Source organism: Salvelinus namaycush, chromosome 11 (assembly GCF_016432855.1).
Source record: "Salvelinus namaycush isolate Seneca chromosome 11, SaNama_1.0, whole genome shotgun sequence".
Lineage (NCBI taxonomy): Eukaryota > Metazoa > Chordata > Actinopteri > Salmoniformes > Salmonidae > Salvelinus > Salvelinus namaycush.
Genome location: NC_052317.1, coordinates 33,566,555 through 33,685,972, shown reverse-complemented (window position 1 = coordinate 33,685,972; position 119,418 = coordinate 33,566,555). Strand labels below are relative to the sequence as shown.

The 119,418-nt window shown below is 43.7% G+C and overlaps 8 protein-coding genes across 11 annotated transcripts; 6 read left to right on the top strand and 2 right to left on the bottom strand.

The window, feature by feature from the left end:
- The first annotated feature begins 9,024 nt into the window (after window positions 1-9,024).
- Window positions 9,025-16,081, top strand: LOC120056067 (nicastrin-like). Its single transcript, XM_039004214.1, has 17 exons — window positions 9,025-9,162; window positions 10,394-10,495; window positions 10,620-10,743; window positions 10,904-11,019; window positions 11,122-11,267; window positions 11,439-11,583; window positions 11,677-11,789; window positions 12,043-12,195; window positions 12,336-12,440; window positions 12,560-12,637; window positions 12,768-12,937; window positions 13,526-13,628; window positions 13,745-13,843; window positions 14,482-14,569; window positions 14,737-14,903; window positions 15,020-15,232; window positions 15,461-16,081. Exons 1-17 carry the CDS (start codon window positions 9,108-9,110, stop codon window positions 15,581-15,583), a joined length of 2,100 nt encoding a protein of 699 aa, XP_038860142.1. The 5' UTR covers window positions 9,025-9,107; the 3' UTR covers window positions 15,584-16,081.
- A 5,386-nt stretch (window positions 16,082-21,467) lies between these two features.
- LOC120056065 (vang-like protein 2) lies at window positions 21,468-31,244 on the top strand. Its single transcript, XM_039004213.1, has 8 exons — window positions 21,468-21,865; window positions 25,991-26,384; window positions 26,615-26,738; window positions 26,996-27,603; window positions 27,780-27,913; window positions 28,045-28,180; window positions 28,679-28,925; window positions 29,163-31,244. The coding sequence occupies exons 2-8, from the start codon at window positions 26,314-26,316 to the stop codon at window positions 29,421-29,423; spliced, it is 1,581 nt and encodes a 526-aa protein (XP_038860141.1). The 5' UTR covers window positions 21,468-21,865; window positions 25,991-26,313; the 3' UTR covers window positions 29,424-31,244.
- A 2,008-nt stretch (window positions 31,245-33,252) lies between these two features.
- Window positions 33,253-35,416, top strand: fcer1gl (Fc receptor, IgE, high affinity I, gamma polypeptide like). 3 transcript variants are annotated; one of them, XM_039003516.1, is made up of 5 exons: window positions 33,253-33,408; window positions 33,786-33,880; window positions 34,158-34,217; window positions 34,943-34,963; window positions 35,082-35,416. In XM_039003516.1, the coding sequence occupies exons 1-5, from the start codon at window positions 33,354-33,356 to the stop codon at window positions 35,148-35,150; spliced, it is 300 nt and encodes a 99-aa protein (XP_038859444.1). In that variant the 5' UTR covers window positions 33,253-33,353; the 3' UTR covers window positions 35,151-35,416. The 3 variants fall into 3 exon arrangements, with proteins under 3 accessions (XP_038859444.1, XP_038859443.1, XP_038859442.1); XM_039003515.1 differs by having other exon boundaries at window positions 34,901-34,963; XM_039003514.1 differs by having other exon boundaries at window positions 34,898-34,963.
- Window positions 35,417-48,965: 13,549 nt separating this feature from the next.
- Window positions 48,966-61,172, top strand: LOC120056063 (nectin-4-like). 2 transcript variants are annotated; one of them, XM_039004210.1, is made up of 12 exons: window positions 48,966-49,194; window positions 49,556-49,668; window positions 51,315-51,512; window positions 51,690-51,857; window positions 52,103-52,381; window positions 52,469-52,586; window positions 59,081-59,232; window positions 59,446-59,611; window positions 59,850-59,925; window positions 60,053-60,115; window positions 60,227-60,439; window positions 60,566-61,172. In XM_039004210.1, exons 2-12 carry the CDS (start codon window positions 49,605-49,607, stop codon window positions 60,863-60,865), a joined length of 1,797 nt encoding a protein of 598 aa, XP_038860138.1. In that variant the 5' UTR covers window positions 48,966-49,194; window positions 49,556-49,604; the 3' UTR covers window positions 60,866-61,172. The 2 variants fall into 2 exon arrangements, with proteins under 2 accessions (XP_038860138.1, XP_038860139.1); XM_039004211.1 differs by having other exon boundaries at window positions 48,966-49,668; window positions 51,318-51,512.
- A 52-nt stretch (window positions 61,173-61,224) lies between these two features.
- On the bottom strand, window positions 61,225-64,400 carry LOC120056064 (zinc finger protein 205-like). Its single transcript, XM_039004212.1, has 2 exons — window positions 63,608-64,400; window positions 61,225-62,467 (listed from the first exon to the last, which is right to left on the bottom strand). Exons 1-2 carry the CDS (start codon window positions 63,882-63,884, stop codon window positions 61,548-61,550), a joined length of 1,197 nt encoding a protein of 398 aa, XP_038860140.1. The 5' UTR covers window positions 63,885-64,400; the 3' UTR covers window positions 61,225-61,547.
- A 16,740-nt stretch (window positions 64,401-81,140) lies between these two features.
- Window positions 81,141-83,101, bottom strand: LOC120055626 (zinc finger protein 233-like). The gene is made up of 2 exons (XM_039003513.1): window positions 82,725-83,101; window positions 81,141-82,468 (listed from the first exon to the last, which is right to left on the bottom strand). The coding sequence occupies exons 1-2, from the start codon at window positions 83,005-83,007 to the stop codon at window positions 81,549-81,551; spliced, it is 1,203 nt and encodes a 400-aa protein (XP_038859441.1). The 5' UTR covers window positions 83,008-83,101; the 3' UTR covers window positions 81,141-81,548.
- Window positions 83,102-84,284: 1,183 nt separating this feature from the next.
- On the top strand, window positions 84,285-104,956 carry tep1 (telomerase-associated protein 1). The gene is made up of 54 exons (XM_039003233.1): window positions 84,285-84,431; window positions 84,935-85,111; window positions 85,256-85,405; window positions 85,518-85,682; window positions 86,045-86,182; window positions 86,267-86,338; window positions 87,372-87,493; window positions 87,626-87,783; window positions 87,959-88,068; window positions 88,883-88,961; window positions 89,069-89,261; window positions 89,476-89,707; window positions 90,009-90,161; window positions 90,495-90,616; window positions 90,856-90,921; window positions 91,066-91,212; window positions 91,433-91,724; window positions 91,914-92,035; window positions 92,217-92,330; window positions 92,424-92,541; window positions 92,636-92,824; window positions 92,957-93,141; window positions 93,278-93,419; window positions 93,728-93,907; window positions 94,173-94,265; window positions 94,349-94,481; window positions 96,349-96,508; window positions 96,690-96,826; window positions 96,924-97,012; window positions 97,103-97,217; window positions 97,329-97,373; window positions 97,484-97,685; window positions 97,795-97,915; window positions 98,082-98,206; window positions 98,313-98,412; window positions 98,504-98,656; window positions 98,764-98,976; window positions 99,204-99,260; window positions 99,349-99,478; window positions 99,577-99,807; window positions 99,925-100,082; window positions 101,554-101,661; window positions 101,801-101,905; window positions 102,119-102,248; window positions 102,363-102,448; window positions 102,564-102,699; window positions 102,798-102,928; window positions 103,037-103,158; window positions 103,371-103,502; window positions 103,595-103,694; window positions 103,814-103,928; window positions 104,045-104,127; window positions 104,221-104,325; window positions 104,448-104,956. Exons 1-54 carry the CDS (start codon window positions 84,285-84,287, stop codon window positions 104,565-104,567), a joined length of 7,308 nt encoding a protein of 2,435 aa, XP_038859161.1. The 3' UTR covers window positions 104,568-104,956.
- A 7,514-nt stretch (window positions 104,957-112,470) lies between these two features.
- Window positions 112,471-116,120, top strand: LOC120056054 (zinc finger protein 572-like). The gene is made up of 4 exons (XM_039004200.1): window positions 112,471-113,080; window positions 113,203-113,303; window positions 113,441-113,552; window positions 113,723-116,120. Exons 1-4 carry the CDS (start codon window positions 112,870-112,872, stop codon window positions 114,850-114,852), a joined length of 1,554 nt encoding a protein of 517 aa, XP_038860128.1. The 5' UTR covers window positions 112,471-112,869; the 3' UTR covers window positions 114,853-116,120.
- Window positions 116,121-119,418: the final 3,298 nt, after the last annotated feature.

The following is a 119,418-nucleotide window of genomic DNA, read 5'->3' as shown; positions in this document are numbered from 1 at the left end:
AACCAGGGTCGTCTGGGCCAGTATGGGGACACCAGCAGCAGATGATGCTCCGCCATCCTGGTCCTGTTCAGCACAGTCTGGATCAGGGGGAAGGGGGGGGGGGGTGTGTAAGCTCCTGGCTAATTGTGAGTCAGAGCATCCAAGCCCAGAGTCCCTGGTGGCTCCGACATGGAGTACCACAGGGGGCAGTGTGCATTGTCCAGGGAGGCAAACAGGTCCATCTGCAGTGCACCCTCCCTAACTTGTCCCACAGGATGTAGGCTCCAGTCCCAAGGTGGCTGGCCTTCCCTCGAGAGCATATCCGCTGCCACATTCAGGATGTCAGGTACGTGCGCTGCCCGTAGAGATGCTAGACGTTCCTGAACCCAGAGAAGGAGCTCCCGTGCTATAAGACCGTAGTGCCAGCAGTACAGCGCCGAGCTCTAGTGTATTGATGTGCCTGCCGCTCCAAGGTGGTAGACAACAGCCGCTGGCTGACCTGCCCTTGGTCACACCCCACCAGCCGATCTGGGAGGCGTCTGTGCTGACCAGCTCCCGGCGACACGTCCTCAGCATCTCCACCCCACCTGAGAGAAAGAAGCGACAGCGTCACCTCAAAAATGTCCTAAGGCCCTGTGTGGTCACACGCAGGTGACGGTAGCGCTTCAGGTGCAGCCGGTGGGAGTTGAACCACCGTTGAAGAGGCCAGAGATGGAGCAGGCCTAGGGGAATCAGCAACGAGGCCGCTATCCGCAAGCCCAACAGGTGTTGGCAGGTCGATGCAAGATGAGATTGCCTGAACCCTTCTGATGGGCAGGCGTGCTCTCATGAGGACTGAGTCCAGTTCCATGCCAATGAAGGCAACCCTCTTGTCGTTTACAGTAATGCCCAGCCCGCCGATGTGGGTCAGGAGCATGTCTCTGTCTGAGAGGACCTGGGTCCTGGTTGGGGCACAAATCAGCCAATCGTCCAGGTAATTGAGGATCATCAATCCTTGGGACGTGAGAGGTGCCAGGACAGCATCCATGCACTTTGTGAAAGTGCGGGGTGCCAAGGAGAGCCCGAAGGGAAGAACCATGAATTCGTAAGCCGTCCCTTCGAAAGTGAATCGGAGGTACTGCCAATGAGCTGGGTGAACAGGAACAAGGAAGTACGCATCCCTCAGGTCCAGCGTCACAAACCACTGGTCCCTGGACAAGGCCTGCAACACGCGGCTGGGGACAGCATGTGGAACCTCAGTACCTTCAAGTACCCATTGAGGTTGTGGAGGTCCAGAATCAGTAAAAAAAAACAGTCTCTTTTTGGGACCACAAAATAAGTGAAGTAGTACCCACCTAGCCGTTCTGATACCGTGGTGACACGAAGGCCCTGAAGGACGGGGGCCGGAAGCGGAATTGGTAACCCTTGAGCATTGTGGACAACACCCAGGGGGACTCCACACCCTCCTCCCACTTTGAGACCGGGAGAAGCAGCCGGTGAAGGGTGTGTCAGGGGTCCTGCCGGGTCCCGCCTCTCCTCTGGCGCCCTGAGCGCCTGGGTCTCCCAGGCACGTCACTATAGCGGTGACGGTTGACACCACCACACCTGTCACAAAGGGAAGCCATAAGCTCAGCCATAAGCTCAGTCAAGCCAACAAGGCCACGGAGCAGGGGTCCGACGCCCTGGGAGAGTTTATGTCGTGACCCGCTTGGAGGAATAGGAGCCCGGTGAGGGATAAATTACCCAGTACCTCTGCAAAAAAACGGGGAAGACCTGTGTGGGAAGAACCCAGAAAAACCCTTCCCGCTGTCGTCCCTTAGCACGAGGCAATGGGGCAGGAGAGGGACCCCACCGTCGTTCGGGTGCAGGTGGGTGGCGACGGTCCGTCTGCCTTGGACCGGAGGCCTGAGGAGGCGGCATGAACCGTATCAGGGTCTCCCGGTCCCTACGAACTTCATCGGTCTGCTCTAGAATGTCATCAACCCCTGGGCCAAACGTCAGCCCTGGGGTGAGTGGCAAATGTGCTCTGGAAAGCAGACGGGATTGGGCCAGCCAGAGATGGCGCCGGGAGGTAACCACCTGCACCATGGCCTGTCCGTTGGCATGGGCCACATCCCTCTGGAGCAGGGAAAGCAGGTGAGACACGCCTTCAGTCGTGGGTTCCGCCCTGGCAGAGGCCCAGCTCTCCTGCAAGGCCTCGCGGAACTTAGCAGAGATGGGGACAGATGGAGAGTCATCACTGTCCACCAGTTGATGTCCAGTGCAGTGGCTACCCAAGTGAGTAGGCTCCTCATAGCCTCTCGAGCTGCTGGGGGCTATGAAGCGGCTGCTGATGGCCTGTCAGCCTGGTAGCCCCGTTCACGGTGGTTAACAGTGCCAGAATCGTCCCCCAGGAACAGCCTATCACTGGCCAACAGGGAACAACTGTCGTCGCCATCGAATGCATGCGCCCTCCGTTTAAGGTGGTCCCATCGGTCCGACTCATGCCCCCGTCCAGGACTGGCAGCAGATGGGCTCTGCCTGCGGCCACGCTTCCTAGAAGGGGTACTGGGCCCAGTAGAGTGACTAACAGCTCGCTGCCGCATCACTTCTGAGGTAGGGAGCTCGCCCCCAGCCTGAGCCCGAGCCTGGCAGACCCACTCGCGCATGGCCTCCAATCGCGCCAGATGCAGGCGTTCTGAGAACACCACACAAAACAGGCATCCAGTAGGGCGCTCCACAGTCCTCTCCGCGTGGCTCAAACCCAGGCAGTGCATACACAAGATATGCGGATCCCCAGGGGGAAGCCACCATCACGCCTGTCACAAAGGGAAGCCATAAGCTCAGCCAAGCCAACAAGGCCACGGAGAAGGGGTCCAACGCCCTGGGAGAGCTATGTCGTGACCCACTTGGAGGAATAGGGTCCCGGTGAGGGATAAATTACCCAGTACCTCTGCAAACACAGGGGAAGACCCCTATGGGAAAAACAAGCAGACAAAAAACAGCAACCAGGTAATGGATTTGATTTATTTGTTTTATGCCAACTGCAATATTACTTAGCTGGTTTAATATCCAAGCAGTAAAAACAGCACCATATGGAGTAACTCCGTTAAGGAACTCCAAAGTTAATGTCTCAACTCAGTGGAAAGCCCACCACAATACTTTTACACTCTGCAGGGGAAAGAACAAAAAAGAAACCATGGCCGGTGAGCAGCATGTTAAAGCAATTCACAGACATAGAACAAGCCAGTCGGCAAGTTGTGTAAAGTAAATTACAGTTCGTGGCTGCAAGAGCCACCATACTAATGGATGCACACGGCGTTGTAGTGTAACGCTAACGAAAAACAATTACAACAAACCAGGGGCGGAAGACACAGATCAACAGCGTGCAGCGAGTGGAGCACTCAAGAGGGGCTGGCCATGTGGCCAGCTGCTCTAGGCTGCAAACAGCCAGTGAGTATACTTCCACGCAAGATATTACACTTACCAGTGACTTACCAAGCGAACTTCAGAAAGTTTGTACCTCAAACCATATGAACGTCCGCCAAGAAAATGAAAGAGAACGTGTGTGAGCCAATAGACAATGGCCTGATCAAATCAAATGTATTTATATAGCCCTTCGTACATCAGCTGATATCTCAAAGTGCTGTACAGAAACCCAGCCTAAAATCCCAAACAGCAAGCAATGCAGGTGTAGAAGCACGGTGGCAAGGAAAAACTCCCTAGAAAGGCCAAAACCTAGGAAGAAACCTAGAGAGGAACCAGGCTATGAGGGGTGGCCAGTCCTCTTCTGGCTGTGCCGGGTGGAGATTATAACAGAACATGGCCAAGATGTTCAAATGTTCATAAATGACCAGCATGGTCAAATAATAATAATCACAGTAGTTATCGAGGGTGCAGCAAGTCAGCACCTCAGGAGTAAATGTCAGTTGGCTTTTCATAGCCGATCATTAAGAGTATCTCTACCGCTCCTGCGGTTTCTAGAGAGTTGAAAACAGCAGGTCTGGGACAGGTAGCACGTCCGGTGAACAGGTCAGGGTTCCATAGCCGCAGGCAGAACAGTTGAAACTGGAGCAGCAGCATGGCCAGGTGGACTGATCGGACAGCTCAGAGCTTCTGCTCTTGTCCGTAAAAACAAATGGTTTGGTGGAAGAGGCAGGGCAGGCCAGGAACAAGGAAGGAGGATGTGGTCAAGCAAGGCATCCCCGGAGTCTAAATGCACTAAGGTTTTATCAGAACAGGCATAGATTAGTTACTCTATTTTCCTTTCCCGACATGAGTTTATTGTGTTTAAAACCAACTTTATTAAAATGACAGCTAACAGCTGTGCGGGGGGAGGGGGGGAGCTAAGGAATGCATCCACATATATACACACACTTTTATATACACACACATTTTTTGTACTTTTGTATTTTGTTAAAAAAAAATATTATGCTTATGAAAAATAAATATAGTGAAACATAACAGCATTGTATTCGTGCTAGTAATCGTTCAATCGAGTAGGCTACAGATGGTTTTTGTTTGAAAACACCGCTCTAGCTCTGAAGGTCGATATCAGCTGATGCGGTGGATTGAGAAGCAGCCCATCCCAAAAAACACATCTCTACCTTAATTAAACAGACAGATTTTGATGGGATTGTTTTATGTTAGAATGAAGGAATAAGGCAAAATGAAGTGTGGTATATGGCCAATATACCACAGCTAAGGGCTGTTCTTATGCGCAACGCCGAGTGCCTGGACACAGTCCTTAGCCATGGTATATTGGACATATCACAAACCCCCGAGGCGCCTTATCGCTATTATAACCTGGTTACCAACGTAATTAGAGCAGTACATTTTTTTTGTCATACCCGTCTGTCAGCCAGTCAGCATTCAGGGCTCGAACCACACAGTTTATAATTCCTATTAACCCATGATTTTTTATGGTAAAATCATGGGCACGTTAGTCGTAATACGAAAGCAACAGTCTACAGACGAAAGTCGAGGGAGCTGCATCTGCGACAGCTGAAAGTCAGACACTGAATTTCAGAAAGAAAACGGCATGTAGAAATATGTTTGACCATTTATTAAGCAATGAATAATGGAAGTCGACAGGGCTCTGCTCCCTCAACTCACTTCCCAAGCAAAGGTAAAAATAAAATGGAATACAGGCACTGAGCGCAATCCCCTCACAGGAACACAGAACCTAAACACGTGGAGGCTGGTGCAAATGTATTAAAAATAAACAGAAATTACATTTACATAAGTATTCAGACCCTTTACTCAGTACTTTGTTGAAGCACCTTTGGCAGCGATTACGGCCTCAAGTCTTCTTGGGTAGGAAGCTACAAGCTTGGCACACCTGTATTTGGAGATACTCCCATTCTTCTCTGCAGATCCTCTCAAGCTCTGTCAGGTTGGATGGGGAACTTTGCTTCACAGCCATTTTCAGGTCTCTCCAGGGATGTTTGATCGTGTTCAAGTCCGGGCCACTCAAGGACATTCAGAAACTTGCCCTGAAGCCACTCCTGCATGGTCTTGGCTGTGTGCTTAGGGTCATTGTCTTGTTGGATGGTAAACCTTCGCCCCAGTCTGAGATCCTGAGTGTTCTAGAGCAGGTTTTCATCAAGGATCTCTCGTTACTTTGTGCTGTTCAATTTTCCCTCGATCCTGACTAGTCTCCCAGTGCCTGTAAACTAGTAAAAAAATTACAAATAGTTTATACAAAACGTATTGCAATTGGTGGTCATACCCCAAATGCAACCATTTAAAGCCTTGATAGTTGCATCCTTCCTCAGGGAACGGTCGATAGTTGACAACATGGTGGCAGGTATTTTGATTGATCTGCTGCTCTAGAGTTCCAGCAGACTCACCTGGGAAAAGAGAGATGAACACATTAGTTTTTTATAAAAGTCTAGGAGACTTTTAGTGGGGGAGAGCACATGAGTTTGAGTGAGTACAGTAAATCCAATCCAACCAGTGGCCCTGGATAATATGCTATATGTCATCACACAGACAGACAGCCATAGTGAAGGAGGTTTACATAGTGCATAAAGGATATTACCACCAGCAGAGGTTACATGTCTGTGCTCTGGAGAGATCGCAGGTAGTTGGTCTGAAGGCTCTGGAGTTCCTTGGAATATTATGTCTATAGAGCGATAGATAGAGGTACTGAATGCTATTGAAAGAGAGATCAAAGAGATTCTTCAAAGTAGCCACCGTTTTCCTTGATGACAGCTTTGCACACTCTTGGCATTCTCTCAACCAGCTTCATGAGGTAGTCACCTGGAATGCATTTCAATTAACAGGTGTGCCTTGTTAAAAGTACATTTGTACTTGTATCTGATTTTTTTCTGATAAAATAATGTATATGTTGAAAGATAATGATAAAATAATTCCACTCTGAATCCTTATAACTATGAAATTGATTATAATCATAAAATTATAATCTGATGATGTGTGTAGTTTTAGTCAGAATTAGGTTAAACAATGTATCTGTATAGTGGAATAACACAGACTGTCTGAGCAAGGCGTAGTTTAGGATTTGAACTTGGATGTGGGTGCCTAGGAAAATACCGAAGAACAATTAAAACTGTGTTTGGACCGGCCTGTTTAGGCCTCTAAGGAACTTATGAGAGCATAGGGAGTACTTCTCAAGGTTTCTCTAATCTCGGGGGAATGGAACTGCCGGCTGTCACGCCCTGACCGTAGAGAACCGTTTTATTTCTCTATTTAGTTAGGTCAGGGTGTGATGTGGGGTGGGCATTCTATGTTTTGTATTTCTTTGTTTTTGTCCGAGTGTGGTCTCCAATCAGAGGCAGCTGTCTATCGTTGTCTCTGATTGGGAATCATACTTAGGTAGCCTTTTTTCCCACCTATGTTGTGGGATCTTGTTCTTGTATTGTTGCTGTTGAGCCCTACAAGGCTGTATGTTTCGTTGGTTTGCTCTTTCTTGTTTTTTCTGGTTATTCATTAAAGAATATGATTAACCTACGCTGCATCTTGGTCCACTTCTTCAGACGAGCGTTACACCGGCTTGGTAGTGATGAACAGTGGATACAACTCACCTACTGTTCGTGTGTATGTATGTGCGTAGGATATCTACTGTTTGTGTGTAAGTATGTGCGCAGCTATAAAATGGATGTCTTTGTATAATGGACTTTAGAACGTTCTCTTAATAAACTGTACTAGCCTTTTGCATTAGCTGAATCTTTGACTAATTATTATTAAACCCATGGTCTTACAAACCCAGTGGATTGGTCAAAGCTATTGATTGATTGATAGTTATTATCATTGGGATTGAAAATTCTCGTGACACTTTCCTTAATGCGTTTGAGCCAATCGGTTGTTATGTGACAAAGTGGGGGTGGTATACAGAAGATGGACTTATTTGGTAAAAGACCAAGTCCATATTATGGCAAGAACAGCTCAAATAAGCAAAGAGAAACGACAGTCCATCAATGCTTTAAGGCATGAAGGTCGGTCAGTCAGGGCGGCAGGTACAGTAGCCTGGTTAGAGCGTTGGGCCAATAACCAAAAGGTTGCTAGATCAAATCCCCGAGCTGACAAGGTAAAAATCTGTCGTTCTGCCCCTGAACGAGGCAGTTAACCCACTGTTCCTAGGCTATCATTGTAAATAAGAATTTGTTCTTAACTGACTTGCCTAGAAAAACAAAAGAAAAAAATCTTGAAAATGTCAAGAACTTTGAAAGTTTCTTCAAGTGCAGTCGCAAAAACCATCAAGCGCTTTGATGAAACTGGCTCTCATAAGGACCACCACAGGTAAGGAAGACCCAGAGTTCCCTATGCTGCAGAGGTAAAGTTTATTAGAGTTATCAGCCTCAGAAATTGCAGCCCAAATACATGCTTCAGAGTTCAAGTAACATACACATCTCAACATCAACTGTTCAGAGGAGACTGCATGAATCAGGCCTTCATGGTTGAATTGCTGCAAAGAAACCACTACTAAAGTACACCGACAAGAAGCAGAGACTTGCTTGGTCCAAGAAACACGAGCAATGGACATTAGACCGGTGGAAATCTGTTCTTTGGTCTGATGAGTTCATATTTGAGATTTTTGGTTCCAACCGCCTTGTCTTTGTGAGATGTAGAGAAGGTAAATGGATGATCTCCGCATGTGTGGTGAAGCATGGAGGTGTGATGGTGCTATGCTGGTGACACTGTCTGTGATTTATTTAGAATTCAAGGCACACTTAACCAGCAAATCAAATCAAAGTTTATTTGTCACGTGCACCGAATACAACCGGTGTAGACCTTACAGTGAAATGCTTACTTCAAATGCTTGTCATCAAGGCAAAGGGTGGCTACTTTGAAGAATGTCAAATATAAAATATATTTTGATGTGTTTTAACACTTTTTTGGTTACTACATGATTCCATGTGTTATTTAATAATTTTGATGTCTTCACTATTATTCTACAATGTAGAAAATAGTAAAAATAAAGAAAAACCCTTGAATGAGTAGGTGTTCTAAAACTTTTGACCGGTAGTGTATATATATTTTTTAAACAATATTTTTTTCCACAAAAGTAGTGCACTGGGCCAATATCGCCTTATGAAGCATGGGCAAAAACTCTACTTCCCCAGCTATGCCTGTCTGGCTCCTGGCCTATTTAGAGTGTGTATATGCTGTTTAATATGACATGTAGCCTATTTGAAATGATGAGCTCTTCTTACATTCACCTTTTCATGTTTATTAAAATAATTTTCATTCAAATCATATAAAGTTAAATAAAGGCAACACATTTTTTATATGGTTTTGTTTCAATACTTCAAAACCAAATGGTAGGTCCAGGTAGTCACAAAAATAGATTGGTGTTGGTTAAATTGTGATTTTAATGAATGGAGCTTATTTGGAGTGGCAGTTTTTATCCCTGTTAGGCAGAGAGGTTTTTAGCTGGAGTGGTTGGATAGAACCTGAAGTGTTCTGCTCCATTAGCGGTTCAACTCCGCCACATACTTTGACTGGGTGGGATTTCTATAGGTTTGAAGACTCAATCGCGCTGCCCATGCTGTCAATGACGCTATTATGGCTATAAAGATGAGTCCTCTATCTATCTCTATGTTCTGTTTTCACTGCCATTTTGATGAGGTTTTGCAATATCGGAACCTAGAACAAGTTTTACAGCAACGCTTCCTGTGTTTTTAACTGTTCTTTATGAAACCAGGAAGATGGTTTTGGAATCATCGAAATGGGTTATGTTCATAGTTTGTTGGCTTTTCAAAAGTAAGAATACCTTTCGTTTGTAACGTTAATACTAGCTACTTGCTTTCACTTACCTATATCTTATTACCGTTTTAGTTTGGCTCAGTAAACTACAGCTAACTAATAGCCCAATTATTTAGCCAACGACGTTGCTGACAGTGAGGTCCTATGGATTATAATGCTTTATAATTTTACACTAGACAACCCGAATTATGTAGCAAGTTATTTGAAATCCCGTATGTGATGCACTTAGCTAGATAGATAGCCATGTTAACCAGCTGGCTAGCTAGAAAACTTGTGAAAGTAATACTGTTGCTGCTAGGCACCACAACTTGAGTCAGCCACAGCGTGACCACTCGTGAGCTCAAGGCAAGCAGTGGGTGGGCGGCTGTACAGGCATTATATACAAAACAAAAATAAATTCAACATGCAATCATTTCAACGATTTTACTGAGTTACAGTTCATATATGGAAATCAGTCAATTGAAATAAAATAATTTGGCACTAATCTATGAATTTCACATGACTGGGCAAGGGACAAGCATAGGTTTTCCCCACAAAAGGGTTTTATTACATACAGAAATACTCCTCAGTTTCATCAGCTGTCCGGGTGACTGGTCTCAGACGATCCCGCAGGTGAAGAAGCTGGATGTGGAAATCCTGGGCTGGCGTGGTTATACGTGGTCTGCGATTGTGAGGCCAATTGGACATACTGCCAAATTCTCTAAAATTACATTGGAGGCCGCATATGGTCGAGAAATGAACATTAAATTCTCTGGCAACAGCTCTGGGGGACATTCCTGCAGTCAGCATTCCAATTGCATGGTCCCTCAAAACTTGAGACTTCTGTGGCGTTGTGTGACAAAACTGCACATTTTAGGGTGGCATTTTATTGTCCCCAGCACAAGGTACACCTGTGTAATGATAATTATGTTTAATCAGCTTTTTGATATGCCACACCTGTCAGGTGGATGGATTATCTTGGCAAAGGAGAAATGCTCATTAACAGGAATGTAAGCAAATTTGTTGACATTCTATTTATATCTACTACTGTACAAAATTAATATATTATTTTGTGCTTATTGGCATTTACTGCATTATTTGATAGGAACTATGAACATAAGCATTTTGCTGCACCAACCATAACACCTGCTAAACTGTGTACCGACCAATACAATTTGATGTCTTGGGAATACATCATTACAGAAACTGGTCACTTCAATTCAATTGTTTCTCTTCTTTTGTCTTTCAGATGTGAGTTGTAACTCTGTTGCGCAGAAGATTTATGTTGAACTGAATAACACTGTACCATGCGTCCGACTGCTCAATGCTACACATCAGATTGGCTGCCAGTGTGAGTGACATGACACACACACACTCTGCTTGGTACAATACTGTGCTCTGTATCCTTGCTATATTTATGTAATGCTGGATATTTGCATACTAAGACAAGCATTTTTTTCTATCCTGTGTCTCAGCCTCGATATCAGGTGATACAGGGGTGATCCATGTCTTGGAGTCTGAGGCAGATCTGGAATGGCCTTTGAGCAAAGGACCCAATCCTCCTTATATGGTCTTGTTGGAGTCATCCCTCTTCACCAAGTAGGTTACACACACAGCCAAAAACAGTCAACTCCATCTCCATTGACCTCCAGAACAAAGTTGGAACACACTCACTGTGACTTGTTCAGCACAGCCACACAATGATATGATCTATATCCTAGTAGCCCCCTCATACTCAAACATTGTCATCATTTTACAGGTCCATCATGATGAAGATGAAGAATGCCTCCAGCAGGGTGGCAGGGGTTGTGGTGGTCCCAAAAACTAGCCTACCAGAGTTCTCGCCACATACAACATGTCCCAATGAGAACACAGGTAGGAGGATCAGGCGTTAGGACGCCAGTCTGTCAAAATGACCAAATGATCTTTGCTAACCAGCATGCTTTTTGAATGTCATTTGTTTACTTTTATCCTCAGGTGTTTACACGGAAACCTATGATCATAATTTAGCGCACTGTAACACGACTGTATGGAATCCTCGGGGGAACGGTCTATCCTATGAGGAATTTGACTTCCCTGTCTTCTCCCTGAAAGAAGACAATGAAACAGAGATCATCAAACAGGTGAGGAGTCACTTCAAGCAGTCACAACCCAGTCTGGTAAAATCATGTCACTTAATGACCATGAAATGTCTTTATCCAAAAAACAGAGGAGATGTCTTATTCTACAGTATTTCTGTGTATTAAAACAATGTGCTCCTCATTCTGATAAATGTATCCACTCTCTACCTGCAGTGCTACTTTGATCATAATCGTGTGGTGAACGGCAGTGGCCTGCAGTATCCTCTGTGTGCCATGCAACTCTTCTCTCATATGTATGCTGTCACTGACACTGCAACCTGCATGAGACGCAGCAGCATCGACTTCAGCAGCTTCCCAGGTATACAAAGATGCATTATTGTATATGCGTGAGTAGTCAATACACACACTGTCATGTATGTCTTACAGACATCTCTCTTGCTCTCTCTCACAGTGAAGGTGTGTGAACCTCTTGGTGGTTATAATGTGTTGGCTTTCATCCGACCTTATAACAGCACCGCCTTTGGTCACAAGGAGAACGAGAGTGTTGTTATAGCAGCAGCCAGGGTGGGTGATGCATTGAGGCCTTGCCTCCCACTGACACATCTTGTCACATGTTCACAGATGTCTAAGCCTTTTGGAATCTACAAAATAGTATATACAATATGAGCCACATTCCAGTGTGTGTTATACACATCCTGAAAAGTACTTTGGTATTTGCTCTGTACCATTTCCTTCTATACAATCCTTACATGGTTTTTCCTTGTTTGGCGTTTATGGAAAATTGACTGGACACTGGATTCTTTCTCCATTTTTGTAGCTGGACAGCAGGGCATTTTTCTTGGAGGATTCTGCAGGAGCGGAGGGGAGTGTCTCAGGGTTTGTCACTCTGCTGGCTGCTGCCCAGGCACTACGTGAAGCCACTCAGGAAGCCCCTCCCACACGGAATATCCTCTTTGCCTTCTTCAACGGGGTGAGTTCCTTCGGTCTCCCTTAGCAAGTCAATCTGTGGTATGTCAATTATGGAGTCCCATGTGGTCACTTTATCATATAGCAGTAGTGTTCAGTGTTGTACTGTAAGAGGATGTTTTATAGCTTATTCCTCTCTTTCAGGAAGTATTTGACTACATTGGCAGCTCTCGAATGGTTTATGACATGAAGAATAACAAGTTTGTGATAGACCTGGACAATGTTCACTCAATACTGGAGATTGGACAGGTTAAGACATGTATATATTCTCATTGAATACTCAAGTACACAACAGGCATCAATGTGTAAAATACATGGATATACAATCAACCAACAAATAACAATGAATCTGTTATGTCATTTGTTAGGTAGCAGTGCGCAGTGGCACCAACCTATTTCTTCACTCAGACCCTGTGTCCAGGAGGAACAACACCGTCCATGACGAGGTAAGGGGGAGTGAAATGCTTCTATTTGTGGCGCGCTTACCTGGTCCATCCTCATCCACCCCTTTTTCTATATTCTCTTCATTATGCTCTCTCTCAACCCACTTTTCCCAACCGCTTACCTCTGTTTCAGGTTACGAATCTTGTAAAAAACTTACAGTCCTCCACGGCTGGTCTCAACTTCTCATTTGTTGAGACAGGTTTTTCTCAGCCACTCCCGCCCTCCTCCTTTCAGCGTTTCCTCCGAGCTCGGGCAATTCCAGGGATTGTTCTTGCAGACCATCAAACAGCTTTCAACAATAGGTGAGTGTTTGACTATGGTCTGTCGTTGCTGATCATTTTTATTACTGCAATCTTTATCTTGCCTGATATGGATTTCTTTATTAGTGTAGTGTTTTACCCAGTTTTTTAAAAGTTTTTATTTCACCTTCATTTAACCAGGTAGGACAGTTGAGAACAAGTTCTCATTTAAAACTGCGACCTGGCCAAAATAAAGCAAAGCAGTGCGACACAAACAACAACACAGAGTTACACATGGAATAAACAAACGTACAGTCAATAACACAATAGAGAATAAAAGTCTATATACAGTGTATGCAAATGGTGTAAGGAGTTAAGGCAATAAATAGGCCATAGTGGTGAAGTAATTACAATTTAGCAATTAACACTGGAGTGACAGATGTGCAGATGATGATGTGCAAGTAGAAATACTGGTGTGTAAATAAAAACAATATGGGGATGAGGTAGGTAGATTGGATGGGCTAATTACAGATGGGTTGTGTACAGCTGCAGCGATCGGTTAGCTGCTCAGATAGCTGATGTTTAAAGTTAGTGAGGGAGATATAAGTCTCCAACTTCAGCGATTTTTGCAATTCGTTTACCCATGCGCAGGTACTATGAGAGTTTTTATGACAACGCTGCCCACCTGAACCTGACTTATCCATCTAACTTGAGTCCAGAGGAACAGCTAGAGTTTGTGACTGATACTGCAAAGGTATTGTTACCATAGTAAACCCACTGATGGATTGATTTGTAATAGTCACAGTTTCCATTCCATTGTCTGTTAGAATAATATCTCTCTCTCTTCCCTCCCTCACTGTACTCTTTCAGTCTCTTACCGAGGTGGCTACTGCAGTTGCCCGCGCTCTCTTCAAGCAGGCTGGGGGAAACAACTCCCAAGTCAACAACATCAATGCAGACCCCAAAACAGTAAGACTCGATGATTGATGAGGTGTTGTACAAGTCAAACTGATCAGTCATGGCCTCCCGAGTGGTGCAGTGGTCTAAGGCAGTGCTAGCTGTGCCACTAGAGATTCTGGGTTCGAGTCCAGGCTCTGTCGCAGACGGCCGCGACCGGGAGACCCATGCGGCGGCGCACAGTTAGTCCAGCGTCATCCGGGTTAGGGGAGGGTTTGGCCGGCAGGGATGTCCTTGTCCCATCGCGCACTAGCGACTCCTGTGGCGGACCAGGTGCACGGTGTTTCGGCTGACACATTGGTGCGACTGGCTTCTGGGTTAAGTGGGTATTGTGTCAAGAAGCAGTGCGGCTTGGTTGGGTTGTGTTTCAGAGGGTGCACGGCTCTCGACCTTTGCCTCTCCCGAGTCCGTACGGGAGTTGCAACGATGAGACAAGACTGTAACTACCAATTGGATACCATAAAATTATATTGGGGAGAAAAAGGGCAAAAAAAATGTTTTTTAACTGATCAGTCATACTGTCTGTTATTTTCCATGACACTGTCAATATCTGTTAACATATATCATTCTCAACATCTACAATCTTTTAAAATGCACTTTTTTTGGACATTGAGCAGAATTGTTTGACCAACACTGCATCTCTCTCTCAGGTGACCCAGATGCTGTATGGGTTTCTGGTTAGATCCAACAACAGCTGGTTTCAGGCAGTGATGGCCCCAGAACTGAAGGACGTTCTCCGTGAGTTTTAGTCTGATACTTTTTCACAAGGACACCCTTTGACACCATAGAGGTATTCTGCTACTACTGACATTGTAAAACCCATGCAGATATGGACTAGTCACAGACACTCACGTCCATAAAGAAGGTACTTGGGTCTTCATTGCGTTGTGTTTTATGTCTCTCAGAGCCCAACCCACCCTGGTACTACGTTGGTGTTGCCAAGTTGTCCCATCAGGCTAACGCACTGACCTATCTGGTCCAATATCTCCTGGCCAATTTAACGGGAACAGCCACCAACCTCACCCAGAGCCAGTGCAAGAAGCCAGATGAGCTGCCGAATGAGAGCACATATGTAAATGTGCCTCTGGATCTGTCTGTGCTGATGGATAGATGTTTAAAAATTTAAAATGTGTTTCTTTGTATTGCTGGAACCACACCGCACTCTGAATCGCTCATTCTCTCCCTCAGATGTACTCTTATTTCTGGGTTCAGGGCGTGGTCCCACCCAACAGCACCCAGAGGGAGTCTTTCTGCATACGCACAGCAGTACGCCTGGCCAAGGCAGTGTCCCCCGCCTTCGTGCTGGGGGATTACGTTTCCAAAGAATATTCCACATGGACAGAATCGCAGTGGAAGTTCATCAAAGCTCGAATTTTCCTAGTAGCCAGCCGGGACCTGGAGGTAAAACTGCACACAATTTTCCCACCGTGATCCATCTGTTTATTTAATTACAGTTTTGTATACGTTCATGTAGTTCTGTTTGAATCTAGTAAGCCTGTGTAAGTGGTAAAATATTATTTTTATTGTATATTTTTTTTACACATTTGACTATCCATTGTCTGATAAAGATGATGGTAGAAGAGAATCACATTATTTACCTTTTTTCTTTTCTCTTAATTTCTCTCATAGATGCTGACCTTAGGTGTGGGAGTGGCTGTGTTGTTCACATCGCTACTGGTGACATACTTTGTCAGTACCAAGGCAGATGTCCTCTTCAGCGTCGTCAGGGAACCCAACAACGCCGCATACTAACCTGTGACCAGTGACCACTACTCTCACAACCAAACAGGACAGACAGATGTTTTTTTGTTTTTTTTACACACGATAGGTACGCCAGACAAGTAGACAGACAGGTTAGGGTGACCAACAGACAGGTTAGGCAGAACTGGTTGTTTTAACTCATGTACAATAGCTTTCCTGTCATTTCTCAGGAGAATGAAACCTTATGTCGGGCAAATGGACTTTGGATGTGTGATCAGCTGAATGACCACTACTATGCTTAAACATTCGGATATCGAAATAGTATTTTTTTTATTTGGGTTGCAGTCTTTAAAAATCAACTTTATTTTAAATCTAGACATAAATTGCAGGATTTAATAACATCATGCCCACATGTTTTTAATCATGTATTGATGGAATTGTTAATTGACCTGGGGTTTTTTTTGTATGTGAAGGTGATCTCTGATTTTGACCAACTGGGGAATAAATGTTATTGCCTTGATAACTAAATAAACATGGCCTTTTTTCCTATCTAGTGTTGCTTCTCTACTATTTCCCGGCATTGTTTTGGTACAGGACATGGTCTAGGACAGAAGGTACTGCAGTAGGCAATTACATAGAGTGCATTCAGAAACTATTCACACCCCTTTTTCCACATTTTGTTACAGCCTGAATTTAAAATTGATTAAATAGAGATTTTTTTTGTCACTGGCCTACACACAATACTCTTCATTCAAAGACCCAATCATGGACACTCTTACTGACAGTTGTGGCTGCTTCGCGTAACGTATTGTTGTCTCTACCTTCTTACCCTTTGTGCTGTTGTCTGTGCCCAATAATGTTTGTACCATGTTTTGTGTTGCTACCATGCTATGTTGTTGTCTTGGGTCTTTCTTCATGTAGTATTGTGGTGTCTCTCTTGTTGTGATGTGTGTTTTGTCCTATATTTTTATTTTTAATCCCAGCCCTCGTCCCCGCAGGATGCCTTTTGGTAGGCTGTCATTGTAAATAAGAATTTGTTCTTAACTGACTTGTCTAGTTAAATAAAGGTACATTTAAAATAAATACCCCATAATGTCAAAGTGGAATTGTTTATTGAAATTTGTACTAATTAAAAATGAAAATCTGAAATGTCTTGAGTTAATTAGTATTCAACCCATTTGTTAAGGCAAACCTAAATAAGGTCAGGTAATGTGCTTAACAAGTCACATAAATTGCATGGACTACCTAATCTCTGTACCCCACACACAATTATCTGTATGGTCACTCAGTTGAGCAGTGAATTTCAAATACAGATTCAACCACAAAGCCCAGGGAGGTTTTCCAATGCCTCGCAAAGGGCACCTATTGGTAAATGTGTAAGAAAAGAAGAAGAAAAGAACAGGCATTGACTATCCCTCTGAGCATGGTGAGGTAAGGGAGAGAATAGCTCGTTAATGGGGTGTGTGGGGTCCTTGATGAGGCCAACGGGGACTTTAAAACAGTTAAGAGTTTAATGGCTGTGATAGGAGAAAACTGAGGATGGATCAACAACATTGTAGTTACTCCACAATGCTAATCTAATTGGGAATGAAAAGAAGGAAGCCTGTACAGAATAAAAATATTCCAAAATATGCATCCAGTTTGCAACAATTCATTTTTTGTCCTGAAAGCAAAGTGTTTGGGGCAAATCCAATAAAACACAGAGTACCACTCTTCATATTTTCAGCATAGTGGTGGCTGCATCATGTTATACGTATGCTTGTAATCGTTAAGGACTGGGGAGTTTTTTAGGATAAAAAAGAAACAGAATGGAACTAAGCACAGACAAAATCCTAGAGGAAACCCTGGTTCAGTTTGCTTTCCACCAGACACTGGGAGATAAATTCACCTTCCAGCAGGACAATAACCTAAAACACAAGGCCAAATCTACACTGGTGTTGCTTACCAAGACATTGAATGTTCCTGAGTGGCCGAGTTACAGTTTTGACTTAAATCTACTTGAAATTCTATAGCAATACCTGAAAATGGTTGTCTAGTAATGATCAACAACCAATTTGACAGAGCTTGAAGAATTTTGAAAAGAATAATGGGCAAATGTTGCATAATCCAGGTGTGGAAAGCTCTTAGAGAGTTACCTAGAAAGCCTCACAGCTGTAATCGCTTCCAAAGGTAATTCTAACATGTATTGACCCAGGGGGTTGAATACTTATCTAATCAAGGTATATTAGTTTTTTTTACAAATGTTCAAATTTTCCCTCCACTTTGACATTACAGAGTATTCGGTGTTGGTCGTTGACAAAAAAATTACAATTACATCCATTTAATCTCATTTTGTAACACAGCAAAATGTGGAAAAAGTCAAAGGGTGTGAATATCTGAAGGCTCTGTATCTTTGATATTGGAGTTTTAGTCAGTGTTGCCAACTAATTTTCAGGGTAAGTTGCTAGAGGCAGGTTGATTTGTTGCTAAAAGTTGCTAAATGACATTGTGATGTCATTGCGTGATAACGTAAAACTGCGTCATTACGTAGAATACACAAAAACGTTACTCAAATTGACTGGCCATCTCAGCGAAAAATATGATTTTACATTTCTTCAGGTACAGACTCCCACTCTTTTTTGTACTTCTGGCTGTACAATTTTGATTGAGACATGTTGATTGATGTTGTAAGTTCTGTTCAAGATCAAACATTCGTGACCAACTATATTCATTGGGTTTGTCTCGTCGAACCCGTACTACTGCTGCTGCAGTCAGCCAACTATAATTTGCAATTTGCTGAAATTGCTGCTGGCCTGCTGCCTGTGCACGAGCTGAGCGCCTGCTGGTGACGTCACTCACAATGCACTTTTGCAGGCAGGTGTGTTGTGACTGAGTGTGTTTTATTATTATTATTATTTTTTTTTAAATTCACCTTTATTTAACCAGGTAGGCTAGTTGAGAACAAGTTCTCATTTGCAACTGCGACCTGGCCTAGATAAAGCATAGCAATTCGACACATACAACAACACAGAGTTACACATGGAATAAACAAAACATACAGTCAATAATACAGTAGAGAAAAAGAAAACAAAAAGTCTATATACAGTGAGTGCAAATGAGGTAAGATAAGGGAGTTAAGGCAATAAATAGGCCATGGTGGCGAAGTAATTACAATATAGCAATTAAACACTGGAATGGTAGATGTGCAGAAGATGAATGTGCAAGTAGAGATACTGGGGTGCAAAGGAGCAAGATAAATACATAAATACAGTATGGGGATGAGGTAGATAGATGGGCTGTTTACAGATGGGCTATGTACAGGTGCAGTGATCTGTGAGCTGCTCTGACAGCTGGTGCTTAAAGCTAGTCAGGGAGATATGAGTCTCCAGCTTCAGTGATTTTTGCAGTTCGTTCCAGTCATTGGCAGCAGAGAACTGGAAGGAAAGGTGACCAAAGGAGGAATTGGCTTTGGGGGTGACCAGTGAGATATACCTGCTGGAGCACGTGCTATGAGTGGGTGCTGCTACTGTGACCAGTGAGCTGAGATAAAGCGGGGCTTTACCTAGCAGAGACTTGTAGATAACCTGTAGCCAGTGGGTGTGGCGACGAGTATGAAGCGAGGGCCAACCAACGAGAGCGTACAGGTCGCAGTGGTGGGTAGTATATGGGGCTTTGGTGACAAAACGGATGGCACTGTGATAGACTGCATCCAATTTGTTGAGTAGACTGTTGGAGGATATTTTATAGATGACATCGCCGAAGTTGAGGATCGGTAGGATGGTCCGTTTTATGAGGGTATGTTAGGCAGCATGAGTGAAGGATGCTTTGTTGCGATATGGGAAGCCGATTCTAGATTTAATTTTGGATTGGAGATGCTTAGTGTGAGTCTGGAAGGAGAGTTTACAGTCTAACCAGACACCTAGGTATTTGTGGTTGTCCACGTATTCTAAGTCAGAGCCGTCCAGAGTAGTGATGCTGGACGAGCGGGCAGGTGCAGGCAGTGATCGATTGAATAGCATGCATTTAGTTTTACTTGCGTTTAAGAGCAGTTGGAGGCCACGGAAGGAGAGTCGTTTGGCATTGAAGCTCGTCTGGAGGTTAGTTAACACAGTGTCCAAAGAGGGGCCAGAAGTATACAGAATGGTGTCGTCTGCGTAGAGGTGGATCAGGGAATCACCAGAAGCAAGAGCGACATCATTGATGTATACAGAGAAGAGAGTCGGCCCGAGAATTGAACCCTGGGGCACCCCCATAGAGACTGCCAGAGATCCGGACAACAGGCCCTCCAATTTGACACACTGAACTCTATCAGAGAAGTAGTTGGTAAACCAGGCGAGGCAATCATTTGAGAAACCAAGGCTGTTGAGTCTGCCAATAAGAATGTGGTGATTGACAGAGTCGAAAGCCTTGGCCAGGTCGATGAATATAGCTGCACAGTAATGTCTCTTATCGATGGCGGTTATGATATTGTTTAGGACCTTGAGCGTGGCTAAGGTGCACCCATGACCAGCTCTGAAACCAGATTGCAAAGCGGAGAAGGTACTGTGGGATTCGAAATGGTCAGTAATCTCTTTGTTAACTTGGCTTTAGAAGACCTTAGACAGACAAGGTAGGATAGATATAGGTCTGTAGCAGTTTGGGTCTAGGGTGTTACCCCCTTTGAAGAGGGGGATGACCGTGGCAGCTTTCCAATCTTTGGGAATCTCAGACGATACGAAAGAGAGGTTGAACAGGCTAGTAATAGGGGTTGCAACAATTTCGGCAGATAATTTTAGAAAGAGAGGGTCCAGATTATCTAGCCCGGCTGATTTGTAGGGGTTCAGATTTTGCAGCTCGTTCAGAACATCAGCTATCTGGATTTGTGTGAAGGAGAAATGGTGGGGGCTTGGGCGGGCCAGCCGTAGAGAAATGCTTATTGAAATTCTCAATTATAGTGGATTTATCGGTGGTAACAGTGTTTCCTAGCCTCGGAGCAGTGGGCAGTTGGGAGGAGGTGCTCTTATTCTCCATGGACTTTACAGTGTCCCAGAACTTTTTTGAGTTTGTACTACAGGATGCAAATTTCTGTTTGAAAAAGCTAGCCTTAGCTTCCCTAACTGCCTGGGTATATTTGTTCCTAACTTCCATGAAAAGTTGCATATCACAGGGGCTATTCGATGCTAATGCAGAACGCCACAGGATGTTTTTGTGCTGGTCAAGGGCAGACAGGTCCGGAGTGAACCAAGGACTATATCTATTCCTGGTTCTACATTTTTTGAATGGAGCATGCTTGTTTAAGATGGTAAGGAAGGCCCTTTTAAAGAACAACCAGGCATCCTTTACTGACGGGATGAGGTCAATGTCATTCCAGGATACCCCGGCCAGGTCGATTAGAAAGGCCTGCTCGCAGAAGTGTTTTAGGGAGCGTTTGACAGTGATGAGGGGTGGTCATTTGATCGCAGACCCATTACGGATGCAGGCAATGAGGCAGTGATCGCTGAGATCTTGATTGAAAACAGCAGAGGTGTATTTGGAGGGCGAGTTAGTTTGGATGATATCTATGAGGGTGCCCGTGTTTACGGATTTGGGGTTGTACCTGGTAGGTTCATTGATAAATTGATAATTTGTGTGACAGAGAGAATCGTTTTTGTGTCATTTAGAGGGAAAATGCGTCCATTTTAGCATTTGAGTCACTTTTCAAAAGTTGCTAAAAGTTCCAAATACATTTTTTAAAGTAGCTAAATTTGTTGCTAGGTGCTGTTAAAAAAAAGTTGCCAGGGTAGTCTGAAAAGTTGCAAAATCTAGCAACAAAATTGCTAAATTGGCATCACTGGTTTTAGTACTAGTTCTAAGTAGGATGTTACATGGGGGGTCTGAAGTTGGCTACGTCATCAGCCTTGAGGTTCCACAAAAAGAAAGGAGTGGAGGAGGGGCAATGAATCGGGGGTGGGCCGCAGGGTGCTACTGTTGAGGGGGGAATGAGGAACGTGAGAAAATACCCGAATGAATATTTTCAGACATCTAAGGAGTTTTTCAGTGTGGATAGGCATAGAGAACAATGTTTGGACATCATTGACCATTGAAGTACAGGGGAAGGCAAAATAAATAGGCGCTAGAGTCTCATGTTTCCGAAACAATAAGTCTGTTATCGCTCGAGACCGCAGTTGCAGGGAAGTTTAGAGAGGACCCCTGATCGGGCCTATTGTTATTTTCACCCTGGACACGTATCTACGGTATCTAACCAGATATCGGACGGTTCGTAGGGCTGAGTCCCCAACCATTTGGGAGGAAGTAGCCTACCCTCATCGCGACGGCATGGAAACTAGACTCGGAGAGGATACATGGGTTCCAGCTTCGTGAGAATTTTCGCCGAAGGTTGGTGTTTATTTTTCAATGTGCATGATCCATTCATCCAGGGTGAAAAGATTTGCCGACTGGAAATGTCAGTCTCGCCCCATTGTTTGCCCTCATACAATTGGCATTTATAACTTGTTTTTCGTAGTTGAATCTTCGATTAACATATTTTGTTTGCTAGTTTATTGCTCATGTAGTAACAGGTTATTGTTTCATTCAGTCCTTTGTGGTTGTGATGTTTAATTATTAATAGACCTTCATGTCGGTCCCTGTTCCAAACATGCTGAGCACGAAATGGGGCTGATGCATGCCACTATGTTACGAATATAACTTGCTACAGTGTATCTGATTCAGCTGGTGGTTAAAGTACATGTTTGTAACGTTGTTACAACATTGTAGCAAGGATTGTCCCCATTGTAACAAGATTGTAACATTGTAAAAAGGACTGTAGCTATGCATGTAATAAATGTATCCTACAGTCTAGAGATTAAAGTGAAACAGTATGTATGTAGACTACTGCAGCAGCTCAAATGCTGGTGGTTGTTTTACATTCCGATCAAAGTAAACTACAAAAACTGGGCAGCAAGTAGCCTAGTGGTTAAGAGCGTTGTACCGGTTACCGAAAGGTCGCTGGTTCGAATCCCCGAACCCACTAGGTGAAAAATAATCTATATGTGTCCTTAAGTAAAGCACTTAACCCTATTTGCTCCTGTAAGTCAGAGCTTCTGCTAAATTACTAAAATGAACACAATTACAATGTTTTCAGTTATGTTAAAGTTATGTTAGGTTAAAGTTAACTGTTGTGTTACTCATAATGAAATCAAAATGGTCTTGTAAATTTATCAGAAGCTAATGAAAGTACAACAAATAACCAATTTTGCTACTGCAATCATCCAAAATATATAAACAAAATAACAGCTGGCTACAATATTATTATTTTGTTAATTTTATGTCTACCTTTATCATGTAGTAATTGGCCACTAGCTTTTGCTTGGGCTACTGTAGAGTTCCCAATGCCCAGGCTATTGTCCCAGCTGCCGTGGCTCTCAAAATAAACAGGCCACCAAGTGGGACGGCAGGGTAGCCTAGAGTGTTTAACTAGTAACCGAAAGTTTCCAAGTTCAAATCCCCGAGCTGACAAGGTATACATCTGTTGCAGTTAACCCACTGTTCCTAGGCTGTTGTTGAAAATAAGAATTTGTTCTTTACTGACTTGCCTAGTTAAATAAAGGTACAATAAAAATAAATAGGCCTATAGATGAGGCATGATCTCAAGTCTATGGTGACAGAGGCAAGACTTGGTACAGTGGTAACCTCTAACCCATGCATGGGCTTGAATATGGCTTATGGGCACAGTTTGTGTTTGGTAAATTGTCTTGCCCCTCTTGTATCAATTGTAACAAGACTGCCCTGTCCAGTCCATAATCTATTGATTTGGCCACACCCTATCTTCCACATTGTATTCTACACACACCAGCTCAACTTCATATCACATGGGCAGATTGGGCACAAAGGTTGAGAGTGCACAGTTGTCTGTTTTCCAGTGGGTTTTCTGGTGTTTTTGCAGCTAGCAGTAGGTGGGTGGGGTTTGAAATGGTGTGTGTGTGTCTCTCTCATACACTCTCTCTATACCACAGGTGCTGGGCTTTGTACATTTATTTTCACAGTTGCCATTTTTCCCTTAATATTACTCTGACTTGAAGTAACATACCGCTTTGACACTATGATCATTACTCTGACATGAAGTAACATACCGCTTTGACACTGTGATAATTGTTTCTGTTTGGACTTTGCCACTCCCTCAAGCAGTTGGTGAAAGTTTGGATTTGATTGAATAAAACTGGTTTTGAAGGGTCTCTCTGTGTGGGCATGTAGTTAGGGGTATTTCCCCTCCCCTGCTTATATTCACCAAGCACCATTAAAAGATGAAGCTTTGTGAGAAAGGAAGGAGATGGTGGTGTCATTTGTCAGGCATGTGTGCTGTTATGGTAGTCTAGGTAATGGTGTAGAGTCATGTGAAGAGAGAGATGTACTCAGAGAAGGCAAGGCATCTGTGATACTCACTATGAGGCAACGAGACGTGCATAATAGTTTATACACTGTCAGGAAAGCCCTGCCGTTGGCTTGTCTGACTGGATCATTATCTTTTTAAAATAAAGGTTAAATAAAAAAATAATCTTTTAAGAGACTAAGGTTCAATCGGACTACCTATTAAAATAAATAAATAGGGGCCTCCCGAGTGGTGCAGCTGTCTAAGGCACTGCATCGCAGTTCTTGAGGCATCACTACAGACCCGGGTTAGATCCCGGGCTGTGTCACAACCGGCCTTGACCGGGAGTCCGATAGGGTGTCGCACAATTGGCCCAGCATCGTCCGGGTTAGGGGAGGGTTTGTCTGGGGGGGCTTTACTTGGCTCATCGCGCTCTAGCGACTCCTTGTGGCGGGCCGGGCGCCTGCGTGCAGCTGGCTTCCAGGTTTAGTGGGTGGGTGTTAAGACCACGGTTTGGCGAGTCATGTTTCAGAGGTCACATGACTCGACCTTCGCCTCTCCCGAGCCCCTTGGAGAGTTGCAGCGTTGAGACAAGATTGTAATTGAAATTGGGAGGAAAATAATACTTTTTTTTTTGTATGTGTATATATCTATAATATATATATATATGACTACAGGGCCAGATTAGGCTGCTAAAAGTGAATTGGGTTGATTTGGTACTGGGCTTGCTTGTGCATGGATTTTCTACAAGCACAGGCAGCCTTCTATGTTACATTTTGAATATTGTTGTAATTCTAGACATTCAGTTATGCCATTATTTAAATATTCCACATGTTATGTTAATAAGGCGCTAACATGGCTGCCACAGAATGTTGGAGTGTCATGTTAATGCATCATAATGCAGAAACCTCAATGGCCCAACTCTCTAATTACATGGCTCTGGTTAGCCTTTATGACATGATGATGTGGTTGAGTGAGGTTGGCGTTAGTCAAGTGAGGAGTCACCACCACCCGCACAGTTAAATAACTGGGTCACAAGACACACAGGGTTGAATAGGTAAAGGAAACTCTATCTAGGCCTATACATCTCTCCAGCAGACCACACCTTGATGTGTTCATCATATCCCCAGTGTCAAGCAGACAGCCTGGTCTGTCCTTGGGGGATCAAGTCCAGATCATGGGAATACTAACACCAAGCTGGGATGAGCATGTCTTCTCCCTGCTTTTCACTATGTAGCGTAGCCTACCTTGTCTCGAATTTCAGGAGTATGCCTATACATTAAGCATACATTTTTCCCCACATCCTTTACACAGCACCTCCACAGAGACTGATTAATAGATCATATGTTTTTAGTGGTGTGTACAAAGACTGAGTTTATTAGCATAAACAGTGGGGCACTCTACTAAGACGAAGCTTATGTCAACTTGTGCAAGCAGACACACACGTACTTTTACATTTTTTATGGAAGGAGGGAACTTGAGAATAGAATGGTATTTTGGTGGAGTTGTTTAATTTAATGCCTTGCAAGGCTATGACTGACTATCGCCCCACATGTGACAAATCCAGCTCTCCAATTAACATGGTTAGCCCATACAATTAACATAGTGCCCATATCAATTAAGCATGTGACAAGACAGTCACACAAACACTTGTATTTATGGGGCATTTTCCTCATGGTACGAGAGGGTGGTGTAAGGTCAGGTTCCCGTGGCAACTGTCAACCTCAAATCCCCTCCAGCTGAACACCCTCTTTCATCACCATGGCAGCGGAGAGGCGCTGTTACCCAGGGGACCAAGGGAGACCAAGAGGGAATGTGAGATGGGGAAAGAGGGAGAGGTCAAATAAGTTTGTAAAAACACAGTAATCCAATGTGGCTGCCATTGTATCGGATCTGTAGGCTTTCCAGGACCTTATCTCACTGCAGTCTTATGGCCTGTAGAACTACGCTCACGTGAGGACCAACCTTCCCTGAGATCTGAAAGCTTATCTTTACACCTAGAGCTAACATATTTTAGCTCAATTGGCTAACGTCGTCTTGAGTTGCGCATACAGTCAGGGTCAAATACCAAGAAACAGGTTGGTTTTAAACACCACAGTTTAGGGATAGGAGTTTGTTTTTGTCACTAATTCTACCCCTTCTCTCCTCTATTTCAGGACCTGTCCACTTCAACACCTGCCTCCTATACTCCCAACCATCATATCTTCTCACCCCCCCTGTCTAGTCTAGCTTTTCTTTTCCTTCCCTCCTTTCTCTAGTCCATCGTTTCCCTTATTCCCTCTATCTGGTGGGCTCTTCTACCTCTCCCTATCCTCCGGCCTCCAAAATAGATTCCTTCAGGAGTAAGGTTGACCTGCTGAAGCTGCCTCTGGCCCTGTCCACCAAGTCCATCTCTGAGCGCAAGAGCCAGCTGGGCGGAGCCAGGGAACAAGCCACGGGGGGAGGAGGGGCCCGCAAACCCTGCCCACCGACCCGCGACATGGACAACGAGTCACAGTACTCGGGCTACTCCTACAAGTCGTCCCACTCCCGCAGCTCCCGCAAGCACAGGTACCAGAAGTGTGGTCACAAATGCCCCAAAAACACACAAGCGTGCATGCACACTGTAAACACTGAGATCAAAGGCATGTGTGTAATACACATCGATCCATTAGTCAATGGGCACATTGATGAGCAACCACACGCACGGATCACACATGTACCCCCAGGCTTCGGTCACACAATGACATGGGCTTAACACGCTGACTTAACTGTGTGGTTGTCCTGTTTCTGTGCTCCAGGGATCGGAGGGACAGGCATCGCTCCAAGAGCAGAGACGGCAGCAGCCGTGGAGACAAGTCTGTGACCGTCCATGCCCCTGGGGAGCCACTGCTAGACGCAGAATCAACCCGCGGAGATGACCGGGTCAGAATCACAACCTCCTCTCCAACCCCTCTACATCTCAAAATCTTTATCTCATAATAGGGCCAGAGGTTTTCCTGACCATGTGACCTAACCAGGAAAAACTCAGATCAGGTTATGTGGTTAGAAAAACCTCAGGGCCTCAGTCATCTTCCATACCCATCCAAATCTCAACACCTCTATCCTCTCATATCTCTTTAAAGCCCCCTCCCAAACTCTCCTCTGTTTACACTATCTCATGTCTCTGTTCCTCTCTGTAGGATGACAACTGGGGTGAGACCACCACTGTGGTCACAGGCACATCAGAACACAGCGTTTCCAACGAGGACCTGACGCGCGTCTCCAAGGAGCTGGAGGAATCGTCTCCTCTGGAATGCAAGCGCTTCCTGGGGCCTGTGCTGGGCGGCTGCCTGGGCCTGTTCGCCCTGTTCACCCCCCTGGCCTTCCTGGTCCTCCCCCAGCTGCTGTGGCGTGAGGCCCTGGAGCCCTGCGGCACGCCCTGCGAGGGTCTATACGTCTCTCTGGCCTTCAAGCTCCTGGTGCTCCTCATCTCCTCCTGGGCTCTGTTCCTGCGCCCGCCGCGTGCCACCCTGCCCCGCTTCTTCGTCTTCCGCTGCCTGTTCATGGTGCTGGTGTTCCTGTTCGTGGCATCCTACTGGCTGTTCTATGGCGTGCGTGTGCTGGAGCCCCGGGAAAGGGACTATAGAGGCATCGTGGAGTATGCGGCGTCGCTGGTGGACGCGCTGCTCTTTATCCAGTACCTGGCCCTGGTGCTACTGGAGGTCAGACACCTGCAGCCTGCCTTCTGCCTCAAGGTGGTGCGCACGACAGATGGGGCTAGCCGCTTCTACAACGTGGGACACCTCAGGTCAGTGTGTCATAGGATGAGGATGATCATTACTAACACAATGATAAAGATTATGATGACGATGGATCTCACGATGATGATGGTCCATCCTGTCATGTTTTTACACAGGGCAAGTATGTACATTATAGCTGTTTCTGTATGCTCAATGTGATGCTGATGGTGTCTGTGTGTTCCAGTGTCCAGAGGGCAGCAGTGTGGGTGCTGGATCAGTACTACAGGGACTTCCCTGTCTACAACCCTGCACTGCTCAACCTGCCCAAGTCTATCCTCTCCAAGAAGATGTCTGGATTCAAAGTCTACTCTCTGGATGGTAAATAGCATTGTAGACTACTTACTTTCTCTACCTCATCCCTCTATCCATCCATTCATACACCAACTAACCAACCCCTACCTCACTCCATTCATCCATCCACTGATTGATGTATATGTCTTGATCCACAGAGAACAGCACCAATAACACCAACAGTCAGTCCCGGGCCATGATTGCTGCTGCAGCCCGCAGGAGAGACAACTCTCACAGTGAGTATTACTACGAGGAGGCCGAGCTGGACCGCAGGTGCCGCAAGCGGAAGGCCAGGTAAGACGGACAACATCCTGTTTCCTATACATTTCTATAATATACTTTTAAGTGATTACAGAGGGACAAACCCTGTTAATGTCCCTGTTCTGTTTGTGTTTAGTGAATTTTGTTATGTACGTTGCTAGAGAATGACCAGTCCCTTTCATAGTGTATTTCAGCCACAGTACTGATGACAATATCCATTAAGCTCTCCTGTATCATGATTGTAAAAAATTTCAAAGAATAATCAAATATTTAACCTTTATTTAACTAGGCAAGTCCGTTAAGAACAAATTATTATTTACAATGATGGCCTAACCCGGCCAAACTCGGATGAAACTGGGCCAATTGTGCGCCGCTGTATGTGACTCCCAATCACGTGCAAATGTGATGCAGCCTGGATTCGAACCAGGGACTGCAGTGACAGCCCTTGCACTGAGATAAAGTGCCTTAGACCGCTGCGCCACTCGGGAGCATGATGATGGTGATCATAATGATGATTGTTGTGTTGTCCAGGCTGGTAGTGGCAGTGGAAGAGGCCTTCACCCACATCAAGCGTCTCCAGGATGATGACCCCGCAGCATCGTCTCCCAAACACCCCCGTGAGGTGATGGACCCCCGGGAGGCGGCTCAGGCCATCTTCGCCCCCATGGCCCGGGCCATGCAGAAGTACCTGAGGACCACGCGCCAGCAGCCCTACCACAGCATGGAGAGCATCCTCACACACCTGCAGTTCTGTATCACTCACAACATGACCCCCAAGGTGAGAAACAACGTATCATGTTCACTTGTCTATAATGTATAACCCGCAAAGAGAAGGGATACATTGTGTCACTTCCTGGGTATAATGTTACAACAGCTTTTGGGATAAATAGCATGCATTTGATCAGATCTACAATTCAAACAGTCACTTGTGCTTAACTACTCATCTACTCTGTACCCATTCACAGGTCTTCCTCACTAAGGTTGATTTTGAAAGGCTGTATTTTTGTCTTTTCAGGCTTTCCTGGAGCGTTACCTCAGCCCGGGCCCTACCTTGCAGTACCAGCGTGAGAACGGCAGGGGGCGCCATTGGACTCTAGTGAGTGAGGAGCCGGTGACCTCTGCCCTGCGTCAGGGTCTGGTCTTCTCCCTGCGCCGCCTTGACTTCTCCCTGGTCGTCACGGTGCAGCCCCTCCCCTTCCTGCGTATTGGTGAGGAGTTTATCGACCCCAAGAGCCACAAGTTTGTGATGAGGCTACAGTCGGAGACCTCTGTGTAGAGTGGGTCAGTGGAGGCCCCTCATCCTACTGGGATACGCAGGGTGCTAGATCATGTAATCTCCTATTGAACCATTGTCATGGATGTTAACAGATTGTGATGAAGCTACAATCTTCCATAGAAAGAAGATGGATGCCTTGACCATGACTTCATGATACACTGTAAAATTCCCTTGTTTTTCCAAAGGGAGCATTGGCCTACATTTATTCTGATGAATAACAGCATTTTTTGCTACTTTGACTGCAACCACTGGAATACATCGCTGTGTAGTAGACTCATCACATAAAGATCACTATCTGACTGCTAGAGGGTCATGGCTAGAATGGATCCAGCTTTTGTCAAATTAACATCAAAAGTTGCATTTTAACTAACCCTTTTCTTAACCTAATTATCTTAACCTGGTACGTTAATTCTCCTAACCTGCTACGAAAGTCAACCTAACGTTAATTTGACAAAAGCTGGATCCCTTCTAGCCATGACCCCGTTAGAGGTGTTGTGTCATGTCTTATGAAAGGACCAATCAGAGTACAACTCTCAAAGGTGGCATTCAGCCTGACGGTTAAAAGCGTTGGGCCAGTAACCAAAAGGTTGCTGGTTCGAATCCCGAGTCGACCAGCTGGGAAATCTGCCAGTGTGCCCTTGAGCAAAGCACTTTACCATAACTGCTCCTGTAAGTCACTCTAGATAAGAGTGTCTGCTAAATGACTAAAATGTAAGTCAGCTGACTGCAAAGTTGGTATACTGCTTCTACTCATTGCCAGTGTGTTGTGCTTGAAGTGATGATTAGGCCTGTTTTATATAGGGTGTGACTTTTTTATTACTGAATGTATACGTATTGAATTAAGGTTTTTCTTGTTGCCTGTAGGCCAACTGTCTCCATCTGTTTGGGAAGGAACTACATTCCTGAGCTTGTTGTACCTGAAACTGTATGTTGTAAGGAGTCATATATTCCGTGTATATGTGGCTCTCATTTAATTTTACGCTTGCCTTTTTACACACGTTATCATGATTTTGGTAACATTGAATGAGGAAGTCTGAGAATACATCCCTGCCTTGGGACAGCTTTCTCAGACAGACTGTCCTGAATAACCTGTAGTTCAATGAAGCTTTTTTGAATGGACTCCTCTTGTCTTTACCCTGTGTCCACTGTCCTCCATCCATCTCCCTCTGACCAGGAACATGTGATTGTATCCTCACTGCAAGTCCTCTGCAGTTGTAGCAAATCACCAGATTGTGCCACATATTAAAACAAGCACAGTATGATTGCTGCATCCAACAGCCTTACCCATGTGTGATCTACGAAACGCTGTCCGGTCATCTCTGGCAAAGAACCACTTCTCTGATCACTAAACTTCTCGGTTCTAACCAAGACATACTGTAACTGGCAGCCTGGTGTTGAGACTTGAACTGCTCCAAACTGTTGTCTACCTTCTTTTGGACAACTGAGCCACTATGACTGCCAGTCATTTTAATTCAAGCAGAAATGCCCTTCATTTCTGTGAGAACAACCAATGAAGCAAAGTTCAGAACTAGTTGACATAACTGATGAGAACATCTGGATGACAGAATGCAAATGATTGTTCCAGTTTTTTATGGATTCTAGAATTTAGGGTTTAGGTACATTTTATATGATGAGCTTGTTTGTTTCTTTTTTTTAAGATGCCTAAGTTATAATGCAATTCAATAAAAATGAAACATTTACTTTTGGAAAAGAGGACAGCTTGTACACGTGTACATTTGACTTGTATTTTTTATTTTATTAATAATAGTAGCTTGTATAGTGTGCTAGATGTTTTTGACATTATTAAACCATTTTCCTGTGCACCTGTTCTCTCTCACTCCTTTTTCTCACACACACCGAGTTGTGATTGTGTGAAGCACTGTCTGTCATTTTCCTAGCCTCATATTACCAGACTGACTACCGCTGAAATCTGTGTAGTGAAACAGAACGTAATCTTGGGAGAGTTCCAGATGGTTGTAAGAGGTTATCATTATCCTGCCCTGTTAGCAAAAAGAGTATGGTAAGCCTACTGATTAGAAGATGATTAAAGACTTAATGGAATATGTGAGATTTTTAAACAAGAAGCAATCTACAGTATATCTAATCCCTGATCTCAGAGCTCCTTCATAATTCAGAGAAGGATAAAAATAATTCAGGTTGAGTTTAAACTTCCCTTTCTTACCTAAAACTTTTTTCCCCCTGATCAGTTCCATTGTCTTTTTTTGTGTGCATAGTACCCCATTATTCAATATAATATAGCTTTTAAGCCTTGTTCATATTGGCAGTTTGAAGTGACTCATCCTATTTTTTGGCATATCTGATTCGAATTTGTTCTTTTTCCTGCGGTCTGAACAGTCAAAAAGCACATGGAATAGGAAATTTCAAGACACAAATCTGATACAGTTTCAACAGTTCTGCCTGCGGCTATGGTACCTTGACCTGTTCACCGGATGTGCTACGTTGTCCCGGACCTGCTGTTTTCAACTCTCTCTACCGCACCTGCTGTCTTGAACTCTGAATGCTCGGCTATGAAAAGCCAACTGACATTTACTCCTGAGGTGCTGACCAACCACTGTAATTATTATTATTTGACCCTGCTGGTCATCTATGAACATTTGAACATCTTGGCCATGTACTGTTATAATCTCCATCCGGCACAGCCAGAAGAGGACTGGCCACCCCTCAGAGCCTGGTTCCTCTATAGGTTTCTTCCTAGGTTCCTGCCTTTCTAGGGAGTTTTTCCTAGCCACCATGCTTCTACATCTGCATTGCTTGCTGTTTGGGGTTTTAGGCTGGGTTTCTGTATAGCACTTTGTGACCGGCTGAGGGCTTTATAAATAAATTTGATTGATACCTGGCCATGCGACTTGTGTCTGAATGGTCAAATCTGATTTATTTGCCCTCAAGTGATTTTTAGAATGTTATTTGGCATATCTTGTTGCTTGCTAGCTACTTTGTTGACAAGAACATGTGGTAGGTAACTAGATAATTGTTTACAAAGTAGTGAATGTGCTAGAAAGCAAAAAAGCTACCTAGCTAGTTGACTGCTGTGGCTAGGCAAACTCATTTAGAAAGTTGGATCTTATCCTTTGAGGCTTTAAAAGGGTTCTTACACTATGATTTTGAACATTCAAATCAACTGGGAAATGTCCATGGCAGCCATTGTTGTCACCTCAGCTTGCTACAGAACTTCTGTGTGATAGGAAGCAGGAGCACCACCGCCAATCAGCCTACACCACTGTGCACACGCCTGTCATTACTATGACAAATAGCGTAGCCATGTCAGCTAATGACTGCTGTCTGAACATGCACAAATCCGATTTGGTTACTTGTAACTTGCTGTTTGGACAGTCAATATTCCGAAACGAATTTGAAAAACAAAACTGATTTGAGCATTAAGGCCTGAAGTGTGAACAATGCTTTAGTGACAACATGCAACAACATGTCAACACCCTGAAAAGTAACTTCTTATTTAGCCATGTGTATGTATATCATACTAAGTTGAAGTTTACGTTTCTGACCACCATATTATTTAATATTTACATCACATGTTTAAAAAAAGTTAATCACACTAACAAGTAGCCTTACACAGTATCCATACTTTTGAATTACAATATGGCACATAATGAGGTATCCAGGTACAGTGTAATAATGTATGCATCATAAATGTGTACATGTTTGTGTTTCCATCTTCTCTTCTCACTGAAGTTGACAAGTACTGTATATCTGTGGGTGGGAAGGGGACAAGCATGTGGTTTTGTCATATTAAAACGGACACCAGTATGAGCCCATAACTTCCTGCTAGAGCTCTCTGCACTTTCTGTTCAGAGGTGTCAGAAACCCACAGACAGCCATTGAAATAACACCAAGTACTCCAACTCTCCATCTACTCTCTTTAACCGTTTCTTTCATTTTGTGCCTGCTACGAAGATGTTTCGGGGATCTCTGATCTTGGTCGCTCTACTCTTGAACTTCAGCCTTGCAGGTGAGAATCCTGTTTCATTTTACATTATGATGTTCAGCACTTTTTTAATTCCATCATGGACAGGGATATTTATACTATATATATACATACATATACACACACACATAGAGGGACATGTATACTCAGTGTACTGTGATAATTACTCCTGATCCTCAACTTAATGGCCTAGTAATACAGCACTCTATGCAATAGATGATTTATCTTTATATTTAACTACAATGTTCTTAACACTAATGTGTATTACATGTATAATTCATTATTTGCAGTATTACAACATGAACAGATACAAATAGTAGGCTTGTGGTTGATACATTTTTTTTTACATGATGGAATAGTGATGATGATGATGATGCAATGTGATCCCATAATGTGTGCAGAGGCTCAAGTGCCAAACGGGAAACTGTGTTATATCCTGGATGGGATTCTCGTGATCTACGGCGTCATTCTCACCATCTTGTACTGCAGACTGAGGGTAAGGAATTATAAACGCTCTATAACACATTATAAATCATCCCACCATCCACAAAACATATGATACATCAGGGTATGCAGTGCACACATATCTCCATGACCATATTAACAATATTCATACTGTAAAATGCTATTTATGTTTCAATAATAATAGCACATTCAAAACATCAATAAGAATATAAATGCCTCACCAATTGAAGACCAGCTCCCACATAAATAGAATATGTTTCACATTCACACAGCTGTTTAATTAAAACGATATTTATCATGTTCCTCAGATGCATTCCATCTACATAAACAATGGCGGATCTCCACAGGGCACTGGCGGGTATCCACAGGTACAATAAAAATGTGTGTGCGTATGTAAAACGGAGAGAAAGAAAGAGCGAGAGAGAAAGTGCATGTGTATTGGGCATGTATAATTTACACAATACTCTCAATAACCAATATTCAACTCCAGCTTTCTTTACAAACCAAAAAATATATGTATACATCTGAATGTTGATCAAATTCAGCTGGCGAAATGTTTCATCCTGGTTGTTCAACAAACTAACTATGTAAGAGGAATATGTCAAGTCATATGCCGTCTTACCATGTCACCTCGAAGTCCACAGTTCTGCTTTTCGTCCCCCTCCTTCAGCAATTGTGATACTTTCCTGTTAACAAGAACTGACCACCAACCCTGCCACTTATAAACACAGTTTCCATTACAGTCAGACTAAAATGCAACACTATATCCTGTTACACAGAAATACCCCGGTAGAAAGATTACGTAGAAAGAAAATCAAATTACAGTGGAAGCTAAGAGTAGTGAAAGCTTTAAACGGTCGCATCATCACCCTCTGTGTCTAGTCTTCTACACCAATTCCTGTCTTTGCCGATAAAAATAAGTAGAGAAGGAGAACACGAGAAAGACGGAAGGAGAAATGAGGAATGATGTTCTTCTGTTAAATGTTTTTCTGATAAAATAAATTGTGTGTGTGTGTGTGTGTGCGCGCATGTGCATGTGTGCCTTCAGCAGATAACAACGCAGATAACAGCTCTCGTAATTTCCATTTTACAGAAAGGAGAGGGACTTTACGCAGTAAGATCATTTTTCTTATTCTTATTATGACTTACAGTATATCATAAATGACAAAGAATATTGCAGTTTTAAGGATTTCAAGTTGTTTTCAAGTCCCTCATTGTTCTTCCTCTCACAGGGTTTGACCCATAAAGGTCAGGACACCTATGAGACCATCAAGTTGCAGAAGAAAGCGATGCTGGTGTGATAGAGGAAAAAGACAGTAGTGTGAGTGGTGGTAAACAACAAACCACAACCCCATCTTACATGGCATTTAAATGAGTTTAGATCTATATGACTGCTTGCTTTCCTTTCCTTAGGTTAGGTTGGCCCAGTAGTGTTGGTGGCTGTTGACTGGGGGCCTGAGATGGGCAGTGTTTAAGATGCATTTTGGTTATTCTGTAAAGCAGCCCTTTCACTTTCTATAATTGACTATCAATTAACTTGTAATTTAAAGATTAAATGATTCAGAAACTACCTTAAATCAGGGTCCGTTTTCTTTTTTGATTACAGCTTCATTGACATGAATGTATTCTGTCCATGTTTAAACTGATATTACAAAACCATATGAGTGTTACTACTATGTTACAGTGTTACTACTACATACTACTGTGTCACAGTGGGAAGAACCCAACAAAGGCTCAACAACTGACTGCACAGAGTCCGACTGGCTGACCGACTGACTGACCGACTGCATGTGAGATTATTTTATCTGTCAAAGCCAGGTATCCTTGCTTGAGATCAAGAAAGACCACTAGATGGCATTCACAGATCCAAAGTTCCAAATGATTGGTGCCTTTACATTGAGACTTACCCCCACACCAGTGAGCTGTCAGTGTTTTATGTTAAAGGAGAATTTCACCCTGAGGGCTTGTTTTCATCATGTTCGAGGCATTTCTAAGACAGTGAGATGTGTTTCACACATAATTACCCAGGAGGAAGGCAGGTCTGGGCTTTGCGTCCTGAATGATACACCCTATGACTGCTTCCGGGGTATTGATGGGGGCATTTCGCAAAGGCTTTATATTATACTGATCACACTATTTGTTTTTGTGCATGTAGATATGGTTGTTCTTGTTTGATAGAGCCATTGGACGTCTTTCAGCAATGTTCCTATCTACACCAAAGAATGGAGCCGGAGGAAATGGCTGCCGTTTTATGGACTCCTAACCAATTGTGCTATAGTGTGTGTTTTTTTGCGTTATTTGAAATGTATTTTGTACATAATGTTTCAGCCACTGTCTCTTATGACCAAAAATAGCTTCTGGATATCAGGACAGCGATTACTCACCTCGTACTGGACAAAGATTTTTTTCTTTAACGAGTCGGACGTGAAGGATTTACTTCAGACACCCGACAGGGCCCAAATCCCCGTCATTCGCTTGAGAAAGAGACAAGGGGTAAGGGTGCCTTATAAGGATCCGACGGCGAGTGGGTAATCTGCCATCAGTCCTATTAGCCAACGTACAATCATTGGATAACAAAATAAACGAGCTACGATCATGAATATTCTACCAACGGGACATTAAAAACTGTAATATCTTATGTTTCACCAAGTCGTGGCTGAACGAAGACACGGATAACATACAGTTGGTGGGGTTTATGCTGCATTTGCAAGATAGAACAGCTGGCTCCGGTAAGACAATGGGGGCGGTCTGTGTCTATTAGTAAGTAACAGCTGGTGCACGAAATCTAATATTAAGGAAGTCTTGAGGTTTTGCTCGCTTGAGGTAGAGTATTTCATGATAAGCCGTAGACCACACTATTTACCAAGAGAGTTTTAAACTATATTTTTCGCAGCTGTCTACTTACCACCACAAACCTATGCTGGCACTAAGACCGCACTCAATGAACTGTATAAGGCCATAAGCAAACAGAAAAACGCTCATCCAGAGGCGGTGCTCCTTGTGGCCGGGGACTTTAACGCAGGGAAACTTAAATCTGTTTTACCTGATTTCTATCAGCACGTTAAATGTGCAACCAGAGGGAAAAAAACTCTAGATCACCTTTACTCCACACACAGAGACGAGTATAAAGCTCTCCCACGCCCTCCATTTGGCTAATCTGACCATAATTCTATCCTCATGATTCCCGCTTACAAGCAAAAACTAAAGCAGGAAGCACCAGTGACTCGGTCAATAAAGAAGTGGTCAGATGACGCAGATGCTAAGCTACAGGACTGTTTTGCTAGCATAGACAGGAATATGTTCCGGGATTCTTCCGATGGCATTGAGGAGTACACCATATCAGTCACTGGCTTCATCAATAAGTGCATCGATGACGTCATCCCCACAGTGACCGTACGTACATACCCCAACCAAAAGCCATGGATTACAGGAAACATCCGCACTGAGCTAAAAGGTAGAGCTGCCGCTTTCAAGGAGAGGGACTCTAACCCAGACGCTTATAAGAAATCCCGCTTTGTCCTCTGACGAACCATCAAATAGGCAAAGCGTCAATACAGGACTATAATTGAATCGTACTACACCAGGTCTGATGCTCATCGGATGTGGCAGGGCTTGAAAACTATTACAGACTACAAAGGGAAGCACAGCCGTGAGCTGCTCAGTGACACAAGCCTACCAGACAAGCTAAAATACTTCTACGCTCGCTTCGAGGGAAGCAACACTGAAGCATGCATGAGATCATCAGCTGTTCCGGATGACTGTGTGATCACGCTCTGTGTAGCCGATGTGAGTAGGACCTTTAAACAGGTCAACATTCACAAGGCTGCAGGGCCAGACGGATTACCAGGACGTGTACTCCGAGCATGCGCTGACCAACTGGCAAGTGTCGTCACTGACATTTTCAACCTCTCCCTGACTGAGTCTGTAATACCAACATGTTTCAAGCAGACCACCATAGTCCCTGTGCTCAAGAACACTACAGTAACCTGCCTAAATGACTACGACCTGTAGCACTCACGTCTGTAGCCATGAAGTGCTTTGAAAGGCTTGTCATGGCTCACATCAACACCATTATCCCAGAAACCCTAGACCCACTCCAATTTGCATACCACCCCAACAGATCCACAGATGATTCAATTTCTATTGCACTCCACACTACCCTTTCCCACCTGGACAAAATGAACACCTACGTGAAAATGCTATTCATTGACTACAGCTCAGCGTTCAACACCATAGTGCCCTCAAAGCTCATCACTAAGCTAAGGACCCTGGGACTAAACACCTCACTCTGCAACTGGATCCTGGACTTCCTGACGGGCCGACCCCAGGTGGTAAGGGTAGGCAACAACACATCTGCCACGCTGATCCTCAACACGGGGGGCCCCTCAGGGGTGCGTGCTCAGTCCCTTTCTGTACTCCCTGTTTACCCATGACTGCATGGCCAGTTATGACTCCAACACAATCGTTAAGTTTGCCTATGACACAACAGTGGTATGCCTGATCACTGACAACGATCAGAGCCTTTAGGGAGGAGGTCAGAGACCTGGCCGTGTGGTGCCAGGATAACAACCTCTTCCTCAACGTGATCAAGACAAAGGAGATGATTGTGGACTACAGGAAAAGAAGGACGAGCAGGCCCCTATTCTCATCGATGGAGCTGTAGTGGAGCAGGTTGAGAGCTACAAGTTCCTTGGTGTCCACATCACCAACAAACTATCATGGTCCAAACACACCAAGACAGTCGTGAAGAGGGCACGACAAAGCCTATTCCCCCTCAAGAAACTGAAAAGATTTGGCATGGGTCCTCAGATCCTCAAAACGTTCTACAGCGGCACCATCGAGAGCATCCTGACGGGTTGCATCACTGCCTGGTATGGCAACTGCTCGGCCTCTGACCGCAAGCCACTACAGAGGGTAGTGTGTACGGCCCAGTACATCACTGGGGCCAAGCTTCCTGCCATCCAGGACCTCTATACCAGGCGATGTCAGAGGAAGGCCCTAAAAATTGTCAAACACTCCAGCCACCCTAGTCATAGACTGTTCTCTCTGCTACAGCACGGAAAGGCTTCTTAACAGATTCTACCCCCAAGCCATAAGACTCCTGAACAGCTACTCAAATGGCTACCCTGACTATTCGCATTGCCCCCCCCCCCCCCCCCCATTACGCTGCTGCTACTCTCTCTTTTTTATATCTGCATAATTACTTTAACTCTAACTACATGTACATATTACCTCAATTGCCTCAACTAACCTGTGCACCCGCACATTGACTCTGTACCGGTACCACCTGTATATAGCCTTGCTACTGTTATTTTACTGCTGCTCTTTAATTATTTGTTATTTTAATTTCATTTTTGACTTATCTATTTTTTTTGTTTTGTTTAAAAAAAAAAAAAAATGAATATTTAAAACAGACAATATACTTGCAGTGAAGCCACTCAACAACTACATCACATTTGTCATCTAACAGCCTCCCATCCAGAGCGACACACAGAAGCAACCATGGTCAACGCCCTGCTCAAGGGCACGTCGACAGATCTCCCACCAGGCCTCCAAGATCCTCCCCACAGTACCCCAAGAGCTGCCCCTCAACCATCCAAGATCCCCCCCCCCCCCCTTGCAGTAATTGACTGACCCGGATCAGATCTCTCTCCAGATCTCCCAACAGTACTATTTCTAGGGTCAATTTTAGATCAATGTCATTTTCAGCCATTCCTGAACGTGAGACCAAAAACAGGCTACCTGAAGGCAATTCCAAAATAAATGGTCTATTTAAAAAAATATATATATTTAATGTTTAAAACATACAATATACTTAAAGTGAAGCCGCTCAACAACTACATCACATTAGTCATCTAACAGACTCCCATCCAGAGCGACACACAGAAGCAACCAGGGTCAATGCCCTGCTCAAGGGCACATCTACAGATCTTCCACAAGGTCAAAAAACAGGGACCCGAACCAGCAATCCATCAGCCACTGGCCAAAGCTCCCAACTGCCAGCCCTCCAAGATCCCCCCCCCCCCACAGTTCCCCAAGAGCTGCCCCTCAACCATCCGAGACACCCCCCACAGCCCCCCCGAGAAAAATAAATAAATAATAATCATTTTAAAAGATAATTCCATTACCCACCCCCAAGACCCCCCCCATTTACCAACAACCAACAAAATGAACAAAAGAGAAAAAAGAGAGACAAAGGAAAACAAAAAACAACAATGCAAAAAAAACAAAAAAACATCAAGGACAACAAAAATCCTAACAGCAAGGCCAACTGAATATGTTTGAGTGCATGTATGGCACTATTTACCTGTGTGTGTGTCCGTCTATATGCACATGTGTGCATTTGAATGAGAGTGTTGTGTATATGCATGTGTCAAACACCTGCACGGCATCAGCCTCAGGCAAACCGGCATTAGCTGGCAAACACTGCCCCTCAGTGTCATTCAAACATACTTTTTGTTATGGTTTATTTTGACTTTATTTTATTATACTTTTATCTTTGACCATCATTCTATCCCCCACCCAACAACTCCACTCCCACTTGTCTCCAATTCCACATCCCACCCCTTAGCTTCCCTCAGCCCCTCCCACCTATCTCTGCTGACCACCCTCTTTGGATTTCTACGCACCATGCTGTGATGTTTAACATACCATTGCAATCTATCTAATCGAATAGAATCCACAGATTGTGAGTTGAAGATAAATACTTTTACTAAGAGTATTAGCTTCACTGTCAGCCCATTTCATAGGTAAACTGCAGAGTAATTAAAAGTTTTAAAGATACAATACGTAATATTGTACACTTATCAAAATGAGGTTTTAGTCCAGAAAAGTTATATAGATCTTCAATGAGACATTGCAGGGATCTAGCTTGCGAACTTAATATAAAACTTGAGTCATTGGCATACATGGACACCTTCGTTTTTAAGCCTTGGATTTCTAATAATTTAATGTTATTTGATCTGATTTTAATAGCTAGCATTTCGATGGCCATAATGAATAGATATGGTGACAGCGGACACCCTTGTTTAAGTCCTCTTCACAATTCAAAACTATCTGAGAAATAGCTGCTATTTACTATTTTACACCTGTGGTTGCTTTACATTGCTTTTACCCATTTTATAAGAGAATCACCGAAATTGTAAAACTCCAGGCATTTATAAATAAAATCCAGTTTTTATCAAAGGCCTTTTCAAATTCCGCTATAAATACCAGGCCTGGCTTCTTAGATGTTTCATTATGTTCTATTATTTCTAGTAGTTGTCGTATATTATCTCCAATGTATCGTCCATGTAAAAGACCTGTCTGATCAGGATGAACAATATTTTTATTTTTATTCAAACTGAATTGTTGATTAAGGGCTTGTATAAGCATTTCACTGTAAGGTCTACCTGTTGTATTCGGCGCATGAGACAAATAAAATTTGATTTGATTCATTGCTAAATGTACAAGCAGATACATTTTCTCCAGTTTCTGGAAGACTACAATTTGTGTTGGGCAGTGCTTCGTGCTCTGGCAACCGTCCCTCCCCCAAGGCAGACTTTTTTGAAAAGGAGGCAGACACTCCTTTTCAAACACAATCCTTTGGGCAAAACTGAAAGAACTGACCAGGCGCAATGGTTTCAAGTGATTCCTCTCATCAACATGAATTCAACAAAAAAAATGATGTTCTATTAGCTATATGGTGACATTCAACCATATATGTTTCCACTGGAATATAGCGAAGAGGATTCGAAACAAAGAGTTGGATTTAGCTAACTAATGACGTTAGAAGCGGCAAGTAGCCTAGAGGTTAGAGCGTTGGGCCAGTAACCGGAAGGTTGCTAGATCGAATCCCTGAGCTGATAAGGTAAAAATATGTCGTTCTGAACAAGGCAGTTAATCCACTGTTCCTAGGCTGTCATTATAAATAAAAATGTGTTCTTAACTGACTTGCCTAGTTAAATAAAGGTAATAAAAATTAAAAAAAAGCTCAGCTACAGCTGATGCCAGCACCAAGAAGGCAGATGCCAAATATGGTGCCTAGTCTCTGAAGGATCAGACTGTTTTTTTTTCAATTTTCGCCTAAAATGACATCTAACTGAAATCTAACTGCCTGTAGCTCAGGCATTGAATCAAGGATATTCATATTCTTGATACCATTTGAAAGGAAACACTTTGAAGTTTGTGGAAATGTGAAATGAATGTGGGAGAATATAACACATTAGATCTGGTAAAAGAAAATACAAAGAAAAAAAGAAAAACATTTATAATTTTTTTTGTACCATCATCTTTGAAATGCAAGAGAAAGGCCATAATGCATTATTCTAGCCCAGGCGCAATTTAGATTTTGGCCACTAGATGGCAGCAGTGTATGTGCAAAGTTTTAAACTGATCCAATGAACCATTGCATTTCTGTTCAAAATGTTGTATCAAGACTGCCCAAATGTGCCTAATTGGTTTATTAATAACTTTTCAAGTTCATAACTGCACTCTCCTCAAATAATAGCATCACTGTAATAGCTACTGTAAATTTGACAGTGCAGTTAGATTAACAAGAATTTAAGCTTTCTGCCCATATCAGATATGTCTGTGTCCTGGGAAATTTTCTTGTTACTTACAACCTCGTGCTAATCGCATTAGCGTACGTTAGCTCAACCGTCCCATGGGGGACCCACCAATCCTGAAGAAGTTCTAACTAAGTAAATTATATTTCCTGCAAGCCACCTAGCTAGCTAACTTTAGTTTATCTACTGAAACCCATATTGTGTATTGCTGGCTAACATACCATTTTGTAACAGTGGGGGGAAATCTAATAATTTTTCTGTAATATCTAGCTAACTATCTAGGTAGCTAAGTTAGCTAAACAACTACCGGTAGTCATATCTATACCTAAAAATATAAGAGGTTTTACAATTGGAGATCTTTTGTATCTCGATTGTAAAACCTCTTCTCTTTTTAGTTGTAGATATGGCTACTAAACAGCAAGCTACAACATTACAACCAGCCAACTAAAGCTAGGTTTACCAGCAAACGTTAGCACATGACTAGAGTTTGCTAGCTAGTTAGCCTGGCGCCTGCTAACTTGTTATGCATTACAGAATACTACCTCACAGAATGGAAGCAGCAGCCAACGGAAACATCTTCCTGATGGTCGGCAAACAAGGGCGACCTACTTTGCCAACACCACGACGAGCTGGTGCAACTAGGAATGGCTATGGATGAGGTCCTCTGCGTTCTTCTACATCTAGACGTCACCCACAACGAGCGGAGGATCTTCTACAATGAGTCGACCCAGCGAGCCAGCGCCCCAGTCCATTCAGCAGTCTGCCCAGGTCAGCGATGCCCTTTTGTCTCTTCAAACAAATATGATGGGACTCCATCCAAATGCCGTGGCTTCCTCCTCCAGTGCTCCCTCTATTTTTCTCATCAAACAGGAGCCCCCACCACCGAGATGTCCAAAGTTGTCACGGTTATTTCCCTGCTAACCGGGCGGGCGTTGGGGTGCGTGGGCTACGGCTGCCTGGGAGTGAGGAGAGGAGGAGCTGGGTTCCGATTGAAGGTTTATGGCTCTGTTCAGAGGAGTCCTCGATCAAGCACCGGAGGGCAGAGAGGGGTGTGAGCGCCTACTCCAACAGTGGACCAGACCGCTGCGGAGTACGCCCTCACCTTCCGTACAGTGGCAGCATTCAGTGGATGGTATGAGCCGGTGCTCCGCACCTTATTCAGAAGAGAATTGCGCAAGGGGGTCCAGATGAAATTGTCATGCCAAGACGACACTCTCTCATTGGACACATTCATCGCGATGGCCACCCGTCTGGATAACCTCCTTCGGGAGCGTCGGCACTCCCATCGCCTCTCTCCCTCCTTCGTTGACTGATCTGAGTCCGAGTCTGAACCCATGGACGTAGGGGCCGAAGGCCTCCCCGCAGCTGAGCATTGGAGCTGACAATCTGTCCCTATTGTGGTCAAGCAAGGCACCAGCTTCAACGGTTTCCGCTACGTCTCAACCCGGGAGCCACTAGAGCAGAGGGATGGCCCTGTGATCATCCATCTCCAGGGGTAGGTGTGAGTATTACATCATCATCCTTCTCCACCATACCCTTTTTTAGTACCGATTTCACTACCTGGCTGTCCCTCGTGTTGTTTCTACAGTTCTAGTGGACTGCGGTGCCGCAGGGAATTTTATTGACCAGGTCCTTCCCTCCTCCCTGAACATAACATCATACCCACTCTCTTCTCCGTTTCCGGTTCAAGAGCTGGATAACCGACCACTGGGATCTGGGACAATCACACACATCACAGCACCACTCACCATCACTGTGGGACCTCTGCACCAAGAAAACCTTCCCTCCTCATCATCCAGGCACCTGTACACAAAGTCATCCTCGGCCTCGTGTGGCTCCAAAGCCACAACCCCACCATCTCCTGGTCGAGGATGGAGACCACGGCCTGGACACCTGGATGTCAGAAGAACTGCTTTCCCTTACCCTGTGGTTCCACGTCGGTTGAGAGTCCTGTGGTTGCCCTCCAGGCTGACATCCTGGAGGTTTACCAGGTTCTCTGGGAGGTTTTCTCCAAGACCCTCGCCACCTGTCTCCCTCTTCATTGCCCCTGGGACTGTGACATCGACCTGCTAACAGACTCTGCGACTCCGCATCTACACACTGTCGGTGTAGATGAAGGAGGGGGGTCTTCGTCCATGTATTGACTACAGAGGTCTCAATGCCATCACCACCAAGTACCGCTACCCCCTCTCGTTGATGCCGGCCACCATTGAACAGCTTCGCAGGGCCCGTTTTTTTACCAAGCTGGACCTGCGTAGTGCCTACAATTTCATCTGCATCCGAGAGGGGGATGAATGGAAGACGGCCTTCAGCACAATGTCTGGGCACTACGAATACTTGGTGATGCATTATCGATTAGCCAATGCTCTGTCAGTGTTCCAGGCATTACTGAACGAGGTGTTTCGGGACATGCTTGGGCATCAGGTGGTCGTGTAAATCAACGACATCCTGATCCTACTTGGCCACCTTGGAGGAGCACATTGCCCACGTCGGGGGAGTCCTGGCACGCCTCCTGGAGAACCATCTGTATGTCAAAGCGGAGAAGGGCCAGTTCCATCAGGCCGCCGTCTCCTTGGGATATCGGATCAGCCCACAGGGAGTGGTTATGGAGGAGAGGAAGATAAATATAGTCAGGTTATGGCCAACCACCATAAAGGGACTACAACGTTTTTGGTGGTTTGCCAATTTCTACCGCCGCTTCATTAGGAACTTCAGCTTCATCGCCTCTCCTCTCACCTCTCTCCTCAAAGGTGGTCCCCGTAGGTTGGTGTGGAATCCTGCGGCCGATGAGGCCTTCTGCCTACTGCTGTAACACCCAGATCCTACGCTGCCCTTCGTGGTGGAGGTGGATGCCTAAGAAGTGGGTGTGGGGGCCGTCCTGTCACAACGTCAAGGTAATCCACAAGAATTGTATCCATGTGCATACTCTAAAAAACTGTCTCCTGCTATGACAACTATGACATCAGTGATCGGGAGCTCCTGGCGGTGAAGTTGGCATTAGAGGAGTGGAGCCACGGACCCGTTTCTCATCCTCAATGACCATCGGAACCTGGAGTACATACGGACAGCGAAGCGGCTGAACCCTCGTCAAGCAAGATGGGCCCTTTCCTTTACAAGATTCAACTTCACCCTGTCATACCGCCCAGGTTCAAAGAACATCAAAGTCGATGCCCTGTCCCGTCTGCATGATTCGGGAGAGGTTCTGGTCCTGAGTGTGACCATCATACAGCCCTCCCAAATCGTTGCACTCGGGCTTTGGGACATAGAAGTGGACATAAACCAGGCTCTGGAGAGGGATCCCGTTCCTGCTACCTGTCCTCAGGAGCGTTCCTACGGAGGTAAGGGATCGACTATTGAACTGGGCGCACACATCCCTTGCTGCTGGACACCCAGGTATCACCCGCACCACTCAATCCATCTCCGTGAAGTACTGGTGGCCCACCTTGGCGCAGGACGTCGCCGCCACATCAACTCCTGCTCTGTATGTGATCAAACCAAGTCTCCCCGGCACGCTCAGTAGAGAGACTCCTTCCCCTTCCCTTGCCTCAGCGGCTTTGGTCCCATCTATCTATAGATTTTATTACTGATCTTCCCTTGTCTGATGGTTTCACCACTGTTATGGTTGTTGTGGACAGATTCTCCAAATCCTGCCATTTTATCCCTCTCTCTGGTCTCCCTACCACTCTCCGGGTCGCTGAGGCATTGTTCCAGCAGGTTTTTCGGCACTATGGCTTTCCAACGGACACAATCTCCGACTGTGGTCACCAATTCACATTGCGAGTATGGAAAGCCTTCATGGAGAAGCTGGGGGTCATTGTGGACTACAGGAAAAGGAGGACCGAGCATGCCCCCATTCTCATCGACAGGGCTGTAGTGGAGCAGGTTGAGAGCTTCAAGTTCCTTGGTGTCCACATAAGCAACAAACTAACATGGTCCAAGCACACCAAGACAGTCGTGAAGAGTGCACGACAAAACCTATTTCCCCTCAGGACACTGAAAACATTTGACATGGGTCCTCAGATCCTCAAAAGATTTAACTGCTGCACCATCGAGAGCATCCTGACGGGTTGCATCACTGCCTGGAATGGCAACTGCTTGGCCTCCGACCGCAAGGCACTACAGAGGGTAGTGCGTACGGCCCAGTACATCACCGGGGCCAAGCTTCCTGCCATCCAGGACATCTATACCAGGCGGTGTCAGAGGAAGGCCCTAAAAATTGTTAACGACTCCAGCCACCCTAGTCATAGATTGCTCTTTCTGCTACTGCACGGCAAGCGGTACTGGAGCGCCAAGTCTAGGTCCAAGAGGCTTCTAAACAGCTTCTACCCCCAAGCCATAAGACTCCTGAACAGCTAATCAAATGGCTACCCAGACTATTTGTTTGTAAATACCTTACCTTTACCTTGTGCAGAGCTAGGGGTTGGAAGAGCATGTTGGTGGAATCAGATTATGTACCACCTACAACAAAATACACAATTTAACCACCCCACTAACTGTATTGATCTCTATTAGACTGGCTAGCTTAGCATACCTAACATGGACATTTCAAAACTGTCTGCTTGCTGTTAACTAACTAGCATCACTAAATTGGCAGCAAGATTGCTATCCAGTTGAGACTGTCTGAGTACCAACTAACCAACCATAGACGACTTATACACATTCATCATTGCTAACGTTATCAACACACAAACAGAGGGTGAGTTAGCTATAGCAACAATTATATTTGTAATAACTGAGTGTTTTCCAGACAAGGGTGGAATAGATGGTTACCAGATTGAGCTACTCTTATTTGCTAACATTAGCTAGCTTATGTTAGCTAAAGTCAGTCAAAGATAGAATGAACAAACAAACATGTTTACTCTGCTGAAGGTAGTTACCAGTCTAGCAGTGACTACCATGGCATTGGCGAAATTGATTGACAGTGTGTATACCAAATAATATAGCTATACGATTTAGCTGATGGCTTTCAGAGTTCAATACATGTTGTGGAAAAATTCTTACACAGGGACACTCGAAGTCAATCTTAAATGAATCATTGTTTATTTGCAGCCATAAGACTCCTGAACATCTAATCAAATGGCTACCCAGACTATTTGCATTGTGTCCCCCCTTTTTTACGCTGGTGCTAATCTGTTATTATCTATGGATAGTTACTTTAATAACTCTACATACATGTACATATTACCTACATTACCTCGACTAACCGGTGCCCCCGCACATTGACTCTGTACCAGGACCCCCTGTATATAGCCTCGCTATTGTCACCTTACTTCTGCACTGTAATTATTTGTTACTTCTATTTGTTACTTTTTTTGTATTTTCTTAAAACTGCATTATTGGTTAAGGGCTTATAAGTAAGCACTTCACTGTAAGGTCTGTTGTATTGTGACAAATAACATTTGATTTGATTTTTGTAACGTTAGCTAGCTAGCTAACTTAGCTAGTCCAGCTAGGCTAGTAAGCTAGCTAACGTTAGGTTCGTTTGAAGTACACATTGGCATCGCTCAAGTTTGTGGCCACGCCCCATCTACCTTAGCGGGCGTTATCTGCATTTGCTATGAATGCCGGACTTTGTGGTTGACTATGAGCAGACGAATACACAGGAAGTTGAAACTTCCCGATTCTACCAGTGAAATGAAAATGTGCTAGTATTAGCTTGTGGTTTGGATAATTGTGTTTATGATAAAAACGTAATGTTGTTAATATAGTAATGACTATATGCCGTGGCAGAGTCAAGGTGAAATTCCCCTTTGATGTTATTGTTTCCATCAATACTTGTGGCGAGCAGAGTCAACAACCTCTGGTTGAAGGTATTGAAGTTTACAGTTAGCCATTGTTATGTAAATGTTGCTGAAAAGTACCCAGGGCCTTGCCTTGGCTCCAAGATAGAGCTGGTCCGACAGAGCCATGGCCCAGTGAGATACGGGTGCCGGCCCAGGTAGATAGAAACAGAAAAGTCTGAGACTTTTGGGTAAAGCACTGGGGTACATCCTCATTGGAAATGAGACACAAGTGTCTCCTAGTCTACAATATCTCATGCAACACCATTATTTACATACACAAATAACTGGTCATGGAACTGTATTCAAAACAATAACCACTTCAATAGTTAAATAATGGTTAAAATCCAAAAATATATAAATAAAATAATAGAGAATCGGCAATATGCCAAATTTCATCTCCACAGTAACATGAACTCACAAGACTAAAAGCACAATAACATTCTAGTCCTGGTAGTAAAATACATGTCTGTGAACCTCAACCATCGTACCTATGTTTACTTTAAAATGGTCTTGGTCTGAAACAGGAACGACAGTAAGAGTGAAAGTGACCAATTAGACGTCAACTTTACTTATTGAAGTTAGATTTGATCTGATTCAATAGTAATTTCCATTAATCTGGCCAAATACGTTTAGATTTAAATACGACTAGAGCCATTTGAGAATAGACCACTTATAAGTTAGGTGTACAGTATTGTGCATTGCATTGTGTCAAATAAAATAATTCACTGTTGTATGGTCAGACTTAAAACAAAAAAGGAGGCGACTTTACGTTGTATGATAATTAGGGGGTGGAGAGAGACGCAGGCAGTAACATATGTATTCAACAATGGAATGCAAAAGCTTGAGCAAAGTGTAAATTCTAGAATTCGAGACATTTCACAGAAGAATGTTAGTCTTGTGTAGGCTAATGACTTAATCTAATTCTGTTCCGATGTTGTGGAGCAGGTAGTGTTACCCGATTGTCTGGTGTTTTGCAACTGTTCGAGTTGGAATTAACATTTTACCTCGTGCGTCAGGTAGGCTACGGACTACGAATTCCTGGAGAGTGAGCGAAAGAAATGTTTGAAAAGTAAACCGAAAAGTTGGGACCTTTTTTTTCTTGTTACTGAATATTTGGAATGTAGTTGTACTGTAGAAAATGTGTACACAATTTGTGTGCTACTGTAAATAAATCGAGCAGCTTTGGTTTGATTGGCAAGAACTACGAAGAGACACGAACACCTGACGCACAGTCCACCGCCGTAAGCTTGTCTACAAATGTTTCTCCAAATAGGCTACTCCAATGGCAACACGTTACTCTCATGTTTCTAATAATAATGAGATGACGAAAATGCATTATTTCATACCATTTTGAAGCTTGTTGTTCAACTTGGATAGATTTTGGAACTCCCTAAGATTGATATTGGGAGTGCCACTGAATCAAGGGATGGAGTTACCTGTCTGGGGCCAGAGCCAGTGGGGCACAGCGTGGTTGGTGCTATGGACATTTGGTAAGATTTGGGAATGTTTATTTGATTTTTTTTTCTTAAAAAAAAATACAAATGTGAAGCCTAATTGTATGGTGTATATCTGGGTGTGTATGTTTGTTGCATACCTGACACTATAAGGAAAGGGAGTGGTGACAAGTACGGATCGGCATCATAGAAATGTAGTAGGGTAACATTCTTTGGAAAACAAAGTACAGGCTACTTCCCTGCTGTATCTTTTTGTTTTGATTAGTAGTGAGTGTTTCAACAAACACATTTTTGTAGCATGTGTAGGCCTATACCTGTGTTTAAAAGTAAGCTTCCTTTGTGGTGCACTCTGTCAGTGTGTTAATATTGGCCTTAGCATAACTACCAAACTGAGGTATGATAAAGGTCAATGAATGCCATGAACAGGAAAAGCAAGTAACACAGCTTTGTGGCACAAACAACCTCTGTCTGAGGCCCTGTGTGCGCCTGTCTGTTTCTCCCGTTTGTAAAATAGGTCACAACGAGTCCCTTTTTGTGTTCACTAGAAATAAGTGTGAGCCTGTGTGTGAGTTTGTTTGCATTCCTCTGTGGGTCTGTGTCCTTGTTCTTGTGTGGTTGAAATGAACGGAATGACTCGTATACAGGTAACATGGCAAAATAAAGGAAACACTTGGATAAAGGAGAGATTAAAAAATATATTGAAAGCTGGTGCTTCCACAGGTGTGGTTCCTGAGTTAATTAAGCAAGTTACCCATTATTTTGGCTACCATGGCTAGAAGAAGAGATGTATATTTATTTAACTAGACAAGTCAGTTAAGAACAAATTCTTATTTTACATTGACGGCCTACCCCGGCAAAACCCTCCCCTAATCCCAGATGATGCTGGGACAATTATGCACCACCCTATGGGACTCCCGATCACGGCCGGTTGTGATACAGCCCAGGATTGAACCAGGGTCTGTAATGACACCTCTAGCACTGAGATGTAGTGCCTTAGACCGCTGCACCATTCTGGAGCCTTAAGATCTCAGTGACTTTCAAGAATGGGCTCAAAGGAGCATAGGGTGATGGAATAGGGGCCCGAGGGCACACAGTCTGTGAATGTATTGTAATGTTTTTAAAATGGTATAATCTGCCTTAATTTTTCTGGACCCCAGGAAGAGTACTCTGTCAGGGGATCCATAATAAATACAAATAGGGGGTTTAAAGGGGGGGGGGTGAGTGTGTCTTGGTCACCAAATCTCAACCCAATTGAACACTTGTGGGAGATTCTGGAGTTTCGCTTGAGACTGCGACTCCACCACCATCAACAAAACACCAAATTATGGATTTTCTCGTGGAAGAAGGGTGTCGAGTTCCAGACACTTGTAGAATCTATGCCAGGGCGCATTGAAGCTGTTCTGGCAGTTTTGTTGGGCCAACGCCCTATTAACACTTTACAGTATGTTGGTGTTTTCTTTATTTTGGCAGTTACATGTATGTGCCATGGTCTTTTAACTGCAGGTGTAATCATTAATGAGTGAAGGAATCATTAACTACAGACAGTCTATACCCACCTCAACACTTCAAAGGGCAATGTTTGTGATTCCTTGTTTGTTTTAGTGATGATGCATTACTCTTTCTCCACCCCGTCACTCACCCTGTTTTGCTTTTTCTAACACACACCTCTCTCTCTCATACAGCAGTGTGTGTGAGGGGTGGGTTTGTGGAGCCTCCTCCATCCTTCTCCCTGCGTTCCTTGACGGAGGATGAGACGCGGCTGCCCTGCCAGTTTCAAGTTCAGGAGGAGGAGCAGGTAGTTCAGGTCAGCTGGTTCAAGGAGCTACCTGATGGCACCAAGGAACAAATCATCACTGCCCACCTCACAGAGGGACACACAGGTTGGTACATCATGCCCTCACCAACTCACACAGAGTAGACCCCCATCTTAACCACTTAGTCACTCAATCGCTATAATCATAATGTTGTTTTCTTGCATTTGTCTGCAATGATTGTAATGTTTACCAGGAATAAATCTGTCTTTGTCTCTGTTTGTCTCTCTGTCTTATGTCTGTCAGAGTTTGGGCGGTACTCTGGGAGAGTGAGGTTTGAGAGCAGTAGCCCCACAGTGGACTCTGCCCTGCTCATCATGAACACGGAGGAGTCTTATGAGGGGAAATACACCTGTCACATCAGCACATTCCCCTATGGAAACTTTGAGAGGCAGCTGTCACTCACTGTGTGGAGTAAGACTAATTACTTTCACCATCCTCTTAATCATAGTTGTAAACCATGTGACTATTTTCATTGTTATACTCATCATAGTAATTTCCTGTTAATAACCCCACATTTGACTTGATTTGTTGGAGTCAGCCACTGAAGGAAATATCTGTTCTGGCTGACCAAAGCCTTACTTACGCACTCGATTTACCTGCACAACATGGAATCTCATATAGCCTGGCCCTGCCCCTCTACCTCCCTTCCCCCCCAGCCCTACCAATCTCCTCTCTGGACCCGGTGGTTCTGGAGGAGGGCCAGTCCTTCCGCGTAGCTGCCTCCTGCCGCTCCGTGGCCCGTCCCCCACCTCGACTGACCTGGGATACGGATCTCCCTGGTCAGAACCAGAACCGCAGCTCCGAGGGCGGGGCCGTGTCCACCCACTTCTCCCTGCACCCCCTGAGGAGTATGAATGGCATGCGGCTGGACTGCCTCGTCTGGCACCCTGCTCTGGAGCAACCCCGGAGGATCAGTAACCGCCTGGTGGTGCAATGTGAGTTTACCCTCAGCTGTCACTATGGTGGGGTAGTATAATTAAATGGCCATGCTTGGATTAAAGTGACAAAGTTTATGTTGACAGTTCCCCCAGATGCAGCTGTCACTGGCTATAATGGAAACTGGTACATGGGACTGAAGGGAGCTGAACTCAAGTGTGAGACTGGAGGAAACCCCAAACCACAGAGCTTCACCTGGACCAGGTATTACCTGTCTGACTGTTTCTGTCTGTCATTATTTGTGTAATGTAACACTGCACTATAAAATGTACTATTCAAATATTTGCAAGAGAAACACACACACACATGCACAATAAAGTGTCAACTAGAGGAGGGTGTCTTCCTCTTTGTTCCATTCAATATGGAATAAATACATTGTCGAGTTACAGAATTAGAAAACCGATTGAAAGGGAGACATTTTCACACAAGTGAGCGAGCCAGGGAGGGGAGGGAGCCATGGAGGGAGGAAGCGCTGGAGACGCCTCTTAAGCACTTAATCATAGTGCCTCGCTTTAAATATCACTCTAATACACTGTAAAACACAGGGTCTGCGCGTAATTAAAGATTCTTCTCCGAGCATTACAATAATGACAGAACACACAATTAAATACTCACTATTGCAACATGCTAACAAATCGTGTGTCAGTTTCCGCAGTAGTTAAAAATAATTGAAGGAGAGATACTTTTCCAAAATTGCTCTAAATGTACTGTATATAGAGTATCACATTTATGGCATGTTTCTAAAACCTTAATGCATTTGAATGAAAATAAACCCGATCAGTATAATTATTGTCAAACATTTATTCAGTGTCAGATGTAATCTCTGGCTTTGAATCCATTATAAAGGATTGGTTATAAGGTGGGGCTGAGTGAGTAAGAAGAGAAATGTGAGAAGCCCCTTGTTGGGGTGAGCAGTAAAATGGCAGCCTGGCTGGCACAGTGAAATTTGGGCAACTTGAGCTCTCTCAGTGGACCTAGTTCCTGGTGGGATCAGAAACTGCCTCTCTATTATACTTCCTGGGATGTCTGAGCTTGTTCAGGGGCCTCTTAGTCTTCCTTCATATAGTAGTTGGCTCATACCAAGCCAAGCGGCATTTGTCTATTCAGATCAATAGGAGCAGTAATTAAACTGGTTTTACAGATGAATGCAAATTGCTGGTTTCCCTTTTGTGGTAAACCTGATGTAACAAATGTATTTAGCTAAAACACCTCACCAATGCACACTGACCTATTGTTTGGATGTAATTATAGGCTACTTCTGTGTAGCTTAGCTGACATTCCCTTCAGAGGTTTATATTCTGGTAATGTCTAGCTGAACAAAAGGCTTTTACATTTTTTTCATAAATTGACTTAGAACTTTTGAATTGAGTATTGATCAACCCTGCCCAATACATCTGCCTTCATGAACATAGCCGTTGTTTCATGCACTGAGTGCTATTCCATTAGTCATACAGTGCATTCCGAATGTATATATATATATATATATATATACACATTTGCTCTAAATGTACTGTATATAGAGTATCACATTTATGGCATATATATATATAAATTATAAAAAAAGATTGTTTACATAAGTATTCAGACCCTTTGCTATGAGACTCATTGAGCTCAGGTGCATCCTGTTTCAATTGATCATCCTTGAGATGTTTCTGCAACTTGATTGGAGTCCACCTGTGGAAAATTCAATTGATTGGACATGATTTGGAAAGGCACACACCTGTCTAAATAAGGTCCACAGTTGACAGTGCATGTCAGAGCAAAAACTCAGCCATGGAGTTCGAAGGAATTGTCCGTAGATCTCCAAGACAGGATTGTGTCTCGGCACAGCTCTGAGGAAGGGTACCAAAACATTTCTGCAGCATTGAAGGTCCCCAAGAACACAGTGGCGCCCGTCATTCTTAAATGGATGAAGTTTGGAACCATCAAGACTCTTCCTAGAGCTGGCTGCCCGGCCAAACGGAGCAATCGGGGGAGAAGGGCCTTTGTCAGGGAGGTGACCAATAACCTGATGGTCTCTCAGACAGAGCTCCAGAGTTCCTTTGTGGAGATGGGAGAACATTTCAGAAGGACAACTATCTCTGCAGTTCTCCACCAATCAGGCCTTTATGGTAGAGTGGCCAGACGGAAGCCACTCCTCAGTAAAATGCACATGACAGCCTGCTTGGAGCTTGCCAAAAGGCACCTAAAGGACTGTCAGACCATGAGAAAAAAGATGATCTGGTCTGATTGTACCTCTTTGGCGTGAATGCCAGGCGTCACATCTGGAGGAAACCAGGCACCGCTCATCAGCTAGCCAATGCCACCCCTATAGTGAAGCATAATGGTGGCAGCATCATGCTGTTGGAATGTTTTTCAGCGGCAAGGACTGGGAGACTAGTCCAGGATCGAGGGAAAGATGAACAGAGAAAAGTACAGAGATCCTTGATGAAAACCTGATCCAGAGTGCTCAGGACCTCATACTGGGGCGACGGTTCACCAGCCAACAAGACAACGACCCTAAGCACACAGCTAAGACAATGCAGGAGAGATTCAGGTCTGAATGTCCTTGAGTGGCCCAGCCAGAGCCCGGACTTGAACCCGATCGAACACATCTGGAGAGACCTGAAAATAGCTGTGGAGCGATGCTACCCATCCAAGCTGACAGAGCTTGAGGATCTGCAGAGAAGAATGGGAGAAACTCCTCAAACAGGCGTGCCAAGCTTGTGGCGTCATACCCAAGAATACTCTAAGCTGTAATCACTGCCAAAGGTGCTTCAACAAAGTACTGAGTAAAGGGTCTGAATAGTTACATAAATGTGATATTTCAGTTTTTTGCCTTGTCATTATGGGGAATTGTGTGTAGATAAAAACCAAACACTTTAATCCATTTTAGAATAAGGCTGTAACGTAACAAAATATGGAAAAAGTGAAGGGGTCTGAATACTTTACGAATGCACTGTAAGTACACTCATATATATATATACTGCTCAAAAAAATAAAGGGAACACTTACATTGTGTTTAACTCCAAGTCAATCACACTTCTGTGAAATCAAACTGTCCACTTAGGAAGCAACACTGATTGACAATAAATTTCACATGCTGTTGTGCAAATGGAATAGACAAAAGGTGGAAATTATAGGCAATTAGCAAGACACCCCCAATAAAGGAGTGGTTCTGCAGGTGGTGACCACAGACCACTTCTCAGTTCCTATGCTTCCTGGCTGATGTTTTGGTCACTTTTGAATGCTGGCGGTGCTTTCACTCTAGTGGTAGCATGAGACGGAGTCTACAACCCACACAAGTGGCTCAGGTAGTGCAGCTCATCCAGGATGACACATCAATGCGAGCTGTGGCAAGAAGGTTTGCTGTGTCTGTCAGCGTAGTGTCCAGAGCATGGAGGCGCTACCAGGAGACAGGCCAGTACATCAGGAGACGTGGAGGAGGCCGTAGGAGGGCAACAACCCAGCAGCAGGACCGCTACCTCCGCCTTTGTGCAAGGAGGAGCAGGAGGAGCATTGCCAGAGCCCTGCAAAATGACCTCCAGCAGGCCACAAATGTGCATGTGTCTGCTCAAACGGTCAGAAACAGACTCCATGAGGGTGGTATGAGGGCCCGACATCCACAGGTGGGGGTTGTGCTTACAGCCCAACACCGTGCAGGACGTTTGGCATTTGCCAGAGAACACCAAGATTGGCAAATTCGCCACTGGCGCCCTGTGCTCTTCACAGATGAAAGCAGGTTCACATTGAGCACATGAGCACATGTGACAGACGTGACAGAGTCTGGAGACGCCGTGGAGAACGTTCTGCTGCCTGCAACATCCTCCAGCATGACCGGTTTGGCGGTGGGTCAGTCGTGGGGTGGCATTTCTTTGGGGAACCCGCACAGCCCTCCATGTGCTCGCCAGAGGTAGCCTGACTGCCATTAGGTACCGAGATGAGATCCTCAGACCCCTTGTGAGACCATATGCTGGTGCGGTTGGCCCTGGGTTCCTCCTAATGCAAGACAATGCTAGACCTCATGTGGCTGGAGTGTGTCAGCAGTTCCTGCAAGAGGAAGGCATTGATGCTATGGACTGGCCCGCCCGTTCCCCAGAACTGAATTCAATTGAGCACATCTGGGACATCATGTCTCGCTCCATCCACCAACGCCACACCACAGACTGTCCAGGAGTTGGCGGATGCTTTAGTCCAGGTCTGGGAGGAGATCCCTCAGGAGACCATCCGCCACCTCATCAGGAGCATGCCCAGGCGTTGTAGGGAGGTCATACAGGCACGTGGAGGCCACACACACTACTGAGCCTCATTTTGACTTGTTTTAAGGACATTACATCAAAGTTGGATCAGCCTGTAGTGTGGTTTTCCACTTTAATTTTGAGTGTGACTCCAAATCCAGACCTCCATGGGTTGATAAATTTCATTTCCATTGATAATTTGTGTGATTTTGTTGTCAGCACATTCAACTATGTAAAGAAAAAGTATTTAATAAGAATATTTCATTCATTCAGATCTAGGATGTGTTATTTTAGTAATGTCAGAATAATAGTAGAGTGATTTATTTCAGCTGTTATTTCTTTCTTCACATTCCCAGTGGGTCAGAAGTTTACATACACTCAATTAGTATTTGGTAGAATTGCCTTTTAAATTGTTTAACTTGGGTCAAACGTTTCGGGTAGCCTTCCACAAGCTTCCCACAATAAGGTGGGTGAATTTTGGCCCATTCCTCCTGACAGAGCTGGTGTAACTGAGTCAGGTTTGTAGGCCTCCTTGCTCGCACATGCCTTTTCAGTTCTGCCCACAAATTTTCTATGGGATTGAGGTCAGGCCTTTGTGATGGCCACTCCAATACCTTGACTTTGTTGACCTTAAACCATTTTGCCACAACTTTGGAAGTATGCTTGGGGTCATTGTCCATTTGGAAGACCCATTTGTGACCAAGCTTTAACTTCCTGACTGATGTCTTGAGATGTTGCTTCAATATATCCACATAATTTTCCTGCCTCATGATGCATCCCCGCAACATGATACTGCCACTCCCGTGCATCACGGTTGGGATGGTGTTCTTCAGCTTGCAAGCATCCCTCTTTTTCCTCCAAACATAACAATGGTCATTATGGCCAAACAGTTTTATTTTTGTTTCATCAGACCAGAGAACATTTCTCCATGTGTAGTTGCAAACCGTAGTCTGGCTTTTTTGGATTTTGGAGCAGTGGCTTCTTTCTTGCTGAGCAGCCTTTCAGGTTATGTTGAGAGAGTACTCATTTTACTGTGGATATAGATACTTTTGTACCTGTTTCCTCCAGCATCTTCACAAGGTCCTTTGCTGTTGTTCTGGGATTGATTTGCACTTTTTGCACCAAAGTACGTTCATCTCTAGGAGACAGAACGTGTCTCCTTTCTGAGCGGTATGACGGCTGCGTAGTCCCATGGTGTTTATACTTGCGTAGTATTGTTTGTACAGATGAACGTGGTACCTTCAGGCACTTGGAAATTGCTCCCAAGGATGAACCATACTTATGGAGGTCTGCAATTGTCTTTCTGAGGTCTTGGCTGATTTTCCCATGATGTCAAGCAAAGAGGCACTGAGTTTGAAGGTAGGCCTTGAAATACATCCACAGGTACACCTCCAATTGACTCAAATTATGTCAATTAGCCCATCAGAAGCTTTGAAAGCCATGACATCATTTTCTGGAATTTTCCAAGCTGCTTAAAGGAACAGTCAATTTAGTGTATGTAAACTTCTGAGCCACTGGAATTGTGATTACAGTGAAATAATCTGTCTGTAAACAATTGTTGGAAAAATTACTTGTCATGCACAAAGTAGATGTCCTAACCGACTTGCCAAAACTATAGTTTGTTAACAAGAAATTTGTGGAGTGGTTGAAAAACGAGTTTAAATGACTCCAACCTAAGTGTATGTAAACTTCCGACTTCAACTGTGTGTGTGTGTATATATATATATATCACACACACACACAAGTATGTGGACACCCCTTCAAATTAGTGGATTCAGCTATTTCAGCCACACCTGTTGCTGACAGGTGTATAAAATCGAGCACACTGCCATGCAATCTCCATAGACAAACACTGGCAGTAGAATGGCCTTACTGAAGAGCTCAGTGACCTTCAACATGGCACCATCATAGGATGCCACCTTCCCAACAAGTCAATTTGTAAAATGTATGCCCTGCTAGAGCTGCTGTAAATACTGTTTTTGTGAAGTGGAAAGGTCTAGGAGCAACAACGGCTTGCCGGGAAGTGGTAGGTCACACGTTCACAGAACGGGTCCGCAGAGTGCCGAAGCGCATAGCACTTAAAACATTGTCTGTCCTTGACTGGCCTGCACAGAGCCCTGACCTCAGCCCCATCAAACACCATTGGGATGAATTGGAACGCCTACTGCGAGCCAGGCATAATCGGCCAACATTAGTGCCCGACCTCATTAATGCTCATGGCTCAATTGAAGTCCCGCAGCAATGTTCCAACAACTAGTGGAAAGCCTTCCCAGAAGAGTGGAGGCTGTTGTAGCAGCAAAGGGAGGACCAACTCCATATTAATGCCCATGATTTTGGAATGAGATGTTCGATGAGAAGGTTTCCACATACTTTTGGTCATGTAGTGCATGTTAAGTAGGTTCCGATTACATTGTTGAGTAGCTCAGTATTAATATGGGTATTCTTCTTTAATTTCCTGTATGTGTTTGTCTCCATCTGTAGGGGTGGTAAGGCCCTGCCAGACGGCCTCACTGTGAATGGAGCAAGGCTTCTGTTTGGCCGAGCCCTGAGACGGAATGACACTGGAGTTTATGAATGTGTGGTGAACAACGGCATTGGGACAAGGAAAGTAGAATCGAACATCACAGTGACAGGTAATGGGCAAAGTTACTCCTGTATTTTGGGAGAACCTGGACAGCATAAAGAACTTATCTCCCGACGTGTTTGGTACCATTTGTGCAACATTGCTACCCCCCTGTGGTGATCTGAAATACCAACTTTGCTCAAATAGAAAATCTGCAACTTAACTAGATCACTGCAGTTGGTCGTTTTGTTTACAATTGTGTATGTTCCTTTCCCTCACATAGAGAAAATTCGCAGTGTGCAGGAAACCACTGTTGACACTCTAGTGATGATAATTATAGTTGTGGCTGCTGGGGTTTTGGTCATCGTCATGATCATCATCATCATCTTAGTCAACCAATACCACAGGCGCAAAAACAGAAAATTAGAGATGGAGCTTAGCGAAAGAACGTGAGTTGATTTCCACAATACTTTGCTCCCCCTTTCCATTTTAGTCATTTAGCAGATTCTGTTATTCAGAGCGACATACAGGAGCAATTAGCGTTAAGTGCCTTGCTCAAGGGCACATCTGCAATTTTTCACCTAGTCGGCTCTGGGATTCGGACCAGCAACCTTTTGGTTACTTGCACAATACTCTTAACCCCTATCCTCAAATCCCCTTCAGTTTGACATTCCCTGTCTTTCACAGGTTAAAAATCAACACACTCTCCAGACAGGACTCCTCCCGGAGACTCAACTCTGTCAGCACAGACCCCAGAGGACAGGTACTCAGTACTTTACATACTCAACTGAAAATTTGAGCAAAATAGATGATAAACTATCATGATCAGTTAGTATCTACTTGTGAATGACTGTGATACCCCAAATAATTTCTTCTACTTTTCACCCCAGAATGAAGACTGTACACTACTCAGACTAGACAGTAGAATGAAAAACAGCCTAATGTCCCTTGAGGTGAGTTCCATAAAATATTTTTAAGCAATATTATACATTTACAACATGTCCACTATCAGATCTTTTTCATTGATGTTTAATCTATGGCTTTATTTGGATCCTTCCTGTTAGGACCGTCCCATCTACATAGGCAGTGAATCATCCCTGGGTGGGAGGCGGGGGACTGTTGGAGAGGGGGATGTGGACTACCTAGGCCGCCCTGTCCTGTACCAGTCTAGCTGGCATGAGGGCAGAGAGAGTATGAGGGGCGCTGAGATGGAGGGAGAGAGGGAAGAGCGCAGACGAAGGGTGGAGTCGTACCTGAAGAGAAGCAATATGTCCCTGGTGTGTAATTGTCTGATCAATGAAGAGTATACGTAAAAGTTTAAATGCACATTGTTTATTCTGTAATAACTCACAGGCCTATCTGTTTTTCTCAATGCCTTGCAATATGTGGTCTCAATTTTGCAGGACTCTGGCCTTCCTTCCTCCCTTGTCCCCATCAAGCCCCAGGACCAGGATGGCAGTGTGGGGCCCACAGACATCACCCCAATGCTCAGTGACCTGTGTGGCCAGAGGGAGGTGGTGACCAAAGGGGAAGACTGGGGCCATAGACAGGCCGTGCTGGAGGTTGATGAGGCAGACTGTGATACCAGTTCTTACCAGATCTCAGAGGCGCTCTCCAACCACTTCCACTACAGCAACGGGTTCCTGCGGCCCAAACCCCACTCCAACGCCATCCTCCTACACCCCAGAGGACAGATCATCTAGACATGGGAGGCTTGGCTGAAAAGGGAACTGCACTCAGCTCCACCCTAACCTAGTGGTCATTATACAGAAGTGAGGGTTTGGCAACTTCATGCTCACGTTCATTGCCATTTGTCTTTTTTTTTTAATCAGCATTGTCTTCTTGTATGTCCTATGTAAACAAAATTTACTAGCCTAAGTAAAGATTGCACCATCACTTTGTATCAACTATAAGCCCAGTCTTGTGTAAGCACTCATCAGTTGTGATTGTGCTATCATTTTAGCTAACCTTATAGTTCTGATATCCAAATATATCCTGACCTTGAGTTAATGTTATTTTCATGCTCATTTCAACAACAAATCATAAGGGCTCAAAGTTGGATAATTCACATTTTTATTCATACAAAAGCATGTCCATTGTAGTGTTAGTCTGGCATAGCTCTACAAAACCCTAAAGATGATGGAGATCCTCCTCTTAAGCATTCCAAGCAGGAAGCTGTAAACCTGCAACTCTGATCCCTCACTACAGTATATAAGCACCACTAGTGCAACAGTTGTGGTAGGGTCTCACTGCTCTCACTTTATAGAATGGGAAGACAAAAGTAACACACTGCTGCTTTCTGCCAGTGTCTTGATGGTCTTATCAACTCTGTTCTCAGTCATTAGAAAATGTTGTTCCACAATGTTCTCGTCATGGTGATAACGATCAGTAGACAGTTTGCTTTGTTGTGAGGCCCCTGTGTACTCGCTGGTGTCTGCGGAGATTACTCTGCTGAGCGAAACACCTTCCGCACATCACACAGCTGTACGGTTTCTCTCCCGTATGAATCCGCTGATGCATCTCCAGGTGACCGACCCGGTCAAAGCTCTTTCCACAGAAGGAGCAAACAAACCACTTCTCTCTTGCTGGGGTTCTCCTTTGGGATACTTTTGCTGAGTTGAAACCATTTGAACAATTTGGGGCAAGTGAGAATACGTTGTTTAGCCAAACATTGGAATATCCTGCACCCTCATTGGCTAGTGTTTGTTTGTCTGACGGCACTCTGATAGTTGTCCCATCCTGCCTTCTCTCTGGGTGCATGGTTTCTCTGTGCTGTCCTGGCTGTGCCTGAGCCAAATCTGTAGGGGTCCTTCTGTCATTCCAAACAGACTGTGCTCGCATCTCTTTCATAACTCCGCTAATGTCACCCATCTCTGATGGACCGCTATTAGGATCCTCCACTGCACTTTGAATGAGCTGTATGTCTGTATCTTGATCCAGTGGATATTGTTCTGTGCACTTATGGTAATCTGGATCCTCCAAGTCACAGTTGCCCTCTGTTAAAGACGCCCAGAGCTGGCTCTCTCTCTCATCCACAGCAAACTCAGTTTCCTCATGATCTGATCTCTCTGTGCCATGTTCACTTCCTGATGAATGTAGTGAAATAACATCATACTCTTCCTGCTCAGTCTTCACTAACTCTAGTCCACTATCCTTCTCTCTGTGGCCTGACCTGTTCTGTTCAAGTCCCTCTACTTCTTCTGCAGGTGGCTGTGGTCTATTTTGATCCAGTTGGTCGTCTTTCTCGCTGGCGTTCTGCTCAAATGAAGTCCTTTCACCAGCATCCTCATCACACCCTTTGGACCCTGAAAGGGAAGGTTTAAAGGAACTGTCAGTATGATTTTTTTTTTTTTTTTAATAAAAATTATATTTTACTTTTATCTATACAGGTTGGGTCACCATTGAGACCAGGGTATAATTAAGGGTGCCCTGTGAACAAGAACATACAAAATTGAAGAATAATACCAATACAATATTAATCAAAACAAACAACTCTCACATATCACCTCCATCTAAACTGTCCAATGGAGACCAGTGAGTCCAATTTCAATGTGGCCTGAAGGCTATTCCATGAACTGGGGGCATAAAAACTAAAAGCATTTTCCCCCAGGTCAATGTAGACCTGCGGGACCTCCAGAACTAGCCAGTCCAGAGAGCGGGTCTGAAAATTGCTTAATCTCCAATTAATACATGAGCTGAGGTAGTGGGGGAGTCTGAAGAACCGCGTTATATACAAAAAGTAGCCAATGCTGGGCTCTTCTGGTAATTAGACTCCCAGCCAACAGAACTATACAAAATGCAGTGTTTTGTACGAAAATTATCACTATGCGACTGAATCTAAAGGTTTTAAAACAGAGGCTGCTGCATGCATGTAGATTATATCACCATAAACAAGTACTGGGAGAAGCGTTACTTGAACAATCGTCCTTCTACTTTCCAAAGAGAGACAGGATTTATTTCTATAAAAATAAACCAGAGTGTTTTAAGAGTTTATCATCAATCCAAATACATAAGTACTTAGAATGGGGAACTTGCTCAATTTGGGCTCCCGTCAATATGCAAATATGCAGCTCCTTACGAGTCAACATTACGAGACCTACAGAACAACAAACTTGGTTTTATTAGCATTTAGCACTAGTTTAAGATAAGTAGGCAATTTTTGAGCTGAGTCAAAACCATGCTGAAGGTCATGGATGACCTGCTGTACTGAGTGCACAGGAGTAAATAACTATCTGCATAGAGATTAATGTTACAGATTTTAAAATACCAAAATTGAGAGCACTGCAATAGCAACCCATTATCTGCAATAGTTAGGCATTGAGAAATAATTGTCATTGTTAATACTGCATATTTTTAAAGAATTGTCCCTTGAGTTGAGATGGACAGCAACACATTTCAGATAGGTCTAGTTAGCTAGTACAGTAAGCAAGTACGAGCTGGCTCACCCTGCTCTGTTCTGCTGGAAGACGAAGAGCATGTGGAAGAACAGCCTGCTTCTCGCGCTTTGGACGTCGTTTGCCGTTCGTTCTCCATAAACAATAATTTGATTTTTAAGGCTTCTATTTCATTTTCTCTTCTACACATTTCCAAGCGTAAAACAGCAAAACCATCATCGAATAATTTACTTATTTCTGCCACCGCAGTTTTGGCTAACACATCCACAACGGAGGTTAATTTGGCCTGAAAAGTAACACAATTTGTCATATTCTCCTGGAATAACATTTTATCTGACTAGTGTTATGTTTCTACAGATTTTCAATCTGGAGAAAAAACCCAATAAATAGTAATAGATGCTCTGCTTTGTTAGCTACCACATTGACAGATTTTACTTCCGCGAAAGCAAACGGAGGGGAGGAACGAGTGGTCATATGATCATTAAAGAGTGCTATGGTGTCTGTAGAGCAGGGGATGCAGTCCAAACACATTTCTAACCCCTCAGCCCTCGCGCTAGCCACTTTCCCTTGGCGAAATCCCCGTCGAAACCGGATGCAGTTTAATTGCCATCTTAAATCGAGAATCAATTCACTAACGTTGCCCCCTCGGCCCTCGATTTAGTTAACAATAGAGCAAGTGAAGAACTTGGCTGCAGTCCAAACACGTTCTTTTTACCCCCTCAGCCCTTGTCATCTTAAGTGGAGGTTGCCCCCTCGATTTAGCTCGAGGGAGCGAGTGAACAACTTTAGGTTGCATTCCAAACACTTAAGACACAGCCTATCCCCTCAAATTAAGTGGACACTTCTGATGACGTATCATGACGTCTGAAGAGTATACACATGCAGGGCAAGGTGCAAGGGAGGAAGGAATGATTTTTAAATGGACTGCCTTTGCTCAGAAATTCATCCCGCCATGATTGTGTTTTCAGCCACTGGTGGCTTGTGGGTGCTTTATATGCTCTACAGTCAATTATGATTGCATATCAAATCAGTTTATTTGTCATGTGCGCTGAATACAACAGGTGTAGAACTTACAGTGAAATGCTAACTTACAGGCTCTAAACAGTAGTGCAAAAAAGGTATTAGATGAACAATAGGTAGGTAAAGAAATAAAACAATAGTAAAAAGACAGGCTATATACAGTAGCGAGGCCACATACAGACACCGGTTAGTCAGGCTGATTGAGGTAGTGTGTACATGTAGATATGGTTAAAGTGACTATGCATATATGATGAACGGAGAGTAGCAGTAGTGTAAAAGACGGGTTGGTGGGTGGTGGGTGTGACACAATGCAGATAGCCCGGTTGGTCGGCCCAATTGAGGTAGTATGTACATTAATGTATTGTAATGAAACAGCAGTGAGCAGGTCTCGAACCCTCGACCTTCTAGCCCGAGGTCCGGCGTGCTATCGACTGTGCCGCAAAAGCATGCTCGTGTGGCAGAGTCGATTTCCGCGCTTATAAACCCAGGGTCGTTACAGTATGGTTAAAGTGACTATGCATATATGATTAACAGAGAGTAGCAGCAGCGTAAAAAGAGGGGTTGGGGGGAGCACACAATGCAAATATTCCGGGTAGCCATTTGATTACCTGTTCAGGAGTCTTATGGCTTGGGGGTAAAAACTGTTGAGAAGCCTTTTTGTCCTAGACTTGGCACTCCGGTACCGCTTGCCATGCGGTAGTAGAGAGAACAGTCTATGACTGGGGTGGCTGGGGTCTTTGACAATTTTTAGGGCCTTCCTCTGACACTGCCTGGTGTAGAGGTCCTGGCTGGCAGGCAGCTTATATTAACTATATAATTATTATTATACACCTACTGTATGATAGCTGGCTAACTAACGTTAGTCTGCCTAGTTACTTCTGAAGAAGGAAAATGTTTTAATTCTACAATTTCCAAAAGCTAACCAAACAAAAACATGAGACGCGTTTGTGCATTCGTAGCACACTTTCTAACTTAATTAAATTCGTTTTTACTTACACTTGTATGTTGACTCCATATTAAAGTTGAGGTTTTAAGTTTTGGCAGAATTTTCTTAGCGGATGTAATCATCATGAATTGAATTATGAGGCGTTTCAGGCCCCGAAGTGAACATAATTGTACACTCGCAAACTCCATTAAAAACGAGGGCTGAGGGGCTTACGTTGCAAACTTTCCTTGCTTGGTTAATCGTTTGGACCAATGACAAATATGGCCGCGAGGATTCCCCCAAGGGCATAGGGCCGAGGGCTGTCTACTTTGAGTTTGAAACGCAGCCATTGTCATTTGCGGTGTTGATATGACCCAAAATTCATTGCAAACTATAGTCACTGAAGTGTCAAATTTAATCAACAAGGCTGTATTTTCAGCATGTCAGACAAAATTATGCTAGCATGCTAAAAAATATATAGAAATTACATTGATTTTAGCGTTGGCAAATGGGCTTTGTCTCGTAGTGAGGAGCGTATAAAATGTAGCTAGCGTGATAAACATATTTTTGGGAATTCTGAAATATATTGGAATAATTCACCAAACTATAAAACTAGCTATGGGTAGCTAGCTACCTGACAGCAGTGCTACCTAGCTATGTTAGCTTGCTATGTATATTAATCGCTTTAGGTTGGTTGTTTTTAAGCACAACTTCAAGATTTTCATCAAGGACGTTGCCTTTCCGATCATTACTGTCCCTCGCTTAGGCAAGGGACATTTAAGTTACACTCGTACGTGACAACCTGCTTCATGAGGTAGTCACCTGTAATGCATTTCAATTAACAGGTGTGCCTTGTTAAAAGTTAATTTGGTGAATTTCTTTCCTTAATGCGTTTGAGACAATCAGTTGTGTTGTGACAAGGTATACAGAAGATAGCCCTATTTGGTAAAAGACCGAGTCCATATTATGGCAAGAACAGTTCAAATAAGCAAAGAGAAACAACATTCCATCATTACTTTAAGACATGAAGGTCAGTCAATCCTGAAAATTAAGAACTTTGAACGTTTCTTACGTGCACTCGCAAAAACCATCAAGCGCTATGATATAACTGGCTCTCATGAGGACCACCACAGGAAAGGAAGACCTTTCAGCAGAGTTACCTCTGCTGCAGAGGATAAGTTCATTAGAGTTAACTGCACCTCAGAAATTGCAGCCCAAATAAATGCTTCACAGAGTTCAAGTAACAGACAGATCTCAACATCAACTGTTCAGAGAAGACTGTGAATCAGGCCTTCATGGTTGAATTGCTGCAAACAAACCACTACTAAAGACACCAATAAGAAGAGACTTGCTTGTGTCAAGAAACACGAGCAATGGACATTAGACCAATGGAAATCTGTCCTTTGGTCTGATGAGTCCAAATTTTAGATTTTTTGGTTCCAAATACCGTGTCTTTGTGAGACGCAGAGTAGGTGAACGGATGATCTCCGCATGTGTAGTTCCCACCGTGAAGCATGGAGGAGGTGTGGAGGTGCTTTGCAGGTGACACGGTCTGTGATTTATTTAGAATTCAAGGCACACTTAACCACCATGGAAATCGCAGCATTCTGCAGTAATACGTCATCCCATCTGGTTTGTGCTTAGTGGGACTCTCATTTGAAGGAGAGTGATGGGAGTGCTGCATCAGATGACCTGGCCTCCACAATCACCCGACCTCAACCCAATTGAGATGGTTTGTGATGAGTTGGACTGCAGAGTGAAGGAAAAGCCAACAAGTGCTCAGCATATGATCCAGCCTGTATCACATCCGGCCGTGATTGGGAGTCCCATAGGGCGGCAAACAATTGGCCCAGCGTCATCCGGGTTTGGCCGGGTAGGCCGTCATTGTAAATAAGAATTTGTTCTTGCCTAGTTAAAAGGTTAAATAAATGAAAAAAATTATATTGGGAACTCTTTCAAGACTGTTGGAAAAGCATTCCTCATGAAGCTGGTTGAGAGAATGCCAAGAGTGTGCAAATCTGGCAAAGGCTGGCTACTTTGAAGAATCTAAAATCTACTTTGATTTGTTTAACACTTTTGTGGTTACCACATGATTCCATAAGTGTTATTTCATACTTTGTCTTCACTATTATTCTACAATGTAGAAAATAGTAAAACATTTTGAAAAGCCCTTGAATGAGTAGGTGTGTCCAAACTTTTGACTGGTACTGTATATGTATTTTTATGCAAGCTAACATCATAATTTTGTCTGACATGCCGATAATGCAGCAGTGTTGATTACATTTGACACGTGTCTACAGTTTGCATTGAATTGTGGGTCATATCAACCCTCAAGTGATCAAAGCACAGAACAATGATACATATTTCACCAGATGTATAAATGTGACGTATCCAAATATGGTAGTGAGAGGAAGCCCAGTGGTTGGCAGTGGGAGAAGATGGATTTTGACTGACTTTCTGCTTGTTTTGTCATTGATAAACATTTGATCTGAATACAGTTTTGTGTTCCACTAGAGTGGATTACGTTTTTTAGACTTGACCTTTTCCCAAAGTATAAATATTTTGATTTGTTTAGGGGTGCAAAGGCGAATTGGCGTTATGGCACACGCACACTTCAGAGTATGCGTTCTCTAATGGAAATATGCAAATGATACGAGAATGCGCCAATAGGATCTCGCTAGGTCGTACTTGGCTCTGCCCACTTCCTTGCTTGTTCTGCCCACTATTACTAATTTGTTCCCGTTTGAAACGATGGGCTGTGGTCTCTTGGTTTAGTTAGAACATATTTAATCAAAATTCTTCAATCGCTCCCTAGAGAGCAACGTTTGTGAATTGGACCGCCGCTTACAGCATTTCTACTTTATTTCAACAAGTAAATGTTTTGTTTTTGTAATGCCTTGATAGAAAACATAGCTAAAACAGTGTCACTGACATTGTCACGTTTTCTGTATGTCAGGAGTTATGGCAGGTACGCAGGGCAAATGGCAGGCATTACCACAAAAGCCCATTTACAGTGAGGAGGTCAGGAATTGAAGGGGAACCTGAAGGCATTAAAAGTCAGATTATTTAAAGACGGCTGAAATCATTGGTGGGAATATATAGGATCACAATAGTAAATAACGAAATTCATTAACCTTGACTTCAAAAAGTAATTTATTTTTGGATTTGATAGATTTGAGAGACAGAGAACAGGCATTTTTCTAACAGAAGGATTTCAGTCTTTACACCAACTCTTTTCTTATTTTTAGGTGTTGTCTTTTTTTACATCTAATTTAATTTATTATTGGTCTATTTCTACATAATTCCTTGTCCACAACCTCAAGGACCCCATACCAGTCAGCACAGCCTCACCTGGGAGGGGAATTTGTTGAGGGCCAGGATCTGATCGGCAAGTTCTCTGCACACTTATCTCGTAAACATATTTTCAAAAATAACCTTGGTAACGGTTAACCTTAAGTATACAGATGTAGGATCTTAATTTGATCACCTTGTTGCAGGACAACTTATGCAACGCAGGACATTTTTTTACTTGTAGTGTATTTGAGGTTTTGGAAGGCTTCTGAAGTTTGTAATTTCCACTTTGTTTCCACATCAACCCTGACAAAATGTACATTTATTATAATCCACTTAACTCACATTTCCTGTTGCTGCATGATAATTTTCCTGCTGTTGCAAACTGACTCAAATTAAGATCCTACATCTGTACATCTATAATGCCTTTAAAACACACTCATACAGTACTGTGCCCATTTTGAAAATCGGTCTTCTCACGTAAACGTCTGTAGCGTCCGAACGGTTTGGCCTACAAATTTTTATGACCACTCTATGGAAAGGGGAGACTCTCACGAACACGATGGTGTTATTTTGCTCTACGATCCCCACAAGCGTTACGGGACTTGTCTAAAGGTAACTGGTACCGGTTTTAAAAAACGAATGAAAGTAAGATCGTTTTGTTCCTACCACAAAAAGGGATTAAATGTGTAAAAAAAAGGTTTTATCTCTTAGATTTAGGGCAGACACTTCAAAACCTTGTTTCTTATGATACCATTTTTTTATTGTCCATTTTGCCATTTATGAATGTGTTATTCAATGTGTTTCTATGGGTTACTAAATGAGTCCTAAAATTCAAAATCCCCCCAATGTCTTAGACTGAAGAATTAAAGGATTTTTAAGCCTTGATACAATTGAGACATGGATTGTGTGTGTGCCATTCAGAGGGTAAATAGGCAAGACAAAATATTGCCTTTGAATGTGGTATGGTAGTAGGTGCCAGGCACACCGGTTTGTGTCAAGAACTGCAACGCTACTGGGTTTTTCCACACTCAACAGTTTCCCATGTGTATCAAGAATGGTCCACCACCCAAAATTACATCCAGCCAACTTGACACAATTGTGGTAAGCATTGGAGTCAACATGGGCCAGCATCCCTGTGGAACACTTTGTAGAGTCCATGCCCCGATGAATTTCTTCGAGAGGCTGTTCTGAGGCCCCCCCCCCCCCAAAAAAAAAAATATATATATATTAGGAAGGTGTTCCTAATGTTTGGAATACTTAGTGTATAGTTTGCGCCTATATAACTTGCACACACACATTCATTCCTCAACCACTTTCATCTTCTGAATCACTGCCCTCCAAATCACTGTCCTCCTCTACATCTGTGCTGACCGAGCCATCACCAGTCAACATTGAAAATGCTTGTTGGCGCTTTAATATGTTCTGCATTTTCTTTCAGAGCAACACAGAGGCACCCAGGTGAAAGCTTGTTGGCTCGGCCTCACACTGCCCAAGAGAAGCAAGGATCTCTTCAAAAAGCCCCAGCTCTCTGGCAAAAAAAAGGCCATTGTGTAGGTCTGCATGTATAAGGTGCCTCTCCTCTGCTGCCCTAAGGCACATGTTATGCAGCATCATGCACGCTGCTTGGCCCGGAGAAGACTGTCCCCCAAGCTGTTGGACACCTGGGACCAGACTGGATGGTCTTTCTGGAGAACATCCACATACTCCAGTCTTGGGGGGGATTGAGGAGACTTGTTCCTTCAATTGTAGGTATTCATCTGCTGTTTTATTCTCTCCGATGTCCGTTTGATTTTTCTGAAGAGCCACACAGCAATGGTTTGTCCACCTGAAAAACAATTTAAAGAAATGGTAATGAAAATCTTGAAATTTGATAGTAATAGTTCAAACACCTGGGTGAATGACACTTAGATAACAACAGCAGTGATATGGAGGGTGTGATGCAGTGTTCAACAACACTGAATTGGCTGCAGTACCTGCATACTTTCTGACCAGGCCACAATAGAAAGAGCGCTCCAGGACCAGCCTATGGCTCGTGGCCAGCAGACAGTAAGTCTTCTTAGTCTGCAGACTTTCCAAAATTGCTGCACAGTGTTGGAGACCAGTGTACAATCCGGTCAGAAGACAATGTAGAATGGATTTTAAAAATATTTTTTTTCACCTTTATTTAAGGGAGGGAGGTAAGAGTATATAGTAAAAGGGAGTAGCTCTGCATCCAGAAAATGGTGGTACCAGGACACAGTATGGTATAGGAAAGTTGAAAGAGAGCGACCCGGCTCTACGTATTTTACAGGTTTGTGACTCACTGACACCGTCCCCGGTTTCTGCGTTGACGCATCCCGTGCACATTTGTCCACCCACACTCACAGACTGGAATAACACCGTTCAGGTACGGAAATATATTCTCCCTTGGAGTGTGGGTCAGGCTGACTAGCCAATCAGGACCTGTAGAGACTGTATGGCTAGAGATTGCACAGGGGTGAGACATGGAAATTAGTCCCCCAGTGCCCTCGGCAGGGGGATTCTGTAACAGCCACCCTTAAATATGTGCAGCATATTTACAAAAATAAAAGGATTCCCTGCCGGAATGTCAGTAGTGGTGGTCCAGCCAACCTGTGTAGGTACCGCATGCAGCCACTCCATTAGCTGCAGGTCAGGAACCGCCAGGGGACAGAGGGCTTAAGGTGTTGATGCGGGTAGCACGTCAGAGTAGGGCCAGCCCACTGCAACAAGTCAGGGGGACAGAATAGTACAATGCCATATCACCAAGGATAAATGGCTTCTCCTGATTTCAATCGAACTTTTTAACTTCTCCAGCATTAGCTCAGCTGTTGGTTATACACAAAAACACATCACACAAGTCACACAGAAGAGGGCTAGTGAAACTAACCAATTGTGAGATACATCCCATTCGTCAACATCCAGTATACCTCAGTTGGTGTGTCTGATGCTCCTCCTACACAGCAGTTGACTTTGTCTTGGTCACAAAATAACCGCCCAACAATGCTGGTCCCAAACCATCTTTTCCTGGGGAGCCCAAATAATGCATCTGCTGCAATAATTTTATGACCATTTTCTTTAAAAACAATGATTAATTATACCAAACTATTAGGGACACTGGGAATGGACATTTGCAAGGGGAAGCATAGGTCATAGCATAGTTTCTTCGTGAATGTATCTGTAATCGGTAGTATCCACTAGGCGGATGATTGGTCCACCTAGCTTTACCAGAGCCCCGTTATCCAGCGTGTTGTGGATCCAGACCATTGTGGCAACCGTAGCAGCCTGGGTAGCAAAGCCACCCAGAAAACTTAGCCCTGTCTGGGAATCACGTACTTTAGCCGTTTCTGCCTCCGACAACTTGGACGAGGGGTTGGGTTTTTGAGAGGCTCACAATAGTATTGCCACATAACATTACTACTGTTTGGCAAGGCAATGATATAAGAACTATAAAAAAGACAACTGATGTGGTAGGATCCAGATATACACTACATGGACAAAGGTATGTGGACACCTGCTAATCGAACATTCATTCCAAAATCATGGTCATTAATATAGAGTTGGTCTCCCCTTCGCTGCTACAATGGCAGCAGCGTAAAAGAGGGAGGGAGGGGAGGGGGGGGGGGGGAAATGCAAATAGTCTTGGTAGCCATTTGATTAGATGTTCAGGAGACTGTGGCTTGGGGGTAGAAGCTGTTTAGAAGCCTTTTGGACCTAGACTTGGCACTCTGGTACCGCTTGAAGTGCGGTAGCAGAGAGAACAATCTATGACTAGGGTGGCTGGATTCTTTGACAATTTTTAGGGCCTTCCTCTGACACCGCCTGGTAGTCCTGGATGGCAGGAAGCTTGGTCCCGGTGATGTGCTGGGCCGTACGCACTACCTTCTGTAGTGCCTTGCGATCGGAGGCAGAGCATTTGCCATACCAGGCAGTGATGCAACCTGTCAGGATGCTCTTGATGGTGCAGCTGTAAAACCTTTTAAGGATCTGAGGACCCATGCCAAATATTTTCAGTGTCCTGAGGGGGAATTGGTTTTCTCATTGTTATCGGAGATCAGGCCTACCACTGTTGTGTCTTGGCAAACTTAATGATGGTGTTGGAGTTGTGCAGTCATGAGTGAACAGGGAGTACAGGAGGGGACTGAGCACGCACCCCTGAGGGGCCCCCGTGTTGAGGATCAGCGTGGCGGATGTGTTGTTACCTTCCCTTATCACCTGGGTGCGGCCCGTCAGGAACTCCAGGATCCAGTTGCAGAGGGAGGTGTTTAGTCCCAGGGTCCTAAGCGTAGTGATGAGCTTTGAGGGTACTATGGTGTTGAACGCTTAGCTGTAGTCAATAAATAGCATTCTAACATACAGTTGAAGTCAGAAGTTTACATACACCTTAGCCAAATACATTTAAACTCAATTTTTCACAATTCCTGAAATTTAATCCTAGTAAAAATTCCCTGTCTTAGGTCAGTTAGGATCACCACTTTATTTTAAGAATGTGATACGTCAGAATAATAGTTGAGATAACGATTTATTTCAGCTTTTATTTATTTCATCACATTCCCAGTGGGTCAGAAGTTTACATACACTCAATTAGTATTTGGTAGCATTGCCTTTAAATTGTTTAACTTGGATCAAACGTTTCGGGTAGCCTTCCACAAGCTTCCCACAATAAGTTGGGTAATTTTTGGCCCATTCCTCCTGACAGAGCTGGTGTAACTGAGTCAGGTTTGTAGGCCTCCTTGCTCGCACACGCTTTTTCAGTTCTGCCCACAAATTTTCTATGGGATTGAGGTCAGGGCTTTGTGATGGCCACTCCAATACCTTGACTTTGCTGTCCTTAAGCCATTTTCCCACATCTTTGGAAGTATGCTTGGGGTCATTGTCCATTTAGAAGACCCATTTGCGACCAAAATGTAACTTCCTGACTGATGTCTTGAGATGTTGCTTCAATATATCCACATAATTTTCCTGCCTCATGATGCCATCTATTTTGTGAAGTGCACCAGTCCCTCCTGCAGCAAAGCACCCCCTCAACATGATGCTGCCACCCCCGTGCTTCACGGTTGGGATGGTGTTCTTCGGCTTGCAAGCCTCCCCCTTTTTCCTCCAAACATAACGATGGTAACTATGGCCAAACAGTTCTATTTTTGTTTCATCAGACCAGCGGACATTTCTCTAAAAAGTATGATCTTTGTCCCCATGTGCAGTTGCAAACGTAGTCTGGCTTTTTTATGGCGGTTTTGAAGCAGTTGCTTCTTCCTTGCTGAGCGGCCTTTCAGGTTTTGTCAATATAGGACTCGTTTTACTGTGGATATAGATACTTTTGTACCTGCTTTCTCCAGCATCTTCACAAGGTCCTTTGCTGTTCTGGGATTGATTTGCACTTTTCGCACCAAAGGACATTCATCTCTAGGAGACAGAACGTGCCTCCTTCCTGAGCGGTATGACAGCTGCGTGGTCCCATGGTGTTTATACTTGCATACTATTGTTTGTACAGATGAACGTGGTACATTCAGGCATTTGGAAATTGCTCCCAAGGATTAAACAGACTTGTGGAGGTCTACAATTTTATTTCTGAGGTCTTGGCTGATTTCTTTTGATTTTCCCATGATGTCAAGCAAAGAGGCACTGAGTTTGAAGGTAGGCCTTAAAATACATCCCCAGTTACCCCTCCAATTGACTCAAATGATGTCAATTAGCCTATCAGAAGCTTCTAAAGCTATGACATAATTTTCTGGAATTTTACAAGCTGTTGAAAGGCACAGTCAACTTAGTGTATGTAAACTTCTGACCCACTGGAATTGTGATGCAGTGAATTATAAGTGAAATAAACTGTCTATAAACAATTGTTGGAAAAATTACTTGTGTCATGCACAAAATATAGTTTAACAAGAAATTTGTGGAGTGGTTGAAAAATGAGTTTTAATGACTCCAACCTAAGTGTATGTTCCTTTTGTCCAGGTGGGAAAGGGCAGTGTGGAGTGTAATAGAGATTGCATCATCTGTGGATCTGTTGGTGCAGTATGCAAATTGGAGTGGGTCTAGTGTTTCTGGGATAATGGTGTTGATGGTGTTGATGTGAGCCAGCCTTTCAAAGCACTTCATGGCTACAGATGTGAGTGCTACGGGTCAGTAGTCATTTAGGCAGGTTACTTTAGTGTTCTTTGGCACAGGGACTATGGTGGTCTGCTTGAAACATGTTGGTATTACAGACTCAGACAGGGAGAGGTTGAAAATGTAATTGAAGAAACTTGCCAGTTGGTCAGCGCATGCTCGGAGTACACGTCCTGGTAATCCGTCTGGCCCTGCGGCCTTGTGAGTGTTGACCTCTTTAAAAGGTCTTACTCACATCGGCTGAGAAGAGCGTGATCACAGTCATCCGGAACAGCTGATGCTCTCATGCATGTTTCAGTGTTACTTGCCTCGAAGCGAGCATAGAAGTTATTTAGGTCGTCTGGTAGGCTCGTGTAACTGGGCAGCTATCGGCTGTGCTTCCCTTTGAGTTCTGTAATAGTTTGCAAGCCCTGCCACATCCGATGAGGCGGTGTAGTATGATTCGATCTTAGTCCTGTATTGATGTTTTGCCTGTTTGATGGTTCGTCAGAGGGCAAAGCAGGGTTTCTTATTATCTTCCAGGTTCCAGGTCAACCTGAGTCCCGCACCTTGAAAGCGGCAGCTTTACCTTTTAGTTCAGTGAGGATGTTGCCTGTAATCCATGGCTTCTGGTTGGGGTATGTACGTACAGTCACTGTGGGGATGACATCATCGATGAAGCCAGTGACTGATGTGGTGTACTCCTCAATGCCATCGGAAGAATCCCGGAACATATTCCAGTCTGTGCTAGCAAAACAGTCCTGCAGTTTAGCATCTGCTTCATCTGACCACTTTTTTTATTGACCGAGTCACTGGTGCGTCCTGCTTTAATATTTGCCTATAAGCAGGAATCAGGAGGATAGAATTATGTTCATATTTGCCAAATGGAGGGTGAGCTTTGTACGCGTCTTTGTGTGTGGAGTAAAGGTGATCTAGAATTTTTCCCCCTCTTGTTGCACATTTGACATGCTGATAGAAATTTGGTAAAACTGATTTAAATTATCCTGCATTAAAGTCCCCGGCCACTAGGAGCGCCGCCTCTGAACATTTTCCTGTTTGCTTATGGCGGTATACAGCTCCTTGAGTTTGGTCTTAGTGCCAGCATCTGTCTGTGTTGGTATGTAGACAGCTACAAAAAATACAGATAAACTCTCTTGATAGATAGTGTGGTCTAACGCTTATCATGAGATACTCTACCTCAGCCAAGCAAAACCTCGAGATTTCCTTAGATATTGTGTACTAGCTGTTGTTTACAAATATACATAGACCACCCCTCCTTGTCTTACAAGAGGCTGCTGTTCTATCCTGACCATAGTGTATAACCCGCCAGCTGTATGTTATCCATATCGTCGTTCAGCCACGACTCGGTGAAACATAAGATATTACAGTTTTTAATGTCCCTTTGGTAGGATATGTGATTTTAGTTCATCCCAATTATTTTCCAGCGATTTTACGTTGGCTTATGGATGGCAAAGGCAGATTAGCCACTCGTTGCCTGATCCTCACAAGGCACCCCGATCTCTTTCCGCGAAATCTCTGTCTCTTTCTCCTGTGAATGAAAGGGATGAGGGCCTGTTCGGGTGTCTGGAGTAAATCCCTCTCGTCCGACTCATTAAAGAAAAATTATTTATCCAATTCAAGGTGAGTAACCTCTGTTCTGATGTCCCAAAGCTCTTTTGGGTTATGGTTGAACAGGGTTCTGGTTGAGGTCAGGACTCTGTGCACCCCAGTCAGTTTCTTCCACACCGATCTCAACAAACCATTTCTTTATGGACCTCGCTTTGTGCATGGGGCATTGTCATGCTGAAACCGGAAAGGGCTTTCCCCAAACCGTTGCCACGAAGTTGGAAGCACAGAATGTCGTAGCGTTAAGATTTCCCTTCTCTGGAACTAAGGGGCCTAGCCCGAACCATGGTGATCTTAGGCTTGTGTGCGGCTGCTCGGCCATGGAAATCCATTTCATGAAGCTCCCACCGAACAGTTATTGTGCTGACGTTGCTTCCAGAGGCAGTTTGGAACTCTGTAGTGAGTGTTGCAACCGAGGACAGACGATTTTTACGTGCTTCAGAACTTTGCGGTCCCTTTGCTTAAGCTTGTGTGGCCTACCACTTCGTAGATGAGCCGTTGTTGCTCCTATACGTTTCCACTTCACAATAACAGCACTTACAGTTGACCGGGGCACCTCTAGCAGCGCAGACACTTGACGAAGTGACTTGTTGGAAAGGTGGCATCCTATGACAGTGCCATGTTGAAAGTTTATGGAGATTGCATGGCTGTGCGCTCAATTTTATACATAAGTCAGCCACAGGCGTGGCTGAAATAGCCAAATCTACAAATTTTAAGTAGTGTCCACATACTTTTGTGTATATATAGTATATTTCCCCTTAACAATTATGAACAGCATTGAATTCATAATATACAGTTGAAGTCGGAAGTTTACATACACTTATTTTGGAGTCATTACAACTCGTTTTTCAACCACTCCACAAATGTCTTGAAGAAGTTAACTTCTTATGGCTGGGGGCAGTAGAGTAGCTTGGATGAATAAGGTGCCCAGAGTAAACTGCCTGCCCAGAGTAAAAATCCAAATTCACGACGCGCAGGCACACTTAGTCCAGACAAAGTCAAAACAGTTCCATTACAGTTCGTAGAAACATGTCAAACGATGTATAGAATCAATCTTTAGGATGTTTTTAACATAAATCTTCAATAATGTTTCAACCGGAGAATTCCTTTGTCTTTAGAAATGAAAATTCCTACTGTGAAGGAGGGGGGAATGAGAGCTGATTGAGTCAGGGGTCTGGCAGAGTGCCACGAGCTCACTCAGGCTCTCTGCAAAATCACCGGATGTTTTGGAGGCAAAACATTACTGAACATAACGCGCACTAAGATTTTTGTATATAAATATGAACTTTATCGAACAAAACATACATGTATTGTGTAACATGAAGTCCTATGAGTGTCATCTGATGAAGATCATCAAAGGTTAGTGATTCATTTTATCTCTATTTCTGCTTTTTGTGACTCCTCTCTTTGGCTGTAAAAATGGCTGTGTTTTTCTGTGACTAGGTACTGACCTAACATAACCAGATGGTGTGCTTTCGTCGTAAAGCCTTTTTGAAATCGGACACTCTGGTGGGATTAACAACAAGTTTATCTTTAAAATGGTGTAAAATACTTGTATGTTTGAGGAACTTTAATTAGGCGCCCTGCACTTTCACTGGCTGTTGTCAAGTCGATCCCGTTAACGGGATCTCAGCCATAAGAAGTTTTAAACTATAGTTTTGGCAAGTCGGTTACTTTATGCATGACACAAGTCATTTTTCCAACAATTGTTTACAGACAGATTACTTTCCTTCTAATTCACTGTATTACAATTCCAGTGGCTCAGAAGTTTACATACACTAAGTTGACTGTGCCTTTCAACAGCTTGGACAATTCCAGAAAATGAAGCCATGGCTTTAGAAGCTTCTGATAGGCTAATTGACATAATTTGAGTCAATTGGAGGTGTACATGTGGATGTTTTTCAAGGCCTACCTTCAAACTCAGTGCCTCTTTGCTTGACATCATGGGAAATCAAAATAAATCAGCCAAGACCTCAGAAATAAAATTGGAGACCTCCACAAGTCTGGTTAATCCTTGGGAGCAATTTCCAAATGCCTGAATGTACCACGTTCATCTGTACAAACAATAGTACACAAGTATAAACAACAGGGGACCACGCAGCCGTCATAAAGCTCAGGAAGAAGACACGTTCTGTCTCCTAGAGATGAACGTACTTTGGTGCAAAAAGTGCAAATCAATCCCAGAACAACAGCAAAGGACCTTGTGAAGATGCTGGAGGAAACAGGTACAAAAGTATCTATATCCACAGTAAAACAAGTCCTATATCAACATTACCTGAAAGGCCGCTCAGCAAAGAAGAAGCCACTGCTCCAAAACCGCCATAAAAAAGCCAGACTACGGCTTGCAAATGCACATGGGGACAAAGATCATACTTTTTGGATCAATGTCCTCAGGTCTGATGAAACAAAAATAGAACTGTTTGGCCATAATGACCATCGTTATGTTTGGAGGAAAAAGGGGGAGGTTTGCAAGCCGAAGAACACCATCCCAACCGTGAAGCATGGGGGTGGCAGCATAATGTTGTGAGGGTGCTTTGCTGCAGGAGGGACTGGTGCACTTCATAAAATAGATGGCATCATGAGGCAGGAAAATGATGTTACTTCAATATATCCACATCTCAAGACATCAGTCAGGAAGTTAAAGCTTGGTTGCAAATGGGTCTTCCAAATGGACAATGACCCCAAGCATACTTCCAAAGTTGTGGCAAAATGGTTTAAGGTCAACAAAGTCAAGATATTGGAGTGGCCATCACAAAGCCCTGACCTCAATCCTATAGAAAATTTGTGGGCAGAACTGAAAAAGCGTGTGCGAGCAAGGAGGCCGATCAACCTGACTCAGTTACACCAGCTCTGTCAGGAGGAAAATCACCCAACCTATTGTGGGAAGCTTGTGGAAGGCTACCCGAAACATTTGACCCAAGTTAAACAATTTAAAGGCAATGCTACCAAATACTAATTGAGTGTATGTAAACTTCTGACCCACTGGGATGTGATGAAAGAAAAAGAAGCTGAAATAAATAATTTCTCTACTATTATGACATTTCATATTCTTAAAATAAAACGATGATCCTAACTGACCTAAGACAGGGAATTTTTACTAGGATTAAATGTCAGGGATTGTGAAACTGAGTTTAAATGTATTTGGCTAAGGTGAATGTAAACTTCCGACTTCAACTGTATATGAGCACATATATGAATCTTAGTTTACTGAGACTTTATAGCTATTCCTTAATTGGTATCATTGACATACCTGTGGACAGAAAGGACAATTTGATCCATCCGAGGTCAGTGGTGCCAACTTCCTGACAGTCTCTCGTTCAAACTGCCAGCGTTTGAACTCCTCAAATGACTCATTTGTGAGCTTCCGGTGGAGCTTAATTGTCTGGAGATTATTTTTTTACTACAACTCATAGTAAAAAATATTTGCAAGTATGGTTTGATTTCCAATTTAAAATACAATAACTACCTTCCAGCATGCATTGGATTTAGGAAAAGCCAAGGTAATCCCCCTCAAAAGACACCCCACAATCGGGCTGCAGGGCTGCAAATTGTTGCAGGAGGTCCACTGAAATTGCTGTTTGAGGCTGATTAGGGGTGGCATGTTCCAGCTAACAGCTGCAAAACTGCAGCCAGACATCATGAGCTCTTCCTGAAATGAGGACATTCCGTTTCTTAGATTGCATTGCAATACTTTACTGCCGATGTTGGTGAGATGCATGTCTTAAGAACTTTCAAAAATTACTCCATATTTTCATCATATCCCAGCTGCGCTCAGGTCGAAGAGACTCCACATCAAAAAACACAAGGGCAAACAAGTTTTTTTTCTTCTTGCCATTAACCACACAATTCATTCAAAGTACATCAACTCCTCCAAGAATCCTCTTTAGTATATCAATATCTGATGTTGCCTGGCTACCCATCCACATTGCTCCAGTTCAACTGACATTTCTACACCACAAAGAGTCTGAATTTGCCTCACTCCCCTACGATAATTTCTAGAATGCGAACACTTTCTGACCGTTCTGATTGGTCACAGAAACCGATGGGTTGATACTCACCAGACATGTCACCCATTGACCTTGTTAGGGATGCTCTGGATCGACGTGTAAGACAGCGTGTTCCAGTTCCCACCAATATCCAGCAACTTCGCACAGCCATTGAAGAGTGGGACAACATTCCACAGGCCACAATCAACAGACTGATCAACTTTATGCGAAGGAAATGTGTCACGCTGCATGAGGCAAATGGTGGTCACACCAGATACTGACTAATTTTCTGATCCTCACCCCTACTTTTCTTTAAGGTGCATATCTGGATTCCCAGTCATGTGAAATCCATATATTAGGTCCTAATGAATTTATCAATTGACTGATTTATATGAACTGTAAATACACCCCCCCCCCCCCCCCCACACACACACACCTGTTGGCTTAAGAGGTTAATAAGGGTTGAATTCAGTAGGATACAACGTTACAGAATGTTCTGTATAAAAATGTAGAAATACATTGTGTATAATAGATATGATTCTCATGTACATCAAGGACCCATGTCAGTTCTATCTGCAACATTTCAGATGTTAGCCCTCCTGAACATTATCCTGGCACCTATAGAATCCACACACACACACGAAAGGGCTCAAAGTTTGAGAGAAATCAAATTTTTATTCATAAAAATGTATGCATTGACAAAAGCATGTCCATTGTAGTGTTAGTCTGGCATAGCTCTACAAAACCCTAAAGATGGAGATCCTCCTCTTAAGCATTCCAAGCAGGAAGCTGTAAACCTGCAACTCTGATCCCTCACTACAGTATATAAGCACCACTAGTGCAACAGTTGTGGTAGGGTCTCACTGCTCTCACTTTATAGAATGGGAAGACAAAAGTAACACACTGCTGCTTTCTGCCAGAGTGTCTTGATGGTCTTATCAACTCTGTTCTCAGTCATTAGAAAATGTTTGTCAATGAGGTTGTGTTTCATAATGTGTGGGGTGGGCCCCAGCTGGTTTCTCTAGGATGCTCTAAATTGTCTCGTCATGGTGATGGATCAGTAGACAGTTTGGTTTGTTCTGAGGGCACTGTGTACTCGCTGGTGTGTGCGGAGATTACTCTGCTGAGCGAAACACCTCCCGCACGTGACACAGCTGTACGGTTTCTCTCCCGTATGAATCCGCTGATGCATCTCCAGGTGACCAAAACGGTCAAAGCTCTTTCCACAGAAGGAGCAAACAAACCACTTCTCTCTTGCTGGGGTTCTCCTTGGGGATACTTTTGTTGAGTGAAAACTATTTGGGGCAAGCGAAAATACATTGTTTAGCCAAATGTTGGAATATGCTGCACCCTCATTGGCTAGCGTTTGTTTGTCTGACGGCACTCTCATAGTTGTCCCATCCTGCCTTCTCTCTAGGTGCATGGTTTCTCTGTGCTGTCCTGGCTGTGCCTGAACCAAATATGTAGGGGTACTTCTTCTGTCATTCCAAACAGACTGTGGTCGCATCTCTTCTTTCATAACTCTGTTAATGTCACCCATTTTGGATGATGGAATGCTATCAAGACCCTCCACTGCACTTTGAATGAGCTGTATGTCTGTATCTTGATCCAGTGGATATTGTTCTGTGCACTTATGGTAATCTGGATCCTCCGAGTCACAGTTGCACTCTGTTAAAGATGCCGAGAGCTGACTCTCTCTCTCATCCACAGCAAACTCAGTTTCCTCATGATCTGAACTCTCTGTGCCATGTTCACTTCCTGATGAATGTTGTGAAATATCATACTCCTCCGCTTGCTCTCTTTTCACTAACTCTAGTCCACTACCCTTCTCTCTGTGGCCAGACCTGTACTGTTCATCAAGCCCCTCTACTTCTTCTGCATGTGGCTGTGGTCTATTTCGATCCAGTTGGTCATTTTTCTCTGCGTTCTGCTCAAACGAAGTCCTTTCACTAGCATCCTCATCAGACCCCTTGGACCCTGAAAGTGGAGGTTTTAATGAATTGTCAGAAGCATAACGTTACCGGTATGTCAAAATCAAACTTGAGAGCACTGCACAATTTAACAAAGTAAACAATACAACTGAAACCTAGCTACAGTAGTTAGGCATTGTGCTAAAGGATTCAATCCTACTGCATTTTATATATTTTTGTATAATTGACCTTTGAGTTGAGATTTACAGCAAAATATTTCAGAATTATATTTCTATGAGTACAGTAAGCCGGAGGTGGCTCACCCTGTCCCTCCTCCGTTCTGCTGGAAGACGACGAGCATGTAGAACAGCCTGCTTCTTGCGCTTTGGACCTCGTCGTTTGCCGTTCGTTCTCCATAAACAATAATTGTCTTTTCAATGTTTCAATTTCATTTTCTCTTCGGCACATTTCCAAGCGTAAAACAGCAAACCCATCATCGAACATTTTACTTATTTCTGCCACCGCAGTTTTAGCCAACACATCCATAACTGAGTTTAATTTGGTTTGAAAAGTAACACAATTAGTCATATTCTCCTGGAACAACATTTTATCTGACTAGTGTTATGTTTCTAAAGATAATTTTCAGTCGGAAAGACAAACGTTAGTTAGCTAGCTACCACATTGATAGTTTTTACTTCCGCGAAAACCAACGGAGGGGAGGAGCGCCTGATCATATGATCTCCTACGGTGTCCGTAGAGGATAGATGTATAGACTGTGCGCTCGTCTGACAGACAGCTACATGGCATAGACGTATGCGGAAATAATATTTCATCTTGCTGCTCTGAACCAGTGATTTGGAAACTGAACACATATAGAATTATTTGAGAAGTGTTAGCCAGTAGTTGTCCCGCTACTTATTAGGTAAGTTTGCGTCCCTATTTGTGACTTTCGGAAGACTTAGCTACAGTCACGCCCATTCAAAGTACTTGTAAATCTGGGTAGCCTAGCTACTTCAATGTGCCTTTTGATTACTACCTGCTTTTAGACTTTCATCCCTGTGCAGTTCCCACAATATTGTTCTATGGGCACAATGTATTCTAGTCTGGACATTCGTGTTTCTGTGTTATTATATTTGTAGGAAGAACATTGATGCGCTATACTTCTGGTCAAGGGCGTTAGTGCGCGTCCCTAACGCCCTGGACCAGAACTAGGCAGTACTGTACCAATCTATCATTGTGTACAAGCACCACTTCAGTCTGGTGTTCTGGACATGGACAGAACAGCATTGGTGCATGGTTCTGGATTTGTCATTCATTTAATGAGCCAGTCATATCTAAAGCACAAGACAATCTTTGTGTGTCGAGTGAACTTTGTTCTTTTTTACCACTCTCTTTGTCATACAAGCGACCCACCCAAACACATGAATGCCCTTTTGTATGTTTTACCGTTGACTGTTTAAATAAGACCTGGCTAGAATGCGGATGAACTGCTTATCTCTAACAAACGTAGTCAGTCGAGTTTCAAAGTTTACTTTCCACGTGCACAGGTTACAATAGGTGTAAAACAGTACAATGACATTCTTACCTTGAGGTACTGTGTAATCTGTTTGTCCTAGAGCTGTGTTTCTCAAACTCTCCTCGGGACCCCTAGGGGTGCACGTTTAGTTTTTTTTCCCTAGCACAACACAGCTAATTCAACTAATCATAAAGTTTTGATTATTTGAAACAGCTGTGTAGTGTTGGGGCAAAAACCAAACTGTGCACCTCTTGGGGTCCCGAGGACTGAGTTTGGGAAACGCTGTCCTAGATGTACTGTAAAAAGGACCCTCCCTGTGCTGAGTGAATATTTGCCTGACAGTCTATTGACCTGTCTTCCAGCAGAGATGAAGGTGCTGACTTTGCTCCAGCCTCATGGGGCCCAGGACCAGCAGGCTGCATCAGGGGGGCTCTACTCTAACTACCTTGGCCAGAGCATGGAGAACAGATGCCTGATCCATGCATCTGTGCTGCCTCAGGCCTTCTCTGGACCAGTATCCCAGCCCTCCTCCTGCCCCTCTCTCCAGCCCTCCAGGCTCACCTCCACCACCTCCTCCCTCCTCTCCACTACCACCTCCTCCCTCACTTCTCCCTGTCTTACCTCCCCCCTCCTCACCTCTCCACTCCTCAGCACAGAGAACAAATTCCTAAAGAAGGATTCACTACTCTTCCCTCATTCCCTCTCTCTCCCCTCTCCCTCCCCCCTCACCCCTCTGTTCTCTTCAACCCTGGCACCCTCTACTCGTGTCCTGCCTCCTACCTGTTTTCTCCCCCCTCCGGTTCTGAATGTAGAAGAGCGGATGGGGGGAGAAGGAAGAATTAGGCAGCCTGCCTCTGAGGATGTGCTGTCCTCCTATGAAGAGATGACTGTGGTATATGGCACAATGCATCCTTTTCATTCGGGCTTTCTGTGATGTAGTTTGCACAAGGTCCCTTCCAATCCAGGCACATTTTGTTGTCATTGAAAGTGTTTTCTTTCCTCCTTATGAAATGGTAGGATTCTGACCAGGACAGCCTCATGGCTGAGGAGACTGAGGCATCCACAGAGATGCCTGTCCTGGACATGGTATTGGATGAAGAGAAGTTGGACCAAACCATGCCATTTGGGGAACAGGAGTTTGGTGAGATGGAGAGGGGGAAAGATGAACTGGAGGAAGAACTGAAAGACAAAAAGGTGAGGGAGTAGATTCTGCATTTAGTCTCGCACAGAAAACCATGTATCTCAACATCAACCTGAACCTCAAAACCATTCTCCCTCCCCTTTCCTGCTCTCTTTCTACCCCATAATTTATTTTCCTCACACTTTCCCTTCAATCAGTACCTGCTGCTGAACGAGGTGTGCTGTTCTCTGGTGAATAAGAGCACTGCTCCCGGTCAGAAGGACTGGGATGTAGAGGAAAGTGTCTGGAAAAGGATCCAGAACTTGTCCAAAGCCATCTCTAACGACGATCCCCAGTTTCTCCTCAAGGTGTGTGTTTCTGGAGAACCTCTCTTGGTGATGTCCAACTAGGGTCCTCTATGGCTTTTCGGGTGCATTAAACAGTTATCCTATTTTACCATATTTTTCTGTTCCCCTTTAGGTTGCAGTGTACACCAGACAGGAGTTGAACATCCGTATCACAGCTAACTTCCTTTTGGCTCTTGCTGCCCATCTGCCCACCACTAAGCCACACGTGCGTAGGTACTTCTGTGCAGCTGTGCAGCTACCCTCTGATTGGCTGGAAGTGGTGAGACTCTACAGCACGGTGAGTCTTGGTCAATGTCAGTGAATCTCTTACTAATCTCAACTGCTCTTTGTTTGTCTCTCTCTCTCTACATGTGACAGACTCAGTAAGGTACTGCACATGTTTGTCTCTCTCTCTCTCTACATGTGACAGACTCGGTAAGGTACTGCACATGTTTGTCTCTCTCTGTCTCTCTCTGTCTCTGTGTGTGTCACACACACAGACTCAGTAAGGTACTGCACATGTTTGCTCGTCTTGATCGCATAATGAGTAGTTGTTTGGGAGGCAAGCTGATTTGTAGATCAGGGATTCTGTGCAGTGCTTTGCTCAGCCCGATCTACTGAATATCTCTCCTAACCATTCCACTGTGATGTCATCTTCAGTGTTTTGGCCACTCTTTACCCACCTGTCTGAAGAAAGCCCTGGGAGACAAGTTCAAGCAGTTCAACGAGTATCAGCTGGCCAAATACAACACACGCAAACATCGCTGCAAACACAGTTGCTCTAGACCCAAAGGCAAGGTACGGCAAGCGTGTGTACACACACACACACATACACCTTGTTTTTTCTCTTCTCCATCTTCTCTCTCTTTCTCTCCATCACAGAAACCATCCACTCAGCAATTGGAAAAATGGGCCAACATGCTTGGAAGTGATGCCACCAGTCTGCAGAAATATGTGAGTGTGGAGCTAGGTTTCTATCCTATTGGTGACAGATTTTCATGTGAATGTTCTAGAAAAATACTAAATTTCCCACGAGTGGTGTTTCCACCGAACAGACCTGTTGGCGGATAACAATCTGTGCATGATGACTTGGTGCACACAGTTTTCATGTACTGAATAAAAATGTGTTTTAATGCATTTTCAACTCTAGCGATTAGTTTTGTCACAGTCTGTTGTTAAATAGCAAATTCTTGGCATGTGCACTCTAGCCAACAACAGCTGGCAGATACAGAGCGGGTAGGCTAGTCTAGATGATGAGATTATTATGGATAAGATTCATATTTTTAAGCATTGATCATCATGTCACTAGAATCAGACCCTCGATATTTAGTGGAAAGGAGCATCATGCTCATCGCTGTGCACTTTTGCCACCCTTTGAAGTTTATTTATTTAATCTGTAGCCTAATAAACTGCAATAAACTGAGTCGTAGTGGGAGGTTTATTAGGCTACAGATTAAATAAATGAACCACACACCATATCATCGCGTGATTCCAAGTTTATATCGATATGATGGTTTTTATATCACTATATGCGCATAAAGCTGTTTCCACTGCCATTTTCTTGCTAAATACATTTTACTGACACAAGAAGATCCCACCATGTCGAACAAATGAATTACCTGCCAGCATTTATTTAAAAAAAAGTTTTTTTTCTACAGTATGACTTTACTCGCATAAAACTTGGATGGAAACGTATTTTGTTTGTATATATTGTGTCGTATTTTGTGTGTACAGTCTTGTGTTCTCTAGCATGCTAATAATCTCTTTTAGCTGTTGTGATGTCTTGGGAAATGTTGATATGCAGCCTATACTGTGTGTGTGTGTGATATCTCTGTTTGAAGCTAGGACAGCAGTCCATAGCCTTACCCATCTTCTGAAAATATAGAAACCCACAGCACCCCCCCTAGCTATTTTAAGATTTTGCATGAACTATAAGTTGCTCCGGATAAGAGTGTCTGCTAAATTACTATAATGTAAATGTTTGCAGTTGAAAATGGAGGAGAGACCAGTGGTGGATAAGAAGCAGAGTGAGTTCAGTCTGAAGAAGATGATCAAGAGGCTCCACATCAAAGAGCCTGCTCAGCATGTCCTCGCCATACTGGGAAAGCGGTACTGTATACCAAACATCGAAGTTCACAGATGTTTTTCTATTTTACAGATCCAAAGATCTATTAGCTAACATTTTTTTACTTTTCTGAGCTGTATACAATCTCGATACTGTGCTTTGTATGTGTGTTTCAGGTACCCTGGTGACCCCAAGGCGTTCTCCCGCAGTGGGCTCAGTGGGGTGTGGGACAGGGAGCGGGCAGGGCAGCGCATGAAGCTCAAACAGCCAGACACATGGGAACGCAAACTCAGCCAAGAGGGAAACAAAGCCTCCACCTGGGAGAAACTGATAGGTATCGTTAAAAAACACACACACACACAAGTATTTCACTATACTCGCATTAACATCTGCTAACCATGTGTATGTGACCAATGAAATTTGATTTGACACACACACTGTCACAGTGAATCAATGCTGCAGATTGTGGCTGTAATATTGTTATAATGCTGTCCTTATTTATTTTACAGACAGTAACTCTCTGCCCTTCATGGCAATGCTGAGGAACTTGAGGAATATGATAACCCAGGGCATCAGTGAGCGGCATCATCAGAAGATTCTGGGAAGACTGACCTTCAGGGTGAGTAACCATGAATAATTGTTTAAAAAAAAAATTCCCACTTGTTTTATAATATGTTCAAGCATTCGGCAGAATAAATCATTGGACAAATAATAAATATATTGTCAGCACATGTCCAACACCCATGTAGATTTTGACCACTAGGATGCAAGTCTAGCGGAGGATCAAATAAAAGTTGCTAGAAATTGCAGTAGGGAATACAGCATGTTTACATTAACACCCATATCCCAATAAAACACTGGTGTTGTTTGTTAGTGGAATTAAATTATTCCTCTAATGTACTCATTAATTAAATTCAATCTGTCTATTTATAAGAACTTGTAAGATACTTATTAACATAAAATAGATAGGATACAGTCTTATTAAAATTAGATAATAGAATTTATTCTCGGAGCACGCTCCCATTTGATCATAAACAACAGGTTTATATCCAAGATATGACGTCATAGGTTACAGAATAAGTCTCATTGTCCTGACAAATAGAAAACAGGTTCAAAAGTTCATTCCAACTTCACAGCGCACACACATGACACACAATATAATCTATTATCCTGAAGGCTCACTATAATTTATTACCACTTTAGCAGACAACTCAAGATAATGGAAGACCTAAAAAGTTACCCACAGCCTTATCTAAACATCTCAGGGCTAAGTTGGGTCAGTTCAACCATAGTTTAACGACCCTTTCTGCTTATTTTATAACCCACAACACAAATCTCTTTTCACCAGGCGTGCAGAGTTCAATTAGTTATAGTTTTATCTAAAGCTAGAATTTGTTTAAATTATTTATTAACAAAATTCCTAACAATTACAGAAAGCAGTGATTCAGAGCAGACAGTTTCCCTTCCGTTTCCTCTCCGCCTATAAGGTCATAATGGAGCTCAACAACATGGGTTAGTATCTTTCACACAAACATACACTCTTAACAACATCAATACATTCTAGTTTGGAGAAGTCTACAATTGATGTTGTCGGACAAAGCTTTACCTCCCTCTTTTAGCCCGTGCATCAGCGAAAGCGGTCTCCAGCTCTAAGGAGATCCTCAGGGGCATTCTGAAGAAGATGCCTAAGAGCAAGCGCCTCAGTCGTCTGGATTGGGAGACGGCTGGGCAGAAGAGGCTGAGGGTGGCGTTAGGTGTGCCCTTTGTCTACCGCATCTACAACATGAAGAAGAGTCAGTTGAAGAAAGCCAGGTACAGACAGCAACACCGGGTATTCACCTGGGAGAGGAATCAGGTGATCCAGACAGGGAAACCAAGAGACATGGGAGATTTGATAATGAATATTTATCAGGTAGAGGAAAACTGTAAAATTAAAATCTGCATTACTGTGTTTGCGTGATAATAATTAGATGTATGTTTATACTGAGTAAGGAGGATGCACCCTGAAGTGCGTGTGTGTCCACAGCCAGAGACTGTATTCGCAGGCCCTTCTGGAGCAGTACCGCAAGGCTCTGGAAACAGCAGTGCAGATCTCGTGCCGTTACAACGTGCCACCCCTCCCTGGTCGCACCGTGATCTTGTTCGCTGGTAACATGGGTGAGGACGACACCTGGAGCGCCACTCAGGACTTCTGCTGCCCGCCTGACGTAGAGGCAGAGAAAGTAGATGAAGCTAAGGAAGAGAAACTCACACCCTCTGTAAGAACCCTCAACACACTACGTCCCTGACCAGAAACAACCCCTAGCCTCTACCCTCTACGCACTTGTGTAGATCTAAAATAAATGGGGAAGTATAGTGAGTATGGTAGCAGCTTCACCCTTCCCTCAGACATGCTATGTCACATTTTCTCCATATTGCTTAGTCTTGTCCAGTCCTCCCAGACAAGTGCCTAGTGAGTAGGGGCTAGGGATTTTTTTCTAGATGGGGCCACACTCTACAACGCCTAGCAGCTGTAATCTGTGATTATTACCGACCCTGCTGATTTGTGTATTTCCTCAGATGCAGGAGGTGGCAGTGTTACTGTCACTGATGATAGCCCACAGCGCTGAGCATCCCCAGCTGATCCACTTTTGCTGGTGGGGTTGTGCAGAAGTAGAGCTCAAGTCGGACGTGCTGTTGGATAATGTCAGGCATGTGATGAAGCAGGTAGAGGTGAGGCTGTCGCTTCCTTTCCCTCATGTCTATCTACACACATTTGTAACGGTATCAATACACTTCCAACATAACGCCATCGCTGTGAAGTCCTTTTAAATAAACTGAAGTGAATATTTAGTCTGATGTACTGGAGATTGATAGTAGAACGAATAATTTCTCTTACAGGAGGCTCAAAATGCCTATGACAAGCATGAAACATTCTCTTCTTTCATGACCAGAGAGATGACGCAGAAAAACAAGGTGTGTTTATTTGCACATTTTGGATTGTTTTCAGGGCTCCATTTGACTTAATTGTACTTTGAGTCGTGACCTTCCCGTCTTCATTCTCAGGTGGACAATATCATCGTGCTGGGGGATCGTTACTTGGATAATAACATGGACATAGCGCTTGACCGATACAGGAAGGATGTGAACAACAACGCCCTCATAGTGAAAATCTTCTTTGGGAAAGGGTAGGGGGTGCTTTTCTGTGTGCTGAGCAGCAGCATATCTCTGCCACGTAGGAGAGAGCAAGCGGTGGGCTGTCTCCATACATTTACTATTCTATGAGAAACTACCTTTTCTATAAGACCATGTTGTCACCCTGCTCGCTTTCTTTCCTGGAAGGAGCATTTTCAGTCCATGTTCTATATCCCCAGTGTGTTAACAGCTACAACCTTCACCGTGTATGTCCTGCCTCTGTCTGTTGCAGGACGATAGACCAATCCACAGACAGGAACTGTGTGGTACTCCAAGGCTTCAGCGAGCAGATCCTCAGGCAAGCTTTCTTCTCATTCACCCTCTTGTCTCTGACACACACACACACACACACACACACACACACACACACACACACACACACACACACACACACACAGACATTGTGGCATGGTGTCTCTGAAGTGTTTGTTTAACTCTACAGGTTTGTGGCTGAAAGAGGCTCGTCTAGACTGCTGGATCACGTGGAGCACATAGACAAGCTGCATCACATTATCCCGCCACAGGGGGGTGCTAAAGAGGCTGAGCGAGAAGCTGCCGTCACCCCACTTCCTGCCACTCCAAAGCTGAGGTACTGTGGCAGGGCAGGTTGAATACGTTTCCTTCAAAACTGGTTTGGTTGTCCATGATTATCCATACTTGATGATTGGGCTGTCTCTGACAACATAGGGTAGCCATAGGGTTACCAAGAGAACCACAGAGCTGAACGAACACGAAACAAACTGAGCATTACTCTTTTCTCTCCTCTTGCATCACTGACTTTGCTCTCTGTCCTACCTGTCTCTTTTTAGATGGCAAGGCGTGCGTGTGTTTGTCTCCTCCACGTTCAGAGATATGCACGCTGAGAGAGATGTTCTGGTGCGCAGTGTTTTCCCTGAGCTCCGGCGTCGTGCGGCGCCACACTGCCTCTACCTGCAGGAGGTGGAACTGCGCTGGGGGGTGACCGAGGAGGAGACTGGGCGTGTCGTGGAGCTCTGCCTCTCAGAGGTGTGCCGTAGCCAACTGCTGCTAGGCATTCTGGGAGAGCGATATGGACTGCTGCCTCCCCGTCCATCCCTACCAGACCTCCCACAATACAGCTGGGTAAGGCTTGCCTTCTCAAGAGGCTATCTTTCTTTCCATCTCTCTCTTTCTTAGTCCTACTAAGCTGTCTGGTTGCACAAAATGTCATGTTTTCTATCAGGAGAGAAGTTTTATTTGCAGCCACATCTAGTCAGAAGATATGCTTAATAAGATAAAGATATTTCATGATTTGGTTATCCTTCTCTACAGCTGGATTCTGCTCCATCAGGGTTGTCCATCACCGAGATGGAGATTCGACAGTTCCAGGCCCTTCATCCAGACACAGCTCAGAATCGCATGTTTTGCTACTTCAGGACACCCCATCTGTCTAGGTACACTATCAAATCAGTCCACTTCACTTATCCAGGTTCACACCTTGAAAAATACTAATTTGTCCAATCGTTCATCTGCCAATGATTCATATGAACAATAAAATTATGACTGTATGCATTTGAATATTAAATAATATAATGTTAATTATCATCGTGCAATGTTTGTTTCCTGATTTCTCAGGTCTGTTCCTGTGGCGTGGAGGTCAGACTTTGCTCCTGAGTCCAAGGAGGCTGAATGTAAGATGGCTGACCTGAAAAGAAGAATAGTGGATAGTGAAGCGAAAGTCACAGAAAAGTGAGCTCAGTTTTTGTTCCTTACACATTGTCTTGAAGTAGCTTTATTAAGATTATTGGTCTCATGGGCTCTGTCTGTCTCTCTCTATCTCAGTTACCCCTGTGAGTGGGGTGGTGTTGTGGATGGGAAGCCCTATGTGAAAGGCCTGGAGGAGTTTGGGAAGGTGGTGCTGGAGGACCTTTGGGGGGCACTGTTGAAGCAGTTTGTGGAGGTCAGAGACTTTAAAAATGACAGACAACTTAACATTGAAGCCATTTTGGGTTCCACTTCCACCAATCATTGTATTGATGTTGTTTCTCTGACAGAAAACGGATGAAAGTGATTCCAGGTCAGATCTGTCAGAGCAAGAAGTGCACCAGGGCGCCTTGCAGCGGCAGTTCTTTGGCCGTGCCAAGCTGCTCTCTGGGGCGGTGGGGAAGGTGCAGGAGGCTCAGCTCAAAGGAGGAATGGTGCTGCTGGAGGGAGCTCCAGGAGAGGGCAAGACTGTCTTCATGGTAAACCATAGCAGCAGCTTTAGCAGAGATACACAAACCATTTATTCGCTCAGTATAACGATATATTCATATTTTAGTCCTACCCGGTTTCTGTAAGGTTTTTCTCATAAATTGTCTCCTCCCTTCACACAGGCTGCTCTGGCGAATGCCCTAAGAACTCCTACCAAGTCCCAGAAAACCCCTAGAGGTGATGTCATCTCCTACTCCACTGCTGCTACCCAATCAGCATGCACTGTGGAAAATCTTCTACGCTGCCTTGTACAGTGGTTATGGAGAGGCAATGAAAAAGAAGACTTGCCTCTCCCTTCCTCTTATAAGTGAGTGCAGACAGCAAACATTTTATCCAGATTTTGTCAAATGGCCTTTCAATGACCCTGCCAATAAATGTTCTTGAGTCCATAGGAAGGGCCAATGCTGCTCAAGACTAATCCAACCATATCTGTTTTATCATAGAGATCTGCTGACAGAATTCCACTCCCAGTTGAGTGACACCAGGAAGGACCAATCACTGGCCCTGCTAGTTGATGGGGCAGAGCATGTGCAGGATGGTACAGGACAGCTAACCTCTGATTGGATACCACAGCACCTTCCTCAGGTCAGAAACTTAGCCTAAATGTACACAGATGTTTTCAGTTTATCTGTGTACATGGTGACCACAGGAGGTTGATGGCACCTTAATTGGGGAGGACGGGCTCGTGGTAATGCTGGAGTGGAATTGGAAACCATGTGTTTGATAACATTCCACCATGTGTTTGATGCCATTCTGTTCGCTCCATTCCAGACATTATGAGCCATCCTCCCCTCAGCAGCCTCCACTAATGGTGATGTAGTATCATATAGTATAGGATTTAACATAACGCATACAAAACTTCTACTCTTTCTTTTGTTGTGTTCTTCTGACAGGGTGTGTCTTTGGTGCTGAGTGTCACCTCCACTTCGGCCCTGCTGCAAGTCCTCGCCAAGAGGAAACGGGCCTTATTGTTTCCTTTAGGACAGCTTTCTTTGCCGGACAGAAAGGAGATAGTTCAGAAGGAACTTGGCATTTACGGGAAGAAGCTTAGTGACTCAGCTTTCAATAATCAGGTTATTATCTTTACATTTGAGTAATTTAGCAGCTGCTCTTATCCAGAGCAACTTACAGTAGTGAGTGGATACACTTTTGTACTGGTCTCCCGTGGTAATCAAACCCACAACCCTGGTATTGCAAGCACCATGCTCTACCAACTGAGCCACATGGGACCCCATATCATCACTCTGAAAAGCCTACTAACAGTGTTGTGAATAGTATGACCTGCTCTGTATAATCTTGTCACCATTAATTAACTATTGTCTCTGTGTACCTGTATAGCTTCAGACCCTTCTGATGAAGAAGGGAGCAGTGAGTCCACTTTATCTACACCTGGCCTGTGAGGACCTGAGGAACTTTGCCTCTTTTGAAAAGGTCAGACATCATGCATGTCACATTGACCCGACCCATAGTCATGATGATCTGTGTCAGATGATGAGTAAGTGTCTGTGTTACAGATGAAGGAGAGCCTCCAGGCTCTTCCTCCGTCTCTGAGTGAGCTGGTGCAGCACAGCCTGAGCAGACTGCAGTCCCAGTACAGAGAAGTGGGACTGGGCTGGGCGTTGGCCGCCTTGACTGTCAGCAGCACCGGTGAGAGCCAGGGCACTTCAAAACCACCTTATTCACTAACTGCATCCACTGTCTTTTCAACACACACGGTTGAAGTCAGAAGTTTACCTTAGCCAAATACATTTAAACTCAGTTTTTCACAATTCTTGACATTTAATCCTAGTAAAGATTCCCTGTCTTAGGTCAGTTAGGATCACCACTTTATTTTAAGAATGTGAAATGTTAGAATAATAGTAGAGAGAATTACTTATTTCAGCTTTTATTTCTTTCATCACATTCCCAGTGGGTCAGAAGTTTACATACACTCAATTAGTATTTGGTAGCATTGCCTTTAAATTGTTTAACTTGGGTCAAATGTTTCGGGTAGCCTTCCACAAGCTTCCCACAATAAGGTGGGTGAATTTGAGTCAGGTTTGTAGGCCTCCTTGCTCGCACACGCTTTTTTAGTTCTGCCCACAAATGTCCTATAGGATTGAGGTCAGGGCTTTGTGATGGCCACTCCAATACCTTGACTTTGTTGTCCTTAAGCCATTTTGCCACATCTTTGGAAGTATACTTTGGGTCATTGTTCATTTGGAAGACCCATTTGCAACCAAGCTTTAACTTCCTGACTGATGTCTTGAGATGTTGCTTCAATATATCCACATCATTTTCCTGCCTCATGATGACATCTATTTTGTGAAGTGCACCAGTTCCTCCTGCAGCAAAGCACCCCCACAACATGACGCTGCCACCCCCGTGCTTCACGGTTGGGATGGTGTTCTTCGGCTTGCAAGCCTCCCTCTTTTTCCTCCAAACATAACAATGGTCATTATGGCCAAACAGTTCTATTTTTGTTTCATCAGACCAGAGGACATTTCTCCAAAAAGTACGATCTTTGTCCCCATGTGCAGTTGCAAACCGTAGTCTGGCTTTTTTTAATGCCGGTTTTGCTTGCTGAGCGGCCTTTCAGGTTATGTCGATATAGGACTCATTTCACTGTGGATATAGATACTTTTGTACCTGCTTTCTCCAGCATCTTCACAAGGTCCTTTGCTGTTGTTCTGGGATTGATTTGCACTTTTCACACCAAACTACGTTCATCTCTAGGAGACACAATGCGTCTCCTTCCTGAGCTGTATGACGGCTGCATGGTCCCATGGTGTTTATACTTGCGTACTATTGTTTGTACAGATGAACGTGGTACCTTCAGGCATTTGGAAATTGCTCTCAAGGATGAACCAGACTTGTGGAGGTCTACAATTGTCTTTCTGAGGTCTTGGCTGATTTCTCTTGATTTTCCCATGATGTCAAGCAAAGAGGCACTGAGTTTGAAGGTAGGCCTTGAAATACATTCACAGGTACACCTCCAATTGACTCAAATGATGTCTATCAGAAGATTCTAAAGCCATGACTTCGCTTTCTGGAATTTTCCAAGCTGTTGAAAGGCACAGTCAACTTAGTGTATGTAAACTTCTGACCCACTGGAATTGTGATGCAGTGAATTATAAGTGAAATAATCTGTCTGTAAACAATTGTTGGAAAAATGACTTGTCATGCACAAAGTAGATGTCCTAACCGACTTGCCAAAACTATAGTTTGTTAACAATACATTTTTGGAGTGGTTGAAAAAAAGAGTTTTAATGACTCCAACCTCCAAAGTGTATGTAAACTTTTGACTTCAACTGTACGTCCTATATGTTACCCAAAACCTAATTTGGACATGCACTCCTTACCTGGTGGCTGATGGTGGTGTGGACCAACTTTTAGATCTGCTCAAGTGACTCCAGTGGCTAAAATCTACCACTCACTAATATTCATACCCTACTTACTAATCACGTTTAATCATCTCGCTCAGCAATGGTGCTCTGTGACATGTCATGACAATTCCCCCCTGGTTCCATTGCAGGCCTGAGGGAGAGAGACCTATATGCCATACTGAACATGTGCAATGGCCTGACCTCTGGAGGTGAGAAGGCAACATGGCAGGATATGCTGCACTTGGCCAGAAAGCCCATAAAGCGTGTCCCAATGGCAACCTTCTCCCACATGGTGCGGAGTCTACAGAGGTATGAGACTGTGTCAAATGATGGGCAGTTGGAGGTCAGACTTGGGTTGATGAGGCAATCAAACTAATATTGGCTGATGTTCAATTCTCTACCCTTCTCCCAGAAGTGTTCACTACCTCATGGAATGCGCTGTTGTAAGGAATTGAACGTTAAAACAGTCCATCTCTTTGTTGTTCTGCAGCCTGATTGATCCATCCCACTGTTACGGCCCGGATGACCTCCTGGCACTGACCAATCCCGAGGTCAAGCTGGCCTTTAAAAAAGAGCTCCTCCTACCAGGAGAGGCTGACTGGACCAGGGCTCATATCCTGTTGGCAGGTAGCTACTATTATAAAGATCCTACACACAAATTCCCTGCTTACATCTGTATATAATCAAACATGGATACACAAGGATTTGTTTATTTCTCTCTCAGCCCATCTTTGGGTGCTGGCAGATCCTCAGGGAACATGTACATTTCTTCACTGTGAGGCCAGTTCCATCTTGAACCTGCCATTCCACCTGGTCAGTGACACTTCCTCTAGCTTTTAACCTCTCTCCCAGTTGACCTCTGTGTCACTGACCACACCTTAACACTTGGTTGTCTTTGGTCAGATGAGAAGTGGCCAGTGGGAGGCGCTGCATTGCCTGCTCTCTAGTTATAATTTCCTGTTTGCCAACGTGCGCCATGGCCTCCTGCACCACCTCCTGGAGACCTACAGCTTGTTTGGTAAGTCACCTCTCTGGAGAAATGGAAGTACTTCATTTGATGATGGGTGTTAGGTTATCTAGTAACTTTTAGTCTACTCTACTTCCACTTTTATTATTCTCTTCACTGCAGGCAAGAGGTTTGAGTCGGAAGGTATTGGTTCATGGGACACTTTAGGTAAAATAATTGATCCCTTTTTACCGGTTACCTGCATAGAAAAGTCTCTAGAATCTGTTCCTCAGACAGAAAGCCCAGAGTTGAGTCTTCCTCTCCTTTTTCCTCTGAAGACCAGAGCGGTCTGACAGATTGTGTCGGGTTCCTGAAGCGCCATGCTCCCATCCTGTCCTCATGGCCAGCCCTGTTTCTGCAGCAAGCTCTCAACGAGCCCAACCACACTGACGCCCATGTATGGGCACAAGGCATGATGGGGAAAGGGGTGCATGTGATGAGGTGGCTGAACAATGAACAACATACCCAGACGGAAACCAGGTAGCTAATCTGATTTTTACAGTTAGACCATATTGACCTCTGTGTTCCCTACCTCAGTGAGTTAGTTATATTGTTATCTTAGTGATGCTGGTGTCCTCTGTTACCACAGTAAGCTGGTCTGCACCTTCTCCTCTGAGCCCACCTGTGTGGTTGTGAGTCCAGGGGGTGGGGTCATGGCAGTAGGGACTGGACAGGGCACCCTCCACCTCGTCCACACCGAGACTGGACAGGTAAACTCCTGCTCTCTTTTCATAACAACAATATGCCACTGACCTATCAGACTAGGAAAGGACTTACTACTGACTATATGCCACCATCAGCACTAAAATATGACAGTAATATCTTTCAAATGCTCCATCTTTGAATCTAAGTCCATTTTACCTTGACCGTTAACAGGAAGTGAGGTCACTGGTGAGCAGCTGTGACGGAATCTCAGGATGTGTCTTCCTGAGGAAGGGGCTTATGGGAACTACTTCATTTGATGGACAGATTGAATTGTGGGATGTTGAGAATGGCTGCAGGTGAGACAATGCTTGGAATAAAAAAAAAGTTCCCAAGGCCAATATGGGATTACGAAATTCCGAATCTTGCAGACATACAAAATGGTCAACTGTCTTGTCTTTCTAGAACTGCCCTCATCAATGGCCACTCAAACAGAATAACAGGAAGTGACGTCAGTGCAGACAGGAAGCACCTTGCAACTGTGTCTCTGGACTTAAGCCTTAAAGTGAGTCTCACATCAAGACTATGCCAGTCGCTCTGATTACTACTTCAGCCATTCATTTGAACGTTGATGTTATCAATGTTATTCTCCACAGGTGTGGTCATCTCCAAAGGGCAGTCTGGTCACAGCCCTCTCCAGCACTAGCCCTCTGAACTGTGTGACCTTTGACCCCGAAGGTCATCTTGTGGCAGCTGGGGGTTGGGATGGGGCTGTGCGTCTCTGGAACTGGCTGAAGGGTGAAGTTACGGTGAGTCGAATGAAGGACCATATTGCAGCGAGAGATGTCACACTGTTAAATGTTTTATTCGCTCGTTGTTTTAAAACAACCTTTCTTTCATCCTTCCTCCCTTCCAGACTCTCTCTGGTCATCAGACGTCAGTACGCAGTCTGTCTTTCTCTCCCTCCTCTTCTCTGCTATGCTCTGGCTGTCTGTCTGGAGAGGTGAGGATGTGGTCAGTTCCAGCTTCTACCTGTGTGGGGCGCTACCAGGCTCACAGCGGATCTACAGAAGTGCTCACCTTCCTGCTGGGAGGGACAGTACTTCTGAGTGCTGGATCTGACCGCACGGTGAGAAGGATGGTTTACCTACACACACACAGGGAAGATCTCAATTGCATACTCCTTGCATCCTCTCCTTGTCAAAACCCAGGAGAAGTTTCAAAACTCATTTCTCATCCAATGGGTTTTGAGGAGATGAGGAGAGCGGATGCGAGGAGTAAGCAATTGAGATCTTACCATATGCACACACACACTTTGAGAGGTTCCTTATTTGCCTGTCCCCCCTTCCTCCACAGGTCCAGTTATGGTCAGGTGGTCTGGGTCGCTCTGTGAATGTATTTGGAGAATCCAAGGTATGCTGTTCCACTCATGTTTCAGAAGTTCCTCAATTTCCATTTCTGTCACTTGGAATCTCAAAAATCACTTTGTTTGCCTTGACAGGAGTCTGTTATTCAGAAGGGAAAGAAGATGTCAACCACGGAGCCCGCTGCTCTATGTGTGGCTGTCGCTGGTGGTTATGCTGCAGTGGGTTACCATGGTGATGGGTTGAAGCTCTTCAGTCTTGAATCAGGTATATGGTTTTAGGTTTGCCAACAAACACAACTCTGCAAGCCAAGGAAATGAATAAATTGAATGAATCACTTAACACACCCCAACCCTATTGTGCAGGTGAGAGGACATGGGCTAGCAAGGACCTGCGGGTGTCTATCCTCTGCCTGATGTGGCTGGCTGCAGACGAACCTGAGCTGCTGGTGTCTGGGGGCGGGGACCAGCGGCTGAGGGTGTGGAGACAGGAGGAGGAGGAGAAGGCAGGCATGGTGCTGCTGGGATGTTTTGGGGTGCAACAAGGCCCCATCCTGGCCCTGGCACAAAACTCCTCTTATCTGGCCTCTGCCTCAGGTCAGACCAATAACTTAAACACTCAGTTGAACAATAGTAAATTCATTTTGTACTAATCACTAATTCATCTAATCATTTTATTAACAATTTGCTAACTTTCTCCATCGCTTTCCTCAGATGACTGCTCCATTGCTCTGTGGGCAGTGAAGGACTTGACCTCTGACCCCTGGGTTGACCCCAGTGTGATCTCTGTCCTGAGAGGTCACAGTGGAGGGGTCACCTGCCTGGCCTTCAGTCTAACTGGGGAGGAGTTGCTGTCTGGTGGAAAAGATCAGGTATAGGTTTAAAGAGTGTTCATATGAGTTTCGGTTGGTGTGTAATCTCAGTTAACCCAGAACTAAAGTGGTCAGATGCTCGATTTAAGTTCTGAGTCCATACGTGTTAAAGGAAGAGGGAGAATGAGGATCGGAACTAAGAGCTCCACCCGCTCTCTTTGCAAGTTACGGGCAAGTCTATGGGCCAAATGTCCCCTTCAGAAATGTGAAAGTTGAGAACACCTGTGAAATCGTGTTTTGTCCAAATAACCTGTAGCGGTATTTATTAGAGAGGGGTAAAGAAAGATTTTGTTTGGGCAAAATAGTAGAATAGAGAGAGTACCACTACCAGACCCACACACATCAGCAGAAGAGATTGCCTAGAGTGTAGCCTGTTTACCAGATAGCCAGTGGAGAAAAAAGAGAATACACACCCTATAAAACCCACATCACAGCACAGGGGTAACCCCACCAAGAATACCTCGTACAATAATAATAATAATGGCAGAGCAATTTATTAATTAACAGCAACTTCATACAAGAAAGAACCCAGTCATCAACAGAGGATTTGCAATAATCTGTATTATCTTCCAGTGGATGAGTGCAGAGGGTATGAATGTGGGGGGTGTTCATAGACACAACAAAGGCCTTAAAAATGTCCACAATCTTCTCAGTCACATGTCATTAGTACACACTACCTCAATACAGTTCAACTAACAATACCCAACTTGCAAGCAACCTCCCTTTTAACTAAAATGTCCACCCAAATACTTCTGGCAGGGCAATAATAGTCCAGCTCTAATGAACTTCACTGGGAAGTGCATTTGAAAAATAGAGAGTCTGTTGCAGGGTAAAGAACTGGAATGATAGATGAAAGAGAACAAGAGAGATCTTAGCTGTGGTCTTCAGGCGTGCCGGTGTACTGTCTGACTGTCCGTTGGTTTGTATGTTTAAGCTTCGCAACAATGTTGCTACTAATCCATGCGATCCATAACCGGCGTGGTCCCAAACGAAAACAACCACGACGTAGCTCGATCACACCGATGATTGAGTTAAATACTTTATCAACTACAAACGCTGAAAACAAACAACACTTCTGCAGCATAGCACACACAATCAAACTGTCGAGCCACCCAAGAGGTCCTCCTCAAAGAGCTGAACGAGCCATCTTTATCTCCTCCTTCCTTACTGCTCATGCGCTCTTAAAGTGGCAGCGCACGGTGAAGGCTCCGTGCAGGATTTCGCCACAAACCATTGACAAAAAACCCAAGCACTGAAACTAATGCTGCTCGTTATCTCATGCATCCCATTGTGTCATAACAGATCTACGGTACCAGTTGTTTACATAGTCAGTCCACGAGAGATTAGTTGGTGTGTTGCAATTTTACTTTTATTGTGAATAGTGGGAATGTTGTTGATGGAAACAACCAAGAATATTAAGAGCTGTCTGTTACTTGTGACAGTTGTAGTGATAATGTGACTTTATTTTCAGGTTCTAATGGTGTGGAACGCCAGTTCCTCTCCTCCTACTCTCATTCAGTCTCTACCACACTGCCATGGAGACTGGATAACTGGCTGTGTCTGGGGCCCAAACTGTGTGGTGAGTGTCTGTATAGTGTTTTTTTCTTCTATGACTTTGTCCTTTTGTTGCCTGTTTTTTTCTGATGATAATTCCCATTTCAACTAGAAAGAGACTTCTGAATTAAACCCAAGTAACTTACTGTCTGTTTGTCTCTCAGGTGAGCTGTTCCAGTGACTGCAAGATCCGTATGTGGGACCTACAGAAAGGTCGCAGTGTGAGAGAGATCCTGGCGAGATCCTCCCTCAGTGCAGTCTGCTGCCTGGTGAGTCTAACAATAGGGGGCAGTGTGGACCTCTCTAAAATGGTACTGGATGGATGGCTTTAAACTGTAGTGTTAATGGAGAAGGTGTTGAGGGGGGAAAAAGTCTGTCATCACGGCAAAATTGTGGTGTCTATATGTAATGAGGCACTGTAAGTTGTGATGGTGTTTCTATTTTGTCTTGATGATGTTTGTGTTGTATTGGGGGGTCTGCAGGGAGAATTTGTGATAGCAGGCTGTGCCGAGGGGGAGCTGCACGTGTGGAAATGGGATTCAGGGATGGAAATCAGCAGGATTTCAGCTCACAGGTCACGCATACACCACTGCTCTGTGATACCTGACCCAGGTACTGCATATTTACTAAATACTTAAACATATTAATATTATTCCCCTTTTAAAAAAATACTATGATACACATACCATTGTGGTCATTTATTGTTCCTAAATGTTTTATATTCAGACAAGACCAAGGAGACTAAGCAGGAGGACATGGTGGTTGCTACGGCGTCTGATGATGGCACAGTGAAGCTGTGGCACCCCTTCCAGGTGGGATTAATGCGATTTGCTTGTAATTTCTAGGATTTAGGTTGATTTGAATAAGATACATGTATCAATATGCAGTGGTGCTTGGTCTGATTGTCTCTTTGCCTCCTAATTCTAGGTACAGCATCACAGCACCTTGCAAGGCCACAGCGGAGGGATACATGGAGCAGTCTCAAAGCAGGAAGGAGTCCCGGCATTCCTCACTGTGTCTCAAGATCGGTCGTTGAGGTCTTGGAGCGTTGCTGCAGCAATGGGTAACACATTTATCAACCTGAATTGTCAACCTAAACCAATCCTCCAATTTCTATACTTGTTTTATTGATTAATTTCCCCTCTTTATTTTTTCCTCCAGAGAGTCCTCTCAACCGGAGGGGCACTGTTACCGCTCTGTCCTTCTGCCAGAGTGGGGATTTGCTACTGTCTGGCTATGAGTCTGGCAGAGTGGAGCTATGGAAACACAATTCTGCAGTTGGCCACAAAAAGGTATCTCCATACAGTGCCAACCATTCAGCACCTTGTAGTGTTATTGTGATTCTCTCAATGACTAATAGAGAAAAGTTGGTTTATCTTTGATTTGCTTGTGTCGCTCAGGTGTCTGACAGTAGTGTAACAGCGATATGCTCCATGCCTGATGACCAGTTTGCTGTGGGATGCAGGCAACGCTCTGTGTCAGTGTGGAAGGTGGAGTGGAATCCTCAGCACAACGCTGCAAGGTCAGCTCTTGGCCATTATATGTCAAGTTTTCACACTATGGCGACGGTTGCTATTGGCCCAATTTGGCATTTATAAGAGATTGATTCAGGCAATATCTGCTGGTTGCAAATTTGTAAAACTTTCAGTAGTACATGGATTAAAGTTTAGTCAACATTTGTTCTTGTTCTCCTGCATTGCATGCCGGCAAAGACTGTCATCCTTTTGTCCCTAGTCTGTTGAAGGTGTCCACATACTCAGTGCCTACCCCAGTGATGCACCTGTACTACTGCTCCATCCTGCTGGGAACCTGTGAGGATGGAAATATCATCAATGTCCTCGCTGACGCTGATAGAGAGATTGACAAGTAAAGCGCTCGCTCACTCACTCACTTATGGTATACACATTATTAGATGAAAAATACTGACTTGAAATGTACATAACTTGCCTAAATTGCAGTTGGAAGGATAACACACACATTCTTGGGATGGTGGCCAATGATGAAAAAAGCACTTGGCTGGTGGGCGAAAAGAAAGGACAGATTGTGCTTGGCTTCATGGTAAGTTTACCACCATCACCGACATAATCATCATCAATGACAACACTGCTGCTGTTTTAGATTGTTTTAATAAGAGTTCTATTGGTAGATTATAATATGGTCCTATCTGCCTTCCCTAGTATGCCATGGGCCCAAAGACTGACCTGCAGTCATCATGTGGTAAAATTGAGCTAGAAATGGAGGAGACTTGTGGTGAAAAAGGTGGCTGGATAACTGCTGTGACTGTGGAGAGAGGTAGCTGCACTGCAGTACAATGACACTCACATACTCATATTAATTTTGATACTACTTGTGAATCATCTGTAATTAATAATTTATTATCTGCACTGTAATTTGTGTCCTGTCTCCAGAGTTGGTGGTGTGTGGAGATTCCAAGGGGAATATGTGGTTCAACCAGCCACCAAACACGAACTCCTGGAGCAGCAGGAAACCTGTAAGATCTCTCCCCTTTTCTCTGATGGTGACTGTCTTGAAGAGGAAACTGTTGTCTTATTTTTCTATGATAATTTTGATGGATTTTCCCTAGGCACACAGTGACAGGATCAGTGTTCTGAGACTCACCAACAGCACTATCATCTCGGCGTCCCATGACAGAACGGTCAAAATGTGGGACAGAAACACCAAGAAACAGGTGCATGTCATTCTAACTCTTTCACGCACTCAAATCATTTCACAAAGAACAGATGAATAGTCACAGTAATGCTGTGTGTGTGTGTGCGCGCGCTTACACTATCTCTCTGTGTTTCTGCACAGGTGGGTGTGTTTGTGTGTGCGGGTCCTGTTCTGGTCTTGGAGGTGAACCCACACTGCTCCAGTGAACTGGTGTGTGGCGATGCACTGGGCCAGCTCTACTTCCTCTCCTGGAGAGAATAACCACCCAGTGTACACACATACATTGTATACACGCACAGAGTCATAATTAACTTACTCTCACACAGATATACACTATATATGCAAAAGTATGTGGACACCCCTTCAAATTAGTGGATTCGGCTATTTCAGCCACACATTTTACATTGACATTTTTGTAATTTAGCAGATGCACTTATCCAGAGTGACTAAAGGTTAGTGCATTCATCTTAAGATAGCTAGGTGGGACAACCACATATCACAGGCATAGAAAGTAAAAATGTTCCTCTAATGAGCTGTCAGAGCTAGGGGGGCCATGCAATCTCCATAGACAAACATTGGCAATAGAATGGCCTTACTGAAGAGCTCAGTGACTTTCAACGTGGCACCATCATAGGATGCCACCTTTTCAACAAGTCAGTTCGTCAAATTTCTGCCCTGCAGAACGGGACCGCCGAAGCGTGTAAAACATTGTCTGTCCTCGGTTGCAACACTCACTACCGAGTTCCAAACTGCTTCAGGACATAACGTCAGCACAAGAACTGTTCATCGGGAGCTTCTTGAAATGGGTTTCCATGGCCGAGCAGCCACAGACAAGCCTAAGATCACCATGCACAATGCCAAGCGTCGGCTGGAGTGGTGTAAAGCTTGCCGCCATAGGACTCTAGAGCATTCTCTGGAGTGATGAATCATGCTTCACCATCTGGCAGTCCGACAGAGGAATCTGGGTTTGGCGGATGCCAGGAGAACGCTACCTGCCCCAATGCATAGTGCCAACTGTAAAGTTTGGTGGAGGAGGAATAATGGTCTGGGGATGTTTTTCATGGTTCGGGCTAGGCCCTTTAGTTCCAATTTAGGGAAATTTTACCGCTACAGCATAGAATTACATTTTAGATCATTTTGTGCTTCCAACTTTGTGGCAACAGTTTGGGGCAGGCCCTTTCCTGTTTCAGCATGACAATGCACCCATAGAGAAATGGTTTGTTGAGATCGGTGTGAAGAATTTGACTGGCCTGCACAGAGCCCTGACCTCAACCCCATTGAACACCTTTGGGATGAATTGGAACGCTGACTGCAAGCCAGGCCTTATCGCCCAACATCAGTGCTCGACCTCAATAATGCTCTTGTGGCTGAATGGAAGCAAGTCCCCGCAGCAATGTTCCAACATCTAGTGGATAGCCTTCCCAGAAGCGTGGAAGCTATTATAACAGCAAAGGGGAGACCAACTTCATATTAATGCCCATGATTTTGGAATGAGATGTTTGACAAGCAAGTGTCCACATACTTTTGGTCATGTAGTCTATCAGGACTACTGTACTTTAATGAATATTCTCTCAAGCAGCCAAATCAACACTACCTGCTATCTTCTACACACCATGTAATATGCATACTAATACCTCTACTTATATGTACATGCCTTTAAAACCTAAGAGAAGGACCTCTGAATGTTAATCAGCTATAATGCATGTAGTATGCAATAGTTACCTGAAATAGTGTGGGTGTGTGTGATCTATCTATCTCTCACTCTCTCACACAGTACCAGTCAAAAGTTTGAACACAGCTACTCATTCAAGGGTTTTTCTTTACTTTGACTATTTTTTACATTAAAGAAATCAAAACTATGAAATGACACATGGAATCACGTAGTAACCAAAAAAGTGTTATAAAATGTATTTTGATTTGTTTATTTTAGATTCTTCAAAGTAGCCACCCTTTGCCTTGATGACAGCTTTGCACACTCTTAGTGTTCTCTCAACCAGCTTCACCTGGAATGCTTTTCCAACAGTCTTGAAGGGGTTCCCACATATGCTGAGCACTTGTTGGCTGCTTTTCCTTCACTCTGCGGTCCAACTCACCCCAAACCATCTCTGTAGGGTTGAGGTCGGGTAATTGTGGAGGCCAGGTCATCTGATGCAGTACGACATCACTCTCCTTCTTGGTCAAATAGCCCTTACACAGCCTGGAGGTGTGTTGGGTCATTGTCCTGTTGAAAAACAAATGTTAGTCCCACTAAGTAAAAACCATATGGGAAGGCGTATCACTGAATGCTGTGGTAGCCATGCTGGTTAAGTGTGCCTTGAATTCTAGACATTGTCACCAGCAAAGCACCATCACACCTCCTCCATGCTTCACGGTGGGAATCACACATGCGGAGATCATCCATTCACCTACTCTGTGTCTCACAAAGACACGGTGGTTGGAACCAAAAATCTAATTTGGACTCATCAGACCACAGGATAGCTTTCCACCAGTCTAATGTTCATTGCTCGTGTTTCTTGGCCCAAGCAACTCTTCTTATTAGTGTCTTTTTAGTAGTGATTTGCAGCAATTCGACCATGAAGGACTGATTCACGCAGTCTCCTCTGAACAGTTGATGTTGAGATCTGTCTGTTACTTGAACTCTGAAGCATTTATTTGGGCTGCAACTTCTGAGGCTGTTAACTTAATGAAGCTATCCTCTGCAGCAGAGGTAACTCTGGGTCTTCCTTTCCTGTAGCGGTCCTCGTGAGAGCCAGTTTCATCATAGCGCTAGATGGTTTCTGTGACTGCACTTGAAGAAATGTTCAAAGTTCTTGAAATGTTCCGCTTTGACTGACCTTGATGTCTTAAAGTAATGATGGACTGTCGTTTTCTCTTTGCTTATTTGAGCTGTTCTTGCCATGATATGGACTTAGCTCTGTTTGGTAAAAGACCATCTTCTCTATACCACCACTACCTTGTCACAACACAACTGATTAGCTCAAACACATTAAGAAGGGAAGAAATTCCACAAATTGTCACGTTCTGACCTTAGTTCCTTTGTTTTGTCTTTTTGTTTTAGTATGGTGAGTTGGGTGGGTTGTCTATGTTAGTTTTTCTATGATTTTCTATTTCTGTGTTTGGCCTGATATGGTTCTCAATCAGAGGCAGCTGTCAATCGTTGTCCCTGATTGGGAACCATATTTAGGTAGCCTGTTTTCTGTTGGGTTTTGTGGGTGGTTATTTTCAGTCTTTGTGTGTCTGCACCAGACAGAACTGTTTTCGGTTGTTTCTTTGTTGTTTTGTTATTCAGTGTTCAGTTTTGATTCTTATTAAATATCATGAACACTTACCACGCTGCACCTTGGTCCTCACCTTCTTCCACCGACGACAGCCGTTACACAAATGAACTTTTAACAAGGCTCACCTGTTAATTGAAATGCATTCCAGGGGACTACCTCATGAAGCTGGTTGAGAGAATGCCAAGAGTGTGCAAAGGGTGGCTAATTTGTAGAATCTCTAATATAAAATAGATTTATTTGTTTTACACTTTTGTTTACTACATGATTCCATGTGTTATTTCATAGTTTTGATGTCTTCACTATTATTCTACAATGTAGAAAATAGTACAAATAAAAACTCTGGAATGAGTAGGTGTCCAAACTTTTGACTAGTACTGTAAATGAAGTTTACAAAAAGTTGATTGTCTTTGTTCCCCAGCTGTGTCAAACAAGTTATATTCCTTTTCTTTTAATAAATACCATACCACATTTTCAGAATGGTTTCATTTGCTTGCGTGGCTGACAATGGAGATAAGTTAAAACATTTCCTGACACTTGTGTTCAATGGTTCATAAAGACAGCAACATACCACCCTGCATCCTACTGCTGGCTTGCTTCTGAAGCTAAGCAGGGTTGGTCCTGGATGGTAAACTAGATGCTGCTGGAAGTGGTGTTGGAGGGCCAGTAGGAGGCACCCCCTCTGGTCTAAAACAATATCCCAATGCCCTAGGGCAGTGATTGGGGATATTGCCCTCTGTAGGGTGCCATCTTTCGGATGGGACGTTAAACAGGTGTCCTAACTCTCTGTGGTCACTAAAGATCCCATGGCACTTATCGTAGGGGTGTTAACCCCGGTGTCCTGGCTAAATTCCCAATCTGGCCATCATACCTTCACCTAATCATCCCCATCTTACAATTGGCTCGCTCATTCCCTCTCCCCTGTAACTATTCCCCAGGTCGTTGCTGGAAATTAGAATTTGTTTTCAGTCAACTAACTGGGATAAATAAACATCAGACTCATAAGGAACCATTTACTTTTTAATAAGAATGGTTGAAAGTGTTTTTGTATTTAACCCAGTGCGTTGAGCATTTAAAGATGCCTTTTATGCATTTATAACCATATGAGCTACGGCACTCTCCCCTGCATGTAGTTATGTACAGTGCGTTCGTAAAGTTTTCAGACCCCTTGACTTTTTCCACATTTTGTTACGTTACAGCCTTATTCAAAAATTGAGTAAAAATAATTGATCCATCTACACACAATACCCCATAATGACAAAGCAAAACGTTTTTTCTTGCAAATGTATTAAAAATACCAATAGAAATAACTTATTTACATAAGTATTCAGACCCTTTGCTATAAGACTTGAAATTGAGCTCAGGTGCATTCTGTTTCCATTGATCATCCTTGAGATGTTTCTACAACTTGATTGGAGTCCACCTGTGGTAAATTCAATTGCGGCCCACTTTTTGGAGGCAGGCCACTCGATTTCATCTTTGCGTTATATTGGCATCGAACATGTCACCCTCCCTAGGAGAGGGGGTGACCTTGATAATTTATTGTTAAGACGAGAGGCTGCTTGGATATTTAACTTAAAGACCCTTGCTCCCTTCGGTCTTAACGTGGACTTTGATCTGAAGCCATTCTTGTGATTGTTGTGACTTTGCCATTGTGGTTGTTTGTAGGCTTGTGTGGTCTTTAGTGTGTCTATGATCGTATGCTATCCATTTGTATTAATTGTATGTTGCTCATTCTATGCCGTTTTAATATGAGTAATTAACCAATGATATTAGGCCACTGTTGGCCATGATTACAGACACCTGTGTGTCTTGACACTAAATATAAACGAGTCATCTCGCAGTGTCTGTGATTGTACCCTGATGAAGACAGCTTGCCTGTCGAAACGTTGGTAATTAAATATTTTTGCATCTGAGCTCCTAGAGTGTGCGGCTCTCCTTTATTTTCTAGTTTTCTACTCCGCTAGCCAGCACCTCGCCTACATAGGTGTGCGTTTCTTTTTTCTTCTAAATTCAATTGATTGGCCATGATTTGGAATAGCACACACTTGTCTATATTCGGTCCCACAGTTGACAGTGCATGTCAGAGCAAACACCAAGCCATCAGGTTGAAGGAATTGTCCGTAGAGCTCCGAGACATGATTGTTGTCGAGGCAAAGATCTGGGGAAGAGTACCAAAACATTTCTGCAGCATTGAAGGTCCCCAAGAACAAAGTGGCCTCCATCATTCTTAAATGGAAGAAGTTGGAAACACCAAGACTCTTTGAGCTGGCCGCCAGGACAAACTGAGCAATCAGGAGGGAAGGGCCTTGGTTAGGGAGGTGACCAAGAACCTGATGGTCACTCTGACAGAGCTCCTCTGTGGAGATGGGAGAACCTTCCAGAAAGACAACCATCTCTGCAGCACTCCACCAATCAGGCCTTAATAGTAGAGTGGCCAGACAGAAGCCACTCCTTAGTAAAAGGCACATGACAGCCATCTTAGAGTTTGCCAAAAGGCACCTAAAGGACTCAGACCATGAGAAACAAGATTCTCTAGTCACGATCAAGCTCTTTGGCCTGAAGGCCAAACGTCATGTCTGGAGGAAACCTGGCACCATCCCTACGGTGAAACTTGGTGGTGGCAGCATCATGCTGTGGGGATGTTTTTCAGCGACATGGACTGGGAGACTAGTCAAGATCGAGGGAAAGATGAACTGAGTAAAGTACAGTGAGATCCTTGATGAAAACCTGCTCCAGAGCGCTCAGGACCTCAGACTGGGGTGAAGGTTCCCCTTCCAACAGGACAACAACCCTAACCACACAGCCAAGACAACGCAGAAGTGGCTTTGGGACAAGTCTCTAAATGTCCTAGAGTGGCCCAGCCAGAACCCAGACTTGAACCTGATCGAACATCTCTGGAGAGACCTGAAAATAGCTGTGTAGCGACCCTCCACATTCAAGCTGACAGAGCTTGAGAGGATCTGCAGAGAAGAATGGGAGAAACTCCCCAAATACAGGTGTGCCAAGCTTGTAGCGTTATACTCAAGGCTGTAATCGCTGCCAGAGGTGCTTCAACAAAGTACTGAGTAAAGGGTCTGAATATTTATGTAAATGTGATATTTCAGTTTTTTATTTTCAATAAACCAGCAAAAAAATCTAAACCTGTTTTTGGTTTATAATTATGGGGTATTGTGTGTAGATTTGATGAGGGGGGAAAAAACTATTTAATCAATTTTGGAAAAGGCTGTGACGTAACAAAATGTGGAAAAAAGTAAAGGGGTCTGAATACTTTCCGAATGCACTGTATATATTTACTAAAAACAGAAGACATTCTACCATCTTGAATTCTTTAATGTCTTCTATTTTTGGTTAATATTAGTCTGCATGTAGAGCAGCCAAGAAAATGATTTTTAAAGGAATTATAATGCTATCTTGCAGCCGGTTGGGCCAGAATACATCCTGGTATTTTCCTTGCCAGTGCTATACCAAAGATATAACTACATTTATAACTAACTGATATTTGTGTGTCTAACTTTCTCACTCATTATGATTCACGCTTCATTGAGGATTATCCATAATCACGATAGCATCTAGATTAATGTAGAAATGTTTAGAAACATATTCTATTCCTATTTACAATAAAAGTGACCCCAATACATTATTTACCATACATTTATATTGGGAACAAAGTAATCTGAAACACAACCAAAACAAACAGCTAATGAATGCAACAGGTTTGTCGAGTCACAAGCTTTATGTAGTAATTGCGTGCTAGAAACATGGGACCAAATACTAAACTTTTGACTACTTTCATACACGTGAATTTGTCCCAATACTTTTGGTCCCCTAAAATGGGGAACTATATACAAAAAGTGCTGTTATTTATAAACTGTTCACCCGATATGGATGAAAATACCCTCAAATGAAAGTTGAGTCTGCACTTTAACCCCATAGTACTTGTGTCATTTCAAATCCAAAGTGTACTTTTGAAACTCACTGTATAATTATCTTTGCCAAAGATGAATAGTGTAAACTTTTATATATGCTGATACCCTACAGTCAAATGTCAGCACCAGTAGAATAGAGTACCACAGTATGAGTTATAATACCCATAAAACCTAGCGGTCAAACAGGAAAATGGTTCCAATCGTTTTTCCACCATTCCCTTTTCCCATAGAAAAAATTATGTAGGCTTACCCTGGTGTGATGTTTTGATAACAGTGTAAATCTCTAAGACAAGGTGACCTATCAAAATATTTGTCTGTATTTACCCCCCCCCCCCCCCCCCCCTTAAAAAAAATATGAAATGCTAATGTAGCTATCATAAATAACTACGAATGCCATGACGATGTGGACGAGACTGCCGAATCGAGGCAAAGGTAAGAATCTCTTGATTAACTAAAGTTAGCTAAATTTAGTAATGAATAAATTGGCTACATTTCTTTCAATTGACAATTCTATGAACTATACTGTGCAAGTTTTAAATTGACACAATACCTGTTAGCAAAGGTGTCAGCTAGAGATTTGTAGTCTTGCATGATGTCTACTTTGATGCTTATTAGCATTTTTGAATCAGAGTAAATCGAGCTGAATATTTGATAAAAGTCAATGTATTTGGTTCTCAAAATGTCACGCCAGGGTAAGCCTACACCAAACAGTGCCCTTATTTTAATTAGGTAAGAGGATATCATGTTACCATTGGTGTATTAAAATGAGAGTTAGGTCGATGTCACCCTATTCCTTTAATAATCCCAATAGTGTAAAACTGCAGGTCACAATTCGGGGTGTTCCTGCATGTGGGCATTCCTGGATCTGTTTACCGGTTGTCTCCGCCTCCCGCTCGGGTGACACCGTGTACTAGCTATTTTGAAAGTTAGCGACATCATGTACTAACTAGCCCCCGCATTCCGTGTACCGGAGTCATTGACAAGCTAGCTAAACTAGCACACAGTGTACTTCGCTCCCGCCTCCCCTCGCCGTCGTTAACAGAACTCGGGCAAAACAGAATTCTTTAAAACGGCGACTTTTTTGGTCAATATATATGGCTATCCTACATGCAGACTAGAATAGACCCTGGTATTTGTTGTGCCAGTGCTAATTCTAACAATTTTGAAGGTTTGTTGCAATCTCATATTTACGGTAATAAATACTTAGGTCACGAGTTGTTGAACGGAAGTGCAATTGCGCACGCATCACGCGTTGTTTTAATTTATCGACATCTACGGCTTGTTTATTGAACATTAGCTTGGAAATTGTAGACTTTACTTCACACAGATAATACAAATCTGTAATTTGGGCTGGACAAGATGGCCAGCTGCAATTTTCAGGCGCAGTTTATATCCATTATGGAGATATTAGCTAAAGCAGCGGTAACCGAAATAAACAATCGTGTTGATGATAGCTGTGCTGTTATACGTTTGGAAATGACCCAAAGCCAGCGAGATATTGATGTACTGAAAAGGAAGTGTCAAATGATGGAGAGCGAGCTGAAGAAGACACGAGGAGTCAGTAGAAAAGGTAGTTGATGTGTTATTCATGTTAAATTGATTGCAAATGCAAAACGTAAATGTGTGAATAGCCCTAATATTTGACTGAATACAATTACTAGTATTTTCCCGTGTTTTATCCCATGGCATCAGAGAGATCTTCATATCCAGTCAAGATAGTTTTGAACAAGCAGAGGAGTAGTTCACAGTGGAGAGGTGGAGAGATGGCTGTTGAAGGGGACTCTCAACCCAAGGTGTGATACATCACATTTTAAAATGACAGTTCTGATATTGGAATATCAGGACAATTTACTGCTTTTGTGTGATTCATGAGTATGAAAAGCATTAGACATGGGGTTTCCAGAGTAATAACCTCGAGTCCCTGTTACAGCCTACAGATGTGGAGCAGAGAGAGGCGACAGAGTCCATACTGATCAAAGATGAGACGGCAGAGGATGTGTGGAAGACTGACCCTCAGGAAGAGCTCAGGATCACTGGAGAGGGTGGGTGTGACCATAAGGGGTACTGCTCTGTCTGTCTATTGAAGACTGTGGTGTTTTATGTTCTGGCATATGTAGCACACGTACACACAGTCAGTTCTAAAGCAGTCATATTTTGCAACTGTTAAGGGTCTTTTATAATGTTTAATTTATGTTTATCTCCAAATCTTTAGAGTCTGGTTCCAAGCCTGGGAAACCACCATCCTTTGAGCAACGGCACTGTGATGAGGACTTCATCACACAACCCAATATATCTCCCAGAGACGCAGTGGAACATTACCCCAATTCTGCTCGTCCAGAGGAACCAGGCACACCCTGGCTTGCGTCTACAGAGGTGTTCAGCACAGAGCAGCACCGGCCAGACGAGGACTCACTAGACCTAGTGAAGAATGAGAAAGAGGAGGAGCTGAATCAGACCACGGCCCTGGCAGGACCTGACCAGTTTGTTATGGATGAGAATGATGGGCAGCTATGGGCCTCTGTGGGTCCAGGTAGAGACACTGACCCTGATGGCCATCCAGATTTCTCCTTTCATTCCACAGAAGAGTACTCTCAGAATATCTCAATGGTCCCATCTCATAGTGGGCTGTCATCTGTTCCTACTATGACAGATGATGTAGGGCCATCGCTTCACTCTTCTATATGGAAACCACATGCTAACCTGTTCAGTGCTGCAAAACACATGAAAAGACATGTCAGGACATTGGCTGATGAGACTCGACAACAGATGTCAGAGGGACAGAGTAGTGAGATGCTGAATTCAAATAATGAAGGAAATAGTTTAGCTCTACAGCCAAGGCAGCATCAATACAGGGCTTCAGAAGCAACAGTGAGATTGAGTGAGTGCATGACAGGGTCAAACATGGCCACCACTTCCACCTTCTCTGGATACAGCCTGAGTCGCAGTAGTTTTAACATGGTGAAGAGAATGAGAACTCAGTGGAGATCAGGCGGAACCACCGAGAGGCGTTTCAGCTGCACCTTCTGTGGGAAGAGCTTCCCGCGTTTCTGGCAGCTAAAAGAACACCTCCGAAGTCACACCGGAGAGAAACCGTACACCTGTGAACAGTGTGGCAGGAGTTTCACCAAGCAATGCAACCTGATCAGACATGCTGTGGTCCACAGCGGGGAGAAGCCCTACAAGTGCACACAGTGTGGGAAATGCTTCCCCCAGCGCTCCGGTATGAAGTCACATCAGAGAACTCACATAGGAGAAAGTCCAGTATCTCAATACGTGGTACCCGCATACCCAGGGGATCCACACACAAGTTTAATGTTGTCTCAGACCAGATGGAACAAATAGTTAATAATTGCATAGTTCTTTCTGTAACACTTTATGGGTAAATATGGTACAGAAGGTAAAATGGTGTTCATGTTTGACTGTTAATGGCTCCTCACTTATAAAATAATTATCTATTTATTTAAAAACAAACAATATATTCTAATTTACAGTGAAAATGACTCAAATGACACACTACATTATTTACTTTTAATTTCTATTGGGCACAACATAATGAGTATAGAAAAGTTGGGCATACGCACATCCTTAAATGTGCTGGGCTAAGAAAGAATACATGTACAGATGAGGAAGGCCCTTCACACTGTTTATGCTCCCAATTCACTACTTTATTGACACATTTTTGATCCAAACACAAAAAAATGCTAGTGTTTCCAACAAGTTTGTAGTCACATGCATGTTGTAGTCATTGCGTGCTAGGACTATGGGACCAAATACTAAACTTTTGACAATGTAATACTGTTAAGTAAATTTGTCCAAATAGTTATGAAACTTTCATGGAGGGGGGGCTAGATCAAGGTCATACATTTCTAAACAGTAAAGAAGTTATGTATGAAAATACCCTCAAATAAAAGGTCACCTCATAAAACATTTGATGCAAAATGCTGGAGTATAGAGCCAAATGAAAAGTGTTCGCTTCATTTTCTAAATAAATACATAGGGGACTGTATATGAAGAGTTTTATTCCAAAACACTATCCATTTTCAGAAATGTTAGTAAATTGGTGGTCACACCAGATACTGACGGTTTTCCTGATCTACACCCCAACTTTTTTTTGTTTTTAAAGAATCTGACCAACAGATGCATATCTGCATTCCCAGTCATGATGAAATCCATAGATTAATAAAAAAAATTGGTCAATTGATTGATTTCCTTATATAAACTCTAACTCAGTAAAATCTTTGAAATTGTTACATGTTGCATTTGAAAGTTTTATGGTACGTATTGCTTTTTTGTTTTTACACTTACAGATCATTTCAAAACGTTTACATTTTTCCATAACAATGTGAAGAGGGGTTTTTTCTCTGCCTGTTTCATTTTATGGATAAAGAATCTGCCATGAAAAATAAACTAACAATGAAAGTTAAATCGGGGGTCCATATAATTTGTAGTTTATTTTAAAATAAAATCTATCTCACTCCAAAATCTTGTGACATAAGAACAGTCCCAAAATAAATGGTCAAGAGTCACAACCACAAAATACACATTTGTTATCAATAGCAATTTTGAATCTGAGTACAATAAAGGTCTTTAGAGGGTAGATTCTGTGAATGAGTTTGTATGAAACTTCTTTCATCTTATTAGATACACAATATTTGCCAGACAATGAGACTTTGTTCCAGTTCGCTTGTAGTCCCAAAACCCAGCCATCCCTACGGGAAAAATGAATGGTGAAAGAATAGGGTTTTGAAATAAATGCCAAAAATAAGGTCTGAGGTTAACACAGGCTTAGGAGATCTTATACATTTTGCTCTATGAAATAACCGCAGTCAGTTAACATGCCCTTTATGAATTATAAAGCCTTTATGTGCTTTTTTAAATGACATACATTCACATAGTGACATTAGCTGATTAAGAATATTTTATAGAAGAAAACATACGATCTTATAAGCCTGTGTTTACCATATACCTTATTTTCGGTGTTTATCCCCCCCAAAAACCTCCATTCGTATTCTGCCTACATAAAGATGCCATTACTAGCGTGTCGAGATTGACTGATCTACAAAAAACATTGCAACATAAATAACTACTCAATATTATTTGTATATCAGTCAGTCACAATTTACCCATGATACATCACTGTTTTGATGCTCTCTAACACGGTCACATTGTTGCCTTTTATCAACTGCTACGGATTGTTTATTGCACATTAGCTTGGATATGGTCAACTATTTACTTCACAGAGCGATTACAAATCTGTCATTTGGGCTGGACAATATGTACAGCGGCAATTTTCAGGTGCAGTTGGTATCCATTATGGAGGTATTGGCTAAAGCAGCTGTAACAGAAATAAACAATCGTGTAGATGATAGCTGTGCTGTTATACATTTGGAAATGACCCAAAGCCAGCGAGATATTGATGTACTGAAAAGGAAGTGTCAAATGATGGAGAGTGAGCTGAAGAAGACACGAGGACGAGTCAGAAGAAAAGGTAGTTGATGTAGTATTCATGTTAAATTGATTGCATATGCAAAATGTAAATAGCCCTAATATTTGACTGAACACAATTATTTTCCCTTTTTTTACCTCATGTCATCAGAGAGATCTTCATATCCAGTCAATACTGTTTTGAACAAGCAGAGGAGTAGCTCACAGTGGAGGGATGACGATATGGCGTTGAAGGGGACTCTCAACCCCATGTGTGATACATCACCTTTTAGAGTTATAGAGACCTGAGCTCTTGGATCAATTCTGTCATTGGAATATCAGGAGAATGTTCTGCTTTTGTGTGATTCATGAGTATGAAAAGCATTAGATATGTATTCATATACCCCTTCTGGGTAAACTCCCTCTTTACCTCTGTAACCTGCTCTTCTTCACCGCTAGCAGTTACCAGACCCGGTCTACTAGGTGGTTGCTACTTAAAGTCCCCAGGGTCGTTCCTGAGTTAGGCAAGACTGCCTTCTTTATTGTTCACCAGAGGTATGACCTTTTCTACAAAGTATGTTTAAACTAGATGTATTAGTCTAGTGCCCCTCAATTACTTTAAAACTCTGGTACAAAACTCTGTTCAGGAGGAGTGTAAATGTTTCCTGTAGGCTGGATTGTATTGCTGCGATGATTGTGTTGTTTTAAGTGTTGTAATGTATTGATTGCTGCTGCCTTCTTGGCCAGGTCTCCCTTGCAAAATGGACTGTGTCTCAATGGGATTTTCCTGGTTGAATAAAGGTAATATAAATACATATATGGTGTGTGTCCAGAGTAATAACCTCAGTCCCTGTTACAGGGGGAGGTGTTTAGTCCCAGGGTCCTTAGCTTACTGATGAGCTTTGAGGGAACTATGGTGTTGAACATTGAGCTGTAGTCAATGAACAGCATTCTCACATAGGTGTTCCTTTTGTCCAGGTGGGAAAGGGCAGTGTGGAATGCAATAGAGATTGCATCATCTGTGGATCTGTAGGGGTGGTATGCAAATTGGAGTGGGTCTAGGGTTTCTGGGATAATGGTGTTGATGTGAGCCATGACCAGCCTTTCAAAGCACTTCATGGCTACAGATGTGAGTGCTACAGGTCGGTAGTCATTTAGGCAGGTTACCTTGGTGTTCTTAGGCACAGGGACTATGGTGGTCTGCTTGAAACATGTTGGTATTACAGACTCAGTCAGGGACAGGTTGAAAATGTCAGTGAAGACACTTGCCAGTTGGTCAGTGCATGCTTGGAGTACACGTCTTGGTAATCCGTCTGGCCCTGCGACCTTGTGAATGTTGACCTGTTTAAAGGTCTTATATCGGCTACGGAGAGCGTGATCACACAGTCATCCAGAACAACTTATGCTCTCATACATCGACTTATATCGATAAATGGGCAGATGAAGACGACAGACTGCTCAAGGCAGTCCAACTGAAAGGTTACAGTAACTGGATCGAGGGTTACGTTCACGATGTACAAGGTAAGATTATGTATATGTGTGGTTTTTTTGCAGCCAGTTTGTTGCTAGCTCGGTAGCTACTGTTAACAGTAGTTGGCTAACGTAATGTCGTACGTAGGCTGAAAATGGTGTAAAGTTGCCATTTTAACATGTCTTATTTGACAATATTACTGAATGTTTTCAGCTATTGCTACATCCAACCTTTGTAGCTAAGTAGTTAGCTAATGTTCCCTGTTTTGTTGTGGCTGTGCTTACCATCTTTGTTTAAGACTCAAGTATGGTTTCACAGTCAGGAGTGAGTGAGGCAGGTGTAGGGTGCATTCGTAAATTCCCTCAGGCTATCTACTCCGATTTCAGAGCACTCTCGTCTGAGTGTGCCAGAGTGCAGAATAGCGGATTTATTTATGAACGTTCAACACCCATTGAATATGGCCGGTGTCAGTAAACGTTGGCAAAAAAAGTGTAATTCAATTATTGCTAGAACCCCAGTTAGTCATCAACGCTCTGGATAACATGAAAACAGCCTAACCAGCTCTGCTAGGGCGAGTAAAATCAAATCTAATCACATTTTATTGGTCACATACACATGGTTAGCAGATGTCATTGCAAGTGTAGCGAAATGCTTGTGCTTCTAGTTCCGACAGTGCAGTAATATATAACAGTAATCTAACAATTCCACAACAACTACCTAATACACACAAATCTAAGTAAAGGGATGGAATAAGAATATATACTGTAGCGACCCGCACAGACAGCTGTGTGTTATGTGTTAGGCTAGTAGGTGGTTGTGTTGTACTGACCAGTACCCAGTGTTCGCGGGGTCCGACATGCCAATCAACCTGCCATCTGCCAATCACGGGAATGCCTGGAATGTTTTGATGCCGGGCATCCTGGCGGTTGGCGGAGTGGCGTGGAGGGGGGTTGGGCAGGGGGATGGAGCATTGGAAGTTAAGACCAGGTTTAGCCTTTGTTCTCTCTCTTTAC

Bases quoted from the DNA above. Each gene is read 5' to 3' on its own strand.
- LOC120056067 (XM_039004214.1), top strand. From the start codon at position 9,108: ATGGTTTTGGAATCATCGAAATGGGTTATGTTCATAGTTTGTTGGCTT. The intron at 11,790-12,042 runs GTGGGTGATGCA...CCATTTTTGTAG, and splicing joins TTGTTATAGCAGCAGCCAGG to CTGGACAGCAGGGCATTTTT. The intron at 12,938-13,525 runs GTGAGTGTTTGA...ACCCATGCGCAG, and splicing joins CAAACAGCTTTCAACAATAG to GTACTATGAGAGTTTTTATG.
- LOC120056065 (XM_039004213.1), top strand. From the start codon at position 26,314: ATGGACAACGAGTCACAGTACTCGGGCTACTCCTACAAGTCGTCCCAC. The intron at 26,739-26,995 runs GTCAGAATCACA...TCCTCTCTGTAG, and splicing joins CAACCCGCGGAGATGACCGG to GATGACAACTGGGGTGAGAC. The intron at 27,914-28,044 runs GTAAATAGCATT...CTTGATCCACAG, and splicing joins CAAAGTCTACTCTCTGGATG to AGAACAGCACCAATAACACC.
- fcer1gl (XM_039003514.1), top strand. From the start codon at position 33,354: ATGTTTCGGGGATCTCTGATCTTGGTCGCTCTACTCTTGAACTTCAGC. The intron at 34,218-34,897 runs GTACAATAAAAA...GTGTGCCTTCAG, and splicing joins GCACTGGCGGGTATCCACAG to CAGATAACAACGCAGATAAC. The intron at 34,964-35,081 runs GTAAGATCATTT...TTCCTCTCACAG, and splicing joins AAGGAGAGGGACTTTACGCA to GGTTTGACCCATAAAGGTCA.
- LOC120056063 (XM_039004210.1), top strand. From the start codon at position 49,605: ATGGAGTTACCTGTCTGGGGCCAGAGCCAGTGGGGCACAGCGTGGTTG. The intron at 49,669-51,314 runs GTAAGATTTGGG...TCTCTCATACAG, and splicing joins GTTGGTGCTATGGACATTTG to CAGTGTGTGTGAGGGGTGGG. The intron at 59,926-60,052 runs GTACTCAGTACT...TTTTCACCCCAG, and splicing joins GCACAGACCCCAGAGGACAG to AATGAAGACTGTACACTACT.
- LOC120056064 (XM_039004212.1), bottom strand. From the start codon at position 63,884: ATGTTATTCCAGGAGAATATGACAAATTGTGTTACTTTTCAGGCCAAA. The intron at 62,468-63,607 runs GTGAGCCAGCTC...CTTCCCTTTCAG, and splicing joins TTCCAGCAGAACAGAGCAGG to GGTCCAAAGGGTGTGATGAG.
- LOC120055626 (XM_039003513.1), bottom strand. From the start codon at position 83,007: ATGTTGTTCCAGGAGAATATGACTAATTGTGTTACTTTTCAAACCAAA. The intron at 82,469-82,724 runs GTGAGCCACCTC...CTCCACTTTCAG, and splicing joins CAGAACGGAGGAGGGACAGG to GGTCCAAGGGGTCTGATGAG.
- tep1 (XM_039003233.1), top strand. From the start codon at position 84,285: ATGAAGGTGCTGACTTTGCTCCAGCCTCATGGGGCCCAGGACCAGCAG. The intron at 87,494-87,625 runs GTACTGTATACC...TGTGTGTTTCAG, and splicing joins CTCGCCATACTGGGAAAGCG to GTACCCTGGTGACCCCAAGG. The intron at 88,962-89,068 runs GTTAGTATCTTT...TCCCTCTTTTAG, and splicing joins AATGGAGCTCAACAACATGG to CCCGTGCATCAGCGAAAGCG.
- LOC120056054 (XM_039004200.1), top strand. From the start codon at position 112,870: ATGGCCAGCTGCAATTTTCAGGCGCAGTTTATATCCATTATGGAGATA. The intron at 113,081-113,202 runs GTAGTTGATGTG...CCATGGCATCAG, and splicing joins ACGAGGAGTCAGTAGAAAAG to AGAGATCTTCATATCCAGTC. The intron at 113,553-113,722 runs GTGGGTGTGACC...CCAAATCTTTAG, and splicing joins GCTCAGGATCACTGGAGAGG to AGTCTGGTTCCAAGCCTGGG.